Below are 137,347 nucleotides of genomic sequence, written 5' to 3'. Positions count from 1 at the left end.
CCGGTCCGCTGTGATTATTATTTCCCGTCCTGAAGGTGTTTCGGGGGCCGGCCTCCCGTCAGCAACCCCACGACTCTGAAGGGAACGTGGTGCGAATGTCCGAGGAGGCTCAGGTGGTCTGGGGGGCACTGTGGAGCCAGCGCGGACTGGACATCTGGGGGCTTGCTGTGTCTCGGGGCTGCCCCTTCTTTCCCGGGGGCCGGCCTTCCGGTGGAGGGGCCTCTCCGGCACCCTGGCGTGCAGGCCCACGAGCTTTGGTTGCACCCCACTTTTCAGCATCCACAGATGCTCTGAGCTTCCCGTGTGGAGGACTCAGGCGCCAACCCCTGGTGAGCCAGCGCCCCCCCACCCCCGCCTGCCCCTGGGAGCCTGAGTCTGCCTGGCCACGCCCTCCACAAGCGCCTTTGTCGTTATTGCTGCGTTGTCGTGACCGGTGATCTCTGATGAGGGTCCCGTGAATCCCACATGGGTGAGGAAGGGGGCTTCCGTCAATATGTTCCGGGACCATTGCACGGGACAGCGGGGAGGACGCTGGCCTTGCTGCGGTGACCCAGGTTCGGTCCCCGGCACCCATGTGGTCCCCTGAGTCCCGTCAGGAGTCAGCCCGGAGCATCTCCGGGCATGGCCCCCAAACAAGACCCATTTTGTGTGTGTCCTGGCAGGATGGTCTCCAGGAGGTTCCGAGGGTCCCGTCCGCCAGGCAGGTGTGAATGCGCCAGGGCCAAGTCTGAAGGGGTTGTCGGTGCATTGCTGGCTTCCCAGAGCTCTCTCCTGCCAGGGGGGGGACCGTCCAGGGGCCGGAGGGATGGCCCGGGGGGGGGGGCACTCACCTTGCATGTGGCTGATCCCAGTTCTACCCACGGTCCCTCAAGCACCTCCAGGCGTGGCCCCTGAGCACAGCTAGGTGTGCCCCCAAACCAGAGGACGAAAGGAATTCGCAGCTGCCGTCGTCGGCATCCGGGAGCTGTCCCCTCCCCGCCTCTAACAGTGTCAGGGCTCATGGTGTGTCCCCCGCCATCTGATTGGAACCATGACCGACGCTGCCTTGGACCTGCCCCAGGCTAGGGGGTCCCGCGGGCGTCTGCTCTGGGAGTTACAAAGTTCAGGGCCGCTTTACGTATGTAAAGACCATCGTGGTGGTCTTGGAGCCACCCCGAGTCCCCCCGAGCTGCCTGCCCCAGCGCCGGCCGCCTTGGCAGCGTCTGCAGCTCCTTCCCGTGGGGGCTGGGGGGCCGGTGTGCGTGCCCCCCCCACCCCGGTTCTGGACAGAGCAGCCCCCGTGAGCCTCCCGGTCTGCCCGATCAGTTCTCAGAGCACTTTCTCGAGCTGCGGTGGCTGCTCTGAGCCGACTCTGGCCCGCACCCGGCCCTGGGACGGACGCGGCCGTCAGCACCTCAGCAGAACAATCTGCAGCCGTGAGGAAGGCCTGGTGCTAATAATACCTTCCAGATGGCGTCGGAAACCCCAGATAAGAGGCCGGGGCCCCTCTCGCCCGCCAGGACGTGATCTGTTCCGGGCCGGATCTCGGGGTGTGGGGGGAGCAGTATCATGCCGGGGTCACGCCCGGGTCTGTCCTGAGCCGGGAATAAACTCGGCCCCTGCGGCTCTGACGCTGGGTCTCTGCTCAGCGGGCCCTGGACAGAGCCTCAAAGCGGACAGTGACCCCCCGCAGCTCCGGGCCAGGTGGGTGAGGGGTCGTGCCAGGGACGGCCTCAGGGAGCTTCGGTGGGCCCGGGACCCCTCGGGACAGGCCAGGGAACCAGGTGGCGGCTGCAGGGGGGGGGGGCTCCCGGCGACTCCTTGTCTCTGTCTTATCTTTGGTGTTTGGGCCGAACCTGGTGATACTCAGGGCTGACTCCCGGCTCTGCACTCAGGAGTCACTCCTGGCGGGGCTTGGGGGGGGCATATGGGACGCCGGGGATCGAACCGGGGCCGGCTGTGTGCAAGGCAAGTGCTCGCCCTGCCGTGCTCTGTCATCAGTGCCTAATCGGTCTTTTGAGTTTAACAACAAGGACGAAACCTTGAATCGTTCCTCCATCTTTACCTGTGAGCACTCGGTGAGAATTAGAATTCGGCTTCGCCTGCTCTTCTGATACGGCTGGGAAGGGGTTAACTCCTTCACTGGGAGAGGGATGAACTTTGACCCTGGAAGTGCTCCCTAAAGCTGCACCACCCCCCCAGTAGGGGCTGGAGCAATAGCACAGCGGGGGAGGGCGTTTGCCTTACACGTGTGGCTGACCCGGGTTCGGGTTCGATTCCCAGCATCCCACATGGTCCCCTGAGCACCGCCCGGAGTAATTCCTGAGTGCAGAGCCAGGAGTAACCCCTGAGCATCGCCGGGTGTGACCCAAAAAGCAAAACACCAAAACAACAAAGCTGCACGCACCCCCCCACCCAGGGCCAGGAGGGACCCCCAGGGCAGGAGGCTGGGAACCCAAGGAAGGTTCCGGGCCCTTTGAGTCCCCTGGGGGCTTGGCAGGCCAGTTTCTGGGGGGCTACTGAGCCGGGTCGGGGTGGGGGGCTCCCAGAGCTTCCTCCTGCCGGCCCCAGCATCCCCTCCCCAGACAGCTGCCCCCCTAACCCCCCCAGCTCAGGGGTGCCCCGGGACTGACCGGGAAGGCGCCAGTGGTTGGGATGTGATGTCGCGGTGGGACGCACGCCCCCGGGGCACCCTGTCCTCTGCGGGGAAGGCGGGGGCAGGTGGTGGGCTCAGAAAGACCCAGATGCTCTCCCGAGCTGGCCGCTGGGCCCGATGGAGGTGCGAGGGAGGGACAGTGCGAGGCCCCATCCCTGGCTGCCTGGGGCCTCTCGGGGGCTGCTTCCGGGCCCTGGTGTCAGCGGCCCCTGGGCTGATGGACTCCCGGGTGCGTGAGCGGGGCGGGCCCCAGGCCCCTTGCTGCTCCCGCGTTTCCCCTCCGCCTTTGCTTGCTCTGCCTCGGGTTGGCAAAGGCCGGTCCTGCCTCTGACGGGGGCGCTGGCCCAGAGCCGGGGCTGAGCTGGGGGCACTTGCCTTGGGCTGGGCGCTGTGCAGGGGGCCGGGGGGATGAGCTAGCACGGGCGGGGTTCTGGGAGCCAGGCGCCGGGCGGGGGGCTCCCCCCGCATTTCAGAGTGGAGGGTTTAAAGCACAGACAGAACCAGCCCTGAAGACGGGCCATGGCGGGGGCTGGGGGGAGGGCGTCGGGGGACCAGGGGACCGGGGCGGCAGCCCGGGGGCCTGCAGAACTGGCCGGGACCAGGTCGGGGAGGAGAAGGGGGCAGGGCCACAGCAGAAGCACAGGTGCTCAGGAATCTTCCCGTCCGCCGCCAGCTGGTGGCGCCACTGAGCAGGCTGGAGGACAAGGGGGCAGGGGAGGCCGCCTCAGATCCGACTCCAGGGCGTGAGTCACTGACCTCCCCGGGGGGCCTGACCTCATAGCCCCCCACCCCCACAGGGTGCAGCTGCAGGAGGCCCTGAGGTCTGAGGGCGAGGCTGACTCACCCGTGGAGCTGGGCGGGTGTGGCTGCTGGCGGGCAGCGGGCGGGCGGGGCCAGAAGGACAGAGAGTGCCCTTGCAGGAGGGCTGCTGTCTGGGTGGGAGCAGGGGACCCCCCGGGAGTGGGGCCCAGGTGTGCCTGAGTGCTGTCACTGCTACCGCCGTGTTTGGGGGGGGAGCACGTGCCCACCTGCTTCCTGGGGTGTGCGGGGGAGCCGGGCGCAGGGAGGGCTGGGGACGGGGGTCCTGGGGGTGGGGGTGGGGGTAGAAATGGGGGGGTGGAGACAGGAATGGGGGAGCCCAGGGGGAGCCAAGCGGGGGACCCCGGAACAAACAACCCCCCCAGACCCTAAGAGGTGCAGCCAGAGCCCCCAGGCCCCCTTTTCAGAGGGTCGCTCCTCCCGTCCCCGCTGCCCCCAGCCCCCAGCCCAGGGGGTCCTGCCCCCACCCAGTCTCAGTGGGTCGGGTTTGCCCGTGGTAGTGACGGGCTCTCGGCTGCTGCTGCCCTAGTCCTGAGGACCCCGGGAGTGTGGCGCCTCCTCCCCCCCTGCGTGGGTGCGGCGGGGGGAGCCCGGTGCTCTGAGCCGGGGCACTGAGCGTCCCTGGGCCCCGCTGCCCCCCTCCCCCTGCCCCCAGGCCGAGCCCAACTGCCCCACCTCCTGCCTCACCTTCCCTGCAGCTTCCCAGCCCCCCGTGCCCCCCACCCTCCTTCTCTGTCAGTGGGGGTGCTGGCAGCTGTCCTGAGAGAGTGCAGGGGCTAAGGCGCTGGCCGCTGACCTCTGACCTCTCTGCATCCCTGGCACTACCCAGGGTCCCCTGCCAGGAGCGAGCCCCGAGCACAGCCAGGTGTGGCCCCCAAACAGCCTCCACCAAAAAGGCACAGGAGCAGCTCCAGGGCCCCAGGACTGGGCACGCTGCAGGGGCCCGCCGAGTAGGCGTCCTCCCCCAGGGCCCACCCCGGGCTCCGTCCGGGCTGAGAACCGGAAGCCGTGGAGCCGGCTGAGGTGGGCCTGGGCTGGAGGGCCCAGTGCACCGTGGGAGCCGAGAGGGCAGGGCAGGGAGGTGGGGGTTCCCGAGGGCCAGGGATTTGGGGAACAGGACCGTCTGCGTCCCCGGGGTCGGGAGGGAGGATGGACACTACCGGCCGCCCTGCCCTCTGGCGCCAGCCCCGAGGAAGGAAAGGGGCCCCTCCCCAGCACCGTGAGGCCCCCAGTCTGGCTTCCGGCCCTGGGCTCTGAGTCACACCAGTCCCACGGGGCCCCGCAGCAGCGCCGCCGGTCCACGGCTGAGCGGACAGCTGGAGAGTGGACAGCATGGCCGGCCCCGCCTCCCCCCAGGGGACGGGGACACATGCAGCCTGCACCTTCCCCCACGGCAGTTTGCTGTCTGTCCAGCAGGGGGCACTCCCCCACCGAAGGAGCGCCCTGCCCTGCCCTGGGAACCTCCCCTGCCCCCCTGCAGGCCCGCTCGGCATGGGACTTGGGCCTCTGTGTTTTGTTTTGTTTCGTGGTATAACGTTTCACTGGGGTTTTGAGGAAGGGAGCGAGACCGAGAGACAGCAGTCCAGAGAGAAGGCGTTTCTCCACGCGCATCCCAGCACCAGGGGTGCGAGTCTGAGCCAGGCCTCCAGGGGGCGCTGCGGGCAGCGTCCGCACTTCTGGTCCTTTCTGAATCCCGCCTAGAGGTGCAGGGTGGGGGGTGCTGTCTTCCTGCGGGCCAGTGACCGCCGAGTGGCACTGAGGGTCGTATCCATGCAAACCGGGCACTGCCCTTCCCGAGCCGGCCCTTCTCCCCCCACCCGCAGCCTCCCCCCCACCCCGTGACCTTTCCCCTGTGACCTTTCCCAGCCTTGGAGGGGGGGGGCCAACCTCAGGGCATTTGTGAAATTGTGTTTTAGCCTCAACCCACAGGCTTTCATTGTCTGTAAAAAAAAGTTTTATGTTTTTGGCCACACCTTGGGTCAACAGGGCTTACTCCTGGCTCAGTGCTCAGGGCTCACTCCTGGCAGGCTTGGGGGCCCGACGGCGTGCCGGGCATTGAACCGGGTCGGCTGCGTGCGGGCAAGTGCCCCGCCGGCTGCGCCACGGCTCTGGCTCCCGGAAAGAGTCTTTCGAAGGGCCAGGGGGGTAGGACAGCTGGTCAGGTGGCGCGCTGCACCCCGCCAGTCCTGGTCCCAGCCCTGAGCACTGGTTCCCTGAGCACTGCCAGGAAGGAGTGCTCGCGGCCTGCGGGAGGCCCGGGCTCAGTCCCTGGACCTGCGTGTTCTCCCAAGCACCCTGCGAGCAGCTCCCGGTTCAGGGAGGGCGCTGCCCCCAGCACTGCCGGGCGTGGACGAGAGCCGGTTACCAGAAGTGACCCTGTGACCCCCACAGTGATACGGCAGCAGGGGGTGTGCCCGAGCCCCCCGCCGCTTCTGGCAGGGGAGACCCCAGTCCAGAGTCTAATGGGGAGGGCTCAGGGCTGGCCAGGCGGCGGCTGCTGCGGGCAGTGTGTCTACCCGCACCCCATCTCACACACATGCACACTCACACACACACACTCACACTCACATTCACACTCACTCATCTCACACACTCCCTGTCTCTCTCTCACACACACTCACACACTCATCTCACACACACACTCCCTGTCGCTCTCTCTCACACACTCACCTCACACACACTCCCTGTCTCTCACACACACACTCACACTCATCTCACACACACACTCCCTGTCGCTCTCTCTCACACACTCACACTCATCTCACAAACACACTCCCTGTCTTTCACACACACTCACACTCATCTCACACATACTCCCTGTCTCACACACTCACACTCATCTCACACACACTCCCTGTCTCTCTCTCTCACACACTCACACTCATCTCACACACACAATCTCTGTCTCTCTCTCACACACACTCACACTCATCTCACACATACTCCCTGTCTCTCACACACACATACACTCACACACATCTCACACACCGTCCCCTGTTCTCACACACAGTGACATACATACACATACCCCCAGACATATACAAACCCCCATCCCTACACATACACAAACAACCCCCCATCACAGAGACTCATACATACACCCAGACACACACAGACACATTTAGACACCCACCCACACACACACACACACACACACACACACACACACTCACTCCTGTCTCACATACACGGTGTCACATACATACACCCCCCCTGACACATACAAACCTCCATCCCCTACACACACACAAACACACCCCCATCAACAGAGACATACACCCAGACACCCCCCCACGCCCCCCCCCACACACACACTCAATGCCGGGCTGGGGTCTGCTCTCTGAACCACCCGTTGTGGGGGTGGCAGGGGGCCGAGGGCTCTGCTGAATGTGCTGTGAATAACCTCCCCCTTGTGTCCCCCCAGCTCCTCCCCGGCTGCTGACCTGGTGGCTGACTCTGCCCCGGCCTCGGACCGTCCACCTCTGCTTTCCGCCCCGGCCCGCGATGGAGTAGAAGCCCCCGCCCCTCCCGGCCAGGCTGCGCCCAGAGTCGCCTGCAGGTACGGTATAAAGCGCTTCTTTGGGGGTGGCGCCTTGGAGGGCCGAGCCCTGTGGTGGTCTGTGGGAGCTTCTGCCTCCAGGGCGATGCCGCCTCCCCAGGCCTCCCCGCCAGGGACCAAAGAGACGGGCACCACGGACTGATGGTCCACACGGCCCGTTGAGAGCAGAGCTGCTCGCGTTCTTGCAGTCTGAGGGAGACTGAGGCACAGGACTGTGGCTCTGGTTGATCGTTCACAGTGAAGGCAGTTCTCTCGGGGGGGGGGGGTTGACTCGAAGAGACGCTGTCTCCCAGGACGTCGACATTGCTTTTCTCTCTCCCTCTAGTTGTACAATTGAGTTTCCTTATTAATACTTGCAGATATTTGCGTGAACACAGTAAGATATAGATTCCAAAACTTGGTTCTTCGGGCGCCGAGGGCAGCCCACTGGGCTCTACCGTAACCCCAGACTAAGTCTTCAGCCCGTCCTTCCCCACGGGGAACCTGTCTCCTAAATCATAACGGCTCGCATCGAGACCAGGCTTTTATGCTTTCTGGACTGTCCCATTTCCGTGCCGGGGTAGCTTCCTCACTCGCCCCGGGTCCATCCCAGTCCCCCAGCGGGACGCCCCTTTGTGGAGTGTCGGGACCTGCTACAACCAGAGCCTGAGACAAGTAATGATGACAGGTGCCCAGGAGTAGGTATATTCAGTCAACCCACTCCCAGACATCAGGAGCACAGCGTTAACAGTCTTTCCGTGTCGAGGCGAAGAACGTTGCTCTATAGTAAAGTGTGAAAAGGCTACAGGGGAAATAGAAAAGCCATTCACTACAACTGCAAAGTCCAGAGTTACCAGAAAGTTAGAAGAGAAAGGGACAATTCCCTGAGGACCCCTAGGGTCAAGATCCAGCACGGAGGCACGCTGTTTCCCAGAGGAAAGCATGAGGTTCCACGAAGGCATGTCAGGTTTGCCACGCCACCGAGCCGATCGTGATGCCATTTGGTGCGTTATTATTACAAACTCGGCTCCGTGGGTAGCTCAGATTTCCTTCCCCTCTCTGAGTGTCCGTGTGGCTTTATTATCCTCATCTTTCTTTGGCTTTGGAGCCCCGCCCCCAGCAGTGCTCAGGAGTCAGTACACGGGGGACCATGAGGGGCTGGGCTTGAACCTGGGCCTCCTGCATGCTAAGTCTGCAGCCACTGAGCTGTGTGTGTGTGTGTGTGTGCATGTGTGTGTGTGTGCGTGTGTGCATGTGCGTGTGTGTGTGCGTGTGTGTGTCTGTGTATGCATGTGTGTGTGTGCGTGTGTGTGTGTGTCTGTGTATGCATGTGTGTGTGTGTGCGCGCGCGCGTGTGTGTGTGTCCCCGGCCGGCCCACTCTCCCCGGCTGCTCCGTCCAGATTTCCAACCATCTTGCCTTTCTCCCTCCGGCCACCCTTGGGGCAGGTTCCAGAATGTACACATGAAAATGTCATTTCCCGGAATAGCCGCAACTCACCAGCCGAGGACAAGGCCCGGGGCGGTGCCCCCGACTGACTCTGGCTCCCGCCCGGCTTCTCCCTGCACCGCCGCATCTGGCGTGAGCCTCCGCCACCCATGGGGACACTGTTCCCCCCCCCACCCCGTGAGGGCCGGTGAGGCCGGGGGTCTGACACACGAGCAGGGACATGTCTTCTCTCGACCCTCCCTTCCCGCTGATGTTCCCACCCCTGCTCCAGTGCCCCCGGCTCGGGAGAGCAGATGTCCAGGCGCCTGGGGAGGGGCCGCCCTCTCCACCCCACCCTGTCCCCAGCAAAGAGTTTGTCTGTCCTGGGCAGACGAGCAGAGAGGGTCTCAGCAGGCCAGAGGGACCCTGCTGGGCCCTGGGTGTGGGGCGTTTGTCAGCGAGAGCCGGGCGGCCGTCCGTGGGCCAGGTGGGTGTGACCGTGTGTGCGAGGGAGGTTGTTGGGACCCTGAAGGCCACGGGGTCAGCCGTGGGGGGACCGAGTGGCCTGGGACCCCGAATGTGAGAGGAAGCTCACTGCCCCCCTGAAGCAGGGGGAAGGCCCAGGTGACGTTCTGGGGAACAGCCCGGTGGCCAGTGCGGGGAGGCGGGCAGAGGCCAGCTGGTGGGGGCGGTTGGTGGTGGATGCTGTGCTCCAGGTGGACGGCGACAGTAGGAGGTGGGTGTAGGGACAGGGAGGACTCAAGCCTGCCTGGCTTGCATTCATTCATTCATGCATGCATTCATTCACTTGTCCCTGGACATTTTTTTTTTCTTTTTGGGTCACACCCAGCGATGCTCAGGGGTCACTCCTGGCTCTGCACTCAGGAACTACCCCTGGCGGTGCTCGGGGGACCCTATGGGATGCTGGGTATCGAACCCGGGCCGGCCGCGTGCAAGGCAAACACCCTCCCCGCTGTGCTATCGCTCCAGCCCCATCCCTGGACATTTCTTAAGCCTCTTCTTCCTCTTCTTTGTGCGGCCCTGAAGCAGGGGGGGAGGGAGCCGGGTGTGTTTCTCTCCGGGGCCTCTGTGGGGACAGCTCCCCAAATGGCCTGTGCACCCGGGCCGCGGTCAGCAGGACCTTGTGCCCAGGCGGGTCGGGGTGGAAGGGGGCAGTGTCCATCGGGTTGCCCCCTGGCCGCCCCAGCGTGCTGGCCCGCACCTGCCCCTCACCGGCCCTGCCCTGGCCCGGGCAGCGTCTCTCAGAGCCACTTCGTGCCTCCTGCAAACCGGGTCCCGCAGAATCTCCCAGATCTCGGGGCTGGAGGCCAGTGGCCAGAAGGGGTCGGTTTCTTCGGGAAATGGGAGAACGCAGCTGGCACGTGGGCATGGGTCAGGCCAGCAGGCGAGGCCAGAGTTGGGTCAGTATGGGGGTTGGGCTCCCCCTGGGCAGACTAAAGAGTTTGGGGGGAGGGGCTGGAGCGATAGCACAGCGGGGAGGGCGTTTGCCTTGCACACGGCTGACCCGGGTTCGATTCCCGGCATCCCATAGGGTCCCCCAGCACCGCCAGGAATGATTCCTGAGAGCAGAGCCAGGAGTGACCCCTGACCATCGCCGGGTGTGACCCCCCCCAAATAAAAATGTTCGGAGGTGGGGAGACTGTGCTGTAGCCTTAGCCAGACACTCCCTGACCGCATCCGGCCGGGGTGGGGAGACCCTGCTCGGGAGGTCGCGGGGAAGGTCTCGGGGAAGGTCGCGGGGAGCGGGAGAGTCAGGGCCGAGTGTGCGCACGCGCCAGCCGCACCCCTCCGCCTGGTGCTAATGACGCCAGGCGCGGCCGCTATTTTGGGCTCCCGAGTTCTGGATGCCTCTCCCGACTCGGAGCCTTGACTCAGCAGTTCTGGGCTCACGCCTGGCTTCCCTGGCCCCGCTCGCAAGTAGGGCAGCCCCGCGGCAGGCCCGGCCCCGGGCCCGGACGGTCTCCACCCTAGGCCAGCGGCCCGCGGCCGGCCCGCGTGAACGGGCTGCGACTCCGGGCCAGGCCGGGCCGGGCCCTCGGCTCTGTGCTTACAGCCAGGGCGGCCACCACGCGGGCACCTTTGCCCTTGTCACCGCAGCACCGGGCAGCTGGTCTGGGGCCCCTGGGGATGCCCCTTGCCCACTACAGGGGGCAGAAGCTCGGCCTCCCGCTGGCATCTAGTCCGCTCTGCCCTCTTGGCCCTGGTGCCATTCTGCCCACACAGAGTTTCCTTCAGACGCTCCCGGGAGCACTGGCTGCGGGGACTCGTGGATGGACGTGGTCACACTCGAACTGAGGCCGTCTAGAGCTCTGTTCTCAAGGCCGGCACTGTCTCGGGTGCCGGTCACTGTCCCTGGGTGCCGGTCACTGTCCCTGGGTGCCGGTCACTGTCCCTGGGTGCTGGTCACTATCTCGGGTGCCGGTCACTGTCCCTGGGTGCTGGTCACTATCTCGGGTGCCGGTCACTGTCCCTGGGTGCCGGTCACTGTCTTGGGTGCCGGTCACTGTCCCTGGGTGCCGGTCACTATCTCGGGTGCCGGTCACTGTCCCTGGGTGCCGGTCACTGTCCCTGGGTGCCGGTCGTCACTGGCCCTGGGTGCCGGTCACTGTCTTGGGTGCCGGGGTCACTGTCTCGGGTGCCGGTCACTGTCCCTGGGTGCCAGTCACTGTCCCTGGGTGCCGGTCACTGTCTTGGGTGCCGGTCACTGTCCCTGGGTGCCGGTCACTGTCCCTGGGTGCCGGTCACTGTCTCAGGTGCCGGTCACTGTCCCTGGGTGCCGGTCACTGTCTTGGGTGCCGGGGTCACTGTCTCGGGTGCCGGGGTCACTGTCTCGGGTGCCGGTCACTGTCCCTGGGTGCCGGTCACTGTCCCTGGGTGCCAGTCACTGTCTCGGGCGCCGGTCACTGTCCCTGGGTGCCGGTCACTGTCCCTGGGTGCCGGTCACTGTCTCAGGTGCCGGTCACTGTCCCTGGGTGCCGGTCACTGTCCCTGGGTCCCGGTCACTGTCCCTGGGTGCCGGTCACTGTCCCTGGGTGCCGGTCACTGTCTCGGGTGCCGGTCACTGTCCCTGGGTGCCGGTCACTGTCCCTGGGTGCCGGTCACTCTCTCTGGGTGCCGGTCACTGTCTTGGGTGCCGGTCACTGTCCCTGGGTGCCGGTCACTGTCTCGGGTGCCGGTCACTGTCCCTGGGTGCCGGTCACTGTCCCTGGGTGCCGGTCACTCTTTCTGGGTGCCGGTCACTGTCTTGGGTGCCGGTCACTGTCCCTGGGTGCCGGTCACTGTCCCTGGGTGCTGGTCACTGTCTCGGGTGCCGGTCACTGTCCCTGGGTGCTGGTCACTGTCTCGGGTGCCGGTCACTGTCCCTGGGTGCCGGTCACTGTCCCTGGGTGCCGGTCACTGTCTCGGGTGCCGGTCACTGTCCCTGGGTGCCGGTCACTGTCCCTGGGTGCCGGTCACTGTCTCAGGTGCCGGTCACTGTCCCTGGGTGCCGGTCACTGTCCCTGGGTCCCGGTCACTGTCCCTGGGTGCCGGGGTCACTGTCTCGGGTGCCGGTCACTGTCCCTGGGTGCCGGTCACTGTCTCGGGTGCCGGTCACTGTCCCTGGGTGCCGGTCACTGTCCCTGGGTGCCGGTCACTGTCTCGGGTGCCGGTCACTGTCTTGGGTGCCGGTCACTGTCCCTGGGTGCTGGTCACTGGCTCTGGTGCTTGTGAGTTCTCTGTGCATGGAGAGAGGACAGATGGAGAATGTCGTGGTTCTCCTCAAGGCTCTTTGTTTTCATGTTTTGACTTGGGGCTGCACATGGCGGTGCTCAGGAAGTGCTTCTGGCCGGGAGTAATCGGGACACGGTGCTCAGGAAGTGCTCCTGGCCGGGAGTAACCGGGACGCCAGTGGGATGCCGGGGCCAAGCACAGGCTGGCCGCATGCAGGGCGAGCGCCCTCCCCACTGTGCTGCCCTTCGGCCTCTCTCCTATGGTTTCGCTCTGAGCCACACGGGGCTTCCTGGAGGAGGTGAGTCGTTCTCTCCTCCCAGGTGTGAATCACGCTGGGCTTCGTTCCCAAGGACGGGCCTGAGCTTTGGAGGTGGAGTTTTGCTTGGCTGTTTCTGCCCACAGACCTGGTGGACAGCAGGAGTGGCCTGGACCCTCTCAAGAAAGTCGGTACCTGGGGCTGGAGTGATAGCACAGTGGGGAGGGTATTAGCCTTGTACGCGGCCAACCCGGGTTCGATTCCCAGCATCCCATATGGTCCCCCGAGCATCGCCAGGAGTAATTCCTGAGTGCATGAGCCAGGAGTAACCCCTGAGCAACACCGGGTGTGACCCAAAAAGCAAAAAAAAAAAAAAAAAAGTCAGCACCTGAAAAGGCCACTTGAAATGAACCGAGTGCTCACATCAGCAGCCCGAGTCCAGCAGTCGGGAACGATGGGAGATGAGCTGCCTCCGTGCAGGGCGGGCGGGGAGGAAGGGCCAGGAGCAAAGATCCACACTGGGGCCAGACGCTGGCTCAGGAGCACTGCTCTGCCTCAGAGGCTTGGCCCCGGGTACCACACGGTCTCCCGCCTCCCAAGCACCCCCAGGACTGACCCTGAGCACTGGGAGGCCGTTGGTAGCCCCCGAGCACTGCGGGGGTCTGAGCCCTCGGCCCCTCACCAAGTCAGCTATGGCTCATCGCGGGGGGAGCGTTTAGCTGGGACCTTACACTCGGGAGAGGAGACGAACCCCTGAAGCTGCTGACTGGATTGCCGGGCGGGGTAGCGCCCACCTGTTCCTCTGCTCGGGGCGGGCCGGACAGCGTGAGGGAGCTTGCAGACTCTTTGTGACTGGGACCCCCACCCTACCCGCTCCTATCGGATTCTTAGGAGTGGGGGATTGTTGTCCATTAAACAAGAAGGAGACTGGAATAATCACTGTTTAAGTCAGAGCTTAGAACGAATAGAGAAATCAGGCTTCATTTTTGGATCGAGTTTTCACAGTTGCCTGTTCATTTCCCATTTACATCGAGTCACTTTCCAGAGAGACCCGCGGGGTCGAACAGTTTTCTAAAAGCCTTCTCAGGGTGTGTGTGTGTGTGTGTGTGTGTGTGTGTGTCTGTGTGTGTCTGTGTGTGTCTATGTGTCTGTATCTGTGTGTGTCTGTGTGTGTGTAGGTAGGTGGGTGGGATTGAAGCCTTCTCAGAGTGTGTGTGTGTGTCTGTGTGTGTGTCTGTGTGTGTGTCTATGTGTGTGTGTCTGTGAATGTGTCTGTGTATGTGTCTGTGTGTGTAGGTAGGTAGGTGGGTGGGATTGAAGCCTTCTCAGGGTGTGTGTGTATGTCTGTGTGTATGTCTGTGTGTGTGTCTGTGTGTGCCTGTGTGTGTGCCTGTGTGTGTGTGTGTGTGTAGGTGGGTGGGATTGAACCCAGAGCTTCACACTTTCGAGGCAAGTCACCCACCACTGAAGGGCATCCCAGTCCTCAGCTTGCAACACTTTTGGTTTGTTTTCACAGGCCAAAAACCTGGCGGCCTTCAGGGCTTACTCACGGCTCTGTGCTCAGGGACTGAACCCAGGTTGGCTGCCTGTAGGCGGGTGCCCTGCCCGCTGTACTATCTCTCCTGCTCGGGATCAAAGCCAGAGCCTTGCTCACGTCTAGTCCCAGGCGTCCTGCGGGTCCAGCACCTGCCCTCCGCGTTGCCCTGAAGAGCCCGCGGTGCCCACCTCTGCCAGCGCGCTGTTCCCCGCGAGGGACTGGCCGTGCCCTGGGAGGCGGGAGGTGCCCAGAGCAGGGCAGCGCCTGCTCTCGGGGGCTGGTGCAGAGCAGTTGGTCGGGCACCTGGTTCTCTTACGCCGCTTTGTTTGCTGACGTCATCAGCGGGGGGCCGTGGGCCTGGGCCTCGCCGGCCACACCGTCTCCCGCCAGCGCCCACAGACCCAGCAGGCGGGGAGCGACGGTCTCCCAGGAAAGCTGCTCACCCAGGCTGGCCCTGGAGGGCGAGGGGCGGCTCAGTCTCCGGGGTGGGAGCAGCGTCACTGTTGGAGGTTCTTTCCCACCTTAGCTGAGGAGCCAGCCCCGGGCTCACCCCTGCTACCGGAGCACCTGTCCTCACTGTCACTGTCGTCCCGCTGCTCATCGATTTGCTCGAGCGGGCGCCAGTCACGTCTCCATCGTGAGACTTGTTGCTCCTGTTTTTGGCATATCCAACACGCCACGGGGAGCTTGCCAGGCTCTGCCGTGCGGGCGGGATACTCTCGGTAGCTTACCGGGCTCTCCAAGAGGGATGGAGGAATCGAACCCAGGTCGGCCGCATGCAAGGCGAATGCCCTACCCTCTGTGCTATCGCTCCAGCCCAAGCACCTGTCTTAATTTTAAAAATATTTTTTTAAAGTTTTAATTTATTTTTTGTCTTCCTGGATCACACCCAGAGATGCTCAGGAACTACTCCTGGCGTTGCTTGGGGGACCCTATGGGATGTCACAGATCGAACCCGGGTCGACCACGTGCCAGGCAAATGCTCTCCCCACGGTACTGTCGCGCCAGCCCCATCCCTGCCGGCTTTGCTGCGTTTCGAGCGTGCATTCATTTCAGGCCGCTGGGAACCTGGTGGGGAAGTTGGGGAAGGGTGGAGGGTGCCCGGCAGCAGGGTGGAGTGGGTGCCAGGCCTGAAGCCGGCCAGCAGAGGGCAGTGGGCAGCTGCCAGAGCTTTGGGTGCAAGGCCCAGTGGCCTGGAAGCGGGTGTCCAGAGATCCCGGAGGAAGACCAGGGGATGGGGTGGGGTGGGGCAGTGGTCAGCCTCGGCCCTCCTGGCCCACCTCAGGCCCCCTCTGCTGTACTAGGCTCCAGCAGGCCCAGTGGCCTGGCCCCCAGCTCTGAGTCTCGGGGCTCTAGGCAGTGCCCAGGCCTGGCTGTGTGACTTGTCACAAGGCTGTGTTGGCCACACCGTCCAGGCTGGAGCTGGGCTCCCAGGGGCTCCTGTGGCTCGTCCAGTCTCTCCGTGATCCCTGCGTGGGGGGCTGCACGCATGGAGGGGAGCGGAGGGCAGCTGTCCACACACTCACACCCGGCCCTGACCGCTGTCCCCTGTGCGTGATGTGTGGTCCCAAGAGAGTCATGTTGCCGTGGCGACAGGAGCCGGAGGCTGAGAGGGATGCTCATGTGTGTCTTGGTGGGGGTCACCCCCTGCTCCCTGACAGTGCTCAGTCCTGCTGCGGGCCAGGGTCTCCAGTCTCTGGACTCTGCAGCTGCCCTGTAGAACCAGAGGGAGGCCCTGCTGACCCGGTCGCTTAAGGGGGACTTGGGGCGGGGGAGGGGGGGTAGAGACGGTGGCCGTGGGCTCCTCCGGGTCTCGGAGGCATGAGGAGGGCGTCAGCCTGGAGCCTATCCGAGTGGGCTCAGCTTACTACGGTCCTGCCGGGGGCCGAGTCCAGAGTCTGCAGGGCCTGGGGAGGGGAAGCACGGCTGAGCCGCTGCCCTGGAGGCTCCCGAGCACTGCCCCGTGAGCATGGCCCCGGAGGACCAGCACGCCCTGCGGGGCCTGAGCAGCACCATATCTCAGGCCCTTGCACGTACCCACCCGCCCTTGGCCCAGAATGACCAAAGTGGCCCCCGGGCTCCCGGGCCTGGGCTGGGAAGCCCCTCCCCAGGCCCCCAGATGTTTCAAGCAGTTCTGTGCCCTTTAGTCTGGGACCACAGTGTGCCTGGGCAGGGAGGGAGGGGAGGAGGGAGGGGCGGGTGGGCCGAGGCCTTCAGCGTCCCAGGCTGCAGCTTCCCAGGGGACTCTGCCCGGGGTCTGTGTTGGTGTGTGCCCTGGGCTTGCTGGTGCGTGTCTGGAGGCTGCCAGGGCCACTGTGATGGCGTCCGTCCCCCTCGTCCTGCAGCCCAGCCTGCGTTCAGTGTCCCACAGGGCCTGTGGCTGTGTTTCCTCGAGTCCACTCCTCTGCCCAGCCCTGCGCTGGCCTGGCCTGGCATGGACCCTGCAACCCGCTACTGCGCTTAGCTCAGACCCTTGCAGGGATTCCAGGCGCACACACTCCACACGCATGCTCACGCTTGAGGAGCACGTGGGAGACTGATGTGTACACAGCCTCCCCCTGCCCCCGAGACACACACAATACAACACGCGCATACACAAACACACATGCACACAGACACACATGCATAGACATGCATGCACACACAGACATGCACACAAACATATGCAGACACATATGCATGCATATACACACACGCTGGGGAGACTGCCACGAGACACACGCACATATGCACAGTCATATACACACCTAGACACCGCACTCATGCAGACACAGATACACATACACACATGCACACACACTCACACATATACACACAAACACACACAGACACGTGCACATATGCACAGACAGCTATATAAACACACATGCACACACATAGACGTATACATACACAGCCGTGCACACACAGACACGTGCACACATGCACACACACAGATATATATACATATGCACACACGCAGGCGCGCGCGCGCGCACACACACACACACACACACACACACACAGACCGCCCCCCTGGCCCCCGTGGTCAGCACTGAGCACCACGCCCCCTCCTCCTGGGGCGCGGGGCTCCCCTGCCCGCCTGCATTTGCATTTCAAAGCCACACAATGGGGCGCAGGGGCGAGGCTGGGGGAGGCGGCTCCGTGCAGAGGGAGGGTCTTCGCTCCCCCCTTTCCGGAGCTTTGTGAAGATGCCGGCGGGGGGACGATGACGTCACCGTGTCACACACGGGAGCTGGGTCCGGACCCGGCGGCGCTCGCAGTCCCGCGCCCCGGCCGAGCAGCGCGGACCGGGCCCGGCGGCGTCGTGCCCGCGCGGCCCGCGCGCCCCCCGCGCCCCGGCTCGGCCCGCCCGCCGCGCCGCCGCCGCCGCCGCGCCGCCCCCCGGATGCCCGCAGCCGCCGGGCTCTGCAGCGCCGCAGCCCCGGCCCGGCCGGCCCGCCGCGGGCCCCGGCTCGCCAGGGCGCAGCGACGATGGGAGGGTCGCAGTCCCTGCAGCCAGTGCCCACCAGCGACCTGAGCCTGGAGGCTTCCGAGGCCATGTAAGTGCCCGCGGGCGCCGCAGCCCCTTTGTTACTGTTGCGTCTCCCCGTGCCCCTTTACTGCCCCGTTAGCGGGTCTTGCTTCCTCTGGAATGTGCCTCTGGCAGCTCCCGGGGAGGAAACGGCCCTCAGGAGCCGGACCCTCCTGCAGCGCCGGGCAGGGTCTGGGGGCTTCACCTGCTGCCAGTGTCTCCCTCTGCACCCGGGCACCGAGAGGGCTTTTCCTGCGGGGGACCTTGCCGGGACCAGCGGCCACCTGGGGAAGAGCCAGACCCCGTGGGGTGGGGGCGGGAGGGGGCTGGTCAGCCCCTGGAGACAGGCCCCGCCAGGGGTAGCCACCACGGGCCCAGCTCGGCAGATGGCCTGGACGCCTGTCCTCGAGCCCAGGCGTCCAGCCGCTGGCTCCGGCCTCCTGCTATTATTAGTCAGGCCGACCCGTCTCGCCATTGGCCCGCCGGCCCGGGCTGGGTGAGCTGCAGATGGATCCCGGAGTCTCATCTTTCCTCCTAGCCCAGGAAGTGGGTGTGCTCAGAAGCGCCCCGACCCTGAATGGGCGTTCATTGGGGGTGGGGGGTTCCCCTCGCTCCCCTCCCCGGCCCGGCCTGCTCTGGGGGATGGGGCTATCTGCGGCTGGGCTCACGTTTCAGCCAGTCCATCCGTTCCCAGGCTCCGTCCCCAGGCTCCGTCCCCCAGCCGAGGAGGTTTCGAAGAAGAAGAGGCTGCTCCCCGGTGGGGGGAGTGTTGGGGGTGGGTAGCGTGATGGGCTCCTGAGTCACTGGTGTGTGGAGGCCGGGCTGGCCGGGATTGGTCTGTGTGTCGTAGTACGGTGGGGTGCCATGCGTCCGTCCCCACGCTGGGGCCTCAGTGAGGAGCTGGCTCCTCGGGGTGATGTCATGCCGGGCTGATCGCCTGGTCTCGGGGCTCCGACTCTTCAGCAGCCCTGGGAGCAGGTGTGCCCCCCCACCCCCAGATTGTTCATCTCCGACCCCCGCCCCTGGGGAGAGCGTCAGCTTTCACTAGCGGCTGTGAGCCTCGCCCTGCGCCTGGCCTGCTTTTTTTTTCTTTTTTTTTTTTGTTCTAGGGCAGCATTGTTTGACGCTGGGAAACACACAATCCCACGCAGGCCTGGCCAGAGAAGAACAATTTCAGCCCTTTTGTTTTTTTTCCCCCAAAGTAGCTGGAAATCAGTTCACCGGGGACAGGCACCAGCTCCCCCACCAACTGGCGGCCAGGGCTCAGCTTCCACCACGCCCCGCCGGGCAGCCGACGGGCCTGGGCAGGGCCAGGTGGTCGAATGGGGGCCAGGATGCTTTTTTTTGGGTCACCGGAAATTCAGCTCGCTGGGTTCTCCCCGCTTTTCCGTGGCTGAGTTTGGAGCAGGTCTGTTGGGCAGAGGCCCCCTTTGGACCCAGAACCCCCAGGCTTCTGCCCCGGGGCTGCCCCGGTGGGGTTGAACGTTGGGGCTGGTGGAGGCGGCCTTGCCAAGGCCGCCTGGCTTTGCTCAGCTGGCTTCCCTTGCTGCGCCCGACGTGTCTCGAGACCCAGGTCCAGACGGGAGTGTATCGGCTCACGCGTGCAATCCCACCCTCCAGCCCCGAGGCTTTTTGTGTTGAAAGAGGGAGCGAGAAAGGTGCGGGGCTGGTGCCGCTGTGCCAGGAACTGCTCTCGGCCCCCGTCTCTGCTCCGGGGTTAGCAGCACAGACCGCGCTGGGGGTTTTGTCTCGGGCTCCAGCGTTGCTCATTTCGAGCCCAGAGATTCGGAGGGAATGTCCTCAGTCAACACCCCTTTTCTGCTCAGGCACATGTCTGGTAACGTGGGACGGCCACGCTCCTAGATGCACATGCTCAGCACCGCCCCCGGGGCTCACTCAAGACCCTGGTCCAGCGCAGGAGAGAGACGTCCGCTGCCAGCCGGTGCCGGGGCCGCGGGGCTGGCGTTGGCCTCGGCTGCCGCCGGGACAGTGACGGGGACTGCGGATCTGGCGGTGCCGGCCGGAATTACGTGTATTTTCAGTTGTACTCTAACTTTCCTGTGGGACTCGGGCTTGGGGTGCCCGTACACTGCTTCTGTGGGCTGCCGGCTTGGTTTGGATAGGACTTGGGTAAACAGAGGTGAGGGGGGGGAGGGAGAGCAGGCAACCCCCCCGTGTCCCTCTGGGGAGCAGACACTTAAAGATGGGGGGCCTTGAAGGTCGGTGGGGTGGACCTAGTGGTCAGCACTCTGCAGTTTTCCCTTCCTCGATGAACTGGTTAGAAAAGAAGACTGTCCTACCCCGGGCGCCCCTGCCCTCCCCCAACCTGCCCAGTGAACCCACATCTCTGTTTCATCAGCGTCTTGGGCTATTTTGGCTTCGGGAGGCCACACTGCGTGGTGCTCAGACATCCCAGCCAGCTTGGTCATCAGCGGACCAGGCAGTACTTGAGCCCAGCCGGGGCGTCCTGCATGCAGAGCCCCGTGCCACGGCCCCCGGAACCTTCTCCCCAGCCCCTTCCCTGCCCGAGGCCACTGGTCAGGACGGCGGACTCACATGCAGCTGGCCTCCAGCTCGTGGCTTGCTCCGTGCCAGCCCCTGGGCACCGGGGCTGGCTTCTCCCCCGCCCTGCCCGGGAAGGCTCTGTGGGCCCCAGAAACGCTGGTTTCCAGGCGGAAATCGGGGTGGGGAGAGGAGCCCAGGGGGGAAGACCCCCGGGGACACGAGTGCAGGGCCTGGAGGGGACCCGCTTCCTGCCTTCTCCCTTCGGCCCCTCGGGCTCGGTTCTGCCAAGTGAGGCAGCCCGGGTTGCTTAGTGCCATCAGAACGGGGTTCCGGGGCTCCCCCGCCCCAGGGCAGCCCAGGGAGTGTCGGACCCTCTGTGGGCTACTCGCTCCTTGTGGCTGGGCCCTAACTCGGCCCCCACCACTATGGTCCCGTGGCAGCCCCCGGATGGAGGGACCCCTCAGGGCGGCTTGCCCCTGCAGAGAGGCCTGAGCTCAGGGTTGGGGGGTGCTGGGAGCCCACCGGGGGGCGATTGTGGCTGAAAAAGTGGCCGGGACAGGGGAGAGGTTGGGTGTTTACGGGGGGAGGTTGGCCAGGGCACCCCCATATCTATCGATGGCTGCAGACAGTGGGATCGTGGAAACTTCCAGATCTTGGCGCCCCTCCCTCCCCCACCTTGTAAGTGAGGTGCCGTGTCTGGGAAGAATCACAAGACAAAAGTACCAGGCAGTGGCAAAGGAGGGGGCACTGTACCCGGGACCACCGGCAGGTGGGCTGAGCAGAAGGCGGGCAGGCTGGGAACTTGTGCTGAGTCCCGGGTTCGAGCCCTGGCACCTCGTGGCCTGCTGAGCACTGCGGGTGTGAGATTCCCAGTGGCACTGGGTGTGGCCCCCGAACAAGAACAAAACCGAACAAGGCCCCAGAGGGCTTCCCGGCTCCAGACAGGAAGTGCCGCCTGGCCGAGTGACCGACATTCTTGGTGCGGGTGGGGGTGGGGGCGCGTACCGTCCCCCTCAGCTTCTGGGGACAGAGATCCCTGCACGAGGGGGGGTGCTGCTCCCCTCCCCCGTGCTGAATCAGCACCTCCGAAGAGCCTCCTCGCCTGGCCTGGTCAGGACAGAATGGGCAGCTGCAGCCACAGACGTCACCCCCAGCTCTGAGGCTGCGGGGCCGAGATCAGGCTGCTCGCAGGGCTGAGTCAGGGAGGGCCTACCTGGGTTGCGGGTGGCATCCTCACCTGGCCGAGGAGAGGCCTGCAGAAGGTTCTAGAAGCCTCTGGTGCCAGCCCTCCCCCCCCCCGGCTCCCACCTCCTCGTACCATCTGGGGCTCGGGGTTGCAGCCGAGACATCCAGGGGACGCGGGGGTGCATGTTCCCCTACCGTCGGGGTCTCTCCAGCGTGACCCCCAGGCCCCGGGGCTCGTGAGCGAAGGGGAGCCCTTCTCTGGGGCGCTGCTGAGGGCAGGGGGGGATACTTATTTAGGGCAAGGGTTGGCTGCCCCAGACGGTGCTCAGATGCTCCTGGCTCTGTGCTCAGGACTCAGTCCTGGTGGTGCTCAGGGGGGGTCTCGTGCAGTGCTGGGCATCGAACCCGGGTCCGCCGTGTGCAAGGCAGGTGTCTTCCCCACTCTGCTCTTTCTCCTGCCGCTGACCAGACGCGTGGGCGGGTGGCTTCCACCCCTGAGCTGCAGTCGGGGCCGGGAGGGCAGCCTTCACGGTCTCGTCACGGAGACCCCTGGTCCCCTCGGCCTCCTGCCTGTCGCCCCAGGGTGCTGCTCGATGCTGTGGGTTAGGGACGCGGGGCCCGGGTCAGTGCGTGGCCGGGATCCAGGAGAGAAAGGGCAGCGGGCCCCAGACTCTGAGGCCTGAAGCCGCCCGCGTGCCTGTTTGCCGGCCGCTCTCCGTCCGCAGCTCTGCCTGCCTCCCCCGTCTGTCCAGCGGCCCGTCTTGGTCGATCTCTGGCCGTTCTCCCTCCTCGTCTTCCCGGCCTGGGCGGAGGCTACGGCCACGGCAGGGCAGTAAGTCGCCTCCGTTCCTGCTGGCCAGGAACCTGGACTGCACGTGGGCTTTCTGGCCACTCAGGGGCCGGTGGTCACTGACCCGTGGGCAGGGGTGGGGCCGGCCGTCACTGACCAGTGTACACAGTGGACTCTCACTGACCCGTGGGTGTGGCTAGCTCCCAGCAAGCTTGACACCGGCCCAGCTCCTTATTTGCACAGGTTCCTTGGGGGACCAGCAGAAGAGGACAGTGGGCAGGGCGCTGTCACACACACACAGACACACACACACACACACACACACACACACACACACACACAACACCAACCCAGGTCCTAACCCAGGATTAAGTCCTGAGCACAGCCAGGCATGACGCCGAAACACACACGCATGCACGCACGCGTGCACACACACACACACACAACCAACCAGGAAAGGGCTCCTGTCCCTGGAGCCGTCTCGCTGTTCCCATGCCCTCTCCGTAAACAGAGCAGCTGTGACCCGGCCATGCGTGGGGCCAGCTCTGGCCCTCTGCCCGCAGTGTGCCCCACTTTGTGCAGAGGCAGGAGGTGGTCGCTGTGTCCTAACGGGGCTGACCACCCGGCATCCGCTGGGCCCGGCGGCCTCAGCCCTGACCTGGGGCGTGGGTGGAGTTTCTGGATCTCCCGCCATCACCCCACGCCCCCGGCTGGCCATTACTCAGAGGGAGGCCAGCTCGTCCTGTAAGCTTTATTGTGATAGAAAAAGACATTTTTTTCGGCGGACATTATTATTACTTGACAGGCTTAAGCATCCGAAATCCCAGGCACCCTCCCGAGCAGCGAAGTAGCTTCGCTTGCAAATTCCTCCTCCAGCTCCCTGTCCCCACGGCGTGGCAGGGACAGTCGACTGGGGAGAAAGATGACCAAGAGCAAGTGCGTGGGTGCCGTCCCGTCTGTCCTGGGTCTCAGCTGGCCTCCCCGCCCCGGCTCCTCCCGTCTCCTCTGGGATGTTCTCTCGGCCAGTCTCCCGGGACCTGGGTCCCTCCTGAGGCCCAGCAAGCTGGGGGGGGAGGGTCGGGCAGAACCTGATGGCACTGGCCCAGCCTCGGGGCACCCACCCCTGGGCGCAGCAGCCCCGCGAGGTACCAGCGTGAGACTGAGGCCCACGGGGACCCGAGTCCCCTGCCCTGGTGCCTGGTCCCCGTGTGCCGTGTGTGAGGGTAAAGCCTGGCTCTTAGCAGACAGCCCGCTCGGTCGTCTCCGAGGGTGAGACAGCAGGGAGAGTCGCGGCGGTTCTCAGCGGCCGTCAGCTCTGATGCCCCCATGCAGACAAGCTCGCTGCTGGGGTCCGCAGCCGGGGCCTCTGGACCTTCTTGTTTTTTTATTTTGGTTACACCCAGCGATGCTCAGGGGTTACTCCTGGCTCTGTGTTCAGGAATTACTCCTGGCGGTGCTTAGGGGACCATATGGGGGGGTGCCGGGGATTGAACCTGGGTCGGCCACATGCAAGGCAAACGCCCTCCCCCCGCTGTACTGTCAGCCTTTGGAGCTTCTGCACTACAGGGGCGCCGGCTGCCTGGCCGGCCAGCAGCGTCCAGTGGAAGCTGCTCATTGTTTATTGTTCCACACTGCAGGGGACACACCCGGAACAGTCCGGAAATGTCCGGAACCGTCTGGAAGCACTCGACCTCGAGAAGGAAGGCAGGGGAGGTGGGCTCTGTTCTCCGGGAGAACATATGTGCATGGAAGGTCACACACCTTCGCCTGGAGTTCCTGGGCCCTGCCTCGTTCCAGTGAGGAGCTGGGACCCCATTCGTGTCCTGGACTACTGGAGGGGGACAGAGGGGCCCAAGGGTGCTTTCCTGGGAGTGTGCTGGGTCCCCGTCGAGGCGAGACCCTCCGCCGACTCCTGCTCCAGGGGAGGGGGATGGCGGGAGTGTGCAGAGGGGTGGCGGGGAGTGTGTGAGAGGCCGTGGGGGGGAGGTGCTGGGGCCAGGTGTGTTCCCGAGGCCCCGTCCAGCCAGTGACTGGCCACGTGCTCTGAGCCGGACAGACTTGTGGCCCGGAGTGGTCAGCAGTGTGACGGGCCACACCCCCGGGTCCCCTTCTCAGAAGGATGCTGCCTGCGTCCTGAGCCGAGCACCTTCCATTACAGACCTGGGCTGGACGGAGGCTGCGGGCGGGCGCCCGGGGTCAGGACGGCTGGGAGGTCTCCCCCCCCAGTCAGATCAGCCCCGGGAAAACCCTGGTGAGCCGGCGCGTGGCCCTGTCCCAGGGGACCCCGGCTGGGTCGCGTCTCTGTGGCCTCCCCCCGGGAACTGCCTGCCCCTGGACTAGGCCCCGCGGGGGACTCCGGGCTGGGGGCCTGCGGTGGCAGGGTGGAACCCGGTCTCGCAGCATGTCCGGCCCTGGCCGTGGTTGTGCGTCTTCGTGTCGGCACAGTCCCACCGAGCTGGCCACGGGACACTGCAGGACAGCGCGGGGCTGTGGGCGTCGAGAGCAGGCATCAGGTGCAGTGCTCCCTAAACACCCGCGTTCCTGCAGGTGCTCCCCGGACGTGGAGAGAAGCAGAGACCCCCTCACCCCCCCAGGAAATGAAGGCAGGGGAGCAGCAGGTCGTGTCCTGAGGGACCCCCACCCACCCCAGGGAGGGACTGGGGAAGGACCGAGCCAGAGAGTTTATGCCGGGGGACAGTGAGAGGGGACAGGAGTCCTGTCCCCACTCCAGGTGACACAGCCCCCACCCCTGCCGCCACTCCCGGGGTGCCAGTGGCACCTGAGGTGGAAGTGGAGGGTTTGTGACCGCGGGTGTGGGCAAGGCAGAGCCGGCTGGCTACCCTGCTGGGGGCAGCTTCCCTCGGGGGAGCAGTGTTCCCCCCCTGTCTGGGTGCTGAGCTCTGTTTCCTCCAGGCGGGGGCTGTGGGCGAGGACGGGCGTTTACCGATGTGACTGTGGCTAATTAATTCTCTAGTTCCACACACACACGGGACCCCGGCAGGGGGCTTTCCGGGAAACACCAGGAGGACGCAGCAGTCAGAGCTTCATTTGACAAAATCCCCGTGTGTGTGTGTGTGTGTGTGTGTGTAAGAGAGAGAGAGAAAGTGTGTGTGTGAGAGAGAGATAAAGTGTGTGTGTGTGAGAGAAAGTGTGTGTGTTAGAGAGAGATAAAGTGTGTGAGAGAGAGAAAGTGTGTGTGTGAAAGAGAGAGAAAGTGTGTGTGTGAGAGAAAGTGTGTGAGAGAGTGAAAGTGTGTGTCAGAGAGAGAATGTGTGTGAGAGTGAAAGTGTGTGTCAGAGAAAGTGTGTGTGAGAGAGAAAGTATGTGTGTGAAAGAGAGAAAGTGTGTGCGGGAGAGAGAAAGTGTGTGAGAGAGTGAAAGTGTGTGTCAGAGAGAGTGTGTGTGTGAGAGAGAGAAAGTATGTGTGTGAAAGAGAGAGAGAAAGTGTGTGTGAGAGAAAGTGTGTGTCAGAGAGAGAGAGAGAAAGTGTGCGTGTGAGAGAGAGTGTGTGTGTGAAAGAGAGAGAGAAAGTGTGTGTGTGTGTGTGTGTGTGTGTGTGAGAGAGAGAGAGAGAGAGTGTGTGTGTGTGTGTGTGTGTGTGTGTGTGTTCATGTACCTGCAAGGGAGCTGTGCTTGTTTGTGGTCCTGGGAATCACCTTTTGCTATGAGCGATGTTTGTGGGGGATCAAACCCAGGGCCTCACGTGTTGAAAGCCAATGGAGTCCGAGCCATCCCCAGGACCTTGTTTCTTTCCGTGTCGCTGAAGCACGATTCCTTCACGTGTGGCGTGTGGAAGGAAGAGAGAAGGGCCAAATGATGCGATTCGGGTGTACTAAAATTCCAGCAGGAACCTGGTGTGTGGGGGGGGGAGGGGAACGTCGCAGCATTGGGTGCAGAAAGTGTGGGACTGTGCAGCACCCCGTGCGTGTCCGTGAGTGGGGACGCGTGTGGCACGTGTGGCAGGCCCCGGCGTCAGCCGTGGTCCTTCCTCGTTCCTTCCACCCTAAAACAGTGGATGGTTGTCTCGGCCTGAGAATCCCTGTAGCTCAGTATGTTGTCCCCGGACCCTTCGCCTGGAGACAGTCGGCCTGTGGGGGGCGGGGGGGGGTCAGCTCCGCGTGTTCATCAGAACCTGCCCGTGGGACTCGAAACCTGAGCCGGCCAGCCTGGTCTCGCGGAGATGCCGGTGACGGCGCCGGTACTCGGTACTCGGTTATCACCAGACCCACCCACAGAGGGGGCAGCTCAGAGCCTCCTGGAGTCGGGAAGAAAGGTTCTGGCCGGAGAGGGGGGACCGTGGGGAGGGCGCTGGCCTGGCACGCAGCCGAGCCGGATTCAACCCTTGGCACCATATATGGTTCCCTGAGCACCGCTGGGTGGGACCCAAACGCCAAAAGAAACTCACAGCCTCAAACGCGCATGGCCGATACGTCCCTCCTGAGCCTTCCCGCCCTTGTCCTCTTCCTTTTGGACTCAGTAGCTCCTCCTGATCGAACAGCACTCCACTGCACCCCACCCCCAACACACACACACACACACACACACACACACACACACACGTGCGGAGTACTGCAGTTCTCAGAGCCGATGAATGACCGCTTACTTCAGTTGTTTTGGAGACAGCCCGGCAGTGCTCAGGGTCTACTTCTTTTTTTTTTTTTTTTTTTTTTGCTTTTTGGGGTCACACCCAGCGATGCTCAGGGGTTACTCCTGGCTTTTGCACTCAGGAATTACTCCTGGCAGTGCTCGGGGGACCATATGGGATGCCGGGGATCGAGCCCGGGTCGGCCGCATGCAAGGCAAACGCCCTATCCGCTGTGCTATCGCTCCGGCCCCTCAGGGTCTACTTCTGGCGGAGCTCAGAGGCCAGACTGGGTGCTGGGATCAAACTCGGGTCAGCCGTGTGCAAGCCTTACCCACTTATTACTTCTCCAGAAGTGAGCTAGTGTTTCAGTGGGAAAGAGCCGAGGGGAGTCGGAGAGAAGGTGCACATCCCAGGTCGTGTCCCGAAGGCCCTTCGGGAAGCGGAATCTCTTCCTCTCCCTGTCTCAGGACCCCTCTCCTTGCCCAGTTTCCTGTGGGGGGGGCCTCCTGCCCATCCCGGCCCTCAGCTTCCCCTGCAGAGCCTGCGGTTCTCTCCTCCCGGAACTGCCTTCTCTGCCCGGAGACCGGCTCTGGCTTCTCCCGTCTGCCGCGGAAACTCTCCCTCCCCGGGTGCCCGGAGCTACCTCCCAGCTCCTGGCTGTGCCTCTCCTGTTCTCGGATTCCCGTTGCTCGGCGCGGCCGTGAATTAATTCTGTCTATATTCCAGGCAACGTCTGGCTCGATTTCACAGTTCCTCGCCTGCAGCCGGCCTGGCAGTATTTGTGTATCTGCATGTGTGTGTGTGTGTTGGGGAGGGGGCGGGGGGCGGGGGGCGGTGCTTGGGGTGTGGGAAGAGACCGACTATCTGCAAACTCAGGGATTGTGGTACAGCTGTCTCCTGGAGGCAAGGGGGGCCTTCGAGAAAACATGACTCTGCTCCGTGCTTGCTCCCCGGAGCCTTAACCCTTCTGGTGCCGGAGAGGGAGCTTATGGCTGTCCTTGTGCCCAGTGCTGTAAGGGGTCCGCTCAGTCCTCAGTGTCGCCCCGTGAGGTCAGCGTTCCTAGGTCTCCACTCTGCCCCCCAATCCCCCCCCCCCAAAAAAAAACAAGGAGCCGGCCCCCTCCCGGGTGGCAGACGAGAGCGCTGTTCTCTGCAGAGCCACCGGAATGGTGGCCTTCCTGCGTGCTGCGTGAACAAAGTGCTTTCATTCTGCCTCTGTCAGTCCGTTCAGAATTTTTAAGCCGTGGGTCAAAGGCCGAGCTGGTGCTGCTGCGTAGGTCGGAGCGAACGCCGAACGCCGCGCAGACGCGGAAGCCGCAGGCGCCTTCAGAGAGTGCGGCCGGCGGTTTGCTCTGGAGGCCGCACCTGGCAACGCTCACTACAAGCGTTTCCTGCCGTGCCGGAGGGGCCTGTGGGTTCCCCAGCAGGAACCCGGACCTCCGGCTTGCAAAGCACCGTCTCTCTAGGAGCTGAACGCCGCTTGCTCCCCGCCGAGCCCGGGGCCTCCCGCTGGCCCGCCTGTCCCTGGGGTAAGAGACTCTGAGAAGGGAGGAGAGGCACAGGGAAAGGCCCGCAGACGCAGACTTCGATCTCATTCATCGCACAAATGCAGCGTCAGCAGAAACGGGCAGCAAACGAGCTGGGAAAGCTTTCTGGATGTCAGACTTGCTCCTAAAATATCCTGGCCCCCTAAGTACCGACTGTGCATTTTCTCTCACTGTGCAAAGCTGCAGACCGCGAAGGGTGGGCCGAGGGATGCCAGGAGACTTCCTGATTCTGTGAGAGCCGCTGTAAGGGGGGGGTCTTGGAGCTCTGGCCCAGGGTTCGGACCCTCTTTCAGCAAGTGAGCTAGCAGGTAACCCAGGACACGTGTTGTCGTGCCCCTCGGCGGAATCCCAGGGTCTCGCCAGCGAGATCTGCGTTCTCTGCCCTGCCCCCCCAAGCAGGCTTGACACCGAGACCCGCCCCTGCCCCCCGCCCAACGTGTTTTCAAGGTGCCATGGGGAGTTCTTTGTTATGAACATGGACTTCTCGGTGCGCTCAGCCTGTGGACACCCGCCCAGGAGCCCTCGCCCCTGGCCCCTGGAGGGCATTAATCACTTGCAGAGCTACAGAGGCTGACCCCCTGTCACAGCCGGGATGGGGAGCTCACTGGTGACCCGGGTTTGTGACTTTGCCGGAGGGAGGCGGGGTGCACCCGGGGGAGCCACATTCTGTCTGCTGTGGTGTGCAGAGGTCACACTGTGCATCCTGGGATCACGCCCGCCGCCGTAGGACATGTCTGGGATGGGAATCGCGGCCCCGTGCGCGGCGAGCAGGCGGCCTGCCCCGGAGCCAGCCCCAAGCCCCGCAGGCGCCCGGGACCAGAGGCAGAGTGTATAAACAGTGAGTCATCCCCTCACACGGGGGCCGAGGAGGGAGCCAGGTCAGATGGCGCCTTTGCCCCTCTGAGATGAGGGACCGCCTGTCTCGGCCCAGGACCCGAGTGACCTTGGTCCCTGTTGTCCGCAGGGAGGAGCAGGGTGTCACACCACGCTGCTAGGTCTGACCCCAGCGTCTGTGCCCCTGCCTCACCTGGTGGTTCCGAACCCATTTGTGCTCTGAGTTGCCAGGCCCCCGAGGCTTTTAGACACCCCCGGGGGTCAGTTGGGAGGGGGCATTGAGTTAAGGGGGGGGGGGCAGGGGACAGGGGACAGGCCGCCCTGGCTGTCCATGGAGAGGTGATCAGGGATCTGGGTGTGGAAGTGGCCTCGTCCAGCCCTGAGACCTGCAGGACATAGAATGAGCACTCCAGGGCATAGAATAGACACCCCCACGTGTCTTGAAACTGCTTGGCCCGTGAGGTGGCAGACCCTGGGCTGGGACCAGGCACAGAACCACGGCCTGAGCCATGACCCGAGGGAGACGGGTCATGGGCCGTCTCCCTTCCAGCGTCCAGCGCAGGGGAGATGGCTCAAGGGCTGAGCTGGGGGCTGGAGCCATAGCACAGCGGGGAGGGCATTTGCCTTGCACGTGGCCAACCTGGGTTCGATTCCCAGCATCCCATATGGTCCCTCAAGCACCGCCAGCAGAAAACTCTGAGTGCAGAGCCAGGAGTAACCCCTGTGCATCGCTGGGTGTGACCCAAAAAGCAAAAACAAAAACCAAAGGGCTGAGCTGGCCTCGGTGCAGAGCTGGGTTCCATCTGCGGGAACCGTGGGGCTTCCTGAGCACGGCTGGGGCGCCAGCCCTGAGCCCTGCGCTGGGTGTAACCTCAAACCGAAAGGGAGCAAAGGGAGTGTTCGTAACTGTGCACCTGCGCTCCCGTTTCTATATGACTTTGCGTCCCCGAGGCGCAGCTGGGCTGGGCGCTCTCCTGACAGCATCTGCAAACCCCGGGGACGCTCGGAGCCGGGCGAGATGCGGAGGGGTCCGTGCAGGGACACCGCAGTAGTGAACGAGCATGACTGTCCCCACGGAGGGGGCGGGATACCACCCGCCAGCCGCAGCATCTCCTCCTCTTCCTCCTTAGAGCCCCGCTGTGCTGCGTGGCCCCGCCCCTCGGGTGGGCGTGGTCTCAGAAGCCAGGTCCCGCCCACTCCCGTCCCAGTCCAATCAGGCGTGCCAGCGCCAGGACTGCCCTGGGGTTCACTCCGCGAAGGTTCTTGCACCGAGCCTGGAGGTCCAGAATCAGGTTCCCCGTCCCCCTGCCCCCTCTTCACACCCCTCCCCGCGAAGCTCTTTGCTCAGTCTGCCCACTGCTTGGAGCACCGTCACTTCTCGGAGGACCCTGTGACTAGGCCCGCGGGACCCAAAGGTCCCGGTGCACACCGAGCCATGCCTAGCTCGGACCCGGGGAGTCTGTAACCGCGGGCGAGTACGGACCAGCCCGAGAGCTGGGCTGCTGGTGCCCAGGGACGGCACAGTTTGAGCCCAGGGCTCCCCGCTGCGAAGCTTGCACCCAGCCTGATGAACCCTCTCCCTGGCCCTGCGGGTTACTTGTCCTTGGGTGCTCTGTGCTCGCCTAGGTGCGAGATGGGCGTGTGAGGTGCGGGCGTCCCTGGCTGCCCCTCGCCCAGGAAGTCAGTGAACCGTGTTGCTTCGATTCCCTTTTCCCACAGCAGGATTCAGTGCTGGCCCCGGGTCCCGGGCCTCTTCCCCCCCTCCCCCTCCCGCACGGCTGCAGCCCTGGGGATTCTGCTGACACCCCACTGGGTGGGAAAGTGGGCTTGGCCTGGCACGGCAGGCCCCAGGAGTCGGGTTCTGTGATAAGAGCACTGTCAGCCACTCCGCTCCCCCCGAGAGGGCCAGGGGGTCTGGCGGGCAGCAGCTGCTTCGTGCTCCCCAGGCAGCTGCCGGGGCCACTCGGTCCCCTGGGTCCAGAAGCCTCTCCGCCTGCGCATGGTGGGACACGAACACTGTCAGCGCCTTCCCTGCCAAGAAAGGGAGGGGTGTGTGTGTGTGTGTGTGTGTGTGTGTGTGTGTGTGTGTGTGTGTGTGTGTGTGTGTGAGCACTGGCTCTCTGCACAGAGTATGTAATGTATGGGTCTCTGTGTGTATGTGTTGGTTCCCAGCAGGAAGTGTCTGTGTGTGTATGTGTGTGTGTGTGTGTCTGTGTGTGTGTGTGTGAGCACTGGTTCTCTGCACAAAGAGTATGTAATGTATGGGTCTGTGTGTGTGTGTGTGTTGGTTCCCAGCAGGAAGTGTCTGTGTGTGTGTGTGTGTCTGTGTGTGTATCTGTGTGTGTTGGTTCCCTGCAGGAAATTGTATTTGTGTGTGTGTGTGTGTGTGCGTGTGTGTGTGTATGACCAGACTAGTCTGCTAGGGTGCAGAGAAGTTCTGATAATATCTGCTTCTGTGTAAATCTATACAGCCTGCTTCTGTGTGACGGGGAGCTGAGTTTCTGGAAGGTTCCCTCTCTCCTGGATGCCAGATGGTCTTTGGGTCTGGAGGGCAGGAGGCGTGCCCCAGGGCTCACAGCTGTGGGCCAGAGCTTTCCCAGGCTTTGTCTCCGTGGAGGGTGAGGGGGGCCGTGGGTAGCGCCCACCCCCCAATCCCAGGAAGGGCGGGTGGGCCTGGGAGCGGGGGCAGGAGCGTCTGCCTGCCCAGACCCTTTGCACCTTGGGCGCTGCACACCGGGATCCTGAGAGAAACTGTCTGGGAGCCTGGCACCAAGCCTTGCCTTGGTCGGCTGGGGCGGCAGGCTCGCTTCTGGGAATTGGCCATGTTGCGTCGGTCACTCATCTATTTTGTGTGTTTTGGTGCCACCCCCGGTGATGCTCAGGGGTTACTCCTGGCTCTTACGCTCATGTTGCATCATTTAGAATTCAAGGTCTGAATCAGACCCTCGGTCACCTGCAGGTTCAGTGAAGGCTGGACGGGGCCAGCGGGGGACCACAGCCGTCTGGGGCAGCGCGGGGCTCAGTGTAGGAGGATGGACGGGAGTCGGGGGGACAGCTCTAAGGGCTGAGCACGTGGCACCACCTAGAGTGACCCCTGAGGCCCGAGAAGTGTGGCCCCACCCGGTCACCCCCAGTTTGGTGGTCAAAGGCCTTGCAAGCGTGGGCACGTGAGTCTGATCCTCGGTGCTGCCCACACGTCCTGAGTATGGGCCCTGCGGCTCTGCTGTCCCCTGGGGCCAGCGCAGAGGGTCCCATCTTCAGCACACAGCCGGGCGTGCTAAGCACCGCCCATGAGAGTGTGAGCACCGCCAGCGAGCATCGTGGCTCCCGCCACCCGCACGATGGCAGCAAAGGGGGGACGAGCAGAAAGACGGAATATCGGAGTTCCAGGCTGTAAGGGTCTGCGTCCTGTTCTCCCACGCGCCCGAGGTGTGTCCAGTACAACCTGGGCACGTGTCATGACTTCATGACATCTGCAGTATCTGTTCAGAGACACCCACGCTTGCCTTACACGTGCACGTTCACGTGTGTGTGCATCTGTGCTCGGACGTGTCTGCACATTATCCTGATCCCGCAGCTTCCTGTCTGAGCTATAGTCTGTGGTCCTACACGAGAGCTTTATGGGTGCTGATCGACTCTAGGTTGTTACCATAGCTTAGAGCTGTAAAACACAAAGATAGTTCCAGCCAAATGACAATACAGGGTGGGACGTGCTTGCGCCTGCGCCCTGCGTCCGTCCGTCTGTCCGTCTGGCTTTGTGCTTTGGGGACGGTTTCTGTTTTGATACCGTGTGTATTTGGGGAGGAGACCAGATTCCAGACTGGGTGGAGCAGAGGCTTCAGACCCACCTCTGTGGGGACTTCACAGCTCAGAGAGATGCTCCGGAGTCCAAGGAAATGTCTGGAGGATGATCGTACACCTTGGCTGACATCCTCGTGGAGCCTGGGGATCCTAGGCTCAGGGGCTGGGGCCTCCTGTTTGGGGGGCTGCAGCTCCCGGCTGCTCCCCGCCCAGGTAGATGGGACTGCTTGCCTCACTCTAGCGTGGCAGGTACCGGCAGATCCGTTTGCTTCTGCGTGCCTAGCCAGCGTTCTGGCCCCGGCCGCCTCCTTGAGGGATATCCCATGATCCTCGCACAAGCTGCTGAGCAGAGCCTTGCTTGCAAACTCCTCTTTGTTCTGTCTCAGGATTTTTCCAGATAATGAGGAGACATCCCCAGGTGCGAGCAAGCTCTAGCCCCCGGCGTGCGGTTTTCAAATTTGTCAAGACAGCTTTAGTTGTTCCTTGTGGTTGGTCATGGCCTGGCAGTTCTCAGGGCTTATTCTGGGCTCTGCACATAGGAATTGTTCCTGGTGCTGCTTGAGGGAGGGTGGAGGGGGGAATATGTGATGCCGGGGATCGAACCTGGACTGGCGGCATGTAAGGCAAATGCCCTCTCAGCTGTGCCATCACTCCAGCCCTGCACAGTGATTCTTGACGATGGACTTTCTACTAAGAACCGATTCTATAGGACGTTTTAGATTATAGAGAGTAAGCGTCTAATCTATAAGGTGTTAAAATGGAGCGTATGAAGCGAATAAGTGCTGCTTTTCCTTAAGCATGGATTCCTGCGTGCCCAGGAATGTTGTCTGATGCATCTGGGGAGCAGGGATGCCGTGAGAGCTATTTGGCAGCCACGTGCACAGAGAGAACCCAGAACTCAGACAGGCACGTTTAGACGGAGCCCAGCCCGTTGATCACTGTCAGCCCCCGGCTGGGTGACCTTCCTTCCTGCACCAGGCTTTGTGCAACGCATCTGCTCTGCACGGTTTTGTGTGTGTGTGTTTTTGAGCTATCACAGTTGACCATAGTATTTTCTTTCTTTCTTTTTTTTTTTTTACCATAGTATGTTCATGTTTGTTTGGGGGCCACACCTGCCAGTGCTCAGGGCTTGACTCCTGACTCTGTGCTCAGGGATCACCCCCTGGAGGGCCCAGGGGACCCGATGGGATGCTGGAGATCAAACCCAGGCTGGCCATGTGCAAGGCAAACGCCCTAACTGCTGTCCTGTTCTCCTGACCCCAGTACACTGTAGTATTGGAGTTGTTGCTTAACGGCGGCAAAGCACCACACCAGGCCCTCTGCGAGTGTTTCAGATCCCGCCACGCCACCGTTGCGTCGTACACACTACAGCCACCCTCCGCCCCGCCCCCACGCCCCCACGCCCCCAGCACTTATCTCTGTTCTGGCTCTATTGATTCTGTCTCGGTTTGTTTCCATCGGTATTGGCTAGTCACTTTGTTTCTTTATACCCTGTGCTGGGCCAAGGTCGTCTGTTGATAACTCAGTCACTTCACCGACACCCTCCCGTTCCATCCGATTTGTAGCAAATGGTACAATTTAATCTTTTCTCATAGCTGAGTATTTCAGTTTCTTTATTCACTCATCTGTCATTACTTCCTTCTCGTTTTGTTTTGGTTTTGGGGCCACACCTGGAGGTGCTCGGGGATCACTCCTGGTGGGGTTCAGGGAGCCATATGGGATGCCAGGGATGGAACCCCGTCCCCATACGTGCTTTTTATACAAACCATTCTCCTTGGTCTGAGCTGATAGCTTGTGGTCATTCTGATTTGCACTTCCGGAAGGGCATTTTTGAAGGTAGAGCACAATATCCAAATGGGTCTATTTGGTCCCCGGTACATGATAGAAAAGTTCATCATCTGATGGCTCTTCTGGTGTTTTCATGATGGGGACTGAGGTGACCAGTGACCAGATTCAGTCCCTGCCTCGAGGAACGATCTTTCCATACTGGGAGATGTCATCTGCATACTCTTGTATTTGCATATTGGGTTTCTTGTATTTGCATAGCGACTCGCACAGAGAATGAGGCATTCGTGCGTCCTGGTAAAGAAGTTTTTCTTTTTAGAAGTCCATGGAGGTAGATTTCTCTTTTTGATATTGCTTCATGGAAAATCCATCTTCTTTCATTTTGAAAGCGTGTGAGGCCTCCATAGAACCATTTCTTGTACTTTAGTTCTTTTTTTTTTTTTGTAGTAGGGAGAGAAGAAAGAAAATCCAAGGGCTGCAGGTAACTGCTGGTCCATGCAGGGGTCCAAAATCTGGCATGATGATGATGATGATGATGATGATGATGATGTACAGTCACTCTGGGAGGACTGCGAGCTCCCTGCTCTCGGAATGTTTTCGAGACCCCCTGGGGAACCTCCCAGGGAAAGAAGAGCTCATTAAACAATAATGCCAGCACCGCCTCCAGTTAACTCTGTCTCCACTCCTGGCAGAGGGTGGGGCTGTGCAGACAGCTCTGGGTCGGAAGGAGTCCTGGCCCGTGCTAGCCCGTGGTCTTTGGCTGCCTTCACTGTTCGGACGCAGGAGTTTAGAGTAAACCGTCATGGCCCCCCAAGGGGCCTGAGTGTCCCCCTGCCTCCCGCATGGGACAGACGGAAGGGGCTGTGGCTGGCTGGGCCACTGCAGTAAGAGTGACCTGGTCTGGTTGTGGTTCGCAGATGCAGTTTCTGCAGAGCCAGGGGAGGGGTGGGGGCGTGGGGGGAGGGTGGGAGAGAGCCCGGCCCTTTGTGCTGGAAGCCTCCGGCGCTGGCCTCCTCTGTGCCTCTCTCAGAGGCAGCTGCCTGCGTGGCTCAGGTGGCCCCTGCTGGCAGGGGTCTGTGGGTCGAGGGGGTGCTCAGGGCCTGGACTTCCCGGAAGGGCCTGCTGGACGTGGGCGGGGACTCCCGTCTGCGGGTCCTCGGGGAAGACTCCGGAAAGAGGCGAGTGGGCCCTGGGTGCGTCCGTCAAGCATGAAGAGATTTGGGGGTCAGGGCGCCCGGCTTCGCCCACCCTGGACCAAGCCCTGTCCCTCCCCAATGCGCCGTGGTCACCGTCCGTGACTGGGTTGTGCTAGAGAACAGCCCGTGACCATCAGGTGTGGGGCCCGTTGCCGTCTCCGCGTGAACCTGAAATCTGCCCACCCGCCCCGCCCCGCCCCCTGCTCTGTGGTGCTCCCAGGTGTGTGCTCGCTGGGGGCACGCGCTTCAGTGCTCACCACACATGTGTTCCGGGGTTGTACCCGGGCTGCGGGGCAGTGCCAGGGTGGGACTCTGGGCGTCACACCTGCAAGGCAGGAGCTTGGCCACTGCATCACCCATCCCAGGCCTCCTCGCTCTTTCTTTTTTCCTGCAGTGGGGTCCTCCCAAACAGTGCTCAGGGCGCCTGTTGACCCCCCCCACCCCCAGTTAGATACTGGACTCACCGGGCCGTTCGGCCCAATGCTAGACCCTGCGGTGCCAGGACGACATCCATGCAGTGATGGAGTCCAGGGGTCTGTGTGTTGCCAGGGACGAAACTGGCGCCGGGCACCGTCTCTCCTGCCCGCCTCGCTCCCTGTGACCCCACCTGCCCCGTCTCCACACCGACGCTTTTTTTCTGTGAACTCGGAGGCCTCCCTGCTCCCACCCAAAGTTGCTCTGAGGTTCCTGATCATCTCTCAGAGCCCCCGAGGGGCTTCGTGGCGGGGTGGGGGCGTCCCTGGCGGCAGGGTGGGGTTTACTGATGCTGACAAACTGGCAGTGGAAATGGCCTCGGCGCCCCTGTTCTGAAGGAATCCCCCCAGCCCCTCCTCCACCGCAGCGGCTTGCTCGGGCAGGGTCTTCACACCCCCTCTGCTGAGGTCCCTGCGCCCCCGGGGAGCCGAGCAGCTGAGGGACTGACGGGGCTCTCTGTGCTCCTGACACGAGTCCCAGACCGACCCCCTCCGCCCCGTGCCTGCGGCCCCAACCGCTCCCCTCTGGCTAGTCACGTTCCTGGTCCCAATAATTGGGACAGGTGGCATTTGGGTTTGCTGCAGGGGTGCCTGAGCTGGGACCCCCGGGGGTGGCCACAGTGCCTCCCCTCGGGTCCCCGAGAGTCACACTGAGTCAGCACCCCGGGTGCTGGGCCCCAGGGCCAGCAGGGGCCCCCTGAGTGGATGTCGCAAGCCCCGGCCTGTGACTTGGCATGCTCTCGCGCTGTCTGGCTGTGACATGTGCCCCACTGGGATGATGGGGAGGGGCTGTCTGTTCTGGGGGCCACACCAGATGTGTCCAGTGTGGTGGGTCGGGTGGGGGGGGGGAACTCTGCTGTCCCAAGACTCAGCCCTTTGAACCAGTGCCCCAGCCCCGTGCTTTGGGGACTCTGGTACCAGCACAAGACTTTAGGGAGTGTCTTCCTTTTGTTACTGAGGTGTGTGTGTGTGTGTGTGTGTGTGTGTGTGTGTGTTGGGGGGGGGGGTTTGGATTAGCTTTTGGGTTGAAGAAGCTTCTGGGAGGACACTCCTGCCAACTCCCCCCCAGCGAGTGAGGGGGCTGCCTTTCATCCGCTCATTCATTCACTCATCCGTGGGTGTTCACGCCCAGTCTCTCGGTCTAGATCTCGGCCACGATTAACTTCACAGCCCCCGTGGCCTCTTTTCAGCTCAAAAGGGGAGCAAGAATGAGAGCGATCGGGAGCAAGCAGAAGCGATCAATAGTCGCGAGGCACAGGATGTGCCGGGAAGGAAGGGCAGCGGGCGGGCGGGCGGGGTGGTGGGGGGGTGCAGCTTCATGGGCAGGTCCCGTGGGTGTGTCAGAACAAAGTCCGGGAGAGTCCCGAGGGGCTGGAGGGTTGGTACAGCAGGCAGGCTACTCGCCTTATCCACGGCCAGCTCGGGTTTGATCTCTGACTCCGCTTATGGTCCCCGAGCACTGCCAGAAGAGATTCCCCGGGCGCAGAGCCAGGAGTCAAGCCAGAGCCCTGCTGGGTGTGGCCCCCAAACAAAACAAAACGTTCCTTGGAACCGAGTGGCTGCCAGTCGGGTCACACACCACAAGGGGGCGCTGTGCTCCGCCCGCCGGCCGGCCGGGGTGTTTGGCGAGGAGCTGAGCTCATCTGGCCCCGGGCGGGTGCTGGGGCTTTCCTGGGACTCACTCCTCGGCCCTGGGCAGCTCCGGGGGCTGCCCCGGCCTCTGCTGAACCCTGCACCTCTCCCCTCTGTCCACCAGGAGTTCTGACTCTGAAGAAGCGTTTGAGACCCCGGAGTCCACGACCCCCGTCAAGACTCCACCTGCCCCACCCCCGCCACCGCCGGAGGTGGTGCCGGAGCCTGAGGTCAGCACACAGCCGGCCCCGGAGGAACCAGGTGAGCAGGGGTCATGTGCAGCCGCGGCCGGCTGGAGGGACACCCACCCGCTTTGCAGTGCATCCGGGGAGACCCCGCTGCTGGTGCTCAGGCGAGGCTCCGAGCGGGAGTTTGTCTGCGAGCCCCGGAGGTGGTCCCAAGCCGTCCGCCTCCTGCCGGGTCGCGCTCTGGACCTCGGGGAACCTGCGTTTCCACCCGAGCGTTTGTTCGGGCTGGGGAGACGGCGCGGGGATAGCTCCAGCACTGCTCGGCCCCGAGCCCCCCGGGGGCCTGGTGGAGCCCCCGTCACGCCATCCCTGTGGCTGGAACTCACCGGGAAGCCCACTGACCACTGAGCCTCCAGGGAGGGGCTCCCCCCGAGAGGGGACTCGGGCTCCCAGTTCTTGGGGATGAAGGCTGGCGAGAGAGTACTGGACGGTGAGTCTGGGGGCTTGTTCACTCTGCACCAGCCCTGGTGCCCGATCTCCCGCTGGCTGTGGCACTCAGACCTGCTGTACCTTGTGGAGGGGGCTGGGGGGGTGGGGGGGCGGGGGGGCGGGGGGGCGGCGCCCCTCCCCCAGCCCTGCCGGCGCCTGGCTGGCGTCCCGTGTGCTGCCTCCAGGTACCCAGGGCCGAGCTGTGACCCCTGGGCGGGCTGCCCTGCACTCCCTCGGGGCGCCCGTACCCAGCCGGGCTCGTGCACCGCCCCAGGCTGGTAGAGCTCAGGGCTGCCCTGATAGGGGCCCTGGGGTGGGTGGGGCCTGCAGGTGGGATCTGATAGCCTGTGCCTGCAGCTGCTGCAGGGGAAAGGTGAAGGGCCAGGCCAGCAGGAAGGGAAAAGTCACATCCGGGCCTTGGTGTTGGCGGAACAAAGTGGGTGGGAGTGTCCAGGGGGCAGAAAGGAGGGGCAGACGAGGTAGGGCCAGAGGGGCGGGGCACGGGGGAGGGGGAGGGGCACAGGATGGGGGGGACACACAAGATTAGGGGGTGGGGCAGGGGTAGGGGGCAGGGCGGGGGGCGGGGAGGGGCCTAGAGGCGGGGTGCAGGGGCAGGGGGCGGGGCAAGAGGCAGAGGGTGGGGCAGGGGGCGGGGCACAGGGGCAAGGGGCGGGGGCGGGGCATGGGCGGGGCGCAGGGGGGCAGTGGCGGGGCCTAGGGGCGGGACAGGGGTAGAGGGGCCTGTCCCAGGGCCTGTGGGTACCTTAGCCCGCATCATTCACGCGCACCCGCATCATTCACGCGCACCCGCACACCTCCCGCCGACAGCGGTCAGCCTGTGGCCCCAGACTCAGCGCAGTGGCCAGTGCTGGGCTCTCAGGACAGGACGACACGGCTACTTGATGTGACGCTGAGGAAGCCGGGGGGCTGCCTAGGTTCCTCAGAGGGTCCCACTTCCTTTCACTCATGGAACGGGCCCCTGTGATACTGTAGGAGATCGGGCCGCGCCCGGCAGTGCGCAGAACTTCCTCCTGCTCTGTGTCCAGGGCTCACGCGTGGGGGGGCTCGGGGACCATCTGTGGGCTGGGGGGGGGCTCCTGTTTGGCCGCAGGGAAGGCGGGCAAGTCCTTTCTCTCTGCCTCCACGGGCCGTGGCTTGTTTGCTTTTTTGTTGTTGTTTTGGGCCACGCCCGGCAGTGCTCAGGGTTCACTCCTGGCTCTGCACTCGGGGTCTCTCCTGCTGGGGTTTGGGGGACCCCTGTGACGCCGGGGATTGAGCCCAGGCCAGCTGCGTGCCAGGCAAGCGCCCTCCCTCTGCACTGTCTCTCCAGCCCCTTTTTCTTATTTCTTGATATTTGTCAAAGTGGGTGGTTCTGTTCCCTGGGGGTTGTGCCGGAACAATCTAGGGGATCAGTAGTAGCCTCGGGTGCCACTGCTGGGTTCGGGGTGCCTTCCGCTTGCTTCCTAAAGAAGGTGAGTTTTGGGGCTGGAGCGATAGCACAGCGGGAAGGTTATTTGCCTTGCACGCGGCCGACCCGGGTTCAATTGATTCCCAGCATCCCGTATGGTCCCCCGAGCACTGCCAGGAGTAATTCCTGAGTGCAGAGCCAGGAGTAACCCCTGAGCATCGCCAGGTGTGACCCAAAAAGCAAAAAAAAAAAAAAGAAGGTGGGTTTGTCTCTGAGAAGGAAGCTGGTAAGCTGAGGAATCTGGGTCCCTCAGCCGGCTCTGTGGGAACCAGAGTCCCAGGAGGCCGGGGGTTTGGGTCTTCCATTCCTTGCTGACACCCCCACCTTGGCCCTCCCCGGGCACGTGGCTCCTTCTGTTGTCCCCATTTCCAGAGTAGGGAGAGGGGGTGCGTCTGTTCCGAGTCTAGGCTGGGAGTGGGCAAGGGTGGGAAAGGGCCGGGGCTGGGGGGACTCTGCTTAGAGTGCTCTGCTTGCCTGGCTCGGACCCAGCGCCGCACGCCCCGGGCGGCCCCGTGAGATGGCTCTGTGTGTCCACGTCCACAGGATGCCCTGCTGAGCCCCCGCCCGCCGCCCCCCCCGCCGCCGACGGCCCCCGCTGCAGCTCGGTGGAAGGCAGCCCCTTCCGGCCCCCCGCACACTCCTCCTCGGCCGTCTTCGACGAGGACAAGCCCATCGCCAGCAGCGGCACCTACAACCTGGACTTCGACAGCATCGAGCTGGTGGACCACTTCCAGGGCGCAGAGCCACGCGCGGCGGACCCCAGGGGCCCGGAGGGCAAGGCGGGCGCGCGGCGGAAGTCCTCCGACTCCGTGCCCCTGGCCAAGGCCACCTTGTCGCGCTCGCTCAGCCTGCAGGCCGGCGACTTCGATGGTGCCTCTTGCTCCGACGGCGCCGAGACCCCGGCCCCCGAGGCCTCGAGCACCGGCGGTGCGTCCAGCACCCTCAAGCGAACTAAAAAGCCCAGGCCGCCGTCCTTAAAGAAGAAACCCGCCTCCAAGAAGCCCACGGACACCCCCCCGCTGAGGGAGACCCCGCCAGGGCCGGCCGAAGAGCTCCCGGCGCCCGGGGAGGAGAGCTCGGCCCCCGACGCGAACGTGGAGTCAGCCAAGACGGAAGACCCCGCGCCAGCCTTCGCAGACGAGGCCCCCCCGGAGCCCGCCGACGTGCCCCCGGCCGCCTGCCCTCTGGACGCCGAGCGCCCCGACGAGGCCGGCCCCCCTCCCTCTGGGGGAGGCCGGGTGCAGAACTCGCCCCCCGTGGGCAGGAAGCTGCCACCACCTCCGGCCGCCGCCCCAGAAGCCGAGGCGGAGACCCCAGCAGCAGAGAGTGGGGGTCCCGAGGACCCCCCGGCTAAGGGCCTCTCTGTGAGGCTGGAGTTTGACTATTCCGAGGACAAGGGGAGCTGGGACAGCCAGCAGGAAAACCCCCCTCCCACCAAAAAGCTCGGCAAAAAGCCGGTCGCCAAAATGCCCCTGAGGAGGCCCAAGATGAAGAAGCCCCCCGAGAAGGTGGACGTGGCCCCCGCCGCCACCGCCGAGAAGGCGGACGCCGCGCCCGCCTCGCCCACCCCTGCCTCGCCCAGCGACATCCCCGTGGCCAAAGGTACTTACACCTTTGACATCGACAAGTGGGATGACCCCAACTTTAACCCTTTCTCTTCCACCTCGAAAATGCAGGAGTCCCCCAAGCTGCCCCAGCAGTCCTATAGCTTTGCCCCTGACCCCTGTGAGGAGGCCGCGGACCCTCTTAAGCCTCCCTCCAAGCCCCCCGGCTCGCCCTCGAAGACCCCAGCCTCGTTTGAGATCCCGGCGAGCGGTGGGGATGCCAATGGTGTGGACGGGGATGGGCTGAACAAGCCCGCCAAGAAGAAGAAGACGCCCCTGAAGACGTAAGTGCGGGGGCGCAGGGAGTGAGAGGGGGGCAGGCTGTGCGTCCGTCCCCCACCCCACCCCCCCACCCAGCCGCCCCGTCCTGGGTCTCGTGCCTCCTGCCCGGGCCAGCCTGGGAGGCCCTCACCCCGCCATGGCTGTCGTGCGGGCACGCCGGGCACCCCCGCCTGCCTCTCTGTGCCCCTGGGGTGCCGCTTCCCTAACCACGTCTCCCCCCGTCTTTGGCCTTAACGAGTCCGTGGCCTGAGTCCGTGTCTCCCAGCTCTTCCCTCCTGCCTGGCGCCCCTAGTTGCACGCTTAGTCATTTACATGATTTTTTTTTCCACCCATCTATCGCAGGGGCCCCTGGGGAGGGACATAGAGACCCCCAGTGGACACACCTCTCCTTCTGGATGTGCTCTGCAGTGGGGGCACCCCATGGCAGGGCTGGCGGCCTCTGGGGGGGTCTACCGCCCCCTCGCTCGCCTTGTCAGGCGGCCCAGAAGCTGGGAGGAGCCCCTGTAAGGTGGAATTTGCTGCTGTGCATCCATGGGACCCTGGCCCGGGCAACGGGGGCTCTACTCGGGAGGGGACATCAGTGCGGGGGTCTGCCTCCCTGCTGCCCAGCCACCCCGAGGAACACACCCTTCGCCTCCAGCCCTTTCTCTAGTCACTTTGCCCCCTCGAGCCCAGCCCCGCCCAAGTCCCACTGTTGGTCACCAGGTCTGTGGGCTGTTGTCCAGCTCAGGGCCTTGGCGCCTACCTGCCCGCCCCTCCAGGACCGCCCCCCCCCACAGGGCCCACGGGACCTGTCAGGACCAGGGGACACATCCTCAGGGGTCTTCCCCTTGCCCTCATGTCAAACACAGCCCAGACCCAAGCAAGGCTTTGTGGGCCCTTGTGGGCTTTGGGGTGACCCAGCGGACCAGGTTGCAGGGGGCCCCCAAGTCAAGGGGACCAGGAGGACCCGCTTCTGCCCACTCTGGTCTCCCTGAGTGCGTCTGTGGGAGAGTCCGGGAAGAGGATCTCCGTGGCTGGGCGGTGGGGGGTGCCCTGGGCCAGCGTACGGGTGGACGTCAGCCCCTCGAGACGTCTCGCCCCCTCCCCTCCAGCCCCCCCCCCCCGTCGGCTGCTCCCCTCCTGTCCCAGACGGCACAGGTCAGGGGCCCCCCATGCTCGGTCTCACCCATAGCACAGGTGGTGGGGTGGCCTGGAGTGGCCACGCTGCAGGGCACGGCTGGGACCCAGGTCCAAGACGGGGGCGGGGGGGGAGGCTCTCTGACCCACCCGCGACCCCCAGGGGTGGGAGCCCTGCACCGGCGGGTCGGCCGACTTATCTTTTTGTCAGTTCCTTCTGTCTGTCTCCCTTTTTTCTTTGTCTTCCTGTCTTAGGATGGTTGAAGATGTGATGTCTGTCTGTTCTCTGTTGTAAGTAAATCAGCACCCGCCTCTCCCGCCCGTGCCTCTCCCCCGCGGCTCTCGCTTCCTGTGCTTCGCGTCCGTCTCCTCTCCGTGGCTGCTGCTTGCCTGTGTCTGTGGGGGGGGCCGTGGATGCCGGGGTTCGGGGCGCCCCTGTGCCGTGGAGATCAGCAGGAGCGCAGCTGGTCGGGAACGGGGCTCCCCCCCAACCCCCGCCCTCAGCTGTCTCCATCGGGAGCCCACGGCTTGGGGCTGGCTCCCATCCCGTCCTTGTCCTTCGTTTCTCACTTTCCATGGTGGCCTTGGGTGGACCCCGCCCTGTGTCAGGCCCGGGGGCCCTCGGGGTGGGAGCAGAGCAGACCCTCTCCTGGCCCCCCAGGGCGGGCGCTCACTGGGGCCTCTCCGCCCCTGCTTGCAGCTGGGAGCTCATGGCCGCGGGATGAAGCGCATGGACCAGCGCGTGCTTCCTGCCCCCCCGGGATGCCCCCCCACCCAGCCCTGCCTCGAGGAGGGGCCGTGGGCACCAGAGTGTCCTGCCCAGCCGGGACCGTTAGAGCAGGGCCGCGGGGTCTCGGGTTAGGGGATACCCTGGTTTTTGTGGGCGCCCTCACATCCGTGGGGTCAGACCCGGGGTCTCTTTGGCCGGATGTCCCCCTCCCCCGCCGCCGCCAGGCACTTGGACAGAGGAGAAGGAGAGGGGAAGGGCCGTGGCACAGCATGACGGGGGTGGTAGGGAGAGGCAAGAGAGAGACCCCTTACCCCCCCCCCGGAGCCATGGCTGACCACGCGGGCCTGACACCAAAGGGACGTTTTAGACCAGAGGGACAGTCCCGGGGTTCTGGCGCTCACCTGGCATGCAGCCGACCCTGGTTCAGTCCCCAGCACTGTATCCGGTCCCCTGAGCCCCGCCGGGCGGGGACCCCCGAGCACAGAGGCAGGAGGTGGTCCCGGAGCACGGCCAGGCCAGGCCCACACCCACCTCCCCTCCAAAAACGCCCAATAAAAACACCCCAATGGTAGGTTTGGCGTGTCCCCGCCTGCGCTGTCTGAAGCCCACCTGGGCCGGCGGGCAGGGGGCAGGACTCTGGGGAGCTCAGGGCAGTCTAGAACTTTCCCCCTGAATCTGTGCAGCTTCTCCCGCTGGTGGCGGTGGTGTTGGGGGTGGGGTCTCAGGGGGCCCTGTTCGCTGATCTCCGGAACCCGGATCCCCCCCTCCACACCTCCCCTCGGTGAGTTTAGATCGTCCTGGAGAAACCCGGACCCACCAGTCCACTCACCACCCGGACTCTGCCTTTTAAAATAAGACCATCCGGCTAAATTTATCCCCGTTTTCTGGGTCAGCCCTCCCTGGTGGCATCTGTGAAGATCCCCCCCGCCTGGCCGTGCTACCCCCAGAGGGCCCGTGTGTGGCCGCGTGGCCGTCACCTGGCTGGGGCTGGAGTGGCAAGGACCGGAAGAGGGCATCCGGGCCAGGGACCCAGCAGGGGCGGGGGCCGCGGGCTGCTCTGGCGAGTTCTGGAATGTTCTCTGCCTGTTGGTTGTGTTGACACTCTCCGTTTTTGTTTCCAGTGACACATTTAGGGTGAAAAAGTCGCCAAAACGGTCTCCTCTGTCTGACTCGCCTTCTCAGGTACAGTGCTGCCCCGTCTCGATTCCTCCCCTCCCTGGGCATGGGGGGGCCGCCTGGGGGCCCTCCTCTCCGCTCATTGCTGGCCTGTCTCCACCTTCCCCACCCACGAAGGCCCCCTCAGTGCTGGCGACGCTGGGCTGGGGTCTTCTCCCTGGGGAGGGGAGAGCACTGTGTCCCCCAAGGTCAGCGAGAGCACAGCCTGTGGGCTCAGTGGGCGGATGGTGGGAAAGACCCAGAGTCCAGCGGGGTCCGGCGTCGCCCTGTTGTGTCCCCCGCCCCCCCCCGTCCCCCACCAGGGGGCCCAGCATGCAGACTCGGCCTGTTTCGTGGGCGAGGGCTGCAGAGAAGGGCCCCGTCCTCCTGGCCCAGCCCCAGACAGCCCTGTCGGGGGGGGCACCTCCACTCTGGGCCCCGGGGCGTGATGAGGGTGTGTGAGCCACTGCTGATGGCAGGGAGCCCACCCGGGGCCCGTGGCGGGGAGCCGTGGAAGGTCCTGTGGGTCAGCCTTGCTCATTTCTCTCAAAGTGGGCAGGTGTGTCTTAAAATAACCAAAGGCACCACATCCTGATTTATTTTTTTGTTTGTTTGCACATATTTTTTTTTTTTTTTGGTTTTGGTTTTCGGTTCATACCTGGTGATGCTCAGGGCTTACTCCTGCCTATGCACTCAGGAATCACTCCTGGCGGTGCTCGGGGACCATATGGGATGCCGGGGATTGAACCTGGGTCGGCCGCATGCAAGGCAAACGCCCTCCCCGCTGTACTGTCTCTCTGGTCCCTTGTTTGTTTGTTTGTTTGTTTGTTTTTTGAGGGGGGAGTTGGGGGCCTCACCCAAGGTGCATGAGGGTCTTTCCCAACAGTGCTTCAGGGACCCAGCAGTGCCAGGGGTCAGACCTGACATGCCAGGCTTGTGTCCCCAGCCCCCAGCTCCATCTCCCAGGCACGGTGACCCTAAGCCCATGGTAACCCTCTTGAACAAACCGGCAGGGAAGGATCTTCCCAGGTGGGGGTCTCGGGACCAGGCTGTGTTTCCTGGGGTCCACTCTTCACGTCCCTGGGTTTGTGCTTGTCTTGGTGACTGCGGCCAGAGGAGGAGGGTGGAGAGAGAGACCAGTGGGCTCCCTTGTCCTCGCAGGACCCCACACCGGCGGGCACCCCAGAAGCACCCCCCGTCATCTCTGCGGTGGTCCACGCCACCGACGAGGAGAAGCTGGCCGTCACCCACCAGAAGTGGACGTGCGTGACGGTGGAGCTGGACGCAGACAAGCAGGACTACCCGCAGCCCTCGGACCTGTCCACGTTTGTGAACGAGACCAAGTTCGAATCCCCCTCGGAGGGTAAGCACCGCCGCGGCTGGCCCGGCCCGGCCCCGGCCCCAGCCCCGGAGGGCACCGCTAGGGAGCCACAGGCCCGGAGGGGCCCCACCCAGCCAGGTAACACGCTGGGGGCTGCAGCTCAGTGCTCCGCATGCCCGCTGCCTGTGCTCACGGCCGAGACCCCCAGCCTGCTCCACGCCTGCCCCCGGGCCCCCCACGAGCACCCCGGCTCTGCCTCTGGGCAGCTGTGCCTCGTCCCTCGGTCACTGGGCGGGCATGGCCCCAAGTCTCGGGTCGCCGGGACCTCCCAGGCGACCGTCATCCAGTGCTCCCAGCCTGATCCCAAACCCGAGACCCCGTGGCTTGGCTCGTGGGGGCCCCACCTGCACCTCACTCTGTCTTTTCCCTCCTGGGGGTTCGGTCTCGGGCCCGTGGTCATGCACCGGGACCAAGCACTCAGGCTTGCTCACACTCTCCTCGGGCGGACACTTCCGTGCCGGGCGCCTCGTCCCTCTCCCACTAGGGGAGAAGAGGGGAGAAGACGGGCCTTTGCCGTGGGGGATTAGCCCAGGACCCTGGCTCAGGTGGTCCCTGCCCCGCCATGCCCCACCCTGGAGGCCTCTGACCCGATCCCGGTCCTCCTCCCGAACTCGGGGCGCCTCTGGGGGTTCCCAGTTTCTCGCGGCAAGGTGTTGCTCCAAGCAGCTGCAGCAAAGGGAGTGGGACGCCAGGACGATCCCCCACACACCCTGGAGCTCTGCGCTGCGTAAAGGACCCTCCCCCCGCACCCATGCCAGCTGGGTGCCCGGTGCTGTGAACGGGGTGCAGGGAGGTGGCCGGGTGTGTCCCCTGCCGGCCGCCCACCAGCCCTGGCTCCCCTGCCAGCTTTGTCTCCATGTGGTCTCTGAGGGACCCCGTGAGTCCAGCTCCTGTCTCCTCCCTGCGCTGTCCACAGTTTGATCAGGGAGGGGGGGTCCCACGCGCTGGCCCGCTGGGCCACGGTCTCTGCGGCCCCTCCTTGACTTGGCTCCTGCCTGGCCTGCTGGATTGTGAGAGATGTCACAGTCACCTTCCACTCCAGAGTGGCCCCAGAGTCCCCGGGCTCCCCTCCCCCGCCCCCTGCAGCCCTGTCCTCTGCACACGCCCCAGGGCACAGGGCCTGCCGGCCACCCTCCCGCTCAGCTGCCCTCCAGCAGGGCCGCCCACCCCCACCTGCCCGGGGCCTCCACTCTGTTCTGCCATCCCTCGTGGCTGGGCTGGGCCACTCTGAGGCCACTGACCACTGTCATGGTGACGTGAACTCCGGCCACGCCCTCTTTGCACCCCTGGAGACAGTGGGGGACTGAATAGGACAGTGAGAGAAGGGAAGTCCAGGCCAGGTGGCCAGTGGCTTCGTGGCAAGCCCACCATCGAGCCTTGGCAAATGGGCCCAGGGTACAGGACTGGGGAGGGGGCCCCCAGAGGCACCCCGGCCAGTGAGCACATACCGTGGATTAGCGGTTTGGTGGTACCCACTCTTTCCTGCCTGTTCGTGTCTGTGGGGGCTTCCGCAAAACCTTCCTCATGTCAGACAGAAATGTGCAGGAACCAACCGAGGGGCCCTGGGGAGAGCTCAGTGGGCCGGGCACTTGCTTTGCACGCAGGGTGTCTGGGTTTGAGCCCCAGCTCCGGATGGGCCCCCCAGCACAGCTGCGAGAGCACGCCAGCGTGGCCCCCAAATAGTAATAATGACAATGGTAACTAATAATAGAATTAAAACGGAGCCAGAGAGCTCATTCGACGGGCTGAGCGCGGGCCTTACGTGAAGGACGCCGGGCCCTGTGGCTGTCTCCGGGCAGAGCCTGGAGTGGCCCCCAAACAAACTAAGGACCAGACAGTAGCTCACCTGCGTGTAGCTTTAAGGATGAGCCTCGAAAGGCACATGATGGACTGTGTGTGTGTGTGTGTGTGTGTGTGTGTGTGTGTGTGTGTGTGTGTGTTTGGTTTTATCATCGGGAATGAATACATGCGTCATTTCGTAGATAACAGGCAAGCAGGCCGTGTTCCGCCTCGCTATCGTCCGTGTGGAGCTGACACAGGCCACTCGGGACTTAGCTGGTGATGGATTGTTTGGGGACACAAGCTGACAAAAGGACACCTCTGCCCTCTGGAGGAAGCCCGGCCCTGGCGACACAAGTGTGGGTTGTGGGGTAGCTGCCCGGGAAGGGTGTGGGGTCCAGGGCTGGGGACCCCCGAGGCACTGGCCTGTGTTCTCTGAGCCACCTGCCTCCTGCCCGCACCGAGTGGTGCCAGGGATTGAACCCATGTCATTCAGGGCAAAGCCTGGCCTCCCCGGACTCTCTCTCCAGCCCCCCCCGCACGCTTCTTAGCTTGTTGGCCGCATCCCGAGTGTTCTCTGCCCTCCTGGAGCATGTGGGGACTTTCCATGGAGTCACTTGAGCTTTTTTGTTTGTCTGGGGCTCACACCTGGCGGAACTCGGGGACTCCTCCCGTCAGTGCTCGGGGACCGTGTGCTGGGGGTCAGACTGGGGCTCCCTCGTGGGAAGCTTGTGCTCCAGTTCCTTCAAGCCTCTCCCCGTCCTGATAATCACTGGGGCTCAAGTAAGACCGTGGCGGTGACGTCTCAGAGCGGGAGGCCGACGGGTCCTAATTTTCTTCTCGACTTGGCCCATGTCCTGTTTGGCTGTTTGGAAACAGCCTAAAGCTCGTCCTGGCTCTCAGCGCTCGTGTGGGAGCGAGCTGGACGCGGCTCTTGGAAGAGTCCAGTCCCGTTCCCCGCCTGTTGCTTCCTTGTTTGTGATCCGAGGAAAACATCCCATCGCTATAAACAAGTGCTGGGTTGGGGCGGACGGGCCCGTCTCCAGCTCGCTCTCTCGGGGGAGAACATCGCCTCTGGGGCGTGTGAGGTCCGTCTATTACTAACAATCCTGGCAGCCCCCCCTTTTCCCGAGGGCTTCGGGCCCGTGAGAGGGTGGTGTCACCCAGGGCCGCCCGAGAAGGGGGTCAGCCGCAGGCCCTCATGTGAGAGGTCAGGGAAAGAATCCTTTCAAGGTGATGTCAACACCTGAACCAGAAGGCCCTGGAGTCAGGATTGCTAGTTACGTGAGTCCTTTCACGTGGGCCCCCCCAACCCCCCCCCATGGTGCTGGGAGCCCGTCAGCCGTATCCCATGCAGGAAGGGCCGGGCTGTGCCAGTGGTCACCTGGTTCTCACTCTGGCCCTGGGCGCTAACTCTGTCACCCCAAATGGAGCCTTTGGAATATTTGCTTGCAGAACTGGGAGGTTGAGCCCAGGCTCTCACATGCTGAGCCACACCCCTTGCTTCTTGTTTTTGTTTGTTTGTTTGTTTTTTGTTTGTTTTTTGTTTTGCTTTTTAGGTCACACCTGGCGATGCACAGGGGTTACTCCTGGCTCATGCACTCAGGAATCACTCCTGGCGGTGCTCAGGGGACCCTATGGGATGCTGGGAATCGAACCCGGGTCGGCCACATGCAAGGCAAACGCCCTACCCGCTGTGCTATCGCTCCAGCCCCACCCCTCGCTTCTTGACATTATTTTTCTTTAAAGAACAAAAACAAAACCACAAGGCTCAGGCTGGATAGCTAATACAGGGCTTTAAGGTGCTTGCCCCGGATTCAGGTCCCGGCACCACACAGGACCCACCGGGCTTCATTCCTGAGCACAGAGCCAGGAGTAGCCCCTGAGCGCCGCCGTGCGTGGCCTGAACCTCCCTCCAATGAAAGAAAAGAAAATGAAAGGCATCAGGCTTCGGGGTTGCCACGGAGCGTCTGACAGAGCTGGCTGTCGAGCTGGTGGCCCGTCACCCCTCAGTTCTCCTTATTGTAAACAAGCCTTTGGTGTCTGCAGGGGTGGAGGGTGACTGCCAGGCTCCTCCCTCTCGGGCCTCCTTCACCGCCCGCCCCGTCTGGGCCGCCAGCACCATTGGGAGCTCCTGCCAGACCCCAGCGTCTGCGCCCTGGGCCGGGAGCTCGGCTCAATGCCGGGGCTTCTTCCCCCGGGGCAGGTGTCGGTGGCCCGGGAGAGCACCCAGAGTTCCCTTGGCAGCAGGAAGGCTCAGTTTGAAACGGGCCGGACTGTAACGGTCTCAGCGTCGGAAGCTTCGGACGGGCCCGGCGGTGCTGGCGGCACTCGGGAAACGCCCCGGTCGCCTCTCGCTTTCCTCCCGCGGGCACTGCAGGAGCGGGCTCTGTCCTTCCCTGGCGGCAGGGGCGTGCGGAGGCCGTGTCAGGGAGGGCGGCGGTGCGTCCAGCTCCCGGCGTCCGTGGGGCGTGGCAAGATCCTGAGCTGCACGTGAGAAGGCCAGAGACAACGAGCCCCGTGCACCTGCCACACGGATACACGTCCCATGCATGTGTGTCACGGACACCCTTTCACGCCAGACATGCTGATGCACACGCGTGCGCACATACATACACGCACACGCACACACATACATGCTGGCCCACAGGCTCATGCAGAGGGCACGGCTCTGGGCCCCCTTCCGTGACATTGTGGCGTCACTCCTCCTCCCAGATGGCAGGAGCCCTGGGTCGGTCACAAGAGGTTGACCAGTTGTCTAAAAATAGCTGGGCGGCGTCCCCCTTCGTGACGGGGTGGGAGGTCTCCGACCAGGGGACGTTCTCCACGGCCTTCGCGCCTCGGCCCAGCCCCACCCTGCCCGGCCCGAACTGCCCGGCCCCCCCCCCCAGCTGGCCTGAGCGCCCCCTTGGCTTCCTTTGCAGAGCTGGATTACAGAAACTCCTACGAGATCGAGTACATGGAGAAGATCGGCTCCTCCTTACCTGTGAGTGCTCTGCCCCGGCTTCCCCGCCCACCCCGGCCCCTGGGAGCTCGAACCCCCGGTCAGGCTCCTCAGGACTGTGCCATGCAGGGGCGTGAAATGGGGGGGGGGGGGCTGAGCTCCATGGCTCGTTCCGGGAGAAGGAAGACTCGCATCCGACGCCCGCGGAATTCCTCCTGTGCGCTGAGACCATCAGAGATTCCCTTGAGAAAGGCGGGGCCGGGCGGTTGGCGTGTTTAAGGCCACTGTTACCTGGTTTCTGCTTCCTTCTGGTTTCCTGCTGGGGTCAGCTGAGTGGTGGACAAGCAGCCTTTCCCCACCTTTTTCATTTCCTTGATTTTTTTTTTTTTGTGGTGGGGGAGCTACTCCGAAGCCATAATCGGGAGCCCCAGCGGCACCCCTGGTGAGTCTCGGATAACTGGGCTGAGGTTCCGTGCAAAGGCCCAGGGGTACTGCAGTGCTGCGTGAGGGCCACGTGGCCCTGGGAATGGAGCCCGTTGGGCACATACCACGTGCTCTGGCTGCCACGGCTATGGACACATGAGGCATGTGCTCTACAAGGAGCGACACTTGCCGCCCAGGCCCCCCGACCCCTTCATTCTAAGTGGTTTGTTGGGCAGCAGCCCCCCTGGCCTGGTGGCATTTGGTTCCACGCTGTCCCGTGGCTCCACGCGGGCACGTGAGGGCACACAGCGGTGCCCAGCGTGCTGCCCTGACCGGTGCCTTTCTCCTGGGGTTGCCGCTCCCATGTCGCTGCGGGTCTGTGGGGCGCCACGTGCCCGGCGGTGCCACCCCAGCCTGAGAGGGCAGGCGCTGCAGCCGCACAGTCCTGTCCCCCATCCCCCGCCCGGGCTCCCGGGTGGCTGTCCCCCCCCGCGGCCACCCTGACGCGTCCGTTTGCCCCCGCAGCAGGACGACGACGCCCCCAAGAAGCAGGCCTTGTACCTTATGTTTGACGCGTCTCAGGAGAGCCTGGTCAAGCCCCCCGCCGTGCGGATGTCCGAGCCCCCTACGCCGTGCTCAGGGTAAGTCTGCAGTCAGGCGCCAGTGCCCAGGGCGGAGAGGTGGGCCACCTGCCCCGCCCCTCCATGCCAGCTGCATGTGAAAGCCCTGCACACAGTTGGTCATTTGTCCCACGGGAGGCCACGGGTGCGGCCTCGAGACCCCGGCTCCCGCCTCCGGCCCGTGGCCCTGTGGCCTGATGAGGTTTCCTGGCGCCCCGGGGCGGCAGCTTCTTGTGTGAAAAAGCAAGGGCGCTAACACAAGGGACCCGAAAGGGTTTGCCGAGGCTGTTGGTCTCACCAGCATCCCCCCGATCTGGGTGGTGGACCCGGGGGCCCTGTGCCCAGGACGTCTTGGCAGGTAGCACAGAGCTGCGGTTGCGACAGCTGGGCCACAGGCCCTGGCGTAGGGAAAGTGCCCGGGGGACAGGCCGTCTAGGCACACAAGAGCCAGTATTCGTCCGGGTCGTGTTCTGAGCTGAGCGGTGCCAGATCGGGCAAGCTGGGGGGTGGGGGGCGGGGCATCATTGCTCTCAACTTGGGACCAGCCCACCCTCTCACCCCTGCCTCCTCCCTGCCTCCTTCCTGCTTTGGCTGCCCACCCTCCCCCCACCAGGGACAGTGGTGAGGACGGTGAGGATGGCGGAGGCGATGCTGGTGGTGGTGGTCGTCGTCGTGATGGTGGGGGGAGTATAATGACGGGGATGGTGGGATGATGGTGACAATAACGATGGGAATGGCGGTTGATCGCAGTGGTGGTGGTGGTGGTGGTGATGGTAGGGGAGCTCGTAACCATGGTGATAGAGGATGATGGTGATGCTGACGGCACCCGTGGTGAGGGGGGGTGGGGGTGGGGGTGCTGCAGGTGGTGGTCACCGCGGTGATGAGGATGCTTGTGGTGGTAGTGGTGGAAGTGACGGTGATGCCAGGGAGAGGGTGGTGGAGGCGGTGGTAGTGATGGTGGTGATGGCAGGGTTGATGGCGATGAGGATGGGGATGTCAGTTGCGAGGCTGGTGACGGTGGTGCTGATGGGAGCAGTGGGGCTAGTGGCAGGGGTGGTCGGTGACGGTGGTGGCGAGAGTGACACGTTAGGACAGTAATGGGGTGATGGTGACAGTGACACGTTAGGACAGTAATGGGGTGATGGTGACAGTGACACGTTAGGACAGTAATGGGGTGGTGGCGAGAGTGACACGTTAGGACAGTAATGGGGTGATGGTGACAGTGACACGTTAGGACAGTAATGGCGGTGCCGTGTGCTAGGTGCTGTGTCGGCTGCTTCACACGTAGTCTCGGTCTTCAGAGGGGCGTTGCCATCTCCACTTCCAGGAAACGCGGGGAGGCTGCCCCCCGCTGCCCCCCGCTGCCCCCTGGCACCCCAGCCCAGTGACTGACACCGCTCATCTCAGAGCCACTGGCCGCTGCATCTCTGACCGCCCTCGTGGGCGGCCCTGGGCTGAGCCGGGTGTGCTCATGGTCCGAGAGCTCTCAGGAGTTGGCCCCGGGCATCCAGGGCCCCCCCCCCGGGGTTCCGGCCCCTTCAGAGCACTTTCCTCGGAGAAGGCTCACGGTGCCCGCCCGTTGCTTCCTCAGGTCCAGTTTTGAGGAGACGGAAGCGCTGGTGAACGCCGGGGCGAAGGTCCAGCAGCCGGTGGCCCGAGCGCTGCCCCCCGGGCAGGAGCCCCACCTGCAGGTGCCCGACAAGCCCTCCCAGAAGGAGCTGGAGGCCATGGCGCTGGGCGGCGCCTCGGAGGCCATGGAAACTGTAAGTGTGTCGGGGGGGCAGAGAGCACCGGGCTGGGGTGTCCGTCACAGCTGTCCTCCCCTGGCACCTGACGGGCCTTCTCCCCCGGCCCCCCGGACCCAGATCCCCCCGAGGGGACCCTGCGGCTAAGTGGCAAGAGGCTCTCGGCCCCGGCTCAGCCTCTGATTGCCATGTGGGCTGTATCATGCGGGGTTGGCAGGGGTCTTGGGGTTATACCCGCGTCTGTGCCCAGGCCCGGGGCCCCTCTTTCAGGAGCAGGACCTCTCCCTTCCCACCCCCACTCCCCTCTGCACCCTTGATCTGAAACGGGCCGAACTGACTGGGTTTCCCTCCCGTCTCGTCTCCCTCCCGCCTGGCGCCCCCCCGCCCCCGAGGGCCCTGGTTGGGGGTCAGCGTGTTGCTCCCGCAGGGCACCGGGCAGTTGGGCTCTGGACCCACGACAGCACCCAGGGCGTGGCGATGGCGGGACTCTCGGCCTCTCTCCTGCAGGGGGCCGGGCCACCCTGCGGGTGCAGGAGCCTGTCCGAGCTACCGCCCCGTTTCCACTTGAAGCCGTCTCTCCCCTGGTTCAGAAAACGGCCGTTTCCCCACACTGTCACTTCCTGTCCCCTTTGCCCCGAGGGTACTTGACTGGTGGGCTCTGTTGGCCCCCGCCGACGTGCTCGTCTCCTGCTCCCCAAGACCCCCCCCAAATAAATATAAAGTGGGAGGAAAGTTTCTCCCACTGATTGCTGAAGGCACATGGGTGGGTGGTTTGGGGGCCCGGGGGGGTGGGGTCGGGAAGGAGCTGTTCTTTGCGGGGAGGGGGCTGGCGTCTCAGGATGCCCGAGGCCGACCAACGGGGGGGGTGGGAGGTGTGGAAGGGCCCGCACCTCACTGACGCCGCCTTGAGTCTTAAGCAGGAAGCCCCGGGCCCTCGCCTGAACCTCTGTCTCTGTGCTCTTGCCTGTCTGTCTGTCTGTCTGTCTGTCTCTCCTGCGCTTCCTTGCCCTGCAGACGGCTCCCGAGGGCGCCTTTGCCTCTGCTGACGCGCTCCTCAGCAGGCTGGCCCACCCCGCCTCTCTCTGTGGCGCGCTTGACTATCTGGAACCCGACCTAGCAGAAAAGAACCCCCCAGTCTTTGCTCAGAAACTGCAGGTTTGTAGCCCCCCACCCCCTCGCCCTCCGCCGCCTTTGGGGAATCTGCGAGAAACCTCAGTCGGGAACGGAGCCCCGAACCCCAGACACACAAGGGGCGTTATGCAGGCTCTCTGCAGAGGGGCCCGGGAAGGCTCGGCCCTGCCCGCTGGCCTCAGTGCCCCCCTGATTTCAGATGACCAGCACGCCGGGGCGGGGGGCCGGGGAGCAGTGTGGGCATTTCGAGGTGGACCCCAAAAGGCGTTTATCGGTTTTCAGAGCTCCCCAGGCCGGCTCCTGTGCTTTAGGCAGGGGACCGAGCCCAGCACTCCCGCCGGCCCCAGAGGGAACATCAGGACTTGGCTTGGCGTCCGCAACCCAAACAGCCGTCTGCTCTGAGCTTTAGCACTGACCGCTGAGTGTGACGGCCTCCAGCTAGGAAGTTCAGAGCCAAGCTAGCCGCACGTCTGTCCTGGAGAGAGACAGACCTGTCCCGGGTGGCGGGCAGGGCCAGGAGTCAGAGGGGAGCCCTCGGGGAACCCCGTTAAAGCCCGAGAGCCAGAAAACAGCACAGGACGTGGCCCGTTCACGGCACTCCCCGGGGCAGTGGCCAAGCGAAGGAAATGACGCCCTTCTGGCATGACCTGCTGGGTGCTGGGCAGGGGGGGGCCGGCTAGGGGCGGGCGGGGCCCCCCCAAGGGCCTGTCCTCACCCACTCCTGTCCCGCCACCCACGGGCGCCCGGTCCCGGGGCGTCTGCCCCCGGTCTGCCCCTGCTCCCCGCCCCAGGAGGAGCTAGAGTTTGCCGTCATGCGGATCGAAGCGCTGAAGCTGGCCCGGCAGATTGCCCTGGCCAACCGCGGCCGCCAGGACGCCCGCCAGGTACCGGTTTGCCGCTGCCATGATGCCGTGTGTGAGCCCAGCACAGCTTCCTAACCACCGGCCGGGCGGGCGCGTGTGGGGGCCCACCCGGAGTGGCTTTTCCAGAGAGCACAGAGCGCCATGCTAGCAGCGAGCGTGTCTCAGCACGTATCAGAGACCCCAGGCCCGGGACGCAGTGGGGGTGGAGGAGAGGAAGCAGGGGTGGGGGGCGAGGGGGAGCCGGACGGGGCTCCAGGCAGGCCCAGGTGGCGGGTGACGGTGCAGGGCCAGCCGCCCCTCCTTGGAGGTGACGCTTCCCTGCAGAAATTATTTGTTTCTCGTCCCGGAGGGGGAATGTTCCTGCAGAACATTTGTTTTCATAAAAAAAAAATGTCAAAGTGGGGGTCTCCTCCCCAGCACCCCTGCTGCTGACGTCCTGCCTGAACCCCACCCCCGAGCCAGGCCACCCACGGGACCCAGGGAAGCTGCTCAGACTGCACCCCAGTGTCCCACGCCTTTGTGGCCCCCGTGTCTCCGTCCAAGAGCTGAAACAGTGTGGAGGGGTGTGGGGTGGACGCCGCGTGGGTAACTGGCCCTCACGGCGGCCTCCTGCCCCACCCCCACCCCACGGTCGGAGGAGCCGAGCTCCAGCAGCTTGGTCTGGCCGGAATGGGGACCCGACCTCTCGTGGTGTCCCTGGGCGTGTCTCTCCTGACAGGTCCTGGCAGAGGGCCGGGGGTCTCCCATCCTCACTGCGGGTTCAGGAGTGCATCTGCTGGCCCCGCCCCAGGCTTCCCCAGGACCAAAGGGGCAGCCCCCTGCCAGAGACCTTTCCCCGGGAAGGAAGGGCGCCACCGTGGCGTCCAGACCAGGAGGGCACCCGCAGGCAGTGGCCACAGCCTGCTCAGGCTCTTGCCCGCCCCCAACACTGTTGTGTGATTTCCTGGGAAATTCCCTTTATAGGAAGCATTAAATTGTAAGGACTTTACCCCCAGTCTCTCTCTCTCTCACTCTCTCTCTCTCTCTCTCTCTCTCCTTCCCTCCCTCCCTCCCCCCCTCTCAGAGAGCACTTTTACTTTTTGTTTTGATTTTGTTTGGGGGCCACACTAGAGATGCTCAGGGCTTATTCCTGGCTCTGTGCTCAGAAATTGCTCCTGGCGGTGCTCAGGGGGCCACAGGGGATGCCGGGATGGAGTCTGGGCAGTCATGTGCAAGGCCTCCCGCTGGACGATCGCTCCAGCCCCTCAGGGATCACTCTTGACGGGGCTTGGGGGAGACCCCGTGTGGTGCCAGGGATCAAGCATGGGTCAGCAGTAGCACTACAGCACTGTCGTCCCATTGTTCATCGAGTTGCTCAAGTGGGTGCCAGTAATGTCTCCGTTGTGAGACTTGTTGTTACTGTGTTTGGCATATTGAATACGCCATGGGGAGCTTGCCAAGCTCTGCCATGCGGGCGGGATACTCTCGGTAGCTTGCCGGGCTCTCCGAGAGGGGCAGAGGAATCGAACCTGGGTCGGCCACATGCAAGGCAAACGCCCTACCCACTGTGCTATCACTCCAGTCCTGCTGTCACTCCCCCTGCAGCCTTTAGTGCAGTAACTGGCGACTGAGTCACCTTTTGTGCAAGGCCAGCTGCTACTGTAGTGATAATATGAACAACCAAAGGGACACTTTCGGGGGCCAAGAGCCAGTACAGGGCTCAGGGCACAGACATTAGGGTGCTCGCCTTGCACCCACCAATCCCCAGGACTACATATGCTCCCGTGAGGAAGGCCAGGAGCGAGCCCTGGGGGACGCTGGGTAGACCTCACCCACCCACACAACCCCGCAAAATTTTCCTTGAAGAGATCAAGTACCAGGTCCCTTCCGCAATTTCTGGGTGACCAGAGTAAAGCCTGCTTAAGGATGGGTCGGAAACAAATTAGAAATACCAAGACGGGGGCAGGAGGGATAGTCCAGGGGGGAGGGCGTTGGCCTTACACGCAGCTGACCCGGGTTCCGTCCCTGGCTTCCCATAGGGTCCTCTGAGCACTGCCAGGAGTGACTCCGGAGAGCAGAGCCAAGAGTAACCCCTGGACACCACCAGTTATGACCCTCAAAGAAGGGGCCAGAGCGATAGTACAGCGGGGAGGGCATCTGCAGCCGGAATGAGCGGGGCCTTACAGTGGGGGGGTGGGTGGAATCCGGAGCAGCATTTCTCAGCCAGGGGCCACATGCCCCCCACCCCGTGGCCGCCAGGACATCCCAAGGGGCGCCTGGGTGAACATCGCACCAGTGGGGACACAGCACGAGACGAGGGTCAAACAGGAGGATGGGGGAGGGGATGAGGAGAGCAAGGGGAACGGGCCACAGTTGGGCAGGGAGAGGTCAAGAAGCAGAGGGCTGGAGTGCTGGGGGCCCGCCTGTGCCTCCCCCGGGCAGGCCAGAGACTGGCTAGAAGTTGGCGCCTGTCACCATGGGCAGCCCCGTGAGCTCATGGCCGTGTCCCCTCCTCTCACAGGGTGCCCAGAAGCCCCCCAGGTGACGGCTGAGGAGGAGTAAGGGGCGCTGTGGCCATCGCCAGCCGTGGACGGCCGGGCTCGTGCCTGCCTCCCGGGCAGGGGCCTCCGGTGGAGGCCGCGTCCCACCTGCCTTCCTCCCGTGTCCCCCTGGAGAGAGCACTGTCGCCCGTGTGGCTGGGGGCGTTAAGGCCGGGTCTTACGTGGCCTAGTCCCCACCCATCCTGTCCCCAGGCCCCTGGTCGGCCTCTCCTCTCTCCTCTCCTTTCCTCTCCCCTCCTCTCCTCTCCTCTCCCCTCCTCTCCCCTCCCCTCCCCTCCCCTCCCCTCCCCTCCTCTCCCCTCCTCTCCTCTCCCCTCCCCTCCCCTCCTCTCCTGTCCTCCTCTCCCCTCCCCTCCCCTCCCCTCCTCTCCTCTCCCCTCCTCTCCCCTCCTCTGCCCTCCTCTGCTCTCCTCTGCTCTCCCCTCCCCTTCCCTCATCTCCTGTCCTCCTCTCCTCTCCTCTCCTCTTCCCTCCTCTCCCCTCCTCTCCTCTCCCCTCCTCTCCCCTCCCCTCCCCTCCCCTCTCCTCTCCTCTCCTCTCCTCTCGCGCCCAGTGTGGCCTCCGGGGGCGGCTCCATCCTCATCCCAGCCCGTGGCCATGGTGGGTGGCAGCGGGGTGAAGGCAGGCCCCCCGGCCCCTGGCTGCCAGCTGTGCCTGGGTGACAGGGCCACAGCGGCCCGGGGCCCTCGCACGGACCCCGGGTGCTGCACGGGGCCGAGACTGCGGGCCCTGGACCCAGGGATGGGACCAGTCATTGGAGGCCCACGTCGGAGGACCGTGTATCTGCGCGGCCACCACCCGTGTGGCTTGGGGGCTCTCCGGCCCCTCTGGAGGAGAGGTGGGGGGTCGTGTGAGAGCAGCCAGGTGTGGCCTGAGTCTGTCCTTAGCCGAGCCCCGAGAGAGGCCCCCTCGGTCTGGGGGAGGGGAGCTGGGCGGTCCCTGCGGGGCTCAGCAGGCGGCAGGGGGGCAGTGCCCGCAGACGCCCAGCAGAGCGGCTCCCCCTTCCTGGACACGCTCCCTCTCCTTTCCCCGGCCCTTCCTTGCTTGACCAAGGGCTCCCCGCAGTTCTTGAGCACTGATCTTCGCGCAGCTCGTATTTCCTGTTCACTCCCTTTGGCCGGGGGGTTATTCTGGGTCAGGAACACCTTGTGACCGAATCTCTCTGCAACTCCACTTAAAAAATGGGGGGGGCTGGAGCGATAGCACAGCGGGGAGGGCGTTTGCCTTGCACGCGGCCGACCCGGGTTCGACTCCCAGCATCCCATATGCCCCCCCCCCAGCACCGCCAGGAGTAATTCTTGAGTGCAGAGCCAGGAGTAACCTCTGTGCATTGCCGGGTGTGACCCAAAAAGCAAAAAAAAAAAAAAAAAAAATGGGGTGGTGGGCCGGAGCGATAACACAGCAGGGAGGGTGTTTGCCCTGCACGCAGTCGACCCGGGTTCCACCCCCGGCATCCTGTATGGTCCCCCGAGCACCGCCAGGAGGGATTGCTGAGTGCAGAGCCAGGAGGAACCCCTGAGCATCGCTGGGTGTGACCCAAAAAGCCAAACAAACCAAAAAAAGTTATATATTGAGAAGTTAGTGAGCCTCTCCTGGTCCTTCCCATTTTGAAAGTGTATCCTAATATTTTTTAAAGAATATGTTATCAGGCGCTGGAGTGATAGCACAGTGGGGAGGGCGTTTGTCTTGCACGCGGCCGACTCGGGTTCGATTCCCAGCATCCCATATGGTCCCCTGAGCACCGCCAGGAGTAACTCCTGAGTGCAGAGCCAGGAGTCACCCCTGTGCATCTCCGGGTGTGACCCAAAAAGCAAAAAACAAAAAACAACAACAAAAAAGAATATGTTATCAGACAAATAAAGTGACAGGCCACTCTCCCCCCCCACTCACCCCCACCCTCTTCAGAGTTTGACTCGTGTGAACGCGCCGTGAATCTTGATTGCTTGATGCAGCCCGAGCAACACTTGGGTCCTGTCAGCAGCAGAGGGAGGCCCCCAGGGGGCAGGGGCAGCTGCGCCCCTCTGTGGTCTGGGGGGGTGTCTCTCCCCAGGGCCGGCCTCGGAGCGGGTGGTCTTCAGTGCTCTGCCGGCACCGGCGCAGGCCTTCTTGAGAAGGGGGCTGAGAGGAGCGTGTCTCCTGGCAGCCTTCGGTGGAAGGGACCGTGCCCCCTTCTCAGCGGGCGGGGCGTGGCCAGCAGCAGCCACTGGGGCCCGACTTCCCGATGGGCCCAAACGCTCAGGACCAGCCAGGCCACTGACCCTCGCAGCATGGGTGCCACTAACTGGACCTAACTGGGAATTCTCCAGTCCCCTCCATGACGCTCTGCTGGGGTGACCGAGCCCCCTCCCTGCCCCAGCTGCCTTGCCTGGATCAGAGCGGGGGGGACGCCTGGCCTCGTGCTTGCACAGAGAGATTCTGCTCATACGCCGGCCGCCTCTGCTGCCCTGGTGCAGACTCTGGCTCCAGTGCTCTCTGCAGCGGGAAGAGACCCAGGGGCCTCCCTCGAGTCTCTCCTCCTGCTCGGCTGGGGTCCTGGGTTCCATCCCTCCCCCTACATCGCCCTATAAGAAGCGTGCCCAGGGGCTGGAGCGATAGCACAGCGGGGAGGGCGTTTGCCTTGCACGCGGCCGACCCGGGTACAAATCCCAGCATCCCATATGGTCCCCTGAGCACCGCCAGGGGTAATTCCTGAGTGCATGAGCCAGGAGTGACCCCTGTGCATTGCCGGGTGTGACCCAAAAAAGCAAAAAAAAAAAAAAAAATGTTTGCCCACTGCCCACGTGGCCGGCAGCACCCCGCCAGGAGGTTGGCTCGAGGGACTGAGAGCGGGTGGCGTGCTTGTGCCGTAGAGTAGACTCACAGCCGCGCGGCGCCCCTAACCCTGCATCTGCCATGCGCTGGGGAGGGCTGGGCGTCGTTGGGTGGGGGGTACAGGGTGGGGGTCCCCAGCTCTCTCCTCCCTTCTGGGAGGCCCGAGAGTGCAGGCTTCCTACAAACCAACGTCTGTGAGAGGCGGACGGGACACGATGTTGAGGGTCTGACCCAAGACCCAAGACCATTACTGACCCGCTTTCTTGGGGACGTGAGAGGCTGCAGTCCCACTCCAGAGTGCTCACGAGCTCACGCCACACCACATCGCGGCTGCTGGCCTTGGCCCGGCCAACATGCTTTGGGCCAGAGTTAGACGTCTCCCCTCTCTGCTGCGGTGAAATGCGGGCGGGCAGAGAATGACCCGGTGTGAGGTTCTCCGAGCACTGCCCGCCCCACCGGCTCCTGTTTGGGGAGGGGAAGCCCACGGGTCCTGAACAGGTGCTGGGCCATGTGTGCGATGAACAGGAACTGTCAGCAGGGGGCAGACACGAGGGAGTCTCACTCCCAGCCCCTGCACGATGGCCGAGCCCGCAGACGTCCAGCCCGGCCCCCCATCAGTCTGAGTGTCGTCCCCTCCTTCCCACCTCCCGTTCAGAGCCGTCCACCACGCCCTTCCACGCAAGGATGCGTGTCGTCCCGGCCTGAGTCTGGATATTCATGTTCCTGTTTTCTTTCTAATTAAAAACCGCTCCACAGAGGGAGGCTGCCCACCCCTCAGACGTCTCCATCTCCAAGACGGCCTTGTACTCCCGCCTCGGGACTGCAGAGGTGGACAAGCCGGCGGGCCTGCTCTTCCCGCAGCCGGACCTGGACTCGGCGCTCCAGATGGCCAGGGCAGAGGTAGGCAGCCCCCACCGGGAGCTGTGGGCCGGGGAGTGATCTGGTCTCTGCTGCCTGCCAGGGTTTCTACCCAGGCACGCAGTACTGGCCTCTTTGGCCCGGACCCCTGCCTGGGCAGCGAGAGGGACATTCTCCGCATCCGGTTCTGATTGGGCGTAGGGAAGTTTTAATCCTTCTCAGACAGACCCCAGGCATCCCGACCTCTCCCGTGACCTGCGCAGATCCGAAGCCACTCACTCACCCTGCTCTCTCTCCAATGCTAGATCCTAACCAAGGAGAGAGAGGTCTCTGAATGGAAGGAGAAGTATGAAGAAAGCCGGCGGGAAGTGATGGAAATGAGGTCAGTGCAGGGGGTGACGTGCCCCAGAGGGAGGGCTGGAGCTGGAGGGGGTGGGGCTGGAGCTCAGGGGCGGGGTTGGAGCGAAGGGGGCGGGGCTGGAGCTCCAGGGGGTGGGACTGGGGCTCAGGGGCGGGGCTGGGGCTGGGGAGGGCTGGAACTCTGGGGGCGGGGCTGGGGCTCAGGGGCGGGGCTGGAGCTCTGGGGGCGGGGCTAGAGCTCCAGGAGGCGGGGTTGGGACTCAGGGGCGGGACTGAGGCTCTGGGGAGGGGCTGGATTTCCAGAGGGCAGGGCTGGGACTCAGGGGCAGGGCCGGGGCTGGGGAGGGCTGGAACTCTGGGGACGGGGTTGGGACTCAGGAGCAGGGCTGGAACTCTGGGGGCGGGGCTGGAGCTCCAGGGGCGGGGCTGGAGCTCCAGGGACCAGGCTGGAGCTGGGGGTCGGGGCAGGGATGGACCTGGAATCCAGGGGCAGCGCCTGGGCTCGGGGGCCGGCCTCGGGCTGCTTGGCCTTAGTATCTTCTCCGAGTCTGGCATCTCTGCTACCTTAGGTCCATCTCTTCCTAAAAGTAGTTCGAGTATGTCCCTGCCATCGAAACGAGCACCCGCGGTGGGAGCAATAGCACAGTGGGTGGGGCACTTGCCTTGCGTGTGGCCAACCCAGGTTCAGACCCCGGCACCACTCAGGATCCCACAAGCTCCACCTGGGCCCGGGGTGCCAGGAGGGGCTGTTTGAGCCCGGAAAGCACAGAACCTTCTGTGTGAGGTTCGAGAGGCGCCTGGCAGGCTCAGCTTGACTCCCCCTCCCCGAGTCCTCCAGGGGAGATTCTGGGCGTGACGCGGCACCTCTGCTCCCGCCCTGCTCCCCTTCTCCCTCAGCCCCTCTGGCCCCATCCAGAGCCAGGGTCCGGGGGAAGGCACTCTGTGCCCCCCGCCCCACGGCGTAGCTGCCCCCAGCACCCAGCACTGAGCCGCAGAGGGGAGGGGGCCGGCCGCTGGCTCTCGGAGAATGAGCAGAGCACGTCCCTGAGGCCTGAGAGGCTTTCTCACGGCCCCGTCCAGTGGGGCAGCGAGTGTCCTAGCATTTCTGCAGCCGTGGGCCTAGAATGCTCTTCCCGCGCCCACGATGAGGGCGATTAAGAAGTGGCTCTGGACTGGAGCAGTTTCAAGTCAGACACTCGGAAGTATACGCATGGGATGTCCTTTTTATAAAATTCAGATAGAATATTATAGAGGTCCAGGGAGAAATCAGGGAAGGCTTCCCTGGAGGAGACGCCATTGGACTCAGGCCTTGAGAAACAGGCAGAGGATGAGAGGTCGGAATCCAGAGGAGCTAAGAAAGTGGGCAGGAACGGGGGCAGGCCCGGAGCCCAGGACAAATGAGAGGCCACCTGTTCTCCTTGATGCCTGTGTTTGCAAGATGGCGGGAGGAAGGGAGGAAGGGAAAGGCGTGGGCTCGGGCAGGGCGAGAGGGCTGTGAGCGTGGGTGGAAGGTTGGGCCTGGTTCTCTTTCCTTAGTATGTGGGGCCGTGCGCTAGGTCAGTCGAACAGGGTTTTTTGGTTTTGCTTTTGCTTTTTTTTTTTTTTTTTTTTTTCTTTTTGGGTCACACCCAGCGATGCACAGGGGTTACTCCTGGCTCTGCACTCAGGAATTACTCCTGGCGGTGCTCAGGGGACCCTATGGGATGCTGGGGATCGAACCCGGGTCGATCATGTGCAAGGCAAATGCCCTCCCCCTTCCCCCTGTGCTATGGCTCCAGCCCCAATCGAACAGGTTTGGGGTGTGCGGGGAGGGGTCTGAGACTGGGGGTGTCCCTCCAAGGGAAAGCTACCCGGGACCCCGTGAGACTTGACCTCTGGCGAGGCCAGCGCCCAGCACAGGTGCTGCCCAGGAGAAGACACGGCTCTGTGGTCGTGGTTTTAATGTGATTTCACTCCTTTTGCAGGAAGATCGTGGCTGAGTATGAGAAGACAATCGCTCAGATGATCGGTGGGTGACTTGACTTTTGGGGGTTCCTAAAACAATGGGGAAGGTTTTGACGAGAGAGGAGCAGAGTGGTGGGGGGTATTGTCCTCTCAGGCCCCTTCTAGAGCAGGGGCCCTGCGAGGAGGGCCCCAACATTGCAGGACGGCCTCCTGACATCCCCCGGGCCTGAGGAAGCCCTCACTCGCCCTGGGTGCCACCCGGAACTCGGGGCTGTTCCCCTCACAGAGAAAGAGATTCGGCTGGTTCCTGGGATGCCGGGCTGTGGGGTGGCAAATCCCAGACTCCTACTTTAGTTTAGACCCAAGGGGCGTGATACTCCCCACCCCTCTCCCTGGCATTTCCGGGAAAGTGTGAATAGAGGGGGGGGGTGTGGTGACCCCGAACGGCTTTGGGGTGCTGTCAGCTCTCCTCTCTGAGCTTGGCGCTGCCCTGGGTGCTCTGGGCGGGAGGGCAAGGCCTGCAGCCTCGGGTCCGAACATGGGGGGGCCTGTATTCTCACTGGCCACAGGAGACAGAGCCGCGGGTCCAGGCCCACACCCACCCGGGGGGACGAAATTCAAAAGATGGGATTCTGACTCACGGGGAGACGTTTTTATTTATCTGTTGGCTTCGCCTGTGATGCCAGGTGTGGGGACACGGCTGGGCGGGCCGGAGAGAGAAGCCAAAGGCTGTGGGCGCCACGGGCCCAGGCCGGGCACCCGCCCGGGGGGACCCTGAGCATCACATAAATGAGTCCCGAGCACTGCCAGGGGTGGGCCCCAGAACAAGCGCGATGATCCCCCGTGCTTGAGGCCACGTGGCTCTCGGCTCAGTGCTCAGTCTGAGGCCCTGGGGCCGGGAGAATTCTTAAAAGGGCGTCTCCGCTCCTCCCGGTGCGCTGTCCCTCGCAGGGGGGTCCCTGGAGGCACCGGGAGCCTCGCCGCGAGGAGAGAAACTGGGGCGGAGGTTTCTGTCCCCGGACACAGGGCCTGTGCCGTGGAGCCCCACCCTTGGGTGCCCGTCGCGTGTGAAACACCCCCCGGGTTCTCTGTGTTGCTCCTGGGACCTCCCTTCTGGGGCCCGGCCACGCACGTGCCTTTGTGCCGGGGGGGGGGGGTGACGCTGAGGCAGCCGGGGGGTCTTAGGACCTGGCACAGAGGGAAGCCGGCAGAGCTGCGCCTTAGGACCCGGGGGGAGGTGGATGGAGCCCCCCACCTCCAAGACTGGGAGAGGAGGGTCTCGCCCACTGGCCCCCGAGGCTGGTCCTGTGCTGGCAGAGTCTGGCTCTGCCGCCCGTTGGCAGGTGGCGGGGAGTGGCTGGGAGGACGCTTCCCGCGGTGGGCCAGCGAGGCCCGGCCCAAGGAACCGGGGCCCGGGACCCCTCCAAGGCGCCCCTCCCCCCTGCAGAGCTCGCCTGTGCCCTGGGGCACTCTGCAGCAGCACTGGGGGGTGGCATTCCCCACGCCCACCGGGCTCACTCCCCTGCACCCCCTCTGGCTCGGGGCCACCTCCCTGCTGGCCCTCTGTCCCCGCCACTGTGGTGGGGTGAAGGTGCCGTGAATGGGAGGGCAGCGTAGCTGGGGGTGGACGGCCCTGCTTGGGGACACCCCTAGTCCCCTCCGGATGGTGTGTGGCCCTCGCGCACATACCCCACATCCGGCGGAGCCGAAACTCGGATCTGGGGAACCGGCAGGGCCGGGGAGCTGGGAAGGGGCCGGGAAGTTCACCAGTCTGTCCCCCTCCGGCTTCGTGTCCTCAGTTTACCTCCCCCCCCTCCACCAGTCCACCCAGAGCAACCCCCCACCCCTGCCCCCGGGAAATAGCTGTCTCCTCCCCCGCCCACCCCTCCCCAGACCCCATGTGGAGACTCTGCTTCTGAGTGCAGGCTGCTGCGAGTGATGCCCCCCGCGCCCCCCCCAGCCCTCCATCCCCCTCCCCCGCTTCCCTGACAACTGCCTGATTCTCTGTTTTGCTTCCATTTTCCGTTGCTTCTTGCCCTTTGCTTGCAAAACCTACAGGCCAGCCTGGTAAGTAAATGCTTTTCGCCCCGTTTGACCCCTGCTCCTGGCAGCCCTTCCTGGGTTGGTGGTTGTTGCTTTTCTGGTTTTTGTTTCTTTGGGTGTCTTTGCTGCATTCTCCCCCTTCTTGCTTCAGTCCTGTGTTGCCTGCAAAAAAAAAAAAAAGCTAAAAGCCAGACATTCTACTGGCGCTGGTTTTGATTTTGAATTCAGACCATCTTTCGCTCTGGGGCTGATTTCCTGAGCTGAGGAACCGAGTTACAGGGGTAATTTAGCAGAAATGATGGGAGAAGCATTTTTCTCTCCTCTGTCTCCTGGGAACTGGGAAATTCTGTTTTTTTAAAAGGATTAGCCCGGGTAGAAAGGAGCTCTGGACAGACTCCTTCTCGAATCTAGGAAACGGGATGAACTTGTGGATAAATGACCCTTTTCCCAGCGACTGTAACACATGCGTGGCCGAGGGCTACACCCGGCCCTGGGCCCGGGAACTCAGGAAGCAGCTCAAGTGGAAAGAATAAAACCACGCTCGTGGTAACTTCTGTAAATAAGTGATTTTTTTCAATGGTGATGGAGCTCCACCATGGAGGACTTACCCGTGTGAGGCCCCAGTTCACTCTTGAACCATAAGAAAAAGTTTTCAGGGAAAAAAAAATGTATTCCCGCTAAAATATTTGAAACCTTTACTTAGGACTGGCCCAGGTCTCCTTGCCAAGGATGCTTTTCTATGATAAAAAAGTTGGACGTGTGTTTCACTGACATTTGTGCGATTTCTACACGTGAAGCATCAACCAACTGAAAAATTACGTTGCACAAAATACACCTGCGCTCCCCAGTGGGGCCTTAGCGTGGGTTCTCTTATAGCTGCCACTTGGGGTGTGGGTGACGCTGTGGATAAGGGGTCCCCGTGCTGGGCCCTTCCCCTGGGTCCTCGACATCCCCCACAGGCCACGGGATAAGAACCGTGACCCCCTTTTCAGGGACAAATAGTGCCGAGTTCAGGCCTTCCCAAGTCAGAATTCAGGGGCCGGAGCGAAAGCACAGTGGGTAGGGCATTTGCCTTGCATGCGGCCGACCCGGGTTCGATTCCCAGCATCCCATAGGGTCCCCTGAGCACCGCCAGGAGTATACTTGAGTGCAGAGCCAGGAGTAACCCCTGAGCATTGCCAGGTGTGACCCCAAAAAAATAACCCAAACCAAATCCATAAAAACCAAGTTAGGGCTGGGGGGGCGCGCGAGGGGTCAGCCCTCTGCCCCCCACCCCAGGGTATGGGGGAGGCCGACGTGGCGTCATTCAGGCCAGCCGGGTTCAGCGAGCAGGTCCCGACCCACACGCAGCCTCAGCTGTGGAGAGAGGCAGCCGAGTCGCATTCGGCCCCGGTCTCTGGTCAGAGCGAGCAGGCAGGCCGGCCGCCCGAGCCCTGCATGGACAGGGCCGCCCCGGGCCAGTGTGCGGCCTGCATCCTGCCCTCCCATCCACTCCGCCAGGACAGAAGTCTGGGGGCCGCGCCCTTGGTGATGTCACGGTGGGGAGGTGTGGGCGGGTGGCCTGGCCACTCCGGCCCCGTCTGCTGCTGGGAGAGGGGGTTGGGGCGGGGGTCCCTGGGGACTCCCAGAGCAAGGCAGAGAGGACAAGGACAGCCTCGGGGAAGGCGCTGTGCTGTGTCCCGGACAGGGCAGGCTGTGGGGGGCTCGGGCTGGCGGGAGGGTCCCGCCTTGTGCTTTGTGGCCAGGGAGCTTCTGAGAAAAACACCCTCTGCAGTGACTGTGGGTGGCCTCGTCCCCGCCCAGCTCTGTCCCGTGGCACCCTGCCGCCACCCACAGGGACGGGCCGAGGACGGGCAGGTCTGCAGACACCCGTGGGGTCAGCAGGCTGGGACCCTTCCCCCTCAGAGCCTTGGGCACAGGAGATCAGACTGGGACAGAGGCAGAGTTGGCCGAGCACCCGCAGCGGGCAGCGGGCAGGAGGGAGGGAGCGGGTCAGCGGGGCTGGCGGGGTGCAGCGGGGAGGGGAAGCCGTGAGGAGGTGTGGACAAGCATCCTGCCCTGCTGACCAGAGCCAGACAGGACGCCCCGGCTGCCGAGAGCCGCCCCCTTCCCTCGGCACCCATGGCGGGGCACTGGGTCCTTGGGAGGTTTGCATGACTGAGACACGTCCTTTTCCTCCGCCAACCGGCCCATGGTCGTGGAGCAGAGCCCGGCCAGGAGAGAGCCTCTCGTCCCTCCATTCTGACGGTTCCCTTGGAGACCCGTCCTGTCTGCCCCAGGCGGTCACCAGGCTGCCCAGTGGCGATTTTATTCCTTTATTTATTTACTTTTTGCTTTCTGGGTCACGCCCGGCGATGCTCAGGGCTCTGCACTCAGGAATTTCTCCTGGCGGTGCTGGGGGACCTTATGGGATGCCGGGGATCGAACCCGGGTTGGCCACGTGCAAGACCAACGCCCTCCCCGCTGTGCTGCTGTCGCTCCAGCCCCCAGCGGCGATTTTTAGAGGGATGTTAAGGACCTTTGAAGGGAGAGACATTCAGGGGGAGCACTGGCTCCCGGCCACGGTGCGCCCCCAGACCCGCCTTCCCCCAGACTGCCGTGGGGGTGGGGACGCCGGGCGACCTCGGGGCAGCCGGGGTGCGTCTCTGCACTCCCGCGGGGGGGGGGGGGTCTGTGGGGGGCACAGCTGGCTCCGGCTTCCGAGCTGGGCGCTGGGTCCCACGGCGTCCGTCCCCGTGTCTCCCCCAGACGACGAGCAGCAGGAGAAGTCGGTGTCCCGGCAGACAGTGCAGCAGCTGGTGCTGGAGAAGGAGCAGGCGCTGGCCGACCTCAACTCGGTGGAGAAGTCCCTGGCCGACCTCTTCCGCCGCTACGAGAAGATGAAGGAGGTCCTGGAGGGCTTCCGCAAGGTGCGCCGGCGCGCGGGGGGCGTGGGGGTGGGGCGCGGGGGGCGTGGAGGCGGGGCGCGGGGAGCGCGGGCGCGGGGCGCGGGGACAGCGCGCGGGGGCCCAGGCAGCCGGACCCTCGGTGCTCTGAGGTCAGGGCCACCTGGGGGGGGTTCTCCAGGCCCCCGGCTGTGCCTGACCTCCCTCCCCTGCCCCCCGCCCACGGTGCCCAGAACGAAGAGGTGCTGAAAAAGTGCGCCCAGGAGTACCTGTCGCGGGTCAAGAAGGAGGAGCAGCGCTACCAGGCCCTGAAGGTGCACGCCGAGGAGAAGCTGGACAGGCGAGTGGGCGCCCGAGGGGGCTCAGGGGTCGCCCCTGGCGGGCTCGGGGGGCCTCGTGGGGCAGCCGCGTGCAAGGCCGGCGCCCTGCCCGCTGCCCCCTTTCCATCCAGCAGCCCCTGGACGCATCACGCTCTGGGCCGTGCCCCGGGCCGCGTTTCTGGGGCGCGCGCCGCGGGGTGTGTGGGGGGGGTCCCTGCAGGCTCTCCAGACCCTGGGGAGGGGCCGCGGGGAGCCTGACGCGCGTCCCTCCCCCCGCAGGGCCAACGCCGAGATCGCGCAGGTGCGGGGCAAGGCCCAGCAGGAGCAGGCCGCCTACCAGGCCAGCCTGCGCAAGGAGCAGCTGCGGGTGGACGCCCTGGAGAGGACCCTGGAGCAGAAGGTCAGCGGCCGGGCGCGGCGGGCGGGGCAGCGCGGGGCAGGGCAGAGGCGGCAGGTCAGGGCCTCCCTGGAGGGGTCAGCTGGGGCCTCCCGACCTTGCACCCCACACTCACCGGCCTCTCCCCCTTGTCCGCCGCATCCTCTGGGGCCCCGCAGAGAGCTTGTCTTTGTGTGGTCGGGGCCAGGGCCCGCCAGTGCTCAGGACCTGCTCCCGGCTCAGTGCTCAGCAGTTACTCCCGGCTCAGTGCTCAGCAGTTACTCCTGGGGGTGCCCAGGGGACTGACCGCGTGGGCTGGAACTGAGACCTCCTGCGTGCTCTGTCTGCACTCCACCCACTGAGCCATCCCTCCGGCCCCCGGACACGGTCACAGTGCTCTCCGGCCTGCTCACTGCTGGACCCCCGCAAGCAGAGACGCTGGCCCACCCGGGTGTCTGTGTGTGTGGTCCTCAGAGGCCTGGCGGGGCTGGCAGCTGTGCCCTGGTGATCAGGGTTGGGGGTGGGGGGACCTTCACAGGTACGTGAACCACGGGAGGCCTCATTTTGTACGTCACCCACATTTTAAGAAGAAGGAAAACCAGAGAGGTTGTGGACCTTGCCCAAGGTCACACAGCAGGAGCTGTGGGCTGAATATTTATTTATTTTAATTTTTGGTTTGGGAGCCACACCCGGCAATGCTCAAGGGTTACTCCTAACCCTGCACTCAGGAATTCCTCCTGGCAGTGCTCGGGCGACCAGATGGGATGCGGCAGACGGGGCGAATGTTTAGGTGGTTTTGCTCCACATCATTTTCCTCGCCCCTTTCAGACATTCTCGGTTGGGGGGGGGAGGTGCCCAGAGCCCCGTTGCCTCTCGCACGCCCGAGGATGGTGCGGTTGGCTCAGCTCCCAGCACCCAGCTGACCCCAGCGCCCCCTGTTGTTGTTGTCTCTCCCTGCAGAACAAAGAGATCGAAGAGCTCACCAAGATCTGCGACGAGCTAATCGCCAAGATGGGCAAAAGCTAACTCTGGCGCTGGGGTCGGGACTGGAGAGTCGGGCAGTGGACACGCCGGCCACCGCACCGCCACCAGCCTCGGCGGGCGCCCCTCCGTGTGTACTACTGTTCCTCCCCGCAGCCGCCCCGGCGACGGCCCCGAGTGCTCGCGGGCGGCTGGCGTCTCCCGGGTCCCCTTCGGAGCAGGCGGCCGCGGGGCTCCCTGGGGAGAGGCTCCCCCGGGACACACCTCGCCGCTGGACCTTGCCCGCCCTCCGTCCACGAGTTCCCGGGCGAGAAGCTTCTGGATGTCACACCCCCACGGACAGCCGGCTCGGGACTCTTGCCTTAAGGACTGTGCACTTGATCTGCATTCACTGATTTGTTAAAAAAAAAATACAAAACGCAAACGCATGTTTCCAATAAAATTCTCTATTGTAAATAAACGTTTTTTCTTTGGATCTTGGCAATCAGTGAGCTCTGGTTTGTTTTCTGGGAAGGGTTTTTTGGGGGCATTATTTTTTTCTCTCTCTCTCTCTCTTGCTTTTGTTACCCGCTATCAGATTTGGCCATTTTCACTTCTCCGTCCGGGTACATTTCTGGGTCTCAGGGTTTAAATAACATCTCCTGGGTGCCCGTGTTTGTAAACTGAAGCTAGTGGGGACTGTCCGCTTGCTGCTTGATGATTGAGGGAGGGGATACTGAGTCAGCTAAGATTTTGTTTTTCAGAATCCTCTCATGTTGCGGGTCAACTCCAGTGGCCGGAACTAGGGACCAGGAAGAGGCAGCCTCGCTGGCACTCTGCTCCCGAAACACTAGCCAGTCCCCCCCCAAAAAAAGAAGGGGAGATGCGTGCTGAAAGTAGACTATAGATTGAACACGATGGCCACTCAATACCCCTATTGCGGACCACAACACCCCAAAGGAGAGAGAGAGAACAAAGGGGAATGCCCTGCCACAGAGGTGGGAGGGGAAGGAAGGAGGGGAGGGGGGATGGGATTGGGAGGTGGGAGGGATTCTGGGTTCATTGGTGGTGGAGAACGGACACTGGTAGAGGGAGGGGTGCTCGAACATTGTATGAGGGAAACACACGTATGAAAATGTGTAAATCTGTTACTGTACCCTCATGGTGACTCACTAATTAATAAATTAATTAAAAAGAAAAACCAGGGCGGTGAGGAGCAGCTAGCAGCGGGAGGCAGGTGACTCCACTGGGCCAGGACAGGGCGACGTGTGCAGACAGATTCTCTCGCTGTCCCTCACCTCCTCAGACCCCCCGGGTGCAAGGGAGATGGTGCCGGTGCCCGGGGAGGGGTTTCTTCCTCCTTTCCCAGAGCCATCAACACAAACCACAGACGTTGTGTCTCCAAATCACCCCGTTCAAAATCAAAGCCCGCGGGTGCGGCGCCCCTGGCTGGGGGCTGCAGCGCGGCCGCGGAGGTGCCCAGATGTCGGGGTTCAAAGGCTCGGGGGTGCCTCTGCGTCTCAGATCTCGCCTTTTTCTCCGGGCCCGGCCCAGATCCCGGGGGGTGTCGCCTCCCCTTCCTGCAAAGGCCTTCCCAAGTCTGCTGCGTGGCGGGGGGGCGGCAGGTGGTGCGAGTAGTTTGGTGGGGAGGGCAGGGGGGAGGTGCCGGTGGGCGCAAGCCTGGAAAGCACACTGGAACCCCCAGGGTCCTCGGGTTCCGGCTCGGGTGCTGTGCTTGGTCGCTGCAGCCTTGGGGCTGCGCTCAGTGGGGTCCGGGGTCTCTCCAAATGCTCACGGGGTGGATAACGCCACAAGAGAAAAACCTAGCGTGCCCCTTGGGAGATGCCCAGACTCTGGCCGACCGTCCCCCACACCTCCCTGGGCCCCCAGCGCCTGGCCCCCTGCCCCCCCACACAGGTGCCCCGGCCTCCCTCTGCTGACCACTGACCTGGAGGGTCAGGCCTTCTGGAAGCTTCTCTCTTAGTGTTTAACTGAAGGTTTCCACGTCCACTGAAGCCAGACACACAGGGGCGGGGGAAGCTGGACTCCTTGAAGCAATGGCTGCCCTCTGCCTGTGTTCTTTTTCTTTTTTTTTTTTGCTTTTTAGGTCACACCCGGCAATGCACAGGGGTTACTCCTGGCTCTGCACTCAGGAATTACTCCTGGCGCTGCTCAGGGGACCATATGGGATGCTGGAAATCGAACCTGGGTCGGCCGCGTGCAAGGAAAACGCCCTCCCCACTGTGCTATCGCTCCAGCCCCCTCTGCCTGTGTTCTTATATTTGTTTTTCCTCGGACAAGATTTAGAGCCCGGCAAGCTACCCAGAGTATGCCGCCCGCACGGCAGAGCCTGGCAAGCTCCCCGTGGCATATTCGGTATGCCAAAAACAGTAACGATCGGTCTCATTCCCCTGACCTGAAAGAGCCTCCAATCCTTTCGAAAGATGAGTGAGGAGAGGCTGCTAAAATCTCAGGGCTGGGGCTGGAGCGATAGCACAGCGGGTAGGGCGTTTGCCTTGCATGCGGCCGACCCGGGTTCGAATCCCAGCATCCCATATGGTCCCCTGAGCACCGCCAGGAGTAATTCCTGAGTGCAGAGCCAGGAGTAACCCCTGTGCATCGCCAGGTGTGACCCAAAAACAAACAAACAAAAAAAATCAGGGCTGAGTGTAATAGAGACGTTACTGGTGCCCGTTCGAGTAAATCAACAACGATATGACAGTAGCAGTGACACCGTGACACAGTGCTCGCCCCCCTTAGTGTGTGAAAGAGGAGTCTGTCTGAAAACGAGGAACAGCGGCTGACGGAGGTGTTTGGTGTAATGTGACCTGGACACCTGTCCAAGCGTCTGCAGGACTGCAGAGAGTCGGTACCTGCCCCCGGTTTCTCTTGTGGGGCTTTGACCTTCCTTGAACCCACCTCTGAGACTGAATCGTCTCACGCAGCAGGTGTCGTGTCTGTGGGTGCCACTAGGGGGCTCCCGGGGGCCGCGTCTCATGGAGCAGGTGTCGTGTTCGTGGTGGCCACCAGGGGGCACCTGAGGGCTGGGTCTCACGGAGCAGGTGTCGTGCGTGGTGCCAACAGGGGGCGCCCGAGAGCCAGGTCTCACGGAGAAGGTGGGTTCAGGACAAACTCTGCTGGAGATCTGGCAGAGGATGGGGCGGAGGATGGGGCGAAGGGTGCGCCTCCAGGAACAGGATGCCGGGATGTGGGAGGTGCAGGGAACCGGAAGCAGCAGGTGTGTCCGTTGGTGCACAGACGTGTGCTGGGTCGGGACTGTGTGCCCCACGACAGGTGTGCGCCCCCAACCCGCATGCGCCACAGGTGCTCGTGAGCTGCCCAGGGCGCTCTCTGCAAAGCCAAGGTGGGGGGCGGGGTCTGCCGCACCCCGTTACCAGGCCCAGCACCCTAAGCCTGCAGCACCTCGCTGATCTGACAGGCTGCTCTGTGTATCGGAAGGTGGGAGCCCAGTCTGGGGGGAGGGGTGCAGTGCCCTGTTTGGGGGATGTGCACAGTTTGGGGAGGGGTGCAGTGTCCTGTTTGGGGAGGGGTGTAGTGCCCAGTTTGGGAAGGGGTGCAGTGCACTGTTTGGGGAGGGGTGCAGTGCCCAGTTTGGGGAGGGGTGCAGTGCACTGTTTGGGGAGGGGTGCAGTGCACAGTTTGGGGAGGGGTACAGTGCACTCTGGGGTGTACAGTGCACTGTTTGGGGAGGGGTGCAGTGCACTGTTTGGGGAGGGTGCAGTGCACTCTTTGGGGAGGGGTGCAGTGCACTTTTTGGGGAGGGGTGCAGTGCCCAGTTTGGGGAGGGGTGCAATGCACTGTTTGGGGAGGGTGCAGTGCCCAGTTTGGGGAGGGTGCAGTGCACTGTTTGGGGAGGGGTGCAGTGCACAGTTTGGGGAGGGGTGCAGTGCACTGTTTGGGGAGGGGTGCAGTGCACAGTTTGGGGAGGGGTGCAGTGCACTGTTTGGGGAGGGGTGCAGTGCACTCTGGGGTGTACAGTGCACTGTTTGGGGAGGGGTGCAGTGCACTGTTTGGGGAGGGTGCAGTGCCCTGTTTGGGGAGGGTGCAGTGCACTCTTTGGGGAGGGGTGCAGTGCACTGTTTGGGGGGGTGCAGTGCACTCTTTGGGGAGGGGTGCAGTGCACTGTTTGGGGAGGGTACAGTGCCCAGTTTGGGGAGGGTGCAGTGCCCTGTTTGGGGAGGAGTGCAGTGCACAGCTTGGGGAGGGGTGCAGTGCACTCTGGGGTGTACAGTGCCCAGTTTGGGGAGGGGTACAGTGCCCTGTTTGGGCAGGGGTGCAGTGCACTGTTTGGGGAGGGGTGCAGTGCCCTGTTTGGGGAGGGGTGCAGTGCCCAGTTTGGGGAGGGTGCAGTGCACAGTTTGGGGAGGGGTACAGTGCACTGTTTGGGGAGGGGTGCAGTGCCCAGTTTGGGGAGGGTGCAGTGCACTCTTTGGGGAGGGGTGCACTGTGTAGCCATTTCTAACTCCTGCAAGAAGGCTGAGCCCCACCTTCTGGCTGGCGTCTCAGAGGTGCCTCTCCTGCGGGTGCACCTGGGCTTGGGGGTGACTCTGGGACCCACATCCTGATTGCTCTGGGGCCCCCTTATAGCCCCAGGGCGGGGACCCCACCCTCCCGGCCCCCACGAGAAGGCTCTGGCCAGCCCTCGGGTCCTGGTTCTGAGATTAGCCCCACGGCGGGCCGAGAGCGTAGGCGGGGCGGGTGCTGGCCCTGGCGCAGCTGACGGCCTCCGTCCCCGACACGCCTTCTGGCTCCCCGAGCCCCGCTGGGACTGACTCCTGAGTCTCAGCAGCGTCTGAAACGCCCCCTCCCCAGTCAGCAGGCCCCTGGGCCCAGCCGGACGCTGACCAGCCTCCCTCCCCCGCTGGCGGGGCCGGCGTCAGGCCACGGACCCCCCAGTGCTCGTGGGCTCAGGCCGAGATTGGGGATGCGACCTCTGAGAGGCTCTCCTGGGGCCACCAGGGGGCGGCACTGTGGGACAGGGTCCCCGTGAGGGCGGCCGGGAGGCAGGGTCGGCACCCACCCGCCCTGGGAGCTGCCCCCCTCCCGCGCCCTGCCCCCCCCAGCTGTCACCCCGGGACAGGAAGTGCCCGGAACCTTCCCAGGTCGCCATGCCAACACTTCCGCGCCAACTCCCCTCGGCCGGGCAGGAGAGCCGGGCCCCATGCCAGCCGCACGCGCCAGCCTCTGCTCCCGCCGCTGACCACCCGGGCCGAGCTCCGAGGACACCTGCGGGGCGCGCACAGGGTTGGGGCTCAGCGGTGGGTCCCTCAGCCCTGCTCGGGGCGGGGCCCGAGAGACCTGGGGGGGCTGTAAGGGGTGGGGTGGGGCCCCACAGGCAGGTCTATAAAATGGGCCTACGAAGCAAACATTGTTCATAAAGAAATTTATTTTGAGACGAGCGACCTGTGTGGGCCGGCCGCCCCAGCCGTGCTCAGAGCTTACTCCCGGTTCTGTGCTCAGGGGTCACGTGGGGTTCCAGGAGTCGAATCTGGGCCTGTTATGTGCAAGGTGAGTCCCGTCCCCGCTGTCCCGTCCCTGCAGCCCTGCCCGGGGCCACAGCCGGCAGGCGTGGGGCTTTCTCCTGGCTCTGCACTCAGGGGCCACCCCGGGTGGGTCTCGGGGGGCTGCCCTGGGCAGGGGGTGTGAGTCAGGCTTGGCCACGTGCAAGGCGGGCGCCCCGAGCCCCCGGCTCCTGGAACAGATCTCGCAGCAATGTGGTGAGACCCCGCCCGCCCACATGCGCGGTGCCAGCCAGTGTGGCCCCCAGTCCCGGGGCCGGGGCGGGGGGGGGGGTCTCAGGCACCTCAGCCTCTCGGCCTGTCTTCCAGGTGCTGCTTCACCCCCTGCACGGCGTCCATGAAAATGCCCAATCCGGTGAGCAGGGAGGGCTGGATGCGGGCCCCTCCCTCCCGTGCCCCCTCGGGGCCCGACGCCCACCCTGACCCACACTCGGGGACTCGCCCCGTGGTGCTCAGGGGCTCGGCTCCCGCTGGCCGTGGAACCCAGAGAGCCACAGGCCTCCGTGGTCTGCCTGTGGCCACACAACCAGGCAGCGGCCACTGAAGGAGACTCGAGACCCCCCGGCCCCGACACCGTGGCCCCCACCAGCCCGGGGGGCACTCGGGATTCCCGCTCTCTCCGTCCGCTTCCCTGAGCGACTGTGTCTGACGTTTATATCCATGACGGGCGTCTCAGGGTCCCAGAGACGTCTCTGCCGGCTGGGAGGTCCTACCCCCAGGCACCGGAAGTTTGGGGATGTCGGCAGGAACCTTGTTGACCCCCGGAGCCGGGGGTGGGGGAGGGAGAAGCAGAGCGGGCCCGGCTGCAGCCTGCCATGGGGGGGATCAGCTGCAGGGCCGGACCCCGTCCCACTGCCCCTTACCCAGAGAGACGGGCCAGGGCACTGTGGCTGCCGGGAGGTGGGAGGGAAGAACGGGGGCAGTGAGGGGTTGGGGGGCCGGTTCTCTGGAGGGGGTGACGCCACTGAGCGGGAGAAGGGGGTCTGTCGCCCGCCTGCTGGACTCAGCCATGGCCTCCGCTGACCACTGCAAAGCAAAGAACCCCCCGGTCTCTCTAGTTTTCCCTTAAAAGCCCAACGGTGTGTGCCCCGAGTCCGGTGCTCCGCTGAGCCCCCAGCGTGGCAATGTGGACGGCAGTTCCTGGGGCGGAACGCAGCAGGGTAGGGGGGGTGTTCGGAGCCCCCCCACACACACACACACTCCCCCCCGCCCCGGGGCCATACTTGCCTCCAGCTTCCTCCCCTGCGGACCCCGAATCCCCTCAGCCCTCTGCCCGCGGGAGGTTGCCCCCTGCTGGGTGGTCCCTGCAGGGCGGGGCTGAGCTCCCGTTTCCCCCCCTCCCCGCACCCCCCAGCAACCCCGGCCCCAGCCAGATCGCCGCCTCGTGGGCTCGGCCAACAGGTGGCGCTTCGGCACGGAGTCGCTCTCCGGGGACCTGCTGGGCCTGTCCCAGTCCCACAAGGCCCTGGGCGTGGACCTGGAGGACGCCCTGAAGGACCCAGAGAAGTGAGAGGCCACGGGGCTGCCCCTCGGGTGGGCGGTGGCCGGGCGGGTGTGCGCGGGCGGGGCGGGGCGGGGGCAGGCTGTGTCCAGGCCGTGCTGGCCGGGGGGGGCGGCGGGGGACGCCCGGGACCTGGTTTCTCGTCTCGCCGATGCCCCCCGGGGTTAGGAACCGGGCGTCCTGGCGGGGTGGGCTGGACGCTGGTCAGCAGACGTGCTGGCAAACTGACCTCGGCCGGCTCTGCCCTGGGCACCCGGCTCTCAGCTGCAGGACGGGCCGCCTCCCGTGCTCGGGACCTGGCCCCGAGCCGCTGACCCCCGGGTCGGCCCCGGGGGGGGGGGGCAGGTCCGGGCCCCCACAGCTCCTGGCTCTGTGCTTTCTCCTGTAACTTGGCGTTTGGGCCACCCCGGCCTGCTGGGCTCTCCCGGCTCTGTGCTCAGGGTGAGTCCCGCAGTGCCGGGCCGGTGTCACCTGCATGCCAGGCCAGCGTCTGACCCGCCTCTCTCCTGACCCCGCTCCCTGAGTTTCGAGCCTTCTCTCTGGACCCCCCGGCAGTCCTGTCTCATTGCCGCCATCCCCCCGCCGGGCACACCCTCGGGAATCCGCCCAAGGCCACCCGCATGAGGGTCCGAGTTCTCCGATGCCCCAGCTTTGGAGGCCCGAGTGCATTGACAGCCGTATCTTAGGACCCGAATCATTTCCTGGCCATTCCCGGGGCCCCTGGACTCAGCTGCGGGGCTGGACCAGGCCTGCAACCCTCCCCCCCCCCCACAGCCCTCTAAGCCGGGGCCCGGCCTGCTTCGGCTGCTGCTGTTTGCTCGGACCCCTGGGCCGTCCCGCAGCCTTCGCCAAGGGTGGCGTGCCTCAGGGTGGGGCCTGCTGGGCCGAGGGTCCCACGGCTTGTGACTCGCTGAGCTGAGCTGGGGATGCTGCCGCCCCCTGGGGGTGGAGACCGGACGTGGCACTGGAACTGGAGTCTCAGAAGCAGAGTCTGTCCTGGGCCGGGAATTCCCACCTCTGCCAGCCTGTGTTCGGCCAGAGCCTCCCTCCCCGGAGAGCTCAGGAGAGTTATGGGGGACCTGTGACTGTTGTGTGTCGGTGTGCATGTGAGTGTTGTGTGTCTGTGTCTGGGTGCATGTGTGAGTATTGTGTGTCTGTGAGTGCATGTATGAGTGTTGTGTGTCTGTGAGTGCATGTATGAGTGTTGTGTGTCTAGATGCATGTATAAGTGTTGTGTGTCTGTGTCTGGATGCATGTATGAGTGTTGTGTGTCTGTGAGTGCACGTGTGAGTGTTGTATGTCTGTGTGCATGTTTGTTATGTGTCTGGGTGCATGTTGTATGTCTGTGGGTGCATGTGTGAGTTTTGTGTGTCTGTGAGTGCATGTGTGAGTGTTGTGTGTCTGTGAGTGCATGTGTGAGTGTTGTGTGTCTGTGAGTGCATGTGTGAGTGTTGTGTGTCTGTGAGTGCATGTGTGTTGCATGTCTGTGTCTGGGTGCATGTGTGAGTTTTGTGTGTCTGTGAGTGCATGTGTGAGTGTTGCGTGTCTGTGAGTGCATGTGTGTTGCATGTCTGTGTCTGGGTGCATGTGTGAGTGTTGTGTGTCTGTGCATGTCAGTGCTGTGTATCTGTGAGTGCATGTGTGACTATTGCGTGTCTGTGTGCATATGTGAGTGTGTGTCTGTGCGCGTGTGTGCATGTTGTGTGTCTGTGTCTGGATGCACGTGTGCGTGTTGTGTGTCTGTGCAGAGGTGGGCCCAGCACAGCGTGGACAGATGTGCTCCTAGAGCCCCGGTGGTGCCCGTCTCCGCTCTCCGAGGGTCCTGGTGCAGGGGGGATGGGGGGAGTCATCCTGTCCCTCTCTGAGCCTGCCTGGCCCCGCCCGCGGCTCCCCCAGCACTGGCGGGGGCGTCTCCCAGGCTTCTCTGGGGCGCGGCCCACCCCTGCCCCGCCCCGCCCGGCTTCCTCTGGGTGGGTGAGAGTGGGCGGCGCGTGGAGGGACCCCCTGGGGGGGCTCTGGCTGTCGCCGGTTCCCAGCACGAGGCGCCGAGTGAGCACGTTGGTGCCCCCCTTCTCCGCCCCACGCCAGAGTCTCACGCCCGTGCGGCAAGAGCGTCCTTGTCCCTCGGCCCCTGGCGGCCCCATGACCCAGGCGGTACAGGGCCTGGCGTCCTCTCCATCCCCACCCTGGCCGGGACACGGGCGCAGAGTGCAGGGCCAGGGGGCCCCGGGCCGAGCGAGGGCTGGCCTGCTCGCCCCTCGGGCGTCTCCCTGCCTTGGTTTCTCTGTCTGCAAACACGGGGGTGGCCTAGTGGCCGGCGGAGCCCGTGTCCAGCGCCCGGAACAGCGTCTGGCGAGACCAGCCCGAGGGGCCCTTCCTGCCGCTTCCGGGGGCTCCCTAGAAGAGGAAGTGAAGGAAGCCCGTGGAGGGGGGGCAGGGGCACCAGGAGAAGCCCCCGCCGGGCCCTCTCCCTGCGGCCACTGTCTCCTGCTTCCCTCCCGAGTGGGAGCCGAGACCCCCGGACGGCCTGCGGCAGGGCACTCAGCCCGCGGTGGCCCAGGCCCCGCAGAGCCCAGGACAGCCGAGGCCGGGCGCCAGCGCCCCCCCCCTGCCCGGCCCCCAGGAGGCGCAGAGCCTGCAGCCGGCAGGACCGACACCCAGCCCGGCCCGGCCGTCCCAGGAAACCCCCGAGAATGATCCCGGAGCCTTGGGGGCTGCTGCCTGCTCTGCGGGTGCAGTGGCGGGTCCGGGTCCCGGCAGGGGAGGGGCACGGCACAGGACGAGCCAACGCCCCGCACCCCCTCCCCGACGCCCTCGTGTCCCTTCATCACAGGCCACCTGGTGCCCAATGGGGACAGACATGTCGCCGGTGCCACTTGCTCCGTGAACTTGGCACCATCCACCCCCGCGCCCGGTGCTCAAGGAGGACCCACGGCCCGGAGCCGGGCTCAGCCTGGCACCGCTGTCTTGGCCACTGAGCTCACGGCCCCGCCCACAGTTTCCCAAGCCTGTTGCTTCATTCTGGGGTCACGACCTCAAGAGCCAACCCCGGCCGGCTCTTCCCGGGCCTTTGGGGACAGTCGGGCCACCTGGGGCCACATCGAGGCGCCCAGTGGGGAAACAGCTCGGCCCCCACCCCCACCGCCCCCCAGAGCTGACTCACTGAGCGGCCTCTACCCAAGGCCCCTCTGTCCCCACCCCCCTCCCCCGGGACCGGGTTGGAAAACAGGGCGGCGTCCGACTCACAGTCCCTGCATGTCCCCTGGCGGGTGACGGGCCTCAAGCTGTGAGCCCGTGACGCGAGCTTTGCCCCGTGTCCCAGCTACTGCGACGAGACGTGTTTATGGAGACGCATCAAAGTGGGTGACGCCTGGCGGGCGGGTGGGACACGCGCTCGGTGCCCTGGGCCCGGTGTGGGCAGCCGGGTGGGCGGAGTTTGCTCCCCCACACCCCTCGGTGCCCAGGGCTCCCTGTCGGGCGCGGCCGGGGCACTGTGCTCTCCCGCCCCAGGGGTCCCTACTAACAGGGCTATTTTGTGTCTATTTCCCCAGGCCGTGGTTTTCCCAGATTCAGGAGATTTTCTCTGACACTTTGAAAAACAACAAGGCTGCTCCGAGTCGGGAGCCAGGTGAGTCCTGAGCCGTCCCCCACAGTGCTCTCGTGAGGAAGGGCCACAAGGCCGGACCCCAGAGCCTCAGTTTCCCTCCCCACGGGGCCCTGGAGAGATCGCGGGTGCCTGTGAGTACTTGGCAAGGCCTAATGAATGAGGCAGGTAGCTCGTGCTTGGTGCTCCAGCCACACGACAGATGACCCGGGCCGGGACCCCCGGCTGGGCCGCGCAGACCTGACCCCGGGCCGGGACCCTCGGCTGGGCCATGCAGACCCGACCATGAGCGGGGGACCCCCCCCCCCCCGGCTGGGCCGCGCAGACCCGGCAGAAGTCCCAGAGACTCAACTCCCGTGAGCTCACACGAGCCCGATGTCACATCTCCGCTTGACCAAGAGGAGAACTTGGGGGTGGGGACAGGACACGCAAGGCCTGTCTGCTGGCTGGGGGTCTCAGGGCAGGGCCCCCCTTTTTAAGACTCACACTCTCTCCCGTCCCTGTCCTGCTGGGCTGGCACCTGGACACGCCTCTGTCCCCTCCTGTCCTGCGGCCAGGAATGGCTGAGTCGCTCTCTGGGGCCGCCGAGCACTGAGACCCTCGGGTTTTGGGGAGCAGGAGGGTGGGGAGGCCGTGCCAAGGCCCCGAGGTCTCTGCCCAGTACCACCTGCAGGTCGCCCGGACAGCTCCTGTGTGTGCGGGGAGCGGCTGGTCGGGGTCCCCCGTCCCGCCCCTTTCCTACCCCCCAGCCCGGGACCACCCCAGGGCGCCATCCATCCGTCCATCCGTCCGTCCGTCCGTCTCTGCAGATGTGGTGCTCGAGTGCCTGGACTCGCGATGGGAGCTGGGTGCGCGTCAGCTCCTGCAGTCGGCGACCCTGGCCAAGCTCTACCTGGCGGCCCTGGCCCGCAGCTCGGCCAACCCCACCGAGGAGCTGGAGAGCCTTCTGCGAGGTGACGCCGCGGGCAGGGGGCGACAGGAGACCCCCGCGCGGCCGAGCCCGGCTGTCCCTTTGCTGGGGAGGTGTGGCCGGGACCGGGGGTCGTTGCGGCTTCTGGAACAGTCCCTCTAGACCACGCTTCCGGAACCACCCGTGAGGCCAGGGCCGCCTCCTGGAGCAGCTCTTGGGGCCCCTGACTCGGCAGAGCAGCGGCCGGGTCTGGCCCGGGTCACGGGGGATAGTCGCCGCTCTTTCCCCCAGCGCCAGCCCGCTTCAGCGGCACGCCGGGTCCGAGGCATGTCGACCCGGGCGTCCGACACTGCACACGGCTAAGGACTCCCGGCCCCACCGGGACCCTGAGCACCGCGGGGCCGTGACACCCCCAGCCCCAAAGCCTAAACACCCGGGCTCTTTCTTTCCTCATTGATTTTAATTTTTAACAAAGGGGTAGGAGGCGGGGACTCCCGGGCCAGTGCTCAGAGCTACTCGAGGGTCCGTGCTCAGGGGGTGCTCCCGGGGGTGCTCAGGGCGGAACAGGGGTGAGCCTCAGGCAAGGCAGCGCCCCCCTGCTGTGCTAGCTTCCCTGCCCCCTTTTTCTCATTTTATTTTTTGCTTTTTGGGTCACACCCAGCGATGCTCAGGGGTTCCTCCTGGCTCTGCGCTCAGGAATTACTCCTGACGGTGCTCGGGGGACCCTCTGGGATGTGGGGAATCGAACCCGGGTTGACCACATGCAAGGCAAGTGCCCTCCCCGCTGTCGCATCGCTCCCTCCTTCCCAGACATCGTGACGACCCCCGCCCCCTCAGGAAGCTGGGACCGTGGGCCGGGCACTTCCCTTGCATGCGACTGGCTTCAGTTTGATTCCGGGGTCACATCTGACCCCCAAGTCCCGCGGGGAGCAAGCCCCGAGCCCCACCAGCCGTGCCCCCCCCAACAAAACAAACAGCTGTGTGCCCGGCCCGGGTCAGACCAAGGCTGCCCCCACCCCCCGGCCCACTCGCACCCCCCAGCCTTGGCGCACACAGACCCAGGCCGGCTGGGGGTTCTCCCACCCACAGTGCTCCTCTCCCGGTCCGCAGAGCAGTCAGCCAGGAGGAAGACGGACATGCCCTCCGAGAAGAAGATCATCATCTCCTTGAAGATCAACGACCCCCTGGTCACCAGAGTCGGTAAAGTGCCCGCGAGGGGAGGCGGCGGGCAGGGGCCTCAGAGGTCAAGCTGACCGGCTGACAGGGTGTCGGGGGCTCCGGAGAGCCAAGGGGGCAGGGGGCCGGGGTGCGGGATGGGGGTGAGTGGGGGTGTCCCGGGAGGCACGACTCGCCCCGGGGGGGGGGGCAGGGGACAGTGCTGAGGGCGCTGTGGGCCCCCCTCCCCCGGCAGCCTTCGCCACGGCCCTGAAGCACCTGTACATCAAGGACCTGGAGCTGACCATGGACGAGATGCTGGGCGTGATGGCCTCGGCCCACATCCTCTGCCTGGGCAGCCTCTTCCAGCGGTGAGCGGCGGGGCCAGCTCTCGAACCCTCGGTGGCCCCGTGGGAGGTGGCGCACGTGCCACCAGGACCACACCCAGATTTCTGGGCCGGTGCCGGGAATCGAACCGGGAGCCCGGCCGGCTCCTCCCTGGTCCCCCAGGTGCTTCTGGCCTCGGGGGAGACACAAACAGCCGCTGCCCCCCCCCCCGGGGGCCGTGTGTGTCCCGCTAACCCGCCCGGCCATATGCATGTTTTCAACTCGTGACCCCCCACTTCTGCGCTCTCTCTTTCTCTCCCTCTCTCTCTCTCTCTCTCTCTGGCCCTGGCCTGGCCGATGTCTTGCTCTCCCCCAGGTCTGTTTTGCTCTGTTGGCTGGGGAACTCACCTGGCAGTGCTCAGGGCCAGCGCTGTGCTGGGGTCCCTTCCTGATCCTGCCCCCTGACCACAGTGACCCTTTTCCCCCCGTGCCCTGGTGACTTGACCTTTGACGCCAGCCCTGAAGCAGCCGTCATCAGAGGGGCTTCCTGCCTGCGTGTCCCCCCCGAGGTGGCCCCACTGTCCCCTCTGTGCTCTTTGCACCTGCCGGGCCCAGCACCTGGTCCAGGCCCGGCCAGTGGCTCCCTAACAAGCAGACGTGGCGAGGAAGGTCCCGGCTGCCAGGATTGCTTCTGAATCTGCAGGGAGGGGAGGGAGCCCCCGGGGGGCTGCACGGGGAGAAGCCCGAGGGTCCTGGTGGGGGCGGGGTACTGGGGGCTTAAGTGTTGATTCCATACCTGCCCCGGAGCTGCGCCCCAAGAATGCCACTGCGGGCCCCAGTGTTGCGAGACAGACCTCCCCCTGCTCCGGCCAGAGCCTGTGATACGCCCCAGGCCCCGTGGGGGTCCTCAAGCCCCCCGGGGCTGTGAGTGGGGGACGGGCTGCAGCGTCCCTCCCCGCAGGTGTGTGTCCCTGATGATCAGCGAGCTCAGGCCGGGCACCATCAAGAACTTCTACCAGGCTGGCTGCAAGGTGAGACCTGGGCACCAGTGGCCCAAGTCCCGAACTTCCTGCACGGGGCCGGTTCTGGAACCCCCTCCTGACCCCCCCGGGAGGGGGCGCTGCTTTGTGGCAACAGCTTTGAGCACCTTAGTTTAGTGTTGCAGGGGGAGGGGCCTCCCAGGAGGGTTCAGGCGCCCCTTCACGGAGGGGGGGGGGAGTGGGGGGGGAGGGGCTGGGGCCCAGGTTGAGTCTGGGGGTGCCGGGGATGCCCCCCCATCCGGCTGAGTTCCGCGGCCGCCGGGCTGCTCCCAGCTAGGAGGCCGGGAGACCACGCAGAGCTGGGTCCAACCCGGGGGGGGGGGGCCTGTGCTGTGCCCAGCGCTCTGGAGCACCCCCGGGCCAGGCCCAGGCAATTAGTGAAGGTTTCGGCCCGCGGCTCCCACACGCCTGCAGCGGCGCTGGCGGCCAGCAGGGGGCGCCGAGAGCCCAGGAAATTCTTGGCCCATCGCGCTTCTTGCTGCAGTACAAGGCGGAAGAGCTGGTGACGGCCTGCGAGAAGTGGCTGGAGATGAACTTGGTTCCTCTGGTGGCCACGGAGATCCACCTCCGGTCCATCCCTCAGGAGCTGCTCTTCAAGGTGCTGAAGTCCCCCAGGTCAGCGCTGCTTCCAGGGACGCGCCTGGGAACCCCAAAGGTGTGGGAGAGCAAGGGGTGGGGGGGGCTGCCCGGGCAGGGGGGGCTGCCTGGGGGTGCCGGCAGGGCCGTGGGGAGCAGCACCTCCTCCCTCAGACACCTGCCTTGGGGGACGGGGGGCCATGCGGGGCTTCTAGAGGCCCCGGTGGCTCAGGTCTAAGGCTCCTGCCCTTGGACCATCCCTGGTCCCATGACGCAAACACAAGTCAGGCCGGGAAGGTGCCCAGAGGGCGAGGGAGATGCCCCCGAGGCTGCAGGGCTCTGTGTGCGGGAGGCCAGGGGTCGTCCCAGGCTCGGGGATTCCTCAGCTCTGCTGGGCGCGACCCCTGAGCACCACCAGGTGTGGGCCCTCCGCGAGAGCAAAACCCAAGGAGGTCCCAGGGACACGGTGACACATTCACTGAGGGAGGTTTGGGAGGAAGGGGAGCCACGCTGCTGGTTTGGGGACCCTGGCCCCCACCCCGGCCCCTGCTGACCACTGGCCTTGCATATGGCCAACCCGGGTTCGATCCCCAGCATCCCATAGGGTCCCCCTGAGCACCGCCAGGAGTGACTCCTGAGCACATCGAGGGGTAAGCCCCGAGCATCGCTCGGTACGTCCCCAAACCAAACAAATATATAATAATAAAATTAAAAGGCTGTTTCTCTCAGCGGTGGCCGCAGTGCAGTCACGTGGGCAGCGTTGGGGCAGGGCTGACGTCACAGACCCAGCCAGGCTCACCCAGCCAGGGTGAGCCCTCGGGGTCACCCGCTGCACCCGCTGGCCAGGCGCCTGGGGATGTGGTTCAAGACTCCTGCAGTGGCCACCCCTAGTGAGTTTCAAACGCTGCATCCCCTCTGCGGGTGTCTGGGCACCCGTGACCTCGCGGCACCCCGGGGGCACCCGGGTCTTCTCCTGACCCTGCCCCCGCTTTCCCACGCTCAGAGACCCCCCGGGACACTGCTCCCCCGCACTGTGGGGCCGCCAGGCCCCCCACTCGCTTGGACCCCAGAAGGGGGGTGTGATGTGACCACAGCAGAAACTCCCGGGGGGCACGGGGGTGGCACAGCAGGGATCTCGGCCTCCGTCCACCACAGCCCCGCCCACAGCACGGCCCCGTCCACATCAGCCCCGTCTGCACACCGCCCTGCGTCCACATTAGCCCTGTCCACGACAAACCCCCTTGCCCATGTCAGCCCCGTCTTTACCCTGTCCACGACAGAGCCTGGTGCAGGGCGGGAGGAGCTGGCCACACCCACCCCCAGAGACGGGGCCTCTGGCCCGGGGCCCAGAGGCCACATTCTCCCGCCTCCTGGCGTGGTCCTCCTCTCGGAAGGGGAGGAAGCTGTGTCCTCAGTCTCTGAGGAGGGGACGAATACAAAGGGAGCTCTGGTGTGTTCTGGTCCCGGGCACCGGGCACTGCTCAGGGCTGGTGCTGCTCTGTGGCTGGGATCTCTCCTGGCTGGGATCTCTCTTGTCCAGGATCTCTCCTGGCTGGGATCTCTCCTGGCCGGGATCTCTCTATGGCTGGGCTCCCTCCTGGTCGGAATCTCTCCTGGTCAGGATCTCTCCATGGCTGGAATCTCCATGGCTGGGATTTCTCCTGGCCTACATCTCTCCATGGCCTGGATCTCTCCTGGTCGGGCTTCTTGTGGCCAGGATCTCTCCTGGCTGATATCTCTCTATGGCCAGGATATCTCCAGGCCAGGATCTCTCCTGGCAGGGATCACTCGTGGCCAGAATCTTCGTGGCTGGGATCTCTCTAGCCGGGCTCTCTCCTGGCCAGGATTTCTCCTTGTCGGGATCTCTCCGTGGCCAGGATCTCTCCTGGCCATGATCTCTCCTGGCCGGGATCTCACCATGGCTGGGACCTCTCCTTGTCGGGCTCTCTCCTGGCCGGGCTATCTCCTGGCTGGGATCTCTCCGTCAACAGAATAACTGTGGCTGGTATCTCTCCTGGCCAGGATGTCTCCATGGCCAAGATCTCTCCATGGCTGGGATCTCTCCATGCCAGGCTCTGTCCTGGCTGGGATCTCTCCATAGCTGGGATCACTCCATGGCCAGGATCTCTCCATTCCAGGCTCTCTCCTGGCTGGGATCTCTCCTGGCTGGGATCTCTCCATGGCCGAGATCTCTTCTGGCTGAGATCTCTCCATGGCCAAGCTCTCTCCTGGCTGGGCTCTCTCCTGGCCGGCTCTCTCCTGGCTGGGATCTCTCCTGGCTGGGCTCTCTCCTGGCCGGCTCTCTCCTGGATGGGATCTCTCCTGGTCAGGATCTCTCCATGGACAGGATCTGTCCTGGCCGGGATCTCTCAAAGGCCAGAATCTCCGTAGCTTGGATCTCTCCCGGCTGGGCCCTCTCCTGGTTGGGATCTCTCCGTTACTAGTATCTCTCCATGGCTGGGATCTCTCCTGGCCAGGATCTCTCCTCGCTGGAATCTCTCCTGGCTGCTCTCCTGGCCAGGATCTCTCCATGGCCAGAATCTCTCCTGGCCGGGATGTCTCCCCGCTAGGGTCTCTCCTGGCTGGGATCCCTCCGTGGCCAGAATCTCCATGACTAGGATCTCTCCTTTCCAGGATTTCTCCTGGCCGGGATCTCTCCCTGGCTGAGTACTGACCATGGCCGGGCTCTCTCCTGACTGGGATCTCTCCTGCCTGGGATCTGTCCTGCCCAGGATCTCTCCCTGGCTGGGATATCCACTGTCCGATATCTCTCCACGGCCAGGATCTCTCAAGGTCAGGATCTCTCCATGGCCAAAATCTCCATGGCCGGGATCTCTCCTGGCCGGGATCTCTCCATGGCCGAACTCTCTCCTGGCTGGTATCTCTATGTGGCTGGGCTCTCTCCTGAATGGGATCTCTCCTGGCCAGGATCTCTCCATGGCTGGGATCTCTCCTGAATGGGATCTCTCCTGGCCAGGATCTCTCCTGGCTGGGATCTCTCCTGGCCGGGATGTCTCCATGGCCGGGATCTCTCCATGCCGGGCTCTCTCCTGCCTGGGATCTCTCCATGGCCGGGCTCTCTCCATGGCCAGGTTCTCTTCATGGCCAGGCTCTCTCCTGCCCGGGATGTCTCCATGGCCGGGATCTCTCCTGGATGGGATCTCTCCTGGCTGGGATGTCTCTATGGCCGGGATCTCTCCTGGCCTGGATCTCTCCATGGCCGAGATCTCTCCTGGCCGGGATCTCTCCATGGCCGGGCTCTCTCCATGGCCAGGTTCTCTCCATGGCCGGGCTCTCTCCTGCCCAGGATGTCTCCATGGCCGGGATCTCTCCTGGCCGGGATGTCTCCATGGCCGGGATCTCTCCTGGCTGGGATCTCTCTTGACCGGGATCTCTCCATGGCCCAGCTTTCTCCTGGCCAGGATCTCTCCTGGCTGGGATCTCTCCTGGCCGGGATCTCTCCATGGCCAGGCTCTCACCATGGCTGGGACCTCTTCTGTCCGATATCTCTCCACAGCCAGGATCTCTCAATGGCCAAAATCTCCATGGCTGGGATCTCTCCTGGCCGGGCTCTCTCCTGGCCTGGATTTCTCCATGGCCGAGATCTCTCCTGGCCGGGATCTCTCCATGGCTGGAATCTCTCCTGGTCAAGATCTCTCCTGGCTGGGATCTCTCCATGACCAGGATCTCTCCTGGCCGGGATCTCTCCATGGCTTGGATCTCTCCTGTCCGATATCTCTCCATGGCCGAGATCTCTCCAGGCCAGGATCTCCATGGCCAAAACCTCCATCTCTCCATGGCCAAAATCTCCATGGCTGGGATCTCTCCTGGGTGGGAACTCTGCATAGCTGGTCTCTCTCATGGCCAGGATCTCTCCATGGCCGGGATCTCTCCTGGCCGGGATCTCTCCATGGCCGGGATCTCTCTTGGCCAGGATATCTCCATGCCAGGCTCTCTCCTGCCTGGGATCTCTCCTGGCCGAGATCTTTCCTGGCCGGAATCTCTCCCTGAGCAGGCTCTTACCATGGCTGCGATCTCTCCTGTCCGCTATCTCTCCACAGCCAGGATCTCTCCAGGCCAGGATCTCTCAATGGCCAAAATCTCCATGGCCAGGATCTCTCCTGTCCGAGATCTCTCCATGGCCGAGATCTCTCCAGTCCAGGATCTCTCCATGGTCAAAATCTCCATGGCTGGGATCTCTCCTGGCTGGGAACTCTGCATGGCTGGTCTCTCTCATGGCCAGGATCTCTCCATTCCGGGCTCTCTCCTGGCCAGGATCTCTCCATAGCCAGGCTCTCTGAATGGCCAGGATCTCTCCATGCCGGGCTCTCTCCTGCCTGGGATCTCTCCTGGCCAGGATCACCTGGCCAAGATTGCTCCATGGCCGGGATTTCCCTGGATGGGCTCTCTCCATGGCCAGGATCTGTCTTGGCTGGTATCTCTCCATGGCCAGGATCTGTCCTGGCCAGGATCTCTCCATGGCCGGGCTCTCTCCATGGCCAGGATCTCTCCATGCCTGGCTCTTTCCTGCCTGGGATCTCTCCTGGCCGGGATCTCTCCATGGCCGGGCTCTCTCCATGGCCAGGATCTCTCCATGCCTGGCTCTTTCCTGCCTGGGATCTCTCCTGGCCAGGATCACCTGGCCGAGATCTCTCCATGGCCGGGATCTCTCCTGGCCGGGAACTCTCCTGGCCGGGAACTCTCCTGGCCAGGATCTCTCCATGGCCGGGCTCTCTCCTTGGCCAGGATCTTTCCATGCTGGGATCTCTCCTGGCCGGAATCTCTCCCTGGCCGGGATCTCTCCTGCCCAAGATCTCTCCATGGCCTGGATCTCTCCTGGCAGGTATCTCTCCATGGCCTGGATCTCTCCATGGCCTGGATCTCTCCTGGCTGGGATCTCTCCATGGCCTGGATCTCTCCTGGCCAGGATCTCTCCATGGCCAGGACCTCTCCATGGCCAGGATCTCTCCTGACCTGGATCTCTCCTGGCCGGGATCTTTTTATGGCCGGGCTCTCTCCATGGCTGGGACCTCTCCTGTCCAGATATCTCTCCACAGCCAGGATCTCTCCAGGCAGGATATCTCCATGGCCAAAATCTCCATGGCTGGAATCTCTCCTGCCCGGGATCTCTCCATGGCCGGCCTCTCCCTGGCTGGGATCTCTCCTGGCCGGGATCTCTCCATGGCCGGCCTCTCCCTGGCTGGGATCTCTCCTGGCCGGGATCTCTCCTGGCCTGGATCTCTTTATGGCCGGGCTCTATCCATGGCTGGGACCTCTCCTGTCCGATATCTCTCCACAGCCAGGATCTCTCCAGGCAGGATCTCTCCATGGCCAAAATCTCCATGGCTGGCCTCTCTCCTGGCCAGGATCTCTCCATGGCCTGGATCTCTCCTGGCCGGGATCTCTCCTGGCTGGAAATTCTCCTGGCTGGTATCTCTCCATCACTGGGATCTCTCCTGGCTGGAATCTTTCCACAGCCAGGCTCTCTCCTGACCAGGATCTCTTCTGGCTGGGATCTCTCCTGGCTAGGATCTTTCCATGGCCAGACTCTCTCCTGACCAGGATCTCTCCTGGCTGGAATCTCTCCTGGCCGGGATCTCTCCATGGCCGGAATCTCCATGACTGGGATCTCTCCTGCCCAGATCTCTCCTGGCCAGGCTTTCTTCTCGCCAGGATCTCTCCATAGCTGGGCTCTCTCTGTGGTCACTCTCTCTTGGCCGGGATCTCTCTGTAGCTGGGATCTCTCCTGGCCATGCTTGAAGCACGCGGGCTGCAGGCGGGGCATGTGCATGGCGTGTGTCTCCGGCTGGATGGGGATATTTTACTCCAAGAACAAAGCTGGTGGGGCCGGGCAGACAGACGGGCGGGCAGGGGTTAGGGCCTGTCTAGCGGTGGTGCGTGACGTCCCGTGTAAACTGCCAGGAGCTGCCCCTCCACCGGCACCACCCGCAAGCAGAGCGGCCGTGCGTGAGTGTGGCAATGAAGCAGCCCCGTGGCCACCCGGGCCCCTCCTGCCCCCCTGACGGTCAGGGCGGGTGTGGGCTGGGCACCCCTGCTGGTGCCGGCACATGCACCCTGGGGGCAGAGCCCCGCTGCTCGGCCCCGGGCTTCGGACATGGCGTGACACACATGCTCTCCCCACTGTCCCCCCGACCAGCATTCATGACTGTGGCGGCCACGTCCCTGCGGAACGGCTCTTGCTTCCCGCCCCCTCCTGGGCTGTGGCCTCTGGTGGCCTCCCGTCCCGAAACCTTGTTTATGGGCTGGGTGCTGTCGTTATTCAAGGGGAGGGGGGCAGGCGTGGCCTTATTTATTTAAATGTGTTATTGGAATACAATTTCCATACCAAGGATCGAGAATAAGGAGTGCCTTGTTAAATGTTCTTTGTGGGTTGTTTTGGGTTTTTTGGGGTTTTTTTGGGGTTTTTTTGGGGTTTTTTTGCTTTTGGGTCACACCCGCTCAGGGGTTACTCCCGGCTCTGCACTCAGGAATTCCTCCTGGCAGTGCTCAGGGGACCATGTGGGATGCCAAGCAAACACCCTCCCCGTTGTACTAGCACCCTGACCCCAAGCAGGTGTTTTTAATTCTGAGGAGCGCGTCTCCATGGTGATGTTTGTGCGTTGAGGAGGGCGGGCAGGACACAGGGGGACACGGGCACCAGTGGGCACAGCTGTGAGGGGGACGTGGGCATGGCTGTGAGCCGTTCTGGAGGCGGCCAGCAGAGTGCCGAGTCCGGAGCTGGACGTTGATTCTCTTGGCCACGCTGCCGCCAGCAGGACCAACGCTTGGTCCGGTCTTGGTCGAAGACTGACTCTCTCAGCCTTGACCACGGTAAGGCCTGGCCAGGGCCCTTCCCAGTTCGCGGGGCCTCTGCTACCCCCCCATGTTGCCACCAGCCCCTCTTTGGGAGGTCTCCAAGAACCCTGCGGGCCGGGGGTTCAGAGAGAGAGAGCACAGCGGGGAAGGCACTTGCCTTGCCTGCCGTCAACCCAGGTTCAATTCCTGCACAGCATCTAGTTCCCTGGGCACTGCCAGGAGTGACCCTGAGCACAGAGCCAGGAGTGACCCTGAGCACAGAGCCGGGAGTGACCCTGAGCACAGAGCCGGGAGTGACCCTGAGCACAGAGCCGGGAGTGACCCCTGAGCACAGAGCCGGGAGTGACCCTGAGCACAGAGCCAGGAGTGACCCTGAGCACAGAGCCGGGAGTCAGCCCTGAGCACAGAGCCAGGAGTCAGCCCTGAGCACAGAGCCAGGAGGAGGCCCTGAGCGCCACCGGGTGTGGCCCCCAAACTAAAATAAATCAATGAAATAAGAAATGAAAATGAAGCTAATGGGGCTGACCGTGTGACGGGAGCGGGAAGTCGACTCCTCAGGGGTCAGGCGCCGTGACCTCTGGGGGGCAGGGAAGGGAAGTGTCCTCGCTCTGGGGCAGAGAGACCCGGACCAAGGCCTGCCCACGGCGTGGGGCTCTCCTCGCAGAGAGCTGCAGGAAGGACCCCACTGTAAGGCCCAGCGCCGGGGTCTGCCTGCGGGGGCTCAGTTCTCTGCTCTGGGCTGGGCGAGCACATGACCTTGAGCACCTTTTCCTGGGCTCTGGCGCTGCCTGCAGACCCGGGGCTGCAACTTCCCTCCCCTCCCCCGCCCCTCCCCCGCCCCTCCCCCGTCCCTCCCCCCTTCCTTTCATTGTTCCTTGGGGTCACACCCAGCGATGCTCAGGGATTACTCCGGGCAGTGTGGAGGGACCCTGTGGGATGCCGGGGAGCATACCCCCTCCCCCACTCCCTCCCCCCTCCCCCCTCCCTCCCCTCGCCTTCTCCAACCAGCCCCAGCCGTGGGGCCGTGGGCCGTGGCTTTGGCCTTGGCCTTGCCCTGAACCTTTTCCCTCTGTCTTTTCCCTGGCTCAGGTTGTTCACGTTCAGCGAGTTCCACCTGCTGAAAACAGTGCTCTTGTGGGTCTACCTGCAGTTCAACCACAGGATCCAAACTCTCCCGGGCCACGAGAACGTGCTGGCGTTTTTCCACAGGTGACGGGGCCGGCGTGGCTGGGGAGCTGGCTGTGGGCGAGAGGCCAAGGTGGGGGGCGGGCGGGTGAGGGTTCCCCGTCTCCCGCAGACTGCAGGGCAACGGGGGTCCGCCCGCGGGGTGGCAGGCGCTCCTCCTGAGAGCCCCCGGACCACTCGGGAGATGGTGCTGGGTTGGCACGTGATGCCGGCTCCCGCTGGCTGTGGCTCCGTTAAGGCCAGTCACATGGGCGCCCGTGGGAGTGACCGGTGTGTGCCTTTGAGGACTTGCCTTGGCGTGGACGTGGGGAGAAAGGGACGCTCTCTCACTGTTGGGGGGAATGCCGATGGTCCAGCCTCTCTGGAAAACAATACGGACAGTCCTGCAAAAACTAGGAATTGAGCTTCCGTATGACCCCGCAATACCACTTCTGGGAATATATCCCGAGGCTGCAAAAGAGCACAGTAGAAATGACATCTGTACCTATATGTTCATTGTAGCACTGTTCGCAATAGCCAAAATCTGGAAATAACCCAAGTGCCCTAGAACAGATGACTGGTTAAAGAAACTTTGGTACATCTACACAATGGAATACTATGCAGCTGTTAGGATAGATGAATTCATGAAATTTGCTTATAAATGTGGATAGACATGGAGAGTATCATGCTAAGTGAAGTGAGTCAGGAAGAGAGGGACAGACATAGAGGGACTGCACTCATTTGTGGAGTATAAAATAACATCACATGAGGCTGACACCCACGGACAGTAGATACAAGGGCCAGGAGGGTTGCCCCATAGCTGGAAGCCCGCTTCATGAGCCGTAGGTGAGAAGGCAGATGGAATAGAGAAGGGATCACTAAGAAAATGATGGCTGGAGGAATCAGTCGGGATGGGAGATGTGTGCTGAAAGTAGATAATGGCCCAAACAGGATGACCTCTCAGTGTCTGGGTTGCAAGCCATGATGCCCCAAAGTAGGGAGAGAGTATGGGGCATATTGTCTGCCATGGAGGCAGGGGGAGGGCGGGAAAGGGGGTATACCGGGAATATCAGTGGTGGGGGATGTGCACTGGTGGAGGGATGGGTGTGTGATCATTGTGAGATTGTAACCCAAACATGAAGCTTGTAACTATCTCATGGTGATTCAATAAAATTAAAAAAGAAAAAAAGAGTGAAAAACAAGAAAAAAAAAATGAGAACTTACCCTGAAACTGGAGTAACACCAGAGGCAAACACACCTTTAAAAAAAATAAGACAAACATATTCGCTCACTGAACTAAAACTTTCTTATTCAAGCAGACCCGCTGCCCGTTGGTAAGAAGGTGCCCCTTGCGCCCTTGGGGGCTGGAGCTTTAATCTTGGGGGCATCCCAGAGCCCATCAGATGGAGGCCAGCTCAAGGGAGTGGCCAGCTGGGGCCGGAGCCATAGGACAGTGGGCAGGGCCTGTGGCCGGCCTGGGGTTCCATCCCTGGCATCCCATAGGGTCCCCTGAGCACAGAGCCAGGAGTAAGCCCTGAGCACTGCTGGGTGGGCCCCAAAACATCAACAAAAGGGGTGGGGAAGGAATGAAAATTTGAAAGAACTTTCCAGCTTCCCAGAGAAATGAAAAGGCATTTGAGTGCAGGAACGATGTCACAGAATCCGTCCAGTTTCTCACACTTTCTGACTTTGGGGGGGTGGGGGTTGGGTCACTCCCAGTGGTGCTCGGGGCTGGCTTCCTGCCAGGCCAGCCCTGGAGTCCCGGCCGTCTCTCCAACCCCATTTCCCACTTGCTAAACTCTGACATGCTGGGGCTGGAGCCATAGCACAGTGGGGAGGGCGTTGGCCTTGCATACGGCCGACCCGGGTTCGATTCCCAGCATCCCATATGGTCCCCTGAGCACCACCAGGAGTAATTCCTGAGTGCATGAGCCAGGAGTAACCCCTGTGCATTGCCGGGTGTGACCCAAAAAGAAAAAAGTAAAAAAAAAAAAAAAAAAAGTAAAGAAATTTTAAATGGGACTGGAGAGATCAGTACAGCAGGTAGGGTATCTGCCTGGCCTATGGCCAACCTGCATTCAATCCGTGGCATCACACAGGGGCCCCTGAGCACCACCAGGAGTAATTCCTGAGTGCAGAGCCAGGAGGAACCCCTGTGCATCGCCGGGTGTGACCCAAAAAGCAAAAAACAAACAAACAAAAAAAAACTCTGACATTCAAAGTTCTTCCCAGTGGAGTGAAAGCTGCCCGTGTCTGAGCAGTGAGTGGGCTTCCAGTAAATTGAACAGAGGCTCCGGGGTCAGTAAACGTGGCGCTGCTGACCCTCAGTGACCACTGCTGCTGGGTCCTCGGCAGCTGGCTTCATTGTGCCCATTTTACAGAGGAGAAAACAGAGGTAGAGACAGAAATCATGCAAGGGCCCAGGGAGGCGGGCTCAATTCCAGGCCTGCCGCGTCTCTCTGCCGTGGGCGGGCGGAGGGGCCCCAGAGTTCACAAAGGCCCCCGATTCTAAACTTGCCTCGTGGACCCCTCGCCCCTCCCCCCGCGCCCAGGGGCACTTGCTCCCCCCCACTCCAAGAGTGCCCGTCGGTAAGGGTGGGCTGTGGTGGCCTTGGCGGATGTGGTGAGATGGGGGTCCGCCTTGGGACCCCAGGGCCTCTGTCCAAGCCCCGTGGCAGACCACCCGTCACCCGAGCCAGCTGCAGGGCGGGCTGATCTGGGCGGTCCCCGGGGAGACCTGGAGAGCTCCGCCCTGGACAGGGAGTGAGTGACGGTCACTGCCCAGCTCGTGTCTCTGTCCCCGGCCACGGGAGCGGGGGCTCCTGGGACGGGGGGGCCTTCTAGGGGGGAAGGTTGGGCCAGAGCTACTCCTGGCTCTGTGCTCAGGGACCGTCACTCCCGGCAGTGCCCAGTGGCCACCTCAGCTCCGTGGTGCTGGGGACTGAGTCCAGGCCGGCTGCGGGTCAGGCAGGTGCCTTGACCCCTGGACTGTCCCTTGGGCCTCCATCTCTTCCTGGTGCGGGTGGGGGCCCGGTGACGCTCGGGGCTTGCTCCTCACTCCGCACTCAGGACTCGCTCCGGACGGGCCCAGGGGACCACACCGGACGTCTGGGGTCGAGCGTGGGTTGGCCGCGGGCAAGGCCAGCGCCCTCCCTGCTGTGCCGTCTCTCCGGGCCCGTAGTCCCTGCTTCTCGGGCTCACCCGCCGTCCCCCGTTAACGCTGCCTTTTCCACCCCCCACCAAGGGTGACCGCCCCCCTCCCCCCCGCGTCTGCTGGTGCCGCCGTCCCTGGGACATCTGTTCCCGCGCTGCCGCGGCCCCCCCCCGCGCCTGCTGCTGTTCGGGGTGGATGACATGTTCCTCCCCTGGCTTCTATATAATTACTCGGAGCCCAAATGCTTTCAGCCCCCCCCCCCATTCTTTTAATAGCCCCAGAGACACTTTTCCTGTGACTCATGCACCCCAGGAAAAATTGCCACTTGGCTCCCAGCTTGCGCTTGTCCTGGAAGCCGCTAGCGCCCGAGAGAGGAAATGAGCAGAAAGGGGTGAGTCAGCCCCCGTGCTTCCGCGGGAAGCGGCCCAGGGTCCGGAGACCAGGCCTGGGGTCCCTCTGCGAAAGTGGGGCTCTCAAGCCGCCCTCCCAGACAGTCATCCGTGGGGGGGGGCTTCTCCTTGCCGAGACCTTCCCATAGCCCCCCTCCCGGGGACCACCCCCGCCCCTCTCTTTGTCCCAGAAGGGGGACCGGGACCCTCGGCCCACTCGGCAGACTCACTCACCCAAGGCTCACGAGAGCGAGGCCGGGCCTCAGAACTCCTGGCCCGGGGGCTGCCGGACCCAAGGCTCCGCTTCTAGAAGGTTCCGCTTCTAGAAGACTCTGCTTCTAGAAGTTTCCTCTGTTGCCCGCCCACGCTGTGAGGCTGTCTGCATCAGAGTCAGTGACACGGGCAGCTGAGCCACAGCTCAGTGCCCTAGCGGGGACCCCAGGACCCCCAGCAGGGTGGGGACAGAGGCACAGCCCCAGGGACCCCCGGGTCTGGGCTGAGAGCGGAGGGAGCACAGTCGTGAGGAGTCGGGGCCACAGGGCAGGGCTGACACCCCAAGGAAGGAGCTGCCACGCAGGGTGGCCCTGGCAGGCCTGTGTCCCCTGAGATGTCGGGGCAGCGAGTGACGCAGTGAACCAGATTCCCCTGTATTGGGTGGGGGGGGGAGGAAAAGGTTCCTGGGGGTGACGGAAGGAGCAACCTCGGGCCTTGGGGACACATGGCGACACACGGCGACACAGACACACAGACACACATGCAGACACACGCAGACAGACACAGACATGTGGACGGGGAGACAGCGCCAGCACCCCCAGAGATAGAGACCCAGACCCAGACCGGACACACAGACGGACACACAGGTGCAGAGACAGACATGGACACAGACACTCAGACATAGTTGTGAACACACATGCACATGTGCGCACACACACACACACACATACACACACATGCGCACACGTGCACATGCACCCCTGTGCCCAAGCCTGTCTTCCTGGCAGTGACTCATTCAGAAAAGCAAACGGGCCGCCCGGAGTGAAACTTGACGTTTCCTTGTGGGAGAGCAGAAGCGAGAGCAGCGTGGCAGCTTCGTCCAGGCCCGGAGAAGCCGGTGTTGGTCCCTCTCGGCTGTCGGGGGGCTTGGGGAAGCCGAGACTCCGCGCGTCAGAGAAGAGGCCTCGGCTGCCCAACGTTCCCTGGCGGAAGCCTTGGCTTAGGGTGCAGGGCTGGGGGAGAGGGTGGAGCGGGGAGGGCGTTTGCCTCGCACACGACTGACCGGGTTCAACCCCCGGCACCACATATGGTCCCCTGAGCCCGCCAGGAGATAACTGCCCCCCCCAAAATAACACACACATTATAAAATTAAAAACACACATAAAATAAAAACATAAAAATTTTATATATTTTTATATATACAAAAAATATATAAAATAAAAACTGTGGATGGGGCAAGAATAGAAGAAGGGAGGAAGGATAAAAAAAAATTTTTTTTTAATAAAACAACTGGGCTGGGTAGTGCAGTGGGTGGACCCCGGCTTTTCATCCCTCCGACCCGCTTCCATCCCCAGCACCCCATGTGACCCCCGGGCCCACGGGGAGTGATCCCTGAGCACAGAGCCAGGAGTAAGTCCTGAGCACCACCAGGTGTGGCCCCAAAGCAGCAACAAAATAAGACTAATAACAATACAATGAAAAGTGCCGGCTGCGGAGAACACAGGGTCCCGCCGCCTCCCTGCCCGAGGCGTGACCCCCAAGCACAGGGCTGGGAGTAGCCCCCCACACCCAAGAAAAAGAATAATGACTACAAATAAAAGCCAGGGGTTTAAGATGATCACTTGTATCGCTTGTCATCCCATTGATCTTTGATTTGCTCGAGCGGGCGCCAGTAACGTCTCCATCCGTCCCTGTCGCGTGCTAGCGTAGCCCAGTGATACCTGCTCGCTCCAGGAAGTTTAAGATAATAAGAAAAAGACAGGTTTAAGATAAATAAATAATGGGGGCTGGAGCGATAGCACAGCGGGGAGGGCGTTTGCCTTGCACGCGGCCGACCCGGGTTCGATTCCCAGCATCCCATATGGTGCCAGGAGTAATTCCTGAGAGCAGAGCCAGGAGTAACCCCTGTGCATTGCTGGGTGTGACCCAAAAAGAAAAAAAAAAGATAAATGAATAAATGAAATTGGAATTGTGGGGGCGTAGCAGTGCTTGACAGTCCTAGAATGCTGGGGCGAGGGTCCGGCTCTCCGCCTGGGGGTCTCTCTGCCCGGCCAAGCTAAGGCCAGCTCCCACCCCCCTCCCCAAGCTCAGCGCCAGCACCCCCCAAGCTCAGCGCCAGCTCCCTCCCACCCCCCTCCCCAAGCTCAGCGCCAGCTGCAGGTGAATCCCTCTCCATCCCCCAGCCCTCCCATCAGGAAACTGTCACCCCTCACGCGGCAGACTGTCCTGGCCGTGGCCTGCCTGGGCCTTGCGTTGGTGGTCTCGTCCCCCCGTGGAGGCCCCTGGCCCTTGCCTTCTGCTTTCCGGCCTTCTGGGTTGCACCCCGCCAGCCCAGCTGCAGGGCCCTGCCCGGACAGCCCCAGCTCACGGGTGGGGCACGGGCCCAGCCACGGCTCCCCCGGCCCCAGGGGTGCACAGGGGCTGCCCGAGCCAGGCTGGCACCTCCTGGCACGAGTGACCTGGGCACTTCCACCTACGGCACTTCCACCCCCAGGTCTGGGGGTCTTCGCTCCGTGACTCCCTCACTCCTGGCTCGTGGCTCAGGAGTCGTTCCTGGTGGGCTCGGGGACCGTGTGGGACGCCAGGCCGGCCACACACGTGGCAAAGGCCCTCCCTACACCCGTCACGCCAAACCCCTCCTTGCTCAGTCTTCACTGGGGACCACAGCCCACGGTGTCTGGGCGGGGGCCAGGCCCTGGCTAGCGGCTGCTCGCCTTCAGACTTTGAGGGGTCCCCAGCCAACCCCCCGGCAACAACCTCCTACACACACACACAGATACACACACAGACACACACAGACACACACAGACACACACAGACACACACACAGACACACACAGACACACACATAGATACACACACACAGACACACAGAGACACACACACAGACTACACACAGACAAACAGACAAACACAGACACACACAGACACACACACAGACACACACAGACACACACATAGATACACACACACAGACACACAGAGACACACACAGACACACAGAGACACACACACAGACTACACACACAAACAGACAAACACAGACACACACAGACACACACACACAGACACACACAGACACACACATAGATACACACACAGACACACAGAGACACACACAGACACACAGAGACACACACACAGACACACACACACACACACACACACACACACACACCCTGACAGCCCTGCGGGGCTCCGCTCCGAATTCTCCAGCACAAACGCTCATTTCCGGTCACCTTGAACCCTGAAGCCTCACTGAGGCCCGGCCTCGCCTTTCCCGAGTCAGGGGGCGTTTCCTGGGGGGTCTGTGGGCCGCTGGGGGTCCTCTGTGGAGAAGGGTCTGTTCGGATCAGCTTTGGGGCTGAGTCCTCTGCCCCTCGGCGTGGGTTTGTGTCGTGCTCTGTTGATTCGGACCCTGACCGTCGGCCAGAGAGGGTGGGGGGGGGGGGTCGGCTGCCGCCTCACGCCTGTGGGGGCTTCTCCCACCCAGCAAAGCTCTTTCGGTTTGGTGTTGCCAGTCCCAGGGAGTCAGTACTGTTACTTCACTTGGGGGTCACACCCAGTGGTGTTCGGGGGCTACTCCCAGCTCAGTGCTCAGGGCCACTCCCGGCAGTGCTTGGGGAGCCTGCGGTGCCAGGGCCAGCCCTGGGCCTCCGAAGCCGTTGGCGATGCCCCGTGGCCCCCCCGGCCCCCTTTGCTCTGTCCTGTTGAGCCCCAGGTTGCTCTGCCTGAGGCCGTGGGGACCGCACCCTCCCGGGTGTTCCTGTTTCCGGCCCACAGCCGGCCGTGCCGGGGCTGGCCCCGGCTCTGCGCTCAGGAATCGCTCCTAGTGGTGCTCGGGGGCCCTGGCTCGGCCGCGTACCCGGCAGAGGCGCTGCCCACTGTGCCATCACTCCGGCCCCTCGCGGGTCTTTTCAAGTTTCCCGTGTACATCGTTCAGGCGCATTGTTGCCTTTTAGCCTGGGGCCTCATTGATCAGAGCGTGGTCACGTACAGGGAGCCGCTGGGCTCTCACGCGCCGTGCCGTGAATCTCCACACAGTGCTCGCCCGGGCCAGGAGGGGAGCCGGACGCTTCTCCCGGGGGCACCTGTGGGTCAGGCCGACTCCCGCGCAGGCCCCTGTGGGAACTGGTGGTGGGGCGGGTGTCCCGACCCCCCACCTGCCTGTCCACTCAGTGTGGGATTGTGCGGAGCCCCTGGCGGCCTGAGGCTCTGGGCCTTAACCCTCCAGATACCGCCCAGCGCGGCCACCGGCCACGCAGCCAGAGTCCACAGGCCCAGCCTCCAGCTTTCCCCGGGCCCCGTGTCTCCTTCCTCATTCTTGGGCCCTGTGCAAAGCTGGCCCGGCCTTTATGGCATGGGCGGGGACGCCTCCAGGAAGTCTTCCGGGATCTCCTCTACACTTAGATGCTTCTGTGGGCTGCTTCTGCAGAGAGAGAGCAAGAGCCTGTGCAAGCTGGGGTGTGTGTGTGTGTGTGTGTGTGTGTGTGTGTGTGTGTGTGAGAGAGAGAAAGAGAGAGAGAGAGAGAATGTGTGAGTGTGTGCGTGTATGAGTGTGATGTGAGAGTGTGTATGTGTGAGAGTGTATGTGCGAGTGTGTGTGAGAGATTCTGTGTGTGTCAGTGTGTATGGGCTGCATGTGAGTGTGTTATGTGTGCATATGAGTGCGTGTAAACCTGTGTACGAGCATGTGTATGAGTGTAAGTGCATGTGTGTTCATGTGTGAGAGTCCGTGTGGATGTGTGAGTACATATAGTGTGTTTTTATTGAGTGTATGTATGCATGTGCATGTGTGTGTGCATGTGTATATTTGTGTATATGCATGTGTGCACATGTGTGTGCGTGTGCGTATACATGTGTGTGCGTGCGTGTGAGTGCGTGTACCTTGACTGACAGTGGCCCCGGCAGAGGTGGCCTCAGTGTCCTCTGGAGAGCGAGGTCAGTGCCGCCCGCTGTGGCCAGCCTGTGTGGAAATAGCCGTGAGTCAGAGGCACGAGGAGCATGACATCACCCGGGCCGGGCTGGGCGGGGCCGCGGCCACAGTGCTCGCCGTCACGCCTGTGACTCCGGTGCTTGTCTGAGCCAGTGACCTCACGGCCCAGGCCAGCCCTGGAGCCAGCACCTGCCCCTGGCACCCCCCCCCCGTCTCTGCCCCCAGGTGACCCCCGTCTCTGCCCCCCAGGTGACCCCCGTCTCTGTCCCCAGGTGACCCCTGTCTCTGTCCCCCTAGGTGACCCCCATCTCTGCCCCCCAGGTGACCCCGTCTCTGTCCCCCTAGGTGACCCCCGTCTCTGCCCCCCAGGTGACCCCCATCTCTGCCCCCCAGGTGACCCCCATCTCTGTCCCCCAGGTGACCCCTGTCTCTGCCCCCCAGGTGACCCCCGTCTCTGTCCCCCAGGTGACCCCGTCTCTGCCCCCCAGGTGACCCCCGTCTCTGTCCCCCAGGTGACCCCCGTCTCTGCCCCCCAGGTGACCCCCGTCTCTGCCCCCTAGGTGACCCCCGTCTCTGTCCCCAGGTGACCCCACATCTCTGTCCCCCAGGTGACCCCACATCTCTGTCCCCCAGGTGACCCCCACTACCCTGCACCCCTGCACCCCTGCACCCTGCACCCCTGTACCCCGGTCCCCTGAACCCCTGCACCTCTGTCTGCTCCCCTGTGTCCCTTGCACCCCTGTCCCATGTCATTTGCCTCTGTCCCCGGTCCCCTGCACCCCTGTCCCCTCACTCCTATCCCCTGTCCCTTGCTCGTGTCCCCTGCCCCTGTCCCCTGTCCCCGTCCCCTGCCCCTGTCCCCTGTCCCCTGTCCCCTGTCCCCAGGTCCCTGTCCTCTGTCCCCTGCTGGCACCAGCCTTCCTGGTGCTCCTTCTGGTCGCTCCAGCCCTGGACAAGGGCCCGGGAGACCGTCACTGGGCAAAGTCTCCCCTGAGGCCCTCTGCGGGGCGGGAGGATCCGGAGCCCGGGATTGCTCCGGGGTGATGGGGCGGAGGGGCCCAGGGCAGGGCCTGGCCCGGGGCTGGAGGGTCTCGGGGCCCGGGACGGGGGTCACCTGGCCGAGAAGGTTCCCGGGGGAGGTTTCTGAGACCAGCCTTTGCCTTGTTGCACCCGCCCAGCTTCCCCAAGAAGAACTCCTTCCTGGACGGGACCCTGGGCCAGTGCCTGCTGCCCCTCTGCCTCTGCCTGCGCCTGCACGGGGTCACCAGAGGTGAGCCCCGCCCGGGGACCCCGCCCGGGACCCCCGCCTGGGCACCCCCGCCCGGGCACCCCCACCCTGGGCACCCCTGCCCAGGCAACCCCTCCTGGGCATCCCCAGCCCTGAGCACCCCTGACCAGGCACCCCCACCCTGGGCACCCCCACCCTGGGCACCCCCACCCTGGGCACCCCGGGGCTGCACCCGGCGCGCAAGGACTCAGGGCTCTGGCACGGTCCCTCCCACCCTGGCGGCCTGTGGGCTGAGCCCCCTGGTCTGGGCCGGGCCCATCAGGGCCTCTGGGACCCCCCGGAACGTGCCCTCAGCTGCCGGCTCCCACTCTGGCCCCTGGCAGGGGGCCCCTTTGGGGTGCTGTCCTGGTGCTGGCCCTAGGACCCGGGGCCACGGGGGCGGCACAGGCGGCCACCCACCCGGGCCTGTCCCTAGGGACACCCGGGGACTCTGACGGGCGCCTCCAGCACAGAGAGGGGAGGGTGACGGGCCGGGCGCTCTGTCCCAGGAGATCTGGTGGACCCCCCTGCGGGAGCAGGAGCTGAGCCTGGCCCCCCAGTGGGCCCCCCACCCGGCATCCCCAGGCCCAGAAACGGCGGGAGCAGAAGCACAGGCAGAGGCTCGTGTCTGGAGGGGCCCCACGCTGAGGTGCTCGGGAGCACTCTTGGCTCTGTCGGTGCTCCGGGAGCACTCTTGGCTCTGATGGTGCTCCGGGAGCACTCTTGGCTCTGTTGGTGCTCCGGGAGCACTCTTGGCTCTGTTGGTGCTCCGGGAGCACTCTTGGCTCTGTTGGTGCTCCGGGAGCCGTGCGGTGCCCCTTGTGTACAAACCCGTGGTTCTGTCTGCCGCACGCTCCTGCGGGTTCTGGTGAGGTGCTGGGGTTCAGGGGCTCGTGTGTTGTTGCAGACGCACCCGGAGCCTCACCCCGGCCCACCACGTGCCCTGCCGCTGCGGTCTCCCGGGTCCCCCAGGCCCAGTGCTCGGGCTCAGCGTTCCCTGTTTGGGGGTAGCATTTGCTGTCCTGGAACGCGAGGCCTGGGGCCGGAGCGACAGCCCAGCAGGGAGGACACTCGTCTTACACACGGCTGACCGGGTGCAACCCCAACCCCACCCGGTCTCCTGGGCCCTGCCAGGAGGGACCCCTGAGCACAGAGCCCAGAGTGAGCCCCGAGCACTGCTGCGTGGGTGCAGCCCCAGTTTTTAAAAACATATCCAAGAGCAGGAATGATCTTAGAGTCACTGCTGAAGGCGGCTCTGGAGACCCCTCCTCCAGGGCCTTCGGGGGCCGGTTGGGTTTGGCGTCTTTTGAGATTGTTGGAATATTTGTCGCTCAAACGCCGTCCGAGAAGCTGCCTCCAGCCTGTCACTGCTGCACGGCGGGAGAATCCTCCTCAGGTCAGACCCACCCCGGGAGAGTGGGTCGTCCGCTCCTTTGGATAGTTATTGGCAAACAATTTCATTTGGGGGGGGCTAGGTTTTTGTTTTGTTTTTGTTTGGGAGCAACACCCAAGGTGCTTAGTTATTAGCATATATTTAAAAAAATTTTTTTTGTGGGGCTGGAGCGATAGCACAGCAGGTAGGGCGTCTGCCTTGCACGCGGCCAACCCAGGTTCGAATCCCAGCATCCCATATGGTCCCCTGAGCACCGCCAGGGGTGATTCCTGAGTGCATGAGCCAGGAGTGACCCCTGTGCATCACCGGCTGTGACCCAAAAAGAAAAAAAAAAAGCTGCGTCCTGAACTCGTCACACAGTCTTGGTGCTCCTGCCCTGTTTTCTTTCCGACGGAACCACCAACGCCGAGAGTGTGCCCCTCCCCCACCCCCCCTCAGCGTCTGCAACCGTTTCTTCCTCCCCGGGAGAGAGAGAGGTGGGCAGCTGGCGCCTGCGACCCCTGAGGATGTTCCCGGTGTGTGTCCTGCAGGCCAGGACCTGGAGGAGCTGAAGTACATGAACTTCTTCCCCGAGTCCTGGATGGTGCGTGTGACGGCCAACCATTACCGCGCGGTGAGTCTGCGGGGTTTGGGTTTGACACCCTGCACCTTGCAAGCCGGGAGGTGGCCGCAGCGCCGGCCAGAGGGAGGCCGGGGGAGGAGACGCAGCCTTGGGAGCAGCTGCTTCCACCGCTGTGGGGATCGCAGCCACGCTGCCCTCCACGCCGAGCTCCCCAGCCCAGGGGCGCGACTGTGGGGTGGAGAAAATAGAGAAGAGAGAAGAGAAATCGCCTCAGAGCCGTCATCCCCCTCGGCCGCTGCTCACGGCTCATTGCTTGGTACAGACTTTGAGTCTCTTTCCAAAATGCAGTTCGTGAGGGGCCAGAGCGACAGTACAGCGGCGGGGAGGGCGCTTGCCTTGCACGCGGCTGGCTGGGTTCCTCCCCGGCACCCCGGTGTCCACATCACACGCTGCTGGGCATGCCTCCGCCCCGAGTGCTGTCCAGTTCGACAGCGGCCGGCCGGGGGGCTGGAGCCATAGCACGGCGCCTAGGGCATTTGCCTTGCTCAATCCCTGGCATCCCAGATGGTCCCCCGAGCACCGCCAGGGGTGGTTCCTGAGTGCAGAGCCAGGAGTAACCCCTGAGCATTGCCGGGTGTGGCCCAAAAGGCAAAAAAAAAAAAAAAAAAAACACCTAAAAACCAAAAAAACAGATTTTTTTTTTTTTTTGCAAACCCCGTGCCACAAGAGTCGGACCCCAGCACAGCCGACCCCCACCAGAGCCCCGTGTCTCTGGGACACTCAGGACGCCCCTCACGGGCTCCCGCCTGACCCACCAGCCCCTTCTCCCGCTGCGCGTCCTCCTCACGCGCCCCACCCCGATTCTTACACCAAAACTCCGTTTCCCGGTGACACTCGGGGCTTTCTCGCGCTCCCCTCTGTGCCCCCCGAGAGCCTGAGCCCACCTGGCGCAGAGCATCGGGCAGCGGGAGCCCCGAGACGGCCTGAGCAGCAGCAGCGTGCGGGCGCGGGGGCCGCTCAGGGGGGCCGCCGGGCTGCGGGCGTAAGTGAATGCGTTTCCCTTCCAGCTGGAGAGTGGGGGGGACATGGCACATGTGAAGGATCTCGCCACCCAGGCCGTGAGGTTCGGGCTGCTCTTCGACCAGGTACCCCCACGGGGGCTGGGGGGCACAGCACCCACACCCGCTTGTCACGGACCCGTGGGCTTGGTCAAGGACCCACGTGCTTGGTTAAGTATCGGGTGCTTGGTTAAGTATCGGGTGCTTGGTCAAGGACCCGTGTGCTTGGTTAAGTATCGGGTGCTTGGTTAAGGACCGTGTGCTTGGTTAAGTATCGGGTGCTTGGTCAAGGACCCGTGTGCTTGGTTAAGTATGTGGTGCTTGGTCAAGGACCGTGTGCTTGGTTAAGTATCGGGTGCTTGGTTAAGGACCGTGTGCTTGGTTAAGTATCGGGTGCTTGGTTAAGTATCTGGTGCTTGGCTAAGGACCCCCGTGCTTGGTTAATGACCGTGTGCTTGGTCAAGGACCGCGTGCTTGGTCGGAGGCCTGCGTGTCGGCACTCCCGAGTCGGAGGGCGGGAGCGGAGGGATGCTGTAGGCCCCAGCCTTGCGAAGGGAAACTCCCGAGACGAGCCTGATGCCACCTCAACTCTCCCCCGGCGTCACCAGCTGTCCCTGTGGCCAGGGAGTCAGTGGCAGGGCGGTCTCCGGGGCGTGGCGCAGTCCGTGCTGGGGGCTCAGTCCTCCCCAGAGCCGACGTGCCTGCGGTTTCCTCGGTCACCTCAGCAGTGACCGGTGAGAGAGCTCAGGGGCAAGGCGCTGTCCTGTGTGCGGCCAGTCCCTGGTCCCCCCGCCTCCCCCCACCCTGTGGCTCCTGGAGCTTCCCCGGGTGCAGCACCGAAGGCCCCCCCCACCACCAAGAAAGGGTCAGGGCGACAGGGCAGGGCGCAGGGCACTTGCCTTGCAAGCCGCTGACCCGAGAGTGATCCAGGACACCCCCTACGGTCCCCCGAGCCCAGTCAGGAGTGAACTCTGACCCTAAGGCCCGCAGGAAGCCCTGAACACGAGATGTGACCCGCAAACAAACAAACAAACAAACAAATGATGCCGGTGGGGACATCCAGCTCCGTCTCCCTGGGGACGTCCAGCTCCGTCTCCTGGGCGTCACTTGTCTACTGGGCTGGTGGAAATCACAGGAAGGTCCCTCGGCCAGAGAGACAGCAGCGGGGCTAAAGGGGGTCCCTTTCTGGCCCCAGTTTCCCCCCCCCCCCCAGCCAGGAGGGAGAGCTGAGCACTGTGAGGGGTCACCCAAACCCCACCCCCACCCCACCGAGGAATTTGGGTTTCTGAGACTGGGGGTCCAGAGCCGGTCACCGGAGACCCCTGGGGAGCCGGCCCAGATGGGAGAGGTGCCCCCCGGGGCCCGCCTGAGAGGACAGTGGGTCACGGGCCGCCTGTGTGGGCCGGGTCGGTCGCTGGCACAGGACGCCTTGTCTCTGCGCCCGGAAACCCCGCGTCATCGAGACGGTGCCCGGCTTCCTCCGTCCCTCTCAGGGACAGGCAGGGCGGAAAAGGCCATCCCCGAGGCCCCCTGGGGCGGGCGGGGTCAGCCCGTCTCCGTCTGCCCGTCTGTTAGTCACGCTGTTGTGACGGCGGGCGCTGTTTTCGCTGTGCCCGCTGCCCCGGGCACTGAGGCACGTTTCCCCCCCACGTGCCCGCGTGGCCGTGGTCTAGGAGCACACCACGCACTGCCGCACGGTCGCCCTCTACGGCTTCTTCTTCCAGATCAAGGGCACCAGACACAACCCCACCTCGTACAGCTTCTGCATGCAGGTGAGGGCCACTCAGCAGGGCCGCGGGAGGGGGCGGGCCAGCCCGCAGCAGCCCCGGGGACGCCTCTTGGTCTTGTTCTGAGTTGGTTCCGTCGGTCTTGTTCTGGGCCCCGCCCGCCCTTGCCGGGGGCCACGGGGTGCTGGGGACGGGACCCCGACTCTCTCGAGCCAGGCTCGTGCTCCAGCCACCTGGTGCTGGCTGCTCTGTGTGTTCGTCTGGGGGCCACACCTGGAGATGCTCAGGGCTTACTCCTGGCTCGGTACTCCGGGGTCACTCCTGGCTGGGCCCTGAGCTCATCACTGGTCAAGATAGATGCGAGGGGCTGGAGCGATAGCACAGCGGGGAGGGCGTTTGCCTTGCACGCGGCCGACCCGGGTTCGATTCCCAGCATCCCATATGGTCCCCTGAGCACCGCCAGGGGTAATTCCTGAGTGCATGAGCCAGGAGTGACCCCTGTGCATCGCCGGGTGTGACCCAAAAAAGTAAAAAAAAAAAAAATAGATGCAAAGAAGAACAAAGGCACCGTGGGGGCTGGGGAGAGAGTGCAGGGGGCGGGCCGTGTGCCTCGCACTGGTCTGGGCTCAATCCCATGGTCCCCCGAGCCTGCCAGGAGCAATCCCTGAGCACCGCGGGGGGTGGCAACAATCCAAAGACGGAGGGCACCTGAGGTTTCGGCTCTGCTTCTCGGCCACCTCCCCCTGCCCTGGAGCAGGTCCCGGGGCTCCCTGGGCCAGGCCTGGGGCTCCAGTGACATCCCCTCACCAGCGGCATGACCGGATGGAGGAAGGACAGCAGAGCAGAGTATTAGGAAGTCAGGCAAATGCCGTGTGGAATTTTGTGTGTGTGTATGTGTGTGTGTGTGTTGGAGGGGGGCCCTCCCAGTGTTGCTCAGGCTTACTCCTGGCTTTGCACTCCGGGATCCCTCCTGGCGGGGCTGGGGAACTACAGGAGGCATTGGGGATCTGCCCTAGGTTGACCGTGTGCAAGGTAAGTGCTCTAACCACTGTACCACCTATCTGGCCCCTGCATGGTGTTTTTTTTTTTTTTTTAAATTCCGGCAAAGCCAGTCAGAACAAAGACTTTCTGCCCGGTGCCTTTGTCCAGGGTCACCCGAGTCGGGCAGCGGTTCTGGGGGGCAGCAAAGTCTCGGCCCTCGTCACCCAGACGGGGGTCTGGTCTCCTGACTCTGGGCAGAGAATGAAGCACACGGACACGAAGCTGGGCGTCACGTGCGACCTGAGCCCCGTCAGCCTGCGGAGGGAACGCCTGGTCAAGTACAGGATCAGCGCCCAGACGCTGATCGACGGGGCGTGGCAGGAGTTCCAGACCAACGAGATCACCCAGAAGTTCGGCTTCTTCATGCCCTCCTGCAGGAGCCACGTGAGGCCGCCCCGCCCCCGCCCCGCTCTTCCTCTCACCCACGCTGACGGGGGTCAAAGCTCTGCGGAGGACGCCTGTCAGGCTCAGGAGAGCCCCTGAGGCGCAGGGAACCTTCCAGAAAGAAAAGCTGAGCAGTCGGTCGTACGGGGCTGAGGCACTTGTCTTGCACATGGCCGACCCGGGTTCGATTCCCGGCACTGCATATTGCTCCCTGAGCACTGCCAGGAGTGATCTCTGAGCACGGAACCAGGAGGAAGCCCAGGCACAAACTGCCCCGCCCCCGGCCCCCCAGTGAAAGAAAAGAAAATCCAGGTCCACTGACGCCCGCCGGGAGGCTGCCTGGCGGTCCTGGGACCGGCAGGGGGGAGGCCGGGCAGGTGGGCGCAGAGTGGGTGCACCGCCACCTTCCCGCCACCCGGGTGGCACCCAAAGCCTCCACCCCAGCCCTGCCCAGCGGCCTTGCGCTGGCTCGCGGGGGCGGGGCCAGCATCTGCCTCAGCTTCCGGGCAGATCCGGTGCCCCGTCCAGTTCTGATGCCGGAAGCTTCTCTGCGGTCCCCGAGGGAACTCAGGGCTGACGGGCCCAGGGTTCCCTGCAGGGGCTGGACTTGGCCTTGAGCCCGTGGCCAGTTCTCGGGGCCATCACGACCCAGGGGCCCTTTGCAAATCCTAGGCTGAGACCACCCAGCCACGGGCCACATCCTTCCCGTGGGCCTGAGCTTTGTTTTTGAAACTCTAGGGGACTCAAAACATAAAGGTCAGGGCCAAAAAGGTAGTACAGTGGGCAGGGCACCTGCCTTGCAGGGACCACCCCAATTTGATCTCCGGTACCCCAGATGGTCCCTGAGCACGGCCAGGGGTGGTCCCCAAGCCCAAAGAATCTCCTTTCAATATTTAATCAAAAAGCCAGCGGTGAGGAGGCCCAGGGCCTGTGGGGGGTCCACCCCCCCCCCCGCTTCTCGACGGTGACAGCAACGACGGTGAGAAATCTCTCCTTTGCTTCGTCTCGCCTCCTCTTCTAGATCCTGAGGGTCCAGACGGTGGGCTTCCCCATCTACGCCAGCTTCTCTCTCATCTTCCCGCTCTCCTGAGTTTCCAGAAGATTCTATGGGGTGTCGGTGCCCCGCCCCCGACACCAGCCTGCATAAGAGACAATAAAATGCCATCACATGCGTCACCAGGAAAATTTCAGCCACTGTTTCGGGGTCTCGCGGCGGCAGCTGCCCCGACGCCATCTTGGGGGCCCGGGGGCCCAGAGTGTGGCCCCAGGCAGCTGCTCCCCAGCTTCTCCCGGAGCCCACAGGGGCAGGGGCGAGCCCACCCGCCTCTTCCGTGGCCCCCACGGCCTTCGGAGACAGTCACCTCCCAAGGGCCTGTCTTTATTTTCCAGTGCGGGGCGCCCCTCCCCAATGGCAAGCAGTGCTCAGGAGACCCAGGGGTCCCCCCGGCAGTTCAGGGTGAGCCAGACCAGCACCTCAGTGCAGGGGGAAGCACAGGGTTGGGGTTGGGGTCCCCCACGTCGCCCCATCAATGCCTGGGGGCTCCGGGCAGGACTGCACCGGTGGTCAAGCCTAGGTCAGCCATATGCAGGGCAAGTGTCTTACCCTCCGCACGAGTTCGAATCCATGTTGTTTGTGGGACTCGGCCTCGCCCAGCAGGGAGAGGCCTGATCCCAGCCACAAGCTCCTAGCAGGGTAGAGTCACCGCACCGTGCCGCCGCCTTCTCACCGTCCCCATTACCCGGCCCTGCGGTAGAGAGAGGGGCATCCTGGCGAACACTGCACACTCCCCCGGGGGAGAATGTCCTTCCTGCTGGTGCCGTCACCACAGTGCTCCCACGAGTGCAAACTGTTACACCTGGGCCCTGAGGACTAGCGCAGGGCTGGAACATCTGCCTCGCAAGCCGACGGTCAGGAGTTCAAATCCTGGGGTCTCACATGAGCCTCACTCCCCCTGGGAGCACAGCTCTGCGCAGTCCCCGACGGTCTTCTTTCCCGCCTCCACGCAGCCAGGAGTGTGTAAACACCACAGACTGGAGCGAGAGTCCGACACAGCACCGCGAGGAAGACGGGCACGCTGCTCGGCTGTGGGAGGGTTTCCTTTCAAAACCCAATTTCCTTAAGAGACAGAACGGGAGGGGCCGGAGCGATAGCACAGCGGGGAGGGCGTTTGCCTTGCACACGGCCGACCCAGGTTCGATCCCCGGCATCCCATAGGGTCCCCCAAGCACCGCCAGGAGTAACTCCTGAGCATCGCCAGATGTGAGTGATTCCTGAGTGCAAAGCCAGGAGTAACCCCTGAGCATCGCCAGGTGTGACCCAAAAAGCAAAAAAGAAAGAAAGAAAGAAAGAAAGAAAGAAAGAAAGAAAGAAAGAAAGAAAGAAAGAAAGAAAGAAAGAAAAAAGAAAGAAAGAAAAAAGAAAGAAAGAAAGAAAGAAAGAAAAAAGAAAGAAAGAAAGAAAGAAAGAAAGAAAGAAAGAAAGAAAGAAAGAAAGAAAGAAAGAAAGAAAGAAAGAAAGAAAGAAAGAAAGAAAGAAAGAAAGAAAACAGGAAAGAAGACGGTTTCTGGCACCCGTCATGTCCACTTCTCCCCACCAGGGGGCAGCAGTTGCACCCGAACAGGAGCCAGAGCCCGTCCCTCCTTGGAGTGTGGCTGGGCGTGAGCTGCCCGTGTCCTGCAGGAGGCGCTGGTCACTTGACCACTTGACCGCCCACAGCACAAGCCCTCTGGGCTCACGCCCGGGCTGCACCCAGGGCTCGCTCTCTCCGGATGGAAAGTTCTGGATTTGATCTTACACATGAGAACGTCTTGGCCACAAGTTGAAAACTCAGGGCGACGGCCAAGATGCTGGTTAGCCCCCGGAGCACCTGCTGTGCCCCCCCTCCCCGGGCTTCTCCCACCAGCCCTGGCCCCAGCGCCCCCCCCCTCCGCCCCCTCCAGTCAAGAGAGGGTCCACGCTTCATCCCGCAAGGCAGCGCTCTCGGGGCCAGGAGTCGGGCCGAGTTCGAGTTTACCTTCTCACTCTGCCCCTTACCATCTGTGTGTCCTTAGGCAAGTCACCAAACTTGCTTCTGGATCTTATCTGAAACTGGCCCTGAGGCCTGTGGTGACCATTAAGTCAGTTAACATATGAGTTACGAGAGACCTCACAAGTAGGAGGTCCTTAATGCTTGGAACCACATGTTTCTTTCTTTCTTTTTTTTTTTTTTTTTTTTGCTTGCTTGGGTCACACCCAGTGGGTCACACTCCAGACTCACGCCTGGCCCTGACTCACGCCTGGTGGGCTCAGAGGAGCAGAGGTGGTGCCCAGGTCAGCCGTGTGCAAGGCAAGCGCCCTCCCCACTGAACTATCCCCCCAGTCCTATAATCAGGGCCGGGGAAGGGGCTGGCCAGAGGTCTTTCTGACTCCACTTAGAAGCATTCTGGAGGAACAGTGTCCCACAGGTGATGCTGACCGTGACGGCAGTCGGGGTGGGTCAGGGAGCAGAGGGGAGGGGGCGCCGCCAGCCCACCTGTGCTCCACGGCAAAGCCCCCGTGAATGTGGGCCCGGGGCTGCACTTGGCCAGATAGAAATGTGGAGTCCAGATCACCAGGGGTCTCGCTGACCCCCGGACCTGTGGGGTGACCCTGAGGGCCGCAGGGGCCTCCCAGAGAACCAAAGAACCCAGTCGCCTGCAGCAGCGAAGGCTGGGAATGCGAGTGGACCCCCAGGACGCTCCCCTGGAATGCAGCCTCAGAGACCCCTGAGACGGTCACTGCACAGGGGTTTCTCCAGCTGCCCCCGAATCACAAGCAAAAGTTCTTTATTATTGTAAGCCACTAAGTGTGGTATGGGCCAAGCTCAGCCACAGGTACCGAGACACGAACCTGTTGGATTCAGGCCCATCTGCTTTCTACAACTAATAGAAACAAATTCCAGGAGCCAGAGTGGTAGGGCAGTGGGTAGGCGCTTGCCTGGCATGTGGCTGACCTGGGTTTGATCCCCTACGAACCAAAACAGAAGGGCTGGAGTAATAGTACAGTGGGTACAGCATTTGCCTTGCACGCGGCCGACTCGGGTTCGATTCCCAGCACTGCATATGGTCCCCCGAGCACCGCCAGGGGTAATTCCTGAGTGCAGAGCCAGGAGTAACCCCTGTGCATGGCTAGGTGTGACCCAAAAAGAAAAGGAAGGAAGGAAGGAAGGAAGGAAGGAAGGAAGGAAGGAAGGAAGGAAGGAAGGAAGGAAGGAAGGAAGGAAGGAAGGAAGGAAAGAAGGAAGGAAGGAAGGAAGGAAGGAAGAAAAAAGAAAGAGAAAGAAAGAAAGAGAGAGAGAAAGAAAAAAAACAAAACAGAATCAAAACCAGCCTGAGCCCACCACTCCGAGCTTTCTCCCTGACTACTCCCCAGCAAATTATTTTTAAAAGCACATGTGAGGGCTGAGATGTGCTTATTTGATTGTTTTGGGTTTTTGTTTTTGTTTTTGTTTTTTGTTTGTTTGTTTTTTGCTTTTTGCTTTTTGGGTCACATCCCGCAATGCACAGGGGTCACTCCTGGCTCTGCACTCAGGAATTATCCCTGGCGGTGCTCGGGGGACCATATGGGATGCTGGGATTCGAACCTGGGTCAGCCGCATGTAAGGCAAACGTCCTACCTGCTGTGCTATGGCTCCAGCCCCCGAGATGTGCTTATTGAACACAGATGGTCCAAAGTCCCGTTTGCCCGTGTCACGCATCCTGTCTGGTCAGTGGGTGTCGCTGTGTGCTCTGAGCCGGGGGCTGCTCTCCAGCCCTACCTGCCCAGAGAGCCCGCCGGGCCCTTCCCGAGGGGGTGGGATTTCTAATCAAGGCCGTAGCCCCTGGGTTCCACCCCCCAGGTCCTCCTGCTTCTGGGCCACCAGAAGCAACTTTCCCGCCCACTTTCCCTCTGAATAATGGGGCCTGGGGTCTCCCAGGATTCCCTTCGGGAGGAACGAATCCCAGGAGGACCCCTGAGCCCCAGCAGGAAGCTGGCGGTCGGGGACGGGGCGGGGCTGCAGCAGGAGGCTTGGGGGCTTGTCCGCCTCCCACCCGCCCCTCAAAGGCCGGGTACACCGGACCCCAGCGACATCTCTGAGCAGGGCCAGCTCTGGGGACCCCTGCGCTCCAGGCCGTTGTGACTGGGCGCCCCCCCCACATACACCGTTTGTTGGACCCTCCCTCCTGAGTCTCCGCTTCCTGCCTGTGGGATCCAGGCCAAGGGTCCCTGCTGGGAGAGACCCTCCATGCAGGCCGGGCCTGTCGTGGGAGAGGCGGGGACCGGCCAGCCACGGTGCTGACCCCACTTCGACCTCGTGGCTCGTGCTCCCCGAATGCGGGTCACTCCGTGGACTAGAACAGGCCTGGGCGTGGCCAGCAGCAGGAAGTGCTCACTCGGGAGTGCTCAGGAGGGCCGGAGGGGAAAGACCCCAGGGAGGAGCCACGTCCTCTGCCCCCGCCTCCCCCGCACAAGCCCCCTGCGCACGCCGTAGACTGGCCTGAGACGTCCCGACTGTGTGACCTTCGCCAAACCACTCAGCCTCTCTGGGCTTCCCAGAGAAGCCCCAGAGATGCAGGTGGTGGGGGGCAGGGCGGGTCTCGCGCCCGACCCCCGGAGCACGGACATGCTCCCAGACGCCCTTGGCTTGGGCCTGCAGCCCCCTGCAGAAGCCAAATCAGCAGCCCCGCCCTGGAATCGACGACCCCCCCCCCCTTAGGCAGACAGAGAAAGCGCCCCTCCCCCCGACTGCCGCTGCCCCGGAGCCCGGCTGGGTGTGTCCAGAGCCCCCCCATCCCCCCCGTGTCTCTTACAGGGACGCTGTGGGAGGGGGAGCAACTGTCCTGGGGGACAGGGAGCCCGGGGCTGTCCAGGGGGGCCGGCAGGTAGAGGCCACTGATGCCGGGGGCCGAGGGCCGGGGCTGCAGACCCCGGAGCTCCCGGGCTCCGGCCCACGAGAGGGCAAGTGTGCGCGGGCGGCTTTGGGGGCCACACCGGGCTGGCCCGCACCGAAGCTGGCACGAGCGGGCTCGGGAGAGGGACTCGAGTCCCTGCCCGAGGAAGGGGCTGCAGCCCGGCCCGGGGAGCCGGAGCCGGGGGCTGGGGCGGGAGCCGTGGGCCCCAGCACGGGGTCCCTGCAGGGGCTGGCGGGAGGCGGGGAAGCCGTGGGTGCCGCCGTCCAGTCCCGCGGGGCCACCGGACGCGCCCGGGCAGGGGGGAGGCTCGGAGGCGCCCGCTATGGGTGAGGCGCTCTGGCCCTGTCTCCCGGCCGCACCACGTGGCTGCCCTCCCCTGGACACCGCCTGGCACGGCCCCGCACGGCTGGCTGACCCCCGCCTCGCCTGGCGCCCTGCCCGGTGGCCTGGGGGAACTCCGCCCTCTGGACCTTGCCAGCGGCTTGAGCTCCCAGCCCAGCCCACGCGGTGGGCCCCGGAACACCAACAGAAGTAAGGCAGAGAGCCCCGGGGCAGGCTGACCCGCAGTGGGCACCCCACGGCCGCTCTCCCCCCCTGTCTGGACTCGGTGGAGCGACGGGGCCACGGCACTGTGGCTGCCCTGCAGTGGGCACCCCAGAGTCCATTCCCCAGACATGCCCAGGGGCTCTCGGGCCTGCACCGGGCATCCCACGGTCCACCCCTGGATACACCCGGAGACTCCCAGGCCTGCAGTGGGCACCCCACGGCCCACCCCTGGATACACCCGGAGACTCCCGGGCACCCCATAGCCCACGCCCTGGGCACGCCCGGGGACTCTCCAGCCCCTGCACGCACGGCTGACACATCGCCGTACAGACGGGGCTGGGGTCCCTGGAGCACCCGCTGGCCTGGTTCACAGCCCTCCCCGCCGTGTCCACACACACACGTCACCACACCTGGCCTGGGGTCGCCTGGTTTGCTCATGGCGACTCACCATGACCCTCGGGGACATCCTCCTCTGCCACCTGAAGCGGTTGCTGGACAGCCAGCTCAGCAGGTGGCCGGGCAAGTGGCCGGACGTCACGGTCCCAGGTGTCTCAGGGTTTGGGAGCAGGGCAGGGAGCACCCACGTTCGGGATTCACTCTCTGCTCCCCTCGGACCCTGGGCCTCTGCCACGAGCCCAGCGCACTCAGCCAGCCCCCGGCCCGGCCGCGGCTCATCTCGGGTCCCCGTCAGTGCCGACTTCCCCGGGGCAGCTGCTCACCCTCCGTCCCTGCGGGGAGAGGCCTGGTCAGGTGGCCACCGGATGACTGGGACCCCCACTCTGCCCCAAACAGGACACGGGGAAGAGCTGGCAAAGGGTCGGGCACCCAGGGGGACTCCATGGCAGGCAAACCATGCACAGCACCTTCAGCGCAAACAGGTCCCCCGGCATCCCTGAAATTCAGACTTTGGGGGAGGCCCGTGTTTTCTCCAGCACCCTGTCTGGGTCCGAGAAAGGCTGTCTCAGCGCCTCCTCTGGGCCACCGAGCTGCAGAGAGACCCCTCCCCCCACCCCGGGCCTCCTCGTCAGCCTGGCTTCTCAAGGCCGTCTTGGAAACCAGTGCAGGGGGGACATGGTGTGACCAGCGCCGTTTGCTGCCACTGGCCGGCAGAAAGTCGCCTTCCTTCCTCCTCCCCCGGAGAAGCCGAGCACAGGGGCCCCATGTGGCGTCTGCGGGCTGTGCGACCGGCCAGGCCACGCCATCTTCTGTCCACACCGCCCGCCTAGATTCCAGAGCTGACAACATCTGGGCTCGGCAGGTCCCACGAGAGTCCAGGCAGAGCGAGCCCCGCTGGGGGATGACTCGAAAGACCCTCCAGGGGGATGACTCGAAAGCAGGTTTACAAGAAACACCCGGGCCTCCGGCTCTGCCTTCCCAGGCCTCCGGGACCCCTAGCCGGGCCAGGAGAGACTCCGAGGCAAGTAGGTGCCGGCTTTGCACACAGTCAACCTGGGCTTGATCCCTGGCACCATATGTGGTCTCCCAAGCACAACGGGAGTGCTCCCTGAGCACCACCGGGTGTGGCCAGAAGAAAAAAGACCCATGGTGTCTTCCTTCCCGCCGGGGGCTCAGACTGTCCACCCTGAGGAGCAGCAGCTGCCGGACGCCGTGCCTGGCCCTGGGCTCACTCTGGCCCTTCTCCCAGTCCCGGGCCCCGGAATCGACTCTCCCCACGGAAAGCGCCTCGTTTTCAGGTTCTGCACGTGTGTTTCTGTACGTCGGGGTTTTATTTGTGCAGGGTCTTTGCTGAACCCCCTCAGCCTCTCTCTGCCACTCCTCTGTCATGTCACCTTCCTCCTGGGGCCGGAGCGATAAGTAGAGCAGCAGGTAGGGCGGTAGCCTTGCACGCGCTGGCCCGGGTTCAATCCCCGGCACCCCACTAGAGCAAGCCCTGAGCACCGCCAGGTGTGGCCCCCAAACCAAACCAACCTGCTTCCTCCTGCGCTAGTGCTGGGGCTGGAGAACCCCAGGAAGCTGCTGAGAGTCTGTGAAGCACCTTCGCGTGGGAACGACCTGACAGGGTCAGCGGAAAGTTCTGGAAGAGGTGATACAGTTCTCCTGCCGCACCGTGGCTTTCTCTTCTCTGAGGCCCGGAGAGGCCGAGCACAGCCGAGGGGTTGGGGGGGCTTGCCTTGCCCCTCGCCTTGGCCCCATCCTGCTGGCGTCTCTGCACCTCTCCCTCCTGCTATCCCGTCCACTCCACGCGCCCAGCGGCCTCCTGGGCTCCCTGTCCCAGGGACAGACACAGGAGGGACTTAGCGTCACTCACGTGTTCCTCTGAACCCGTTTCTCAGAAGGGGACCTCTGGGGTCCTGTTGTGCAGGTGTGTGGTTTCACGGTGGGAGGACGGCGAGGGGGGCCGGGGGTCCCCCTGCTGGAGCGAGGCCCCTTCTGCACCCGGGTCCAGCCTGAGAAATTCCACGTGGGTCTTGGGGGTGACAGGACGTGGAGCGGCCTGATGGAGCTTCCCGAAAACACAACGGGGAAACGCGTGACCGGGAAAACACAGGCGGCCCCCACCTGCTCAGGCCGAGGCGGTTTCTGCGCGTGCCGGCCTGTGCCAGTGGACGCCGGGCACCGCGGCAGCCCCCGGCACGCCGAGACCATGGACTGACTCGAGGACAGACCCGGGCTTGTCTGCTGAGACTCCTGAAGACCGTCTTTATCCTCAGTCTACAGAGCGGCCGCTCGGGACTGAGGGGGATGAAGGGGAAGCCTCGGGGGGCTGAGGCTGAGCTGGGGGGATGGGCCCCCCTGACTGTACAGGAGGCTGATGCCGGAGCGGCGGCCCTGAGGCAGGCCCGGAGCCCACTCGGACGCAGAGGGGACACCCCTCCCAGAGGGCCCAAGAGGGGACACCCCTCCCAGAGAGCCCAAGAGGGGACACCCCTCCCAGAGAGCCCAAGAGGGGACACCCCTCCCAGAGGGCCCAGGCTGCCAGCCTGCAAGGCCGCCCCCCTTCGAGCACTGGTGACCACTCACAGGAGCATTTGGAGTGTGGTTCTGGCTGGGGGGCCACACCCAGCCGTGCCCAGGGCGTCCTCCCGGCTCTGGGCTCAGGGCCCCCTCCTGGCAGTGCCAGGGACCCGCGGAACTGGGGCCGGCCGTGTGCAAGGCAAGCGGCTTCACCCCGGCCCTGTCTCTTTCTGGCCCAGCCGCCCGGGACCTAATCTGACTTTCAGTTTCTCTTTCTACTGCCTCACGCCTTCAGTGAGCCTGTTTTGAAATGGTTTTCGTCAGGGGGCTTGTATCACTTGTATCACTTGCAGTCCCGTTGATTTGCTCGAGCGGGTGCCAATAACATCTCCGTTTGTCCCTGTCGCGAGCTAGTGCAGCCCAATGATACCTGCTCGCTCCAGGAACAGGGAGAGCCTCAAATCGTTCACTCAGAGGTTTGACGAAGAAATCTGACCATCTAGTTGGAGAGCGGCCACGAGGTCTTCTGACGTCCCGTGGAATCCAGTCGGCAACAGCTCTAGTCCAGCGGTCGTCTCTGAATCGCATCACATGACCGGCCCATCTGATTTCTGATGCCTTGGCAAACGAGACAGGGGGCTAGGAAAGTTAATCGACGAGAACTCTGGGTAAGGTGGCCCCATCATAGCTCAGCCATGGCGTACACGTAGGGACAGGTAGTGAAGTGAAAAAAAAAAAATCTCATCCTTATTATTGATTGGGGGGAGACTCCCAAGAAGTGCTCCAGGCTTCAGTGTTCCTGGTTCAGTGCTCAGACCCAGCAGAGGCTGTGGGGTTGGGGCCAATGCCGTGGCTGTAACCGGACCCGGGACCTTCCATAGGCAACGCTCTGCTCTCTGCCGCTAAACCACACCCCTGGCCTTTCCCGGTCACCTTTTTGGGTTTTGTTTCTGGGCCACATGTGGCTGTGCTCAGGGCTTACTCCTGGCTTTGCGCTCAGGGGTCCCTCCTGGCAGAGCTTGGGGGACCATACGGGGCCCCAGAAATTGAACCCAGGTTGGCTGCATGCAAGACAAGCGCCACGTCCACTGCACTATCTCTCTGGCCCCTTTTTTTGTTTTGTTTTGTTATTTTGATGGTAATTTTGGAGCCATACCCAGCTATGCCGTATTCCTGGCTCTGTGCCTCCTGGCAGGGTTCGGGGGATTATGTAACGTGCCAGGTGGGGGTGGGGGTTCAAACCCAGGTTGGCCACGTGCCAAGCAAGAGCACAGTCCGCTGTCTAGTCTCTCCAGCCCCCATCCTCGTCTTTTTTGGGGGGGTCGGGCATACCTGGCGATGCTCAGGGCTTGCTTCTGTCTACGTGCTCAGGAATTACTCCCGGCGATGCTCAGGGAACCATGTGGGATGAGGGGGATTAAACCCCGGGTGGTCTGCACGCGAGGCAAGCGCCCCCGCCCCCGCCACTGTGCTGTGGCTCCAACCCCCTCCCCCTGTCATTTTCAAGGTCATGAAAATTGAACAAAGATATTGATGAAATAGTGCATATTAGTGGATATAAACATTCATTCCAGTCTTGCCACTGACTTATTTTGGAGCTAATATTTTGGGCCTTTATGTCTCTGTCTCTGTCGCCGTCTCTCTGTCTCTTGTCTCTCTCTCTCCTGATTTGAGTCGTTTGCAGGGGCTCTGGGGCCGGGGGCTGTGCTTCCGGTGCCAAAGGTTCCAGGCTCCCCGGGATCAGCCTGCGGGGCGGCTCTGCGGGCTCACCCCGCCCTCCTCCCGGGCCACACCGTCAGCTGATGCCCCCCCGCCCCCACCCCACCTGCACCTAATCCCCGAGCCAGCCCAGCCCGCAGCGGGACTTACTCACTGTGATTCACCGCTGCTCCCGCCCCACCCAGGTGGCTTTGGAGTGAGAGGGGCCGGAGGTTCGGGGTTTGTCGCTGTGCTCAGACGGGGGGCCGGTCAGGGTGTGCCTCTGAGTGTGCCGGGGGCTCTGGGGGCAGGGGAGACGGCACGGGCATGGGAGCACACGCAGGACGTGCTGGGTCCACGGAAGCACAGCTCTGCCCTTGCAGGAGCACATTTGTCCCGAAGAAACAGGGGAGTCGGAGGCAGAGGGGAGTGAGGCAGGCCGTGTCGGAGGAGGAGGCAGCCTCAGAGAAGCTTGGCAGCCCAGCCCGGCGCTGTGCCCGCCTCTCCCTCTCTGTGCCACAGCTCTTGGGAAGCACGGGGTGGCTGAGAGGCACAGCAGGAGGGCCCGGGTTCAAGCCGAGTCAGGCCCAAACACAGTCTGGTGGGGTTAAGCGACTCTCGCTGGGGACGGAGCCGCAGGACAGCGGGGAGGGCGTTTGCCTCGTATGCAGCCGAGCTGGGTTCGATCCCCGGCACCCCACATGGTCCCTCGACCTGCCAGGAGTGACCCCCGAGTGCAGAGCCAGGAGTGAGGCCTGAGTTCCATCGGGTGTGGCCCCCAAACAGACACAAAATACTCTTGCTGGACTGGAGAGAGCGCACAGGGGCCCGCACCCCCTGACGTCCTGCAGAGCCCGGCTCCAACCCCCGGCACCACCTGGAGCAACCCCTGAGCACCAAGGCAGGAGTAGCCCTTACACCACCGGGTGTGATCCCCAAACAACAGAAACCAGAAAGTTGCTACTGTCACTCAGGCCTTCAGCTTTCAGCCCTTCGTGGCTAAAGGCTGTTTGTTCCGGCTGTTCACCGCAGACCCAGGCCTCCCCCTAGATTCCTGTGTGACCTCCGTGAGCCCACAGCCTTGGCAGATGGGCCCCGAGTGTGTGTATGGGTGTGTGAGTGTGTATGTGTGTGTGTATGGGTGTGTATGTGTGTGTATGGGTGTGTGTGTGAGTGTGTATGTATGTATGTGTATGTGAATGGGGTGTGTGTACGTGTATGTATGTATATGTGTATATGGGTGTGTGAGTGTGTGTATGTGTGTGTATGTGTGTAAGTGTGTGTGAGTGTGTATGTATGTATGTGTATGTGAATGGGGTGTGTGTGCACGTATGTGAGTATGTGTGTGTGTACGGGTGTGTGAGTGTGTGTGTGTGCAGAAATAAGCCCTGAGCACTACTGGGTGTGACTCCAAACAAACTAACAAACCAAACAACAACAACAAAAGGACTGTGCTCAGTGTCCCAAAAGTGCATAGAATTACATAGGAAAAAATATCGAAAAAATCCCTTTAAAAGGGGGCTGGAGCGATAGCACAGCGGGTAGGGCGTTTGCCTTGCACTCGGCCGACCCGGGTTCAAATCCCAGCATCCCATATGGTCCCCTGAGCACAGCCAGGGGTAATTCCTGAGTGCAGAGCCAGGAGTAACCCCTGTGCATCGCCGGGTGTGACCCAAAAAGAAAAAAAAAAAAATCCCTTTAAAAATATTGGGAGGCTGGGGCTGGAGCGATAGCCCAGTGGGGAGGGCGTTTGCCTTGCACGCGGCCGACCCGGGTTCGAATCCCAGCATCCCATATGGTCCCCTGAGCACCGCCAGGGGTAATTCCAGAGTGAAGAGCCAGGAGTAACCCCTGTGCATCGCCGGGTGTGACCCAAAAACCAAAAATAATAATAATAATAATAAATTAAAAAAATAAATAAAAATATTGGGAGGCTCGCAGCCACTCCCGGCTGCACTCGGGGCTGCCTCCCGGCTCTGTGCTCCGGGGTCACTGCCGGCAGGGCTCGGGGACAGCTGTGTGCTGTTGAGGAATGAGCAGGAATGGCCTCAGGCGAGGCGAGAGCCTTATCACTGTGTCTCGGGGGAAAGTGCTTTCTCTCAGGGGGTGGGACCCGGGGCCAGAGAGCGGGTGCACCGGGGAAGGTGCTCGCCGGGGAAGGTGCTCGCCTTCAGGCACTGGGCCGGGGTTTGATCCCCAGCACCTCCTAGAAGCCCTGGGAGAGCGCCCTGTCCTTCCCTTCCGAGCAGGCCCGCGGGGCTCCGGTCTCCCTGTGGCCGGCCCTGCAGGGAGGGGGCAGAGGGGGACAGGGGAGCCCAGGTCATGTGATCTCTGGGGCCCTTCGGGAGTGGGGCCGGCTGGTGAGGACCAACGTCCACTCACCACAACCAGAGAAACTCGACTGTCCATGCCTCCCCACGGGGCAGCGGGCCTCCTCGGACCTTTATAGCTACATCAGACACACAAGGGGCTTCACGGCACCGTGTTGTCACCCGGAGAAGCCCCCAAGGAGATCGTGTGTCCACAGGGAGGGTCGGAGGAAGCCGAGGAGAGGCCTTCGCCCACCAGCCCGGGAGTGGGGGGGCGGGGGGAGGGTCTGATGATGTCCAGGACCTACTGCCCCGCTGGGGGTGGGGGCAACGGTCAGTTCTTGGTTCTTGTTTCTGAGCCACACTCGGCAGTGCTCGGGGCTTTCTCCCAGGTGCACTCAGGGATGGCTCCTGGCAGGGCTCTGGGGAGGGTGTCGGGTGCCGGGGGTCAGGCTGGGGGTGACGGCAGGCCAGGCCCGCGCCTTCACCCCCACGCGCGCCCTCCAGCCCCACTGAGCTGCTGTCTTAGGGCCTTGGGGGCTTCTCGGCTGCTCCCCGCCAAGCCCCTCCTCCCAGGCTTCCCAGGCTGGGAGTCTGGGGAGCGAGGCTCGGACCCCCGCTGCGGCTGCTGACCCTCTTATCTCCGGACTGAACAGGCGGCTCAGACACACCGGCGGGCGGGCGGGCGGGCGGGCGGAGTCGGCCCTGGAAGGCCAGCGGGGCAGCAGGGCAGGCAGGCGGCACGAGGCCGGTCTGCACCCCTCCATGGACACCCCGGAGAAGTCCGCAGCTGGTGCAGGAGGAACGGGGGTGGGGGGGGCTGGGAGGATCGAGGCGTTGTCAGAACAGGCCGGGCGGGAGGGCGGCACGTGCAGGTACAAGCCCGGCTGCCCCGCGGCGCCCGTAGCCCGCACTTCCGCCGCCGTCTGGAAACCACCAGCTGCCGCTCCCCTTCCCAGCCTGGGTGGGGTCCGAGAAGGCCGGGTGGCGAGCGGGGACTTCCGGCCAGAGTTCAGCAGGAACCGGGGCCCTCACCCCAGCTGCCGCCCCCACCCCCAGGCAATGGCGAGTGTGCGGGGAGCACCCCGGTGCTCCCGGGGAGGATCGTATGGGCTGAGGCCGAGTGGAGAACCAGTGAGGACAGGGAGTGGCCTGCCCTGGTGTCCGCCTGGGCAAAATGCAGACCCTGGGATTCCAGCCCCGAGCCCGTACGATCAAACACAAGTGTAAGCCGGACCCCGAAGCTTATGGGATGATCCCCAAGTGTCCAGAGTTCGATCAAAAATCAGCGATCAGCCCCAGAATCAAGAAGGACCCAACTTGAATTAAAAAAAAAAGGGGGGGCGGGGCGATACCACAGCTGGTAGGGCGTTTGCCTTGCACGCGGCCGACCCGGGTTCGATTCCCGGCATCCCATATGGTCCCCCAAGCACCGCCAGGAGTAATTCCTGAGTGCAAAGCCAGGAGTAACCCTTGAGCATTGCTGGGTGTGACCCAAAAAACAACAAGAAAAAAAAAAGCAAAAAAAAAAAAGACCACCAGGGGCCAGAGAGATAGGACAGTGGGTAGGGCACTTGCCTTACACACAGCTGACCCCGGTTTGATCCCCAGCATCCTATATGGTCCCCCGAGCACCACCAGGAGTAATTCCTGAGTGCAGAGCCAAAAGGAACCCCTTAGCATTGCCGGATGTGACCACAAAACTTAAAAAAAAAAAAAGCCATTAATAGATATCACTGAGGTGACACTGATTTAGAATGATTGATCGCCTGAGGAGTTTAAGGCGACCATCTGACCACGCAACAGCTGCAAACTGGCAGGAAACAAATAAATAAGGACTTGGAATTCCCAGCATCCAGGAGATGAAATAGAAGATTCAAAGAAAGATCAAACGGAAATGTTTTAGGCCTGTACCTAATAATAACCGAATAAGACTTCCACAGGCCGGGCATGGAGCCGTGGTACGGTGAGCAGGGCACTTGCCTTGCGCGTGGCTGACCCGGGTTTGATCCCAGCACTACCTGTGGTCCCTCTGAACCTACCAGCAGTGATTCCTGACCACCGCCGAGTGTGGCCCTCCCAAAAAACAAAACAAATGAAAAACTCCACAGGTAGATACTACAGAACAATGGAAAAGCCCGAGAGGTAAAAATGTGACTCTGGAGATGGAAACATGCAAACTAATTTGAACAGAAGAGGAAAGTCGACCAGAAGATAAAATGACCCAATACAAAGTATGTCATAAGCGTTCCAGAGGGTAAGAACAAAATGCACTAAAAGAATGTCTGACTAAGGGGTCAGAGAGGAAATGCACGGATTAAGGCGCTTGCCTCACGTGCAGCTGACCCTGCCCCATCCCCGACTCCCCGGAGATCTCCCCCAGTTCCGCCCACAGTGGGTCATGCCTAGTCACTGCAGAGTTAATTTCTGAAGACTGAAAGATAAGTAAAAAGAGCTCGGAAGAGCCAGATTGTTATCTTTATTTATTTATTTTTTCTTTTTTGGGTCACACCGGGCGATGCACAGGGGTTCCTCCTGGCTCTGCACTCAGGAATTACTCCTGGCGGTGCTCAGGGGACCCTATGGGATGCTGGGAATCGAACCCGGGTTGGCGCGTGCAAGGCAAGCACCCTACCCACTGTGCTATCACTCCAGCCCCCAAAGAGCCAGATTATTATCTTGAAGGCTGTGTTCCCTTCAGGGAAAATGCCATTCGAATGACAGTCTGTTTGTCATGAAGAGGCGTGCCACTTTATCGAGAACCAGCCGAGAATTCTGCAGGCTGAGGGCCCCAGACGTAGGTCAGGCGTCAAGGCACTTGCCTGACACACCCCATTTCCATTCCCGGCACTTTATTTGATCCTCGGAGCCCCACCAGGAGTGATCCCTGAGCACAGAGTCAGGAGGAGGAAGCCCTGGGCAGCACTGGGTGTGGCCCCCAAACCAAGAGAAAAAAAAAAAAAACACAACTTCTACAGGCAGAAACAGTGCCCTTCCAGAGGGAAGGGAAAGCTGCGCACGGCCGATGTTTCAGCAGAAGTTTGCTAAGGAAGCACAGCAGGCAGGCCTCACGCCGGGGAACAGGAGGCTTCAGAGGCAGGCTGAGCGCAGACGGCAAAGGTGTCTGAGCACATCAGCCAAGACGGTGCCCCCAGAGCCACGCCAGGCTGCTAACCCTGCCTGACTCGCGCTCAGCACGACACGCCAGCGTTGTGGGGGGGGTGGGGGGGCAAGGTTGCACCGTGGCGTGGTGCTCAGCCATGCACCGGGCCACAGTGCGAGAGAGACTGTGTGAAGCACAGGACTGTGACCGCGGTGCCATCGAGGGAAGCACAGCCAGGTCACTGAAGTGGAACAAGGTCACTGAAGCGGGAAAAGCAGAGGTTTTGTGGTTTTTTTGTTAGGGGCAGGTACAAGTAAGTTCTGCCCTCAGGGATCACTTCTGGCAGCCTTGGGGGACCCCCCCGGAGGTGTCAGGGAGGGAACTCAGCTTGGCCATGTGCAGGGCAGGTGCCCTGTCCATGCTGCTATGGTCCCGGCCCGGTAAATCACGAATCACACACTACAGCCGGAGGAGGCAAACGGGGAGAGGCAAGCACTGAACTCACCAATTCTCTGAACTCAGAGATGACTGAGAAGCAGCAAGGACGCTTGGCTGTCCCTCAGCCCATGCGAGTAGCTAAAATAATGAAGCGTGAGGCGGCATTTGCCAGCCGGGGGGGTGAGAGACCGCACCTGAGACATTGCTGGCTCAAACGCAAAAGGCAAGAGGAGAAGCCAGCGTGGGAAAGGGAAGCAAACGGCTTGTTGCTGCTTGATTCCAGTTTGGCCTTCTAGGAACTGCCTGTGGGGCTGGGGGGCCAGAGTCTCGACCACCTGGCTCGTGGGATTGCACACCGAGGGGTTGCCTCGGGGACAAAAGGGCCTAGCGTCACCCCACGGCTGAGACTCTCTGTACCTGGGCCCTGAGGATCTCGGCCAGGAAGACCCTGTCTGGACCAGACTGTGTTTTCGTTGGTGCAGGTGCCCGCCCGATAGCACCCGACGGACAGGGCTGGCTGCTTGGGACGGGAGGGAGGAGCACTGACAAGGAGGGCAGCGGCTGGCTCCGGCAGCCCCGGGCTACGGTTTCTGCTGCCGCTGGGGCATCAGTGAGAGCCCCGGAGGCTGGAGAATTTGCATCCGTTTCTTCCTGGTGCTTCTAGAGGCTGAAGGTCAGGTCGGGGCTCCGGGAAGAAGCCCTCCGGCGCCTCTCCTGGTGCAAAGGGCAAGAGGGTGGCCAGGACACTGCTCTGTTTCAGTGTTTGCTCAGTGTGGGGGCCACACCCAGCAGTGCCCAGCACTCACCCCTGTACGCAGGGGTCACTCCCACCGGGGCTCAGGGGACCGTATGTGGTGCTGGGGATCGAACCCGGATCAGCTGCATCCAGCACAAGCCCCTTACGTGCTGGGCTAGTGCTCCGACACCCTCTGGAAGGGCATTCATTCACTGCACGCAGGAGGGCTCTACCCTCGTGACCTAATCGCGGCTCAGAGGCCACACCTTGAGTCCAGATTTCAACACAGCAATTCGGGCAGCGAGGTGACTAAACGTTTGTGGTGAGGCGCCACAAATGTTTAGTCATAGGGCTACTCCCACAGGGTACTGTCTCCAGAGGGCAGAATTCCCTCGAGGTGGCGCGAGGTAGGGGTCTCTTGGGGCTAAGGATGTTGGGATGAGGAAGAGTCCAAGGACACTCAAAGATGAGGTAAACCAGGCAGATACCAGCCCGGAGAGAGCTTTGTGGGGATTAATGCTCTGACGCTTGAAGGTGACGCGTGCATGCACGCACAGGTGAGCCTGTCCACTTCGGCAAAACGTTTCTGGAAGCAAGTGCGCAGAGCATAACGTCATGCTGGAAAACCACGTGGCTTTACCTCTGGGTGTCTCTGGGTAAGGCAGGTATGGGGAACGACTATCACTGAAAGGGGCACGTTAGGGCTGATTTTCACTTTCTATATATAGCGTGGACTTTTTTTTTTTTTTGGTTTGGTTTTTTGGTCTACACCCAGAGGTGCTCAGGGCTTATCCCGGCTCAGCACTCAGGGATCTCTGTGTGAGGCTCGGGGGACCATACGAGGTGCCCCCAGAGGTATTTGGGACCATGATGTGCCAGGGATCGAACCCGGGGCTCCTGTAGGCAACACCTCTGTCCCAGCACGCAGAGCCGGGGCTGCAGTCCTGGGGTTGTTTTAAAGTAAGAGTTGGAACAAACCAAGGGGCGGGCCGGGAGAGACAGCGGGTCAGAGCAGGGACAGGTAGATGAGGCAGTCGTGCTGCACGTGGGCACTCAGGTTCGATCCCGGCACCCCATCTGGGTGGCCCCACCAGGAGTGAGCACAGAATCGGGAGCAAGCCCCGAGCACCACTGGTGTGACCCACCCTCCACCCACCCCCCTGCATACACAAAAAACCACACGGGGCCAAGGGAAGATGCGAAGAGGCGGCGGGAGGGGCGGGGGCGGGAATGGCGGCTGGGGACCCTGCAGGGCCTGCGCGGGTTCAAGGCCGGAGCTCGGCCTCCGGGGCTCAGCTTCACACGGAGGCTGCAGTGCTGGAGGGCCGAGAGATTTGGGGCCAGTTTTGCATGTGTGTGTGTGTTTGTGTGTGCGTGTGTGTGTGCGTGCATGCGTGCGTGTGTGCGTGTGTGTGTTGGGGGCCACACCTGGCGGTGCTCAGACCTCACTCCTGCAGGCTCGGGGGAGCAGGCGCAGGCGGGATGGACGCCGTGGGCAGGGCGAGCACCTTCCTGCCAAGCCCCTCCCCAGCCTCTGTTTCCCCTCGGTCTCTGTTCAGTCTCTCCGCGGAGCCTGGCAGCTGCCACTGGCTGCCCGGTGCGTCCGGGAGGGCTAGGAGAGGTGGGAGCTGTCACGGTTATCTGCTGCCCGGATGATGCTGTGTGTGTGTGCATGTGTATGTACGTGTGTGTGCGTGTGTATGTGTGTTTGTGCGCATGTATGTGTATGTATGTGTGCGTGTATGTATGTGTGTGCTTATGTGTGTGGATGTGTGGATGTGCGTATACGTGTGGATGTGTGTGCATGTATGTGTGTATGTGTATATGTGTATGTGTGTGCATGTATGTGCGTATGTGTATATGTGTGTATGTATGTGTGTATGTGTATGTATGTGTGTACATGTATATGTGTGTTTATGTGTGCATTTATATGTGTGGATGTTGTGGATGTGTGTGTGTATATATGTGTGGATTTGTGTGTGCCTGTGTATGTGTGTTTGTGCGCATGTATGTGTATGTATGTGTGCGTGTATGTATGTGTGTGCTTATGTGTGTGGATGTGTGGATGTGCGTATACGTGTGTATGTGTGTGCATGTATGTGTGTATGTGTATATGTGTATGTGTGTGCATGTATGTGCGTATGTGTATATGTGTGTATGTATGTGTGTATGTGTGTACATGTATATGTGTGTTTATGTGTGCATTTATATGTGTGGATGTTGTGGATGTGTGTGCGTATATATGTGTGGATTTGTGTGTGCCTGTGTATGTGTATGTGTATGTGTACGTGTGTGTGTGTGTGTGTGTGTGTGTGTGTGTGAGCTATCTCTGGCCACCAGCTCACCAGCAGCAGAGGCTGTGCCCGTCTCCTCCCAGGCCCAGGGGCTTCCAGCCCACCTCGCCGACGCCAGCTGCAGCCTTTCCAGTGCGGCGGTCAGGGCGGCCCCTCCCCCGGAGGGAGTCAGGGCTGGCCGCCCACTGTCCCCGGCCTGCCACCGCCCGCCCCGCGGGCACCACCCCTGGGCCTCGCAGCCCCAGACGGTCGCTGTTGTCACGGCGAGGTGCAAAGGTGCTTTCCGAGAGGTTAGATACTCTTCCCTCAGGAGCGGGTTTCCCTGGCCGCTGGGCGGGCCACGGAGGGCCGACCCTCGAGGCGACCTTTACTCGTTCCTCAGGTGCCAGCCAGTGCCAGGGAGGAGCACCGAGTCTGGGGTCAAAGGGGAACAGTCATTTACTCTGTCCCGAGCCCATCGCCCCTCGGTGAGTCACTCCCTCCCGCCCCTGCTCCTGCGCTCACGCGTGACTGTCTCCGTGGTTTAACGCAGTGCTTAGGCCACTCACCCTGATTCCTTCCTGCAGCAGATGCTCATTGGTCCATGGGCCGGAGCGACAGCACGGCGGGGAGGGCGTTGGCCTTGCACGTGGCTGACCCGGGTTCAATTCCCAGCACCCCATATGGTCCCCTGAGCACCGACAGGAGTGATTCCTGAGTGCAGAGCCAGGAGTGACCCCTGTGCATCGCCAGGTGTGACCCAAAAAGCAAAAAAATAAAAAACAAAACAAAAACAATTCTCATTTGTCCATTAATCCATTCACCCATCGACCACGCATTCGTCTATCCACCTAACTGCCATCCATCTGCCTTCCATTCATCTAGACAGTCCACCCATCCATCCATCCATCCACCCATCCATCCACCCACCCACCCATCCATCCATCCATCCATCCACCCACCCACCCTTCCATCCATCCATCCATCCATCCATCCATCCATCCATCCATCCATCCATCCATCCATCCATCCCTTGGTTTGGCTGGTCAATAATAGAAAGTCATATCTGCCAACGGACAAGAGGTACCTCTATGTCCAAGGCACTGTCTATGTTGGCAAGGGGCGGGCAGCACCTTCACATCCCTTGCCAGGCTACCCTGTGCCGGGCGTGGGGCTGACCTGGAATGCACTACTAGGTCACTGCATTTGCCCCAAAGGCAGCCTCTGAGTTCCTGGTAGGGGAGAAGGAAAGTCAGAAGCGAGATACAGTCACCTCGCATAGGGTGGGCCCCGGGCCACGGGTGGGTCTTCCTAACTTTGTGGTCAAATTTTGTGTGGCTATTTGGGACTTGTTCGAGGGGGCAGGGTCCTGCTCTGCACCTGAGCCTCTGACTCCGAGGGGTGCAGGAAGCTGCAGACCACCACTGCAGACCCCCACAGATTCCAGAACCAGAGCTTGCACAGCCTTGGGAAGAGCCAGCCACGCGGGGTGTGGGGTTCTGAGTGAGAACAGGGGCTCTGGGGAGGAGAACCAGGGGCGGGGAGCCCCCGGGGGCGGAAGGGCAGGCTCTGGAGAGACGGCGGCAACAGAAGTGAGTGTTGGACCCAGAGCAGAGGGGGCTGGGACACGGGTGGGACTCTCCCTTCTAGAAAGATCCTCAGAGTCCAGAAAAGCCTATTCTATCCCACCTGTGGATCCTGTTGTTATTTGAGAGTCTTCAGGCCTCCCCCCACCGCCCCAGAAAGACGCCTGCCCACGGTTTTTTTTTTTTTTTTGCCCACCATTTTTTATTGAATCGCAGTGAGACACACGCTGACAAAGTTGTTCACGATTGGGTTTCAGCCGTGCAATGTTCCATCACCAGTCCCTTTACCAGTGTATGTTTCCCACCACCGATGACCCCAGTTTCTCTCCTGCCACCTCGTTCCTACCTCCCTGGCCCCGCCCCAGCCTGCCGCCTCTCCTTCTGGGCGTTACGGCTTGCGACACAGGTACTCAACAACCCACTTGTCCCTTTACCCACTTTCCGCACGCAGTTGTCATGCAGTGACCATTTCCGACTCCCACTGTCATTCTCTATCCCAGCTGCCTCCTCCCCCCGCACGTGCCTGCCCCTTTGGGTGGCCTCCAGCCCGAACCCCCCCCCCCAGCGCCCACCAGCTGCCCCCGGCCATCCTCCTGACAGGCCCGTGGTGCCACCGGGCTGCGCTGGCTTCTCCTGCCCGGACTCCAAGAGCAACTTCTGTTTCGAGGAACCAGGCCACTGCCTCCTGCTTCCAAAGCAGAGTGGCAGGCGGCCTGTGGGCAGCGCCCCCGGAGGCCAGCGGGCACTCCAGGCCATCCGATGTCTCCAGAGGGTGGGCTGTGGGCGCTCAGAAATTAAAACCCCCTAAGGATGGGGGCGGGGGGACGTTTCTTCTCCCTTGGCCCCGGGACATCACCTCATCTGGACCGTGTTGGGACCCGAGTGTGAAATCCCGCTCATAGTCTCGCGGAGGTTGGGGCCGGTGTGGGGAGGGCCGTGGGCCTGAAGACAACACAGCCCTGGGCTTTGCAGTGGGGGCCCAAGGCCCCAAGGCCAGCCGGCGGGTTAGAACATGGCTCCTGCACCCTCGCCTGTGTGGGGGCGGTCCCACGGCACTCATGGCGGGTGGGGGAAAGCGACTTCCTCAGGCTCCCACTCGGGCCCTGACCTGACGGACAGGTGGGCTGCAAGGGAATGGGGGTTCCGTGCACGAAGAGAGTGGGGGTCCCGTGGACACCGAGACTGGGGATCCCACGGGTGCAGAGATGGGGGTTTTGTGGGTGAGGAGACGGAGTTTTATGGATGCAGAGATGGGGGTCCCATGGGTGCAGAGATGGGGGTTTTGTGGGTGAGGAGATGGAGTTTTATGGATGCAGAGATGGGGGTCCTATGGGGGCGGAGACTGGGATTCTGTGGGTGCGGAGATGGGGTTCGTGCAGCAGAGAACACGGCTTTTCGCCAGGTTGTCGGTTTCTGTTCTCGTTGTAGAGTATCACAGATGCCCACGCTGGTGGCAGTGGAAGGAGAGAAGACAGGGTGTGGGCTAGGCGCCTCCGTTCAGCCCCCGCCTCTGTCTGAATGGTCCCCGGGAAACTGCCGGCAGCGAGCCCTGAGCACAGAGCCAGGAGTAAGACCCAACTGCTACCACGTGACCCCAGAACCAAAAACTAAAACCCAGAGCTAAGTCCCCAAACACCGGGGGGGGGGGGCTGGGGGCTTCAACATGCACTTTTTTTGGAGGGGGGAGTACTTCCCTCAAATGTTTCATTTTCACCTAAAAATGCTTTCTCTATGGTATTACTCATTCCATAACTCTGTGCGAGAGTGATACTTCAAAATGCTCCCCCACCCCCTCACCCGTGGGGGCCGGAGTGATGGCACAGCGGGTAGGGCGTGGGCCTCGCTTATGGCTGACCCAGAGTGCATCCCCAGTACCCCATATGGTCCCCCGAGCACCACCAGGAGTGCTCCCTGAGCCCGCAGCCAGGAGTAAGCCCTGGGGTGGTCCCCAAACCAGACCAAAGCAACTGAAAAAAATCTTCCCTCCCCAAAATGAAAACAAAAATAATCCCGGGCCGGAGCGATAGCACAGCAGGGAGGGTGTTTGCCTCGCTTGCAGCTGACCTGGGTTTGAACCCCGGCATCCCACAGGGTCCCCCGAGCACCGCCAGGAGTGATCCCTGAGTGCAGAGCCAGGAGGAACCCCTGGACATCGCCAGGTATAACCCACCCCCCCACAAAATAAGAATCTCAGCGTGAATGTTCCGTGTCCCAGGTTCCTGAGCAGTCTCCAGGCTGTGGGAGGTCACACCTTCCAGTGCTCATGCCTGCAGGCTTGGGGGTCCCTCCCAGCGTTGCTGGGGGCCAGGGGGTGCCGGGGAGGAAGCCTGACCTCTGGCACGCAAACTGCTCCAGCCCTTTGAGCCACCTCCCTGGCCCTGGAATGGTTATTCCTGGGGGGAGGGTTTGGGTCATACGCTGTGGTCCCCAGAGGGCGGCTTCCGGCCCTGGTGGTGCTCAGGATTCGGCGGGAGTCAGCCACATGCAAGGCTGGTGCCTTCCCGCCTTCCTAAAAACAGAAGTGCCAAGGACTCTCCCAAGAGGCAGGGCTGAGAATTACGGGAACGGTCTCTCTTTCATTGGAGGGGGAGTGTGGGGTCACGCCCTCCAGTGCTCAGGGGCTACTCCCAGTTCAGTGCTCTGGGAATGGCTTCTGGCAGTACTTGGGTTTTTTTTTTGGGGGGGGAGGGCGGGTCACACCCGGTGATGCTCAGGGGTCACTCCTGGCTCATACACTCAGGAATTACTCCTGGCGGTGCTCAGGGGACCCTATGGGATGCAGGGAATCGAACCCGGGTTGGCCGCGTGCAAGGCAAACGCCCTACCCGCTTTGCTATCACTCCGGCCCCTTCTGGCAGTGATTGGAGGATTCACTGGTGCCGGGATTAAGCCAGGGCTGACTCCATGCACAGCACATGCTCGCGCCTTTGAGCTCTGCCCCAAGCTCCAGTGCTCTTGCTTAAAGCCCTGCGCCCCTGGAGGGGGGGCGTGGCTCAGTGGGAGCGCGCCTGCCTCATGTGTGTGTGTGTGTGTGTGTGTGTGTGTGTGTGTGTGTGTGTGTGTGTGTGGCCCTGAGTTCCGTCCTGGCTCCCCCAGCCCAACCGAACCGAGCTAAAACCTTCTCTCTCTCTCCGGGGACTCAGCCCTCGTACTGGTGGGGCCCTGCGGGGCGCAGGCTGCTCCCGGGAGCGGCAAAGGCCAGGAAAGGCCTGTTGGAGCCGGAGCCCCGGGCCGGCCAGAGCAGCTGAAGTCTCCAGCGGGCGGGACAGCCTGGCTGTCCTTGTCACCAGGCGACCGAGCTGGTGTGTCTGGGGACCAGCCCCCTGCACACCTGCAAGGGCTGCTCTTGGGGGGGCGGGGGCTCCCGTTGGCGTCCCTTTTCAGTCTCCTGAAAAGCCCGGGCTGCAGAGGCAGGCAAGGGGGCCTTGTCCTGCTGGCAGGAGAGGGTGCACCGTGAATGGGATTCAGGCTTCTCGGCCCCACAGCTGTGTCTGAGTGGGGGTGGGGTGGGGAGGGTGGGGGGGTGGGCACTGGGAATTCTGAGCTTTGTTCCGCCAGGCTGTGGGTCCCACTGTCAGGCTCTGATTACAGCTTTTGTCTCCCCATAAAGTACAATTATTAAGTGCCGGTGGGGGACAAGGATGTATTTACATGCCAGGGGGTCCAGTGGGCAAGCTATTCTGGGGGCTGCCCCCTTGCTGTTAGTCTAAGGGCGGGGCGGGGAGGGGAGGGGGGAGGGGAGGAGGGAGAGGGGCGGGGCAGACCTCTGAGCTCTCGGGGTAAAAGTGAAGTTTCTGAAGCAGGCAGAGATGGCCTGAGAGTGGGGCACCGCCAGGAGGCTACGCTAGGCCTCCAGTTTATATTTACTTATCTGTGTGGACTAGAGCACAGTGGGGAGGGCGTTTGCCTTGCACGCGGCCGACCTGGGTTCGATTCCTCCGCCCCTCTCGGAGAGCCCGGCAAGCTACCGAGAGTATCCTGCCTGCATGGCAGAGCCTGGCAAGCTCCCCGTGGCGTATTCGATATGCCAAACATAGTAACAACAAGTCTCACAACGGAGACATTACTGGTGCCCACTCGAGCAAATCAGTGAGCAACGGGGCGACAGTGCTACAGTGTTACGCATCTGTGTACGTGTGTCTGGGCGTCGTGGTGTGTGTGGGGAGAGAGGAAATTGCATTCAGGGCTGAGTCCTGGCTCTGGGCTCAGGGGACCCTCTGCAGCGCTGGGGACTGGATCGGGGTCCAAGACAAGTGACTTAATCCCTGTACTGTCTCTCCTCCCTTTTCTGGGGGGCTGGGGCAGTACCAGCGGTACAGGAGCTAAGACTCCTGGCTCTGTGCTCCCTTGTGGCAGAAGAGAGCAGACTGATGTCCTCCTGTGTCCGTCCGGCGGGGGCCTCTACGTGTTTGGGGGGTGGAGAAGTCTGGCTACTTGGCCTGCGGTTCAGGGGCGCAGCACACCAGACCCCAGGCCCTCGCAGGCGCGGGGCTCAGGGCGCCCCCAGGCCCGGCCTGGGCAGGGGCAGCAGAGGCCTGAGGCCTGGCGGGGTGTTGTCCCGTCCGGCTCTCTTGTGTCCCCCTCAGGCCGGCCAGGTTTGGGGGTGCCCAGCTCCCTGGAGGGGCTCGTGACTCAGGTCCTGATGCGGTTGTCACCCCCTTCAGCAGACCCCCCCCAGACACCCCAAGCAGGGGTTTCCCGGCTTCGTCAGGCACCGCCAAGGGGTCTGCGATTATGTCCCTCTAGACCCTTCTGGGCCAGACCCCTCTTGTCCTCTGCACCACTCCCCAGTTCCCCAGGTCTCAGCTCCGGGGTCCTTCTGGCCCAGTGGCCCTGGGAGTTGTGAGGTGGCCGCAGCAGGAGGCCTGGGAGAGCCTCGACCCGGCCTGATGTGGTTAGTCCCATGAGCTCGGGTGTTGGTTGAGCTAACCCACCAATGGAGCTGCAGCCTGGGCCGAGCACTTGGCTAAGAGTATCGCACGTGGAGGCGGGGTTGGACGGGTTCCAGGTTACGGTGAGAGGAAGGAAGAGAGGGGAGATGCCCTGAGATGCCTCAGGTGACGTCCAGAGTGCAGGGGGGTCCCCCCCCACCTCGGGCAGGTCCGAAGCAGGACGCTGGGCTGGCCCCCGCGTAATGCCCCTCCGTGCTCAGGCCTTCGTGCTGCCGTCAGCGCCCGCACCGCTCCTGACAAAGGGCGTGAGGGAGGCAAGGACCTTGGCCATTGGGAGCACAGGCCGGGCCAGGAGGGGGAAGAGCGTCCCCCCGAGTATGTGGCTGTGACCCTCCCGCCCCAACCCCCATCGAAAAACCAAAATTTGAGGGACAATGATCATCGCCAAGGAGGTATGTGAAAAGTCCCCGGGGGGCCGGAATTTGACCTCAGGGAGGGAGAGAGGTGACGGGAGCTGGGACGCTCCCTGTGGCTCCTGGCTACGTGCTAGTGCTGTGCTCCGTGTCAGAGGGAATGACGCTTTGCTTCATCAGGGGGCGGTGGTGCTGCGCCCAGTGCTGCTCGGTCTGCAGAGTGGGCCTGGGGGACAGCTGGTCCCGCTCTCGGACCTGTCGGTTCCGGGGGCGGGGACGGGGCTGAGGTCCTTGCGAGCACAGAGCAGGAGTTTCAAGGGCTGCGTCAGCGCCCAGGCCCGGGGCTAAGGTCTCCCCTAGGGGACCCAGGGCCCCCCGAATAGCTTCAGACACCAACTTGCCGTTATTGTTTCGGGGGCCACACCCAGTGGTGTTGAGAACTTACTCCTGGCTCGGTGCTCAGGGATCACTCGGGGTGGGGCCCGGGAGACCCGCTGGGGTGCAAGCACAGTGCCCGCTGCGCTCTCCGGCCAACTCCACCACGAGCTTGGAACAAAACTCCCGAGCACTTGACACGCGGCGAGGCAGGACGAGGATGAGGGTGACGGTGGCTGGAGGGAATCTGCTGATCTTTGAGTTCAGACTCCTCCTACCCTTTGACAAGTGTCCATGGAATATTCCAGCATGTCTCAGTGCTGCCTGCGGGTCCTGAATGTTCTTGGTGTGCTCCCAGACTGTAATTTCAACAAGGGAATATTCCACATACTTTTTAAAAAAGTAACACCGCAAGCACGATTATATAATAAGCCTTGCCATGCCCCAAGGGCTGGAGGAAATGCAGATTTCTTTTTTTTTTTCTTTGCTTTTTGGGTCACACCTGGCGATGCACAGGGGTGACTCCTGGCTCATGCACTCAGGAATCACCCCTGGCGGTGCTCAGGGGACCATATGGGATGCTGGG

At 63.1% G+C, this 137,347-nt stretch overlaps 2 protein-coding genes across 8 annotated transcripts; both read left to right on the top strand.

Moving 5' to 3' along the window:
• Positions 1-17,322: 17,322 nt before the first annotated feature.
• Positions 17,323-71,310, top strand: TACC2 (transforming acidic coiled-coil containing protein 2). Of its 7 annotated transcripts, none has more exons than XM_055118929.1 (17): positions 17,324-17,486; positions 37,916-38,052; positions 40,480-41,824; positions 43,197-43,232; positions 44,793-44,853; positions 45,988-46,285; positions 50,911-50,972; positions 51,879-51,994; positions 53,565-53,736; positions 54,733-54,873; positions 61,820-61,963; positions 62,227-62,303; positions 64,246-64,289; positions 69,017-69,177; positions 69,387-69,493; positions 69,753-69,873; positions 70,810-71,310. In XM_055118929.1, the coding sequence occupies exons 1-17, from the start codon at positions 17,419-17,421 to the stop codon at positions 70,873-70,875; spliced, it is 3,156 nt and encodes a 1,051-aa protein (XP_054974904.1). In that variant the 5' UTR covers positions 17,324-17,418; the 3' UTR covers positions 70,876-71,310. The 7 variants fall into 7 exon arrangements, with proteins under 7 accessions (XP_054974910.1, XP_054974904.1, XP_054974906.1 ...); XM_055118932.1 differs by having other exon boundaries at positions 17,325-17,486; positions 45,988-46,189; XM_055118935.1 differs by lacking the exon at positions 54,733-54,873 and having other exon boundaries at positions 17,323-17,486.
• A 5,232-nt stretch (positions 71,311-76,542) lies between these two features.
• Positions 76,543-110,688, top strand: BTBD16 (BTB domain containing 16). The gene is made up of 17 exons (XM_055119138.1): positions 76,543-76,547; positions 76,659-76,704; positions 77,704-77,855; positions 81,173-81,209; positions 81,361-81,478; positions 82,264-82,407; positions 83,475-83,564; positions 83,776-83,890; positions 84,808-84,877; positions 85,371-85,501; positions 93,368-93,487; positions 103,313-103,404; positions 105,325-105,407; positions 106,424-106,501; positions 108,088-108,186; positions 109,381-109,566; positions 110,588-110,688. Exons 1-17 carry the CDS (start codon positions 76,543-76,545, stop codon positions 110,654-110,656), a joined length of 1,635 nt encoding a protein of 544 aa, XP_054975113.1. The 3' UTR covers positions 110,657-110,688.
• Positions 110,689-137,347: the final 26,659 nt, after the last annotated feature.

Source organism: Sorex araneus, chromosome 11, assembly GCF_027595985.1.
Source record: "Sorex araneus isolate mSorAra2 chromosome 11, mSorAra2.pri, whole genome shotgun sequence".
NCBI lineage: Eukaryota > Metazoa > Chordata > Mammalia > Eulipotyphla > Soricidae > Sorex > Sorex araneus.
This window is presented reverse-complemented; position numbering and strand designations above follow the sequence as displayed.

Excerpts from the sequence above, each read along its gene's own strand:
- TACC2 (XM_055118929.1), top strand. The coding sequence starts at position 17,419 with ATGGGAGGGTCGCAGTCCCTGCAGCCAGTGCCCACCAGCGACCTGAGC. Across the intron at positions 44,854-45,987 it reads TGTCTGACTCGCCTTCTCAG|GACCCCACACCGGCGGGCAC; the intron begins GTACAGTGCTGC and ends TTGTCCTCGCAG. Across the intron at positions 54,874-61,819 it reads TCTTTGCTCAGAAACTGCAG|AGGGAGGCTGCCCACCCCTC; the intron begins GTTTGTAGCCCC and ends ACCGCTCCACAG.
- BTBD16 (XM_055119138.1), top strand. Across the intron at positions 77,856-81,172 it reads GCCCTGAAGGACCCAGAGAA|CTACTGCGACGAGACGTGTT; the intron begins GTGAGAGGCCAC and ends CCCGTGTCCCAG. Across the intron at positions 109,567-110,587 it reads TGCCCTCCTGCAGGAGCCAC|ATCCTGAGGGTCCAGACGGT; the intron begins GTGAGGCCGCCC and ends CTCCTCTTCTAG.